Source organism: Triticum urartu, chromosome 4 (genome assembly GCF_003073215.2).
Source record: "Triticum urartu cultivar G1812 chromosome 4, Tu2.1, whole genome shotgun sequence".
Classification (NCBI taxonomy): Eukaryota; Viridiplantae; Streptophyta; class Magnoliopsida; order Poales; family Poaceae; genus Triticum; species Triticum urartu.
In genome coordinates, this window is record NC_053025.1 from 365,380,850 (window position 1) to 365,525,028 (window position 144,179).

Sequence of the window (144,179 nt, forward strand, 5' to 3'; positions counted from 1 at the left end):
TCAACAATCCCACACGGAGGTTCACGACTCGTAGTGTACTGCCGGACCCCTCCCCCCCACCCCCACACAGACAGACACACACATCCCGCACCACCACAACCACTATGAGGCATGTCAAACTTTTTCTGCAGTGAACATTTGACGAAATGCGAAGTGTCGTGTTAATTTTTGAAAAACATACATCATTCGACCGTTTTATACATTGATTGATTTCCTAGGGATTTAATGTGCAAAAAACAAATTTGAGCTACATGTGGACCAAAATGGGTTGCAAAATCATATGTGTCCTTGTGTGCATGATTCCATGTGCAAGAGATTTCAAAATATTGAGAATATATATTTTTTAAATTTAGTAAATCCAAAACTTAGTTGAAATTCATGGAACTTATCATGGTGTCATATATGGACAGCAGTAGATTGTGATATTGTATTTTTTCGACAATGAGACCCATTTTGATATAATCTTCTTACAAATGCGAGATTATTAAAAACTGGCAACCAATATATCATACAGATTATTTATTCGGACCGTGTGCGTTAGAGCGTGCCATGGTTCAGTTAAGTAGTAAAGTGGTAGAAAATGAAAAAAAATATACGTGCTACCACACGTGGAGGCATGGGTGCAGGTGTGTGTATTGATGGGGAGGCGTGCAAGTGGCTATGTGAAATGATGGTAGGTATGGTAGAAGTCCACCACGCAGGTTCATCGGGAGGCGAGACAACTTTTGACCGCAGCCTGCCTCGCTCCCACTGGTCTGTATTAATTGTGCGCCCGAACCGCCGGCCATAATAGGCGGCCGTACCCCCGGTCCATAGTGGTCACCAATGTCTGGACTCTGGAGTGTATGAGGATGATGCCGAAGCGCACCATCGGAGTGAGTGGCGACGCCGGGGCTGGTGAAGCATCCGCGCAACACGTGAAGCTGGGCACAGAGGTTATCATCGCCGCCGACACGGTCTCGTGTGGGTAGTAGCACAACCTTAACTTCATCGACGCCGTCGTGTCCCCCCCCCTAGCCTGAGCCAGAGGTCAACAGCAACTCCGGCAACGACTATGACTTCGACGGAAAACTGGTTAGTCATCTATATACCCACTTGTGCGGCAAACATATCATGTGTTTTCTCTGGTTAATCCCCCGGCCCCTCTATAGTTTTTCTGGAATACAAATCATATGGTTATGTTCTCTCAGTCCATGAAATAAAAGTAATTAAGATCCGTTTGATTGTTTGAACGTTATCCGTATAGAGTTGGTGATTAATTATTTGTTGTGTACAAATGTATTTTGCTAATAATCCGACTAGGGTTAGCTTGTATGCTAATAATTCATGGCCAGATCTTGAAAATTGATTTTGAATGTCCTACATATATGTTTTTGCCTTTTTTCTTCCTGATCCTGAGAATTGATTTCGAATGTCCTACATGTTATGCCATTTTTTCTTTCAGATTGGTATGTACACAGATGAGGCTCTAGCCAACGCCGCCGCCGGATGTAGATCTTGGACCCGGTTGTGCGGCCAGCAGCGGCCCCCTGGACCTGAGGAACCAGTAGAATCTCTGGCCGACGGCATTAGCGATCTCCCAGGCGGCATCCTTGGGGAGATCATCTCCCTTCTCCCCACCAAGGATGGCTACCGCACACAAGTCCTCGCATCTCGGTGGTGCACCGCGCCTCTTAATCTTGACTGTCGTCAGCTATCTGTCGATGATGATTCTGATCTCACCGAAGCCATCATATCCTCCCACGAGGGCTCTGTTGGGGATATTACTATTAAGTATAAACCGGCCATGAGGGGCCGGGTTATGTTCACAAGGAGTTAGTCATATTTGAAGCCCATGAAGATAAAAGGGATGGCGCTTTAAAGAGGAGATCTAACATGGAGGCCCAGGGCCCAAAGGCGATTAGGGCCCGTAGATGTAAACCGCCATATGATATGTAACTTATGTTGTAAGGCAAGGAAAGGTAGAAATCAAGCCGGGCACGTTTACGAACCAGCCTCGAGATTCTGTAAAACGTCGGGCGTCAACCTGTGTATATAAAGGGATGACCCTACAGCGGTTTAGGGGATAACACACAACAACTCGAGAGCCAGGCAAAGCGGATTCGCTCCCTGGTCATCGAAACCCTAGCAATTCCATCACAACTGGAGTAGGATTTTACCTTCATCGTAAGGGGCCAAACCAGTATAATTCCTTGCGTCCCTTGTCCGCTTTAACCCCTCTAAGCTAACCCGTCGCGATGGCTCCACGATTATGTCCTTTCACTAGGACATCTGCCGTGACAAAACCATGACAGTTGGCGCCCACCGTGGGGCCATCGCATGATGGTTTTGAGTTTTGGAAGGGCAGCTTCGAAGGACTCAAGGGATACATTGTGGGCCGGATGACTAAGAGTCGTCGCGGCAAGCTCTACATCGACGATGCAGGATGGGGCCCCGAGGTCGGCTCAATTGAGTACTTGTACCGGGTCCCCTTTGGCAGAATTCACGTCTTCATCTGCATGATCTATGAACCGGGCCCTGAGGCGGACATCTGCACCGACATCATCGAAATGGCTCAGCATGCAAGATCTGCGCAGGTTCAGCCCGCCGTAAGGCGCGCCTTCATAGGTCTCGTCCATGGAGCGGAATATGAGGATAGATCGGCATCTGGTGGCGAAACCATTGTCTACTCTGATGACGAGTCTTCAACCGGAGAGACCGAGTCACTGCATCAGCTATAGGATGGCCGTATTAGTGGTGGTTCCGATGGCGACAGTATTCCGGACCCCCTTAATCCGCCGAGTCAGGTCACAGTCTTCATGGCCGATACACAATCAGCGCAGCACTCTTCTACCGCAGTAGTAATGATCTCTGGTTCAGTAGCGGCAACACCAGCTGGGGCAAGAGGGTCAGCACCGCCGCCGACTCAAGTTTTGTTTGATTTATTTGATGCATTGGCAACATTGCTGTTGGCTGTGGTTAATCCGGCAGATCAGGATCGGCATAACGCGGAAGTTGCAAAGGCGAAGGATCAGATAACTCAGGCCAAAGCGGACCTGGCGGCACAGAACACCAGGATGGCTACAGAGCGGGGCCGAGTTAGAGGCTTATGCTTACCGGCTTATGCTGGATCCGAGTGCGTCAAATGATGTCATGAGGAGAAGATACTGGTCGCACCTTCTGCCGGTTTTTGAGGCAAGAAATCTCTTTAACGCGCCAGGAGCAGGCACCAGGAACCAGCCAGTGGTAAACCGGGCGGAGGTGCCTGGGACCAGGGCACCATTTCAGCCGCGCGCGATGGATCCACCCCCTCAGCCTCGTCAGAATGATGCCCCATCACGACACGTCCCAACGCCTCTGGGTCATTATTCTAACCCGTTGGATAACATCTTCGCCACCACTTCATGGTTGGCTGCCCTCCCGATTGATGGCGAGTCCCCAGTAGCAGTTGAAACACGATGGGCTAGGGAGCTCCTTCAGACGGCCTTGACTCAGCAGCAGGCTTATTCGTATAGCCACGAAAGGATTCATTCTACTCCCCGCCTGAGCCGGGGCTACAGCAGGCATAACAATGAACCGGCCGTATCAAGCAGTGCGCGGAATCGTAATCCGCCCCGTGGCAATAACCCGGCAGGTGGCGGTGGCAATGCTCAGGATGTGGTGGATCGCGCTAGGGCACGTCGAGAGGCCGAGTTAGCGCCGCAGCATGAGGCCCGCCAACTCACTCTGGTTCATCCAACAACATTGGTCGAACCAGGGGTTACCTCCAGTTCTTTGGGGGTACCATGTCTTGTCCCAGCACTACGCAATGTACGGCTACCCAAGGATTTCAAAGGCCTGCGCAAGGTGCCGAATTACACTGGCGATTTATCCCCTGAATTATGGGTGGAAAGCTATGAGATGGCAATGGACATGCTGGATGTGGACGAGGCGGCATGTGCCAAATACTTTACCATTATGTTGGAGGGAACAACTCGCACATGGTTGAAAAACCTGCCGGCCAACTCCTTTGGGTCGTGGGTCGAGTTAAGGGCCCGGTTCATCCAGAATTTCAAGGATACGTGAAAGCAGCCCATGTCAATCGTGGATTTAGCTGCCTGTGTCCAGGAGGAATGAGAATCAACAACCCGCTGGGTGCACCGGGTTTCGAAGATTTGGCATTCATCAGACCGCATCAACGCTGACACAACAGTTTTAACATTGGAAGGCAATTGCCGGTTTGCACTTTTGAAGCTGAAGTTGGGACGGCTCAAACGCCATTGCAATGACATGGGAACACTTATGGCGGCTCTGGTGAAGTATGCCAACTCTGATAGTACCAAGGACCCCGACTCTGATGACGACAAGACAGGGAAGGGAAAGAAGAGCGGCAGCACCAAAGGGCCGCAACATAACCCGGCAGGTCATGGTAACAACGGTAAACGCAAGGCAGATAATAGCTTGGACTTTGTGGCGAACACCAACACCCAGGATAACGGTCCATGGTGTAAGGCTAAACCGCCCCAGTGGGGTGGAGGGTCAGGCCCCAATCTTGAGCGCCTGTTAAATCAGCCTTGCCCAAAGCACGGATCGAAGTAGAGGCCAGCTACGCATCTTTGGAAGGATTGCTTCATTATGTGGGAGTTCAAAAATTCAAATCTCTTTCAATACAACAATGGACCGCCAAGCGGTTCAGGAGGCGGTTTCCATGGGCCGGGTTATGGCGGTGGCAGCTCCGGTTCAGGATTCCAAGGCAACCAAACCGGACATGGCAGTCAAGGCGGTCAGGGCAGTCAGGGAGGTTATAACCATCAGGGGAGTCAACAGCAGCAACAATCGGGTAATCAGAGCAATCTGAAGCAGTTGAATAGTGGGCAGTATCATGTCTTCACCACTAGCCTATGTAAGCGCGATCAGAAGCTTCATAAAAGGGCTATGAACTCCGTTGAACCGGCGGTACCTCGTTATTTGCACTGGTCTGAACAGCCCATTTTGTGGAGTCGAGAGGATCATCCACCAAGGGTTGATAATCTGGGTCATTTAGCCTCAGTGGTGGCACCGCAGGTTGGGGGTATAAGTTCACCAAGGTGCTTATGGACGGAGGAAGCAATATCAATATCCTTTACTATGAAACCTTCCGTCGCATGGGATTGACAGATAAGAATCTTAAACCATCGAACACCATTTTTCATGGTGTGGTGCCTGGTAAATTGGCATACCCAGTTGGCAAGATAGCTCTAGAGGTTTCTTTTGGAGATGATCATGATTCAAGATTAGAGGTGTTGACTTTTGAAGTGGTGAAAATCAAGAGTCCATATCATGCCCTGTTCGGACGGCCGGCTTATGCTAAGTTCATGGCAAGGCCTTGTTATGTTTATCTGCAAAAGATGACGGGTCATAAGGGGACCATCACAGTGCATGGGAGCCAGAAGATTGCTTTCGAATGTGAAGAGGGTGATGCTGCTTATGCTGAGTGGGTTTGTGCCACAGAGGAGCTGAAGTTTTATAAAGACAATGTTGATCCGGCAGATATGACTTCTCTGAAAGTCAACTACAGAGCATGATCTGGCACTAAAATTTAAATCGGCCGAGGAGACTAAACTGGTTGACTTTGTTCCTGGCGAGTCATCCAAGCAGTTCAGCATCAGCGCTAACCTGGATCTGAAATAGGAAAGCGCTCTCATCGAGTTCATTTGTGAGAACCGGGACATCTTTGCATGGAAGCCTTCTGACATGCCAGGTGTACCGAGGGAACTCGCTGAGCACACTCTTTATATAGATCCTAAGTTCAAACTGGTCAGGCAGTTTGTCTGCCGCTTCAACGAGGAGAGGCGTAAGGCTATTGGCGAGGAGGTAGCCCAGCTTTTGGCAGCAGGGTTTATTGTGGAGGTCTTTCACCCTGAGTGGCTAGCTAATCCGGTGTTGGTACTTAAGAAAAACGGCACTTGGCGTATGTGTGTGGATTACACAGACTTAAACAAGGCCTATCCATCTGATCCCTTTGCTCTCCCTCGTATCGATTAAATTATTGATTCTACGGCAGGTTGTGACCATTCATGTTTTCTAGATGCTTATTCTGGTTATCATCAGATCAAAATGACAGTTAAGGACCAGGAGAAAACAACTTTCATAACTCCCTTTGGAGCCATCTACTATGTATCTATGTCTTTCGTGCTCAAGAGTGCCCATGCGACTTATTGGCGTTGTGTCCAGAATTGTCTTCATAAACAGATTGGGCGCAATGTTTGTGTTTATGTGGATGATATTGTGGTGAAATCCAGAAAAGAGGAAACATTGATAGATGACTAGAAGGAAACTTTTGATAACCTCCTGGTTTATAAGATGATGCTTAATCCGGCCAAATATGTTTTTGGTGTAACGGCAGGCAAACTCTTGGGTTTTTTGGTGTCTGACAGGGGCATTGAAGCTAATCCGGAGAAGATCACAGCTATCACATCTTTGGCTAAACCGGCGTGTATCAATGATGTTCAGCGTTTGGCGGGCCGGATTGCAGCCTTAAGCCGGTTTATCAGTCTCCTTGGGGAGAAGGCTATCCCTTTGTATCAGATGCTAAAGAAGACGGATCACTTTGTCTGGAGTGACGCTACTGATAAAGCGTTTGAGGACTTGAAGAGACAGTTAGCCAAGCCACCTGTCCTTGCGGCTCCGGTCGATAAAGAGCCCTTATTGCTATATGTGGCTGCTAATGCCCGGGCTATTAGTGTGGCTATTGTTGTGGAGCGCAAGGAGGCCGGAAAAGAGTATCCGGTTCAACGGCCGGTTTATTATATCAGCGAGGTGCTTATTGAGTCCAAACAGAGATACCCACATTGGCAAAATCTAGTGTATGGGGTTTTCATGGCAAGCCGGAAGCTCAAGCATTATTTTCAGGGTCATCCTATCACAATGGTCAGTTCAGCCCCCTTGGGAGACATTCTCCGAAACAGAGAAGCAACTGGCCGGATTGCCAAATGGGCTATTGAGCTTGGACCTCACAGGTTAAAATATACGCCTCGCACAGCAATCAAATCCCAAGCACTTGTGGACTTCATCAATGATTGGACAGAGTTGCACGCACCGGAGGAAAAGCCAGACAACATGTATTGGACTATTCATTTTGGTGGGTCCAGACAATTGGTGGGCTCGGGGGCTGGATTCATATTAACTTCCCCACGAGGTGATAAGTTTTGTTATGTTCTCTATTTAATGTTCCCTTGCACTAACAATGCAGCTGAGTATGAGGCCTTGCTCCATGGTCTTCGAATGGCTAAGGAGATGAATTTAAGACGGGTTAAGTGCTTTGGTGACTCGGACCTGGTGGCTCAACAGGTGTCTGCCACTTGGGATTCCAAGGATCCACTCATGGCGGCGTATAGACGAGAGGTGGACATAGTCGCTGGTCATTTCAAGGGTTATCAGGTTGACCATATACACCGGCGAAAGAATGAACTGGCAGATGCTTGAAGTCGCTTAGGATACCTACGTAAACCAGTGCCACCCAATACCTTCCTAGATGTGCTGCATAATCTGTCAGTCAGGATACCTACGGAGGAGGATTTGGCTGTGCCTGACCCGGAGGCTCAATTGGTGGCGGCTCTTCACGTTATTTCGGATTGGACGGTCCCATACCTGGCGTACATGAACTGGGGTGAGTTACCAGACGATGAAACTTTGGCCCGGCAGATAATCCGGCGATCCAAGTCAATGACCATTGTCAATGGGGAGCTGCATCATTGCAGCGTAACAGGGGCGTTTCAGCGTTGTGTGTCTCCTCAAGAAGGTTGTGAGATTTTGCATGAGATCCACGAAGGAGATTGTGGTCACCAAGACGGTTCAAAATCCTTGGTGGCTAAGGCCTTTCGTCACGGCTTCTATTGGTTGACGGCTCATGCTGATGCTAAGGATTTGGTAAAGAGGTGTGACGGTTGTCAGAAGTTTGCACGCCGCGCTCATGTTCCGGCTCAAGAATTAAGGATGATTCCAATAACCTGGCCGTTTGCAACTTGGGGCTAGATATGGTTGGACCCTTTAAGAGGTCCAAGGACAAGAAGACCCACCTGCTGGTGGCGGTTGATAAGTTTACCATGTGGGTAGAGGCAGAGCCAGTCAGTAAGTGTGATGCGGCCACGGCGGGTCAATTCATGAAAAATGTGATCTTCCAGTTTGGTTTTCCACATAGCATTATACTACTAGGGAAAACCTTATACACAGAATCTTAGCAGTAGTGCGGCACAAAAAGAGGCACTGCTACTAATTAGTAGCAGCACGGTTAGGGAAAGTGCGCTACTGATGTAAATTTAGCAGTAGTGCGTGATGTTTAAACCGCGCTGCTACAAAAATCCACCGACAGTACACAACGACCTAACTTTACCCGCAGGACGGCGTCAAGAAGAGCGCCACTGCTAATGCCATAGTAGTAGCGCACGTTTTAGTCACGCCACTGCTGCTAATTTTGAAATTGTCCACACGGTTGGCCCGTTTAGCAGTAGCGCGTGATAGGAAAGCGCGCTGCTGCTACGATCATAGCAGTAGCGCATTTTTGCTCCCGCACTGCTGCTAAGACGCACCACCCACCACCTTTTTCCACCTCCCCCTCCCCATCTCCTCTCCTCGCTTTCCCCTACCTCCCACATCCTCCCTCTCTCACTCTTCTTCTTCCACAATACTTCTCCCCCATTACTCTTCCTCTTCTACCTACCTTTCCCTCTCTTCATTACTCCTAGCTAACTACACCACCTCCATTAATGCATGTCCTTTCTCTTTTTCCTCCCCCCTCCACTAGTTGAAGTTGTCTCCTCCCAAATTAGCTAGCTAGGTAGATAATGGATTTAGTTAAGTGACCTATTTGCCCTCTAACTAGATCTTTCTTTGTCAAGAAGAGCTTTGTGCACTTTTGATGTCCCTACATCATCATCCACACCGTGTGCTCGATCTCATAGCTAGAGGTGATTAATTTCATGCTTTTGCAAAATGGAAATATGTGTATGTGTGTGTGATATGATAATTGGGAAATATGATGGAAATTGTGTGTGTGGCATGAGTTGACGCCAAATTGTGCTTTTGAGTTGCTTATGTTTTTCCGAAATGTCGATTCATTTCTGTTTCTGTGAATTCCAGGCAAACTCTAAATCTATATATGTCCTATTTTTTTGGAAGGTCATGCCGAATTTTTGTATGACTTTGATGCATGCACGCATTTTTATAATTAATTTGTTTATTACTACCGTGCATGTGTTCATGATGGTCAGTGGAACGATGGTGGACAGGTGGTTGCGGTCGGTGGTGGAGGACATGAAAGAAAAAAACCTGAAGAGGTTTTATGTCCGTGTCGAAGATGCAAAGGAATAGTTTGGCTCGACCCCTATGACGAAGGTCGTGTCGAAGCGCACCTGCTCATGACTGGTTTCATGGATGGCTATACTCGGTGGATAATTGAAGATGAGGATGATGATGTTGAGGACGCCGACGGGGCAGTCAATGATGACACTGGGCAAGATGAAGAGATGATCGATAATGGCGGCGGGGAAGAGGCCGGACATGGCGGCAGAGAAGGGGCTGGACAAGGCGGAGGAGAAGGGGCTGGACATATCGTCAGAGAGAACGTGGACCTCACACAATAGAGTTCGTCAGTACTAAGTTCAATCGTGCGGGACCCTCATGTTCAAGCACTGCTTCGCAAGGAGACGAGTACTGAGAGAGCTGCTTCTAGAGAGGAGGCTAAGCTGGAGCAACTGGTGGTAGACTCGAACACTCCATTGTATGATGGTTGCAATCCTGAGGTGACTCGCTTGAGTTTCACTCTCCAACTCCTGAAGACGAAGCCTAAAAACAAATGGACCGACACTAGCCTCGATGAGCATCTCAAGTACCTAAAGGATGTTCTTCCCGTGGGGAATCTATGTCCTAGTAGTGTTGATGAGGCCAAGAAGATCGTGTGCCCTCTTGATCTTCCACACGTTAGATACCATGCATCCATCAACGATTGCATAATTTATTGGAAGGTGCACGCGGAAAAAACAAGCTGTCCGGTGTGCAATGCTTCTCGATACAAGAAGGCCGAGAAGAAATGTCGCCAGAAAGTTGTATGGTACTTAACGATCACTCCCCGTCTCTAGCGGTATTTCGTAGATCCCAAGGAAGCAAAGCTAATGCGTTGGCATGCGGAGAGGAAGATGCCCGACAATGGAGACGATCCGAAGCTGAGACATGTCAAGGATGCAAGCAAGTGGAGAGCGTTGAACAACTTCTATCGGTATTTTGAATGTGATGGAAGGAACATCGTGCTCGGCGCGTGTACCGATGGCATGAATCCGTTTGGCAACCAGAGCAGCAACCATAGCACATGGCCCGTGTTTGTATGGATGTACAACCTCCCCCCTGGTTGTGCATGAAGTCGAAGTACATTCACATGAGCATGCTTATTCAAGGGACGAAACAACCAGGAAATAATATTAATTTGTATCTGGGGCTACTTCAAGAGGAGTTAGACACTTTATGGAAAACACCGGCCAAGACATGGGACGCCAGCAAAGGCGAGTATTTCTACATGAGAGCCGCGCTGATCACGACGGTGCACGATTATCTCGGTTACGGATATGTCACAGGCCAGGTGTGCCATGGATATTGCGGCTGCATGCGGTGCATGGATGATACGACTTCTTAGTAGCTAACGTCAAGGAAAGATGGCGGGTCTGAGAAAATCGTGTACATGGGGCATCGAAGATGGCTCGAACAGGACGACCCGTGGAGAAACCGTGGAGATCTATTCAATGGTCACGCTGAGCATCGAGGACCTCCACGTAAGCAGAGCGGTGCCGAAATCAATGAGCTGTGGAAAAACTGGAAGGAGTGTCCCGCACCGGGAAAGACGATGAAAAAGGCGCCGGAGCCGCTGCTGCAGGTATGGAAGATGAGGTCTGTGTTCTGGGACTTGGAGTATTGGCACAAACTTGATACACCTCATTGCCTTGATCAAATGCACATATGTAAGAATGTCCTTGAGAGTTTGCTCGTGACACTGATGAACATGCCGGATAAGACCAAGGATGGCCCGAAGGCAGGAAAAGACTTGCAAGGTTTGAAAATCAGGGAAGATCTGCACATGCCGCCCCGTAAACAGTCAGACGAGACAGAGACGGAGACAGAGGCGCGGGAGAAGAAGGGCAAGAAAATAAAGAAAGAGGATTATTGCCCCCCTTCTGGCTTCACCTTAAGTCAGGCTGAGATCGTTCAATTCTTTAAGTGCCTTACCGGAGTCAAAGTTAGTTCCGATTACTGTGGCAAGATAAGCAGATATCTAGACACGGACAAGAAAAGGTTCAGCGGGATGAAGTCCCATGACTATCATGTGATGATGACGCAGATACTACCTGTTTCCCTTAGAGGGATAATGGACAAGCACGTTCGTAAGACGCTTATTGGTCTCTGCAACTTTTTCGACGTCATCTCTCGAAAGTTGATTAGTGTGAAGCAGCTCCGAAGGCTACAGGAAGAGATCGTTGTGATACTGAATGAGCTTGAGATGTACTTCTCGCCCGCGTTCTTTGACGTGATGGTGCATCTGTGTGTCCATATTGTGGACGACATAATAGACTTGGGGCCGTCATTTCTGCACAACATGATGCCGTTTGAGAGGATGAATTGGATCATCAAAGGATTCGTTCGTAACATGTCCTGTACGGATGGAAGCATCATCCAGGGCTATCTGACACAAGAGTGCATCTCTTTCTGCGAGAATTTTCTATATGGCGCAGACCAGCCGCCTGACGTTAGTGTTGTTTTGCCCGTTAACAAGCATGAGGGGAGGCTTGACGGAGAAGGTCACTCCAACGGTCGCAGGGAAGTGCACGCGGCATACTCAGATCGACGCAGTGACTTTGACATGGCAAACTTGGTAGTGCTACAACAACTAGACGAGGTAGATCCTTTCGTGGCACTGCACAAAGAAATTATCGCAAAGAAGTATCGTGACCGAGGGGTATGCAGGACGGACGCTGAAGTTACTAGAGAGCACAACTCCACTTTCCTGCATTTGTTCGAAGAGCATATTATTGCTAATCGCCCGGAGGAGGGCTGTAAAGACAGATTGCTCATATACGCCTTAGCACATGGCCCCTCGCCCAACCTCCTAACCTATCAAGCATACGATATCAACAGATACACGTTCTACACGAAGGCCAAAGATATGTTCAGTGACGATCAGAACTCAGGGGTGACGATGGAATGCATGACCATCAGCGACAATGGCTCAACTGAAAGATTTTACGAAAGGGTGGAGGAGATCTGGGAGCTTGACTACTCTGGACTGCACAACACGCGATGTTCCTTGTCAGATGGGCTAAGAAAGTCAAAAGAGAAAACCGGAATTTCACTACCATTACTATACCCGACGCCAAGAGTGCTACCGTGAATGCTATGACAAAAAATGAGCCATGGGTACACGCTAAGCACGTGACACAATGCTTCTTCATAACTGACCCATGCAATCCCAGCCATGTTTTCATGAGGAGAGGCAAAAGGAACATCATTGGAATGGATGGAGTCGCCAACGAGGAATACTACGATTAGTACGGCAACCCAATGAGGGAAGATGATGATGATGATGATGAAGTATACGTCAAACGAAGAATCAATACTACATTACCTAAGAAAAATCGTACTCCATGGAAAAGGAAAAGTCACAATGAGGGGCTCAATTATTCTTCAACGAACAAGAAGGGAAAGAAGCTGACTCAAAAATGAAAACGTCAACGCTGAGGAACCGTATGTTATCAGTCAAATGATGTAATATATATGTTCCTATTTTGTATACACACTTATCCATTATTATGCATGGGTCCAATGATGTAATATATAGGTTCCTATTTTTTATACATATTTAACCGTCAAATTATGCAATATATACCGCCTTCAATTCCCTTAGTTAACTCCTCTCGGGAAAAAAAGTGAGAGAAAATAAAGGAAAAGAAAACATAAGGAAACAAACGGAGAAACTGTTATATAGGTACTGGTTATAGCAGCAGCGCGTTTTTCAGAAAAGAGCTACAGCTAGTCAACGTAGCAGTAGTGGTTTCTACAGGAAAACGCTATAGCTACCTCGAGTAGCTATAGCGCGTTTTTCCTAAAGGTGCTACTACTATGCCCACTTAACCCCCAAAATCCCCACTCCTCTCTTCATCCCGCCTCTTTTCCCCCAAATCCCCACACTCTCCCTTCCCCCGTCGCACCGCCGGAGCCCTTGACGCGCCTCTGCACTCACCCCTGACCCCGACCCCGACCGACCCCGGCGCCGGCTCCGGCCCCCGACCCCAACCCCGGTGCTCGCCCTCGTCCCCGGCCCTGACTCCGCCGCTCGCCCACGGCCCCAGCCTCGACCCCGACCCCGGCTCCGGCCCCGGTGCTCGACACCGACCCCAACCCCTCCCAACCTCGGCCGTCGTTGGGCCTGCACCCTCTATAAGGTTTTAGTTAGGTTTTTTGGTTAATTTAGTTAGGTTTTAGTTAGGGCAAATGGTTAATTAGATTATATATGTGGACATGTGATGTTTTGGACATGTCATATTTGGAAATTTGGACATGTCATTTGGGCACGATGATTATGTGCAGGGTAAATGATCTGAGTGGCCTATGTTATGCCGGAATGTTGATTCATTTCCATTCTGGTGAATTTCAGGCACTCGATATGTCCTTTTTTTAGCAAAGGTCATGCCAAAAAAATTCGTGAATTTTGGCATGATTTGTGCTAGATAGTAGGCATATTGAGTGCTCGGAAAACGACATTCCGGCAAACATAGATTTCTTTTTTATGTCATTTTTCATTTTTTGCATAGTTTTAGAATTAAACGAGTAGACTTAATCATTGGAAACATGTCGAAGAACGAAGAAACTGGGCCTTCTGACCAAGATGCAGATGAGATAGATTATGAGGGTGAACAAGAGTACCTCGACTATTTGATTGCTAAGAAAATGCAAAGTCAAGGTTTGCAGGTCGGCCTCGATGCTGGTACTGACACCGACATCGACACCGACGGTGCCGGCACCGATGGCGGCGCCGAGACCGGCGGGGATGGTACCGGCGAGGAATATACCGGTGGCGAAGGTACCGATGCCGCTAGCGAAAAGAAGAAGCAAAAGAAGAAGAGGATACGAAAACCTAACAAACTAGGGATTGGACGACTGGTGATCACAAAGATGGCACCTGACAAGTTTGAGCCATTAGAGCCGAAAGAACCGCGCAAGTGCTATGGGAACCAAGTAGGATGCATCCTACGGGAATGCGCGAGCATCAACGACGATGACTTAAGGAGTAAAGAACATTTGACGCAGTTGCTCCTAACGAAGCTGCACAAGAGATTCACGTTCCCCGACCGGGATGATAACATAGAAGAACCATGGGATGATCCGAAGATGAAAAATATTAAGAATCACGCCATGGGCATGTTTAGCAATGATTTGGCCTCCTGGAAAGGGAGGGTGAAACGAGCTATTGAGGCTGAGGAACCCCTGTCCAAGATTCTGGAGCAAAATCCGACACTTACGATAGAGGAGTTCGAAAAGTTCAAGGACACTTGCACTACCGAGGCAGCCAAGTCTAAGGCTGCGAAATTCAAGAGCCTTCAGCAAAGGAACACGGGGAAGCATCGCCTCGGAAGCCGTGGCTACCTCGGTAAAAGGCCCATATGGAATAAGGAGGATGCAGAACATGAAGCTGCGGGTCTCCAGAACCCTTCGCGAAGTTCACCAACCCCTTGGAGCGTGACTTCATCAGGTCCCGCTACAAGTGGGACAAGGAAAATAAGGTTTTTTACACGGACCATATCACGAGGAAATTGATTAGACTACTGGTAATTATTCTTTTACCACCTTACATTTAGCTCCAGATCTAGTCGACTACACATTCCTAAATGGTTCATGCTCCTTCTGCAGGAGAAGCAACACCAGCTTGCAGCTGAAAGCCCTACTTCTCCGATGAGGCCCAAGTGGGACACCTGTCTCAACCGGGCCTTGAACGAACTTAAGGGACTCCCTTTGGGCCAGCGGCCACAATATGGTTGTGTGCACGGCGCTGGAGATGGCGCCACGTGGAAGATGTTTTACAACGAGGGCCCAGAGGCAAAGAAGCAGAAAAAGAAGTTTAGTCAGGCGGGCATCAACGAGAAGGTGAAGCTTGCAGTCGAGAAAAATGCAGCTGAGGACGCGAAAAAAATACAGCCGAGGAGAAAAATGAGTTGCTACTGCAAGCTGTCAGTGCAGCTGTAACTGCCTGCAGAAATGATTTCGCTACTAACTTGGTTCCAGCTATCATCAACTGGACGGAGGAAAATCCAGACAAGACGGTACATGATTTCCCGTTGCCCAGTTTCGTTGGGAGCAAATCCGTGAACAACAACACCACTGCACCATCACTTGCTCACGCAACTGGGCCTCCTCTCGCAGTCGCTCCCGCTCAAAGCAGCCCGTCCTCAGTCTCTGGCGTGCTAGGTGGGCCTTCATCTTTGGCTGAGCTCGACGCCATCACGGTAATTACATGATGCACCAACATAGAATATTCCATTTTCGTTGCCTTTCAGATGTTTTACGCATTGACATATGTGTTTACAGGCTGAAGAAACCCCATGCACCATACTCTACTTGATCAAAGGCCAGAAGGTGGACGTGGGAAAGGGGATGATAATGAACCCCTTGCAACCCACGTTCCACAACCAGCCGATCCCCGCTGGGCACTTCAGGGTTAGCTTGTCCAGTGTGAAATCGGGGCACAAGCAATTTCCTCCTCCAGTATATCATGTGGGAGAGGACGACGAGACCCCGCCGCGGATAGGAAACTGCAAGGGTTGGGTGCTGCTATGGCTGAAGAATCTTATTCGTCTAGAGCCGGCCGAGAGCACAACAATAACCACACATCAACAACCATGTGCAGAGACCACCACCCCGCCTACGTAATTACCAGCTCCTGTAGTGTTGGGTGAGAGCGGTGGACGACGTGATGAAGGGGGTGCAATAGTACTGGCTGATGTAATCGGTCTTGTAGAACATATAATGGATGAAGAGATGGAGGTCGACCCAAAGGGTTTCCTCAATACAAACGCGTATGACTGTGACATAGATATGATGAGTCAACCATATGACGAATCGGGCTACCAGCATGCTAATGAGGATATGGATGATCTGCCCGGGCAGGAAGGTCGTAGCAGGGATTGCGAAAAGTCTCTCTTCATGAAATCCTCACGGGACACGCTTGAAGATGCCGCCTCAACACAGGCTCAACTAGCCGAGGGCCGTACAGTGCTTAGCCCAGGAACACTGGGGCAGGGGTTAAGGAAGGGTCTGGAAGGTGTGCCCAAGAAAAAGGAGAGGAAGAGATCGGGGAAGATAGTTGCCTCCAAACAAGCTAGAGCACATAGCAGCTAGATGATGGATTTTGAAGAGCGTGTACCCGTGAAAGGTGCGTCCATGTTCCATCTCACGGGCGAGCCGATGCTACCGTCGAAACCGCTGGAGGCACTATGAGGGGATCTCAGGAGACTGCACAACCATGTGTTGTCGACTGAGAAAAGCCTACTAGCCTCGAAGGATCAGGAAATTGTCCTCCTGCCTTATCATCCAAAGTAAGTCAGTTCTGGACAACCCTTTCGTATATTTCAATCATTCCTTCTCGCTAATATGAAGAATAATTTGAGGTATCTTCTCCCCGCAGCAATGGGCGTGCCGTCCTTATCGTTCTTTACCCACGAGTCTCCCACGCCGTGTATTTTGACCCTTCCAGAGACTACGAGAAGTAGGACTACACCCACATAATGAATATTCTGGATGATACAATCCAAGGCTTCAGCATTAGAGGTGGCCACATGAAGATCAGGAAACAAAGGAACAAGAAGATGGATTTCGCACATAAAACTAACTTCTTCTACATCCATGTCCCAAAACCAAGAAAGAAGGATGGATTCTACATCCTACATCTCATGATTGAATTCAACACGAATCTCCAAAAGCTTCGCATGACAAGCAAAAATGATGAACATATCCACAAGTGGCTAGACTCTCATGGAGAAGTGGATTATAAACTTAGAGATGACTTCTTTCGTATCCCAAGGGACATTGCGACGATCATCATGAAAGAAGTCATCGATGACAAGGGGATGTTCCACCATGGACCTATATCGCGAGCTGACGTCCGAACTCGCATAGGCATGCAACGTCAAGACCTCATGCCGTGCAAGAAGCTATGGTCCATCCTCGATGATATGGAAGGATGGAACTTCTAGTGATTTACGATGCCAATGATGATGATATGTGTCGGTTGAACTTGTATACTTTCTATAGCGATGAAACTTTGTGATGTCCACGGTCCCTTCCGAACTTGCATAACGCTACTTTGTTTGTTTGGGTACGATGACACGCGTACCTCTAGTTAATTAGGTTGCGTACTGTATGTTGCATCTAGTTGCTAATCAACCCTTTCTTTTTCGTGTTGCTCTAATATATTTTGTTGCATATGATTGTACATCCTCTTGATGAACATGCATCTCTAACAGGTACCTAGTTTCTTGATGGCGAGATGGCGGTGCTATGTCGTGTACAAAGGGAAGGTTCCGGGGGTGTACAACAAGTGGAATGAGTGTCAGGCGCAAGTGAATGGGGTCTTGGGCGCCAGCCATAAAGGCTTCAAAAGCAGACAAGAAGGAGAAGCTAGTTACTTGAGGTTCACGCTAGTGCGAGAGAGGACTCGTAACCGCCGCCTCATGTACTGCATAGTACCACTCTCACTCATAGTGATAGCTCTTCTTGATGAGGACATCAATACCATTGTTACACCCACAGCCCCTACTATTACATATACTGGACCAATTACTAGAGCTCGCGCACGCCAATTAAATTACCAGGTACTTTCGTTTCTTGGTAATGATTCTAATGTTCATGAGATTATGATGCTGCCTAAATTGGATACATTTGTTTTGCTTACAAATGAAGGGCCTAGCTTGGAGAAGGATGAACATTGGAGCAAGAACACGCATGGAGTTGATGGCATGCGCAAGGGGATCAAGAACGGAGTTACAAGTGATGATTTCAGGACTTTGAAGCCGCCATAAGGAGTGCATGAAGCCTTGGACGAAATATACAAGATGCCACTTCATAATATTCGTCCATAGGCTATTCTAGGTGCTGCGTCACCTTATTAATGGGCCAGGCCCATGTAATTTCGAAATACTTAAGTATAGGCTATTTTTAGAGTCCGTATGTGTGGGGAAACAAGAGTTAGGGTTGGTTTCGGACCCCACCCTCAAGGGCCACGAAATTCCCCCCTCTTCCTCCTATATACAGCCCTTAGGGCGTCGTTTAGACTTTGGGTTTTGTTTAGATTAAAAGTTCGCCATAGCTGCAACTTCGCGTACTTCGTTTGTGTCCAACGACCAGACCAAGACGTCACAGAACCCCACCTTGATCAATAAAGCTTTCATCTTATATTCGCAATATCCAGATTGCAATCTCAGTTTCTTGCTTGTTCTTCGTTTGCTCGCAGGAAACAGGCCCTCGTGGTCAGGTTGATCGTGCTCCGGCGTGGTCAATAACCCCTCGGAAGTTGGTTTAGCGATTGCTAAGGCGCGACGTCTCGCACGTTCGTAGTCGGATCGTCAAGGTTAACTCCCACAGAAAACGATAGCCACCATCTCATCGAAACATCGGGACACCTTCCTCTATCAAGTGGTATCAGAGTTCCAGGTTGCTCGGTGAGATTTTACAGTTTTTTGTAGATTAGATCGAGTCTGTTCTTCCTACCTACAGTCCACGAAAAAGCCAGAAAAAAAATTAGGGTTAGTTCATCATATCCGAACCAATCTGAGCCTTTGCATAATCTTTTTAGGGTTTTTTCTTTGTTGAATTTGCGGTTGCATCGTCGTGTCAAGTTGCTGGTCTTAGAGTCTAGTCTTTTAGAGTTTCGAGTTCTGGTCACAAGTTGTCACGCCGCCGCCGCACCATCATCATCGCCCATCTACCACTTTTGCTTATCCGCCACCGCTCTGAATCCATATACATATACCACCACCAATCCGTATCCATATACCACCATCAATCTCTACCCATATACCACCACCGCTACCATATACCACCACCGCTGCCATATACCACAACCATATATCCACCACCAATCCGAGTTCTTCTCATATTAGGTTTGTTCTTGAGATCAATCTAAATTCCGATTCGTGTTTCCTTGCCTGCGTAGGTCTCGGAAAAAAAAAGTCTGGAGACCCCCGGGCAGTTTTTAGGCCAAAATTTTCACGGGCAATTTTTTTCCCTATCCTATTTTTAGACTTTTCTAAGTCTTTTGAGCCACGTGCCATCATAGTGATTTTTTGTCGCACTTTTTCGTCGTCGCTCCCCTGATTTCCGAAAAAAAAGGGAATTTTTTTTTTCGTGCCCATCCTATCAGTTTGACGAGGGAAGAGTTTTGAGACACTCGCCATTATAGTGATTTTTCGCAAAAAAAAAGAGGAGCGCAAAAAAAATAAAAAAATAGAGGAGCGCAAAAAAAAGAGGAGCGCAAAAAAAAAGGAGCGCAAAAAAAAGAGAGCGAAAAAAAAGAGAGAGTTCCAGAGTGTGCTTTTCCCTTATTTACGTGCAGCGCCGTGATTTTGTTAGTGTTCTAGGCTCGCGTCTCTAGCACGGTCTAGCCTAGGACCAGCACAGTACCGTCGTTGAGCGTTTATTCAACTTTGCATCTCTGAATTGATTATTGCTGACCCTTTTTGGTACCATACTATAAGCCTTCCCAGCTCCACATACATCTACGTCGTGCGTTTGACTCTCCCTGGCAATCGCTCTATCCAAGCTTTTGAGAGTTTTTGACTACAACGGTTGCCTATCACCGCCTGCTGCTGGGTAAGAACTGGTAAGAATTTTAGATTGGCTTGACGGATTTGTGACACCCGCCACCACCACCACTTGTTAGTAGTCTGTAGGATCATATTCTTGTGTGTTTCTATTGCTGCTAACCATGCCAGGATCACAAGCCGACGAGACTGACTGGGAGAACTTGACGAACAAGGAGCTTCATGATACGTTTCAGCAAATGATGAATGGACAGGTGCAAGATGTGATAAACAGATTTGAAGAGGCCATGGAGAAGATAGATGGCATGGAGAAGACGTTTGAAACAAAGCTCGATAACAAGTTTGCTGAATTGCTGTCGCGTTTTCCACCACCACCACCGGCTGCTCCTGCCGCACCTCTGCAACAACAGCAACAACACCGACTACCTCCACGTCGGGAAACAGCCCTCCGCCGAGCAAGCCGTGTCCCGCTTCAGTCGGGCCAAACTGCTGGTGCTGCTGTTGATACTTCTGTGGCTCCTACTGCTAATGTGGAGGAGGATGCTTATGTGGGAGATTATGAGGATGAGGTTGATCAAAATCAGAACTACGTGCCACCAACAGCACAGCAACCACCAGGTCGTCCACATGCAAATAATGGCAATGGTAGGGCTCACCCTCAGGTACGAGATCATGACCATCTCCCTAAACTAAAATTGAATATTCCACCATTTGAGGGTAGATATGTTCCTGATATATATCTTACTTGGGAGTTAGAAACTAAACAATGATTTACATGTTTACAATATCCCGAGGAGAGACGTGTTCCTGCTGCTGTTTGTGCTTTTACTAGTTTTGCATGTGTTTGGTGGTCTGAGCATTGTAGATTATATCCTATTCTGGCTACTTGGGCTGCTTTGAAAACTGCTATGCGTACTCGTTGGGTTCCACCATATTATCAACGTGAATTACTTCAAAAATTGCAGCGCTTAAGACAGGGAAAAAATTCTGTAGAAGAATATTATCAGGAATTACAAACTGGCATGATTAGATGTGGTATTGTTGAGGAGAATGAAGCTATGCTTGCACGTTTTATGGGTGGATTAAATAGAGAGATTCAAACGATTCTAGAGTATAAGGAGTATACTAATATCACTCGTTTATTCCATCTTGCTTGTAAAGCTGAACGTGAAGTGCAGGATCGACAGGCATTGGCGCGGACTAACTTTTCTGCAGGTCGACCTTCATCATGGACACCACGTGCATCATCTACTTCCACACGTTCTGCTACACCGGCGCCTCCGTCGGCTGCCACCTCCAACCGTGACACAATAAAGCAGGCACAATCACCACTATCTGCCAAGAGCACACCTTCTGGGCTTGCAAAGAGCTCTTCTTCATCCATGGCATCAACAGGGCAAACACATGATATTATTTGTCGACGTTGCAAGGGTGGAGGTCATTATGCGAGAGAATGCCCATCTAAGCGTGTGATGATTGTTACTGAGGATGGTGGGTATGAGTCCGCTAGTGACTATGATGAGGAGACTTTGGCTCTTATTACACGTGACGAACACGGTGGAGACGATTCTGATCATCAGACGCAATACATGGCTCCTGAAGATGCTGACAGGTATGAGTGTTTATTTGCTCAACGTGTTTTGAGTGTGCAGGTTACACAAGCTGAGCAAAATCAGAGGCATAATTTGTTCCATACAAAGGGAGTTGTGAAGGAACGTTCTGTCCGCGTGATCATAGATGGAGGGAGCTGCAATAACTTGGCTAGCATGGAGATGGTGGAGAAGCTATCTCTCACCACAAGACCACATCCACATCCTTACTACATCCAATGGTTCAACAACAGCGGCAAGATTAAGGTAACACGTACTGTTCGTGTGCATTTTAGTATCTCTACATATGCTGATTATGTTGATTGTGATGTGGTACCTATGCAAGCATGTTCCTTATTACTTGGTAGACCATGGCAATTTGATAAAAATTCTATACACCATGGTAGAAACAATCAGTATACTCTTGTTCATAACGATAAAAATATTACTTTGCTTCCTATGAGTCCTGATTCTATTTTGAAGGATGATATTAATAGAGCTAATAAAGCAAAACAGGAGACAAATAAGAGTGAAAATCAGATTGTGGCAAAAGAATTTGAGCACCAAATGAAGCCTAATAATAAACCATCTACTATTGTTTCTGAAATTAAATTGAAAAGTGCATGTTTACTTGCCACCAAATCTGATATTGATGAGCTAGATTTTAGCAAATATGTTTGCTATGCTTTTGTGTGCAAAGAGGCATTATTTTCATTCGAGGACGTGCCTTCCTCTTTGCCCCCTGCTGTCACTAACATTTTGCAGGAGTTCGCTGACGTCTTTCCACAAGACGTGCCACCGGGATTACCACCTATTCGAGGGATTGAGCATCAAATTGACTTAATTCCCGGTGCTTCGCTACCCAACCATGCACCATACCGTACCAATCCAGAGGAGACGAAGGAGATTATGCGTCAAGTACAAGAACTGCTCGACAAAGGTTATATACGCGAATCCCTTAGTCCTTGTGCTGTTCCTATCATTTTAGTGCCGAAAAAGGATGGTACGTCGCGTATGTGCGTTGATTGTAGAGGCATTAATAATATTACTATTCGTTATCGTCATCCTATTCCTAGGTTAGATGATATGCTTGATGAATTGAGTTGCTCTACAATATTCTCCAAAGTTGATTTGCGTAGTGGATACCATCAAATTCGTATGAAATTGGGAGATGAATGGAAAACAGCATTTAAAACTAAGTTTGGATTATATGAGTGGTTAGTCATGCCTTTTGGGTTAACTAATGCACCTAGTACTTTCATGAGGTTAATGAACGAAGTTTTACGTGCTTTCATTGGACGATTTGTGGTAGTTTACTTTGATGACATATTGATTTATAGCAAATCTTTGGAGGAACATTTGGAACATTTACGTGCTGTTTTTATTGCTCTACGTGATGCACGTTTGTTTGGAAACCTTGGAAAGTGCACCTTTTGCACCGACCGAGTATCTTTTCTTGGCTATGTTGTTACTCCACAGGGAATTGAAGTTGATAAAGCCAAGATTGAAGCTATTGAGAGCTAGCCGCAGCCCAAAACGGTCACACAAGTGAGGAGTTTCCTTGGCCTCGCTGGTTTCTATAGGCGTTTTGTGAGAGATTTCAGCACCATTGCTGCACCTCTCAACGAGCTTACAAAGAAGGATGTGCCTTTTGTTTGGGGTACCGCACAGGAAGAAGCCTTCACGGTATTGAAAGATAAGTTGACACATGCTCCTTTACTCCAACTTCCTAATTTCAATAAGACTTTTGAGCTTGAATGTGATGCTAGTGGAATTGGATTAGGAGGTGTTTTATTACAAGATGGAAAACCTGTTGCATACTTTTCTGAAAAATTGAGTGGGCCTAGTCTGAACTATTCTAGTTATGATAAAGAATTATATGCTCTTGTTCGGACCTTAGAAACATGGCAACATTATTTATGGCCCAAGGAATTTGTTATACATTCTGATCATGAATCTTTGAAACACATTAAAAGTCAAGAAAAACTGAACCATAGACATGCTAAATGGGTTGAATTCATTGAGACTTTCCCTTATGTCATTAAACACAAGAAGGGTAAAGAAAATGTTATTGCTGATGCTTTGTCTCGTCGTTATACTATGCTTTCACAACTTGACTTTAAAATATTTGGTTTGGAGACCATCAAAGATCAATATGTTCATGATGCTGAATTTAAAGATGTATTGCAGAATTGTAAGGAAGGGAGAACTTGGAACAAGTTCGTTCTTAACGATGGATTTGTGTTTCGTGCTAACAAGCTATGCATTCCAGCTAGCTCCGTTCATCTTTTGTTGTTGCAGGAGGCGCATGGAGGAGGATTAATGGGACACTTTGGCATCAAGAAGACGGAGGATATACTTGCTACACATTTCTTTTGGCCAAAGATGAGACGGGATGTTGAGCGTTTTGTTGCTCGCTGCACTACATGTCAAAGAGCTAAGTCACGACTCAATCCTCATGGTTTATATATGCCTTTGCCTGTACCTAGTGTTCCTTGGGAGGATATATCTATGGACTTTGTTTTAGGTTTACCTCGAACAAAGAAGGGGAGGGATAGCATATTTGTTGTCGTGGATAGGTTCTCGAAAATGGCACACTTTATACCATGTCATAAAAGCGATGATGCTGTTAATGTTGCTGATTTGTTCTTTCGTGAAATTATTCGCTTACATGGTGTGCCAAATACTATTGTTTCAGATCGTGATACTAAATTTCTTAGCCACTTTTGGAGATGTTTATGGGCTAAGTTGGGGACTAAGCTGCTTTTTAGTACTACTTGTCACCCCCAAACCGATGGACAAACTGAAGTAGTCAATAGAACATTGTCTACTATGCTTAGGGCTGTTTTGAAGAATAACAAGAAAATGTGGGAAGAATGCTTGCCTCATATTGAATTTGCTTATAATCGCTCATTGCATTCTACTACTAAGTTGTGCCCTTTTGAAATTGTGTATGGTTTCCTACCTCGTGCACCTATTGATTTGTTGCCTCTTCCATCTTCAGAGAAGGTTAATTTTGATGCTAAAGAACGTTCTGAGTTGATTTTAAAAATGCATGAGTTAACTAAGGAAAACATTGAGCGTATGAATGCTAAATATAAACTTGCTGGAGATAAGGGTAGAAAACATGTTGTGTTTGCGCCTGGAGATCTTGTTTGGTTACATTTGCGTAAAGATAGATTTCCTAATCTGCACAAATCAAAGCTAATGCCACGTGCGGATGGTCCTTTTAAGGTGTTAGAGAAAATAAATGATAATGCATATAAACTTGAGCTACCTGTAGATTTTGGGGTTAGTCCCACTTTTAACATTGCAGATTTGAAGCCTTATTTGGGTGAGGAAGATGCGCTTCCGTCGAGGACGACTTCATTTCAAGAAGGGGAGGATGATGAGGACATCAATACCATTGTTACACCCACAGCCCCTACTGTTACATATACTGGACCAATTACTAGAGCTCGCGCACGCCAATTAAATTACCAGGTACTTTCGTTTCTTGGTAATGATTCTAATGTTCATGAGATTATGATGCTGCCTAAATTGGATACATTTGTTTTGCTTACAAATGAAGGGCCTAGCTTGGAGAAGGATGAACATTGGAGCAAGAACACGCATGGAGTTGATGGCATGCTCAAGGGGATCAAGAACGGAGTTACAAGTGATGATTTTAGGACTTTGAAGCCGCCATAAGGAGTGCATGAAGCCTTGGACGAAATATACAAGATGCCACTTCATAATATTCGTCCATAGGCTATTCTAGGTGCTGCGTCACCTTATTAATGGGCCAGGCCCATGTAATTTCGAAATACTTAAGTATAGGCTATTTTTAGAGTCCGTATGTGTGGGGAAACAAGAGTTAGGGTTGGTTTCGGACCCCACCCTCAAGGGCCACGAAATTCCCCCCTCTTCCTCCATATATACAGCCCTTAGGGCGTCGTTTAGACTTTGGGTTTTGTTTAGATTAAAAGTTCGCCATAGCTGCAACTTCGCGTACTTCGTTTGTGTCCAACGACCAGACCAAGACGTCACAGGAACCCCACCTTGATCAATAAAGCTTTCATCTTATATTCGCAATATCCAGATTGCAATCTCAGTTTCTTGCTTGTTCTTCGTTTGCTCGCAGGAAACAAGACCCTCGTGGTCAGGTTGATCGTGCTCCGGCGTGGTCAATAACCCTCAGAAGTTGGTTTAGCGATTGCTAAGGCGCGACGTCTCGCACGTTCGTAGTCGGATCGTCAAGGTCAACTCCCACAGAAAACGATAGCCACCATCTCATCGAAACATCGGGACACCTTAGCCTCTATCACTTCTCGCATATACCATTGTTTAGATGGATGACGTTGTAGTTGCAAGTATTCGAGACTTGCATGTATCGCTATTTTCGAGATGATGACGAGATACCACTTTGTGTTGGATGATGATTATGATGAGACTATTTGTATGTTTATGCTATGATTACATTTGTGGTCTCGCAGCCATTGGTATGTGTATCATGATGACATTTGTATCTGCTAAAGATTCTTCTAAAAGCCTTTTCAAATACAAAACAAATATGCAGAAAAAGCAAAAAATACTAATATTAGAAGTAGCGAGTGGAGAAAAGTTAGCAGCAGCGCCATGATAGTAGTAGCGCGTCCAGGCAAAGCGCGCTAGAGCTATTAGAGTAGCGAGCTTCCATGAAGCGCGTTGCTGCTACACTTGTGTAGCAGTAGCGCTGGTGAGCACGCGCTACTGCTACGTGTTAGCTGTAGCGTCTTATTAGTAGCGCCGGTCCCCGCACTACTGATACACCTAAAACCCGCGCTGCTGCTAGCCTTTTCCCTAGTAGTGTTATAACTTATAATGCTACTAATCTGTCTAAGGGTGCTATGGAAGAATTTTGTCAACGTGAGCACATCCGGATTGACGTGTCATCAGTGGCTCACCCCCAATCTAATGGTCAAGCAGAGAGGGCCAATCAAGAGATTTTGAGAGGTATCAAACCCCGGCTTATGGTTCCTTTAAAGGGGACGCCGGGTTGTTGGGTGGTGCAGTTACCTTCTGTGTTATGGAGTATCAGCACCACACCGAACAGATCTACGGGTTACACGCCTTTCTTCATGGTTTACGGAGCAGAGGCAGTTCTCCCTAGTGACATCTGTCATGACTCGCCCGTGTGGCGGCTTATGTTGAAGATGATAATGAGAAAGCACGTCAGGACTCACTGGACCTGTTAGATGAGGAGCGTGATCTTGCAGTGGCACGTTCGGCGATTTATCAACAAGATCTGCGACGTTATCACAGCCGCCGGGTTAAAACCATAACTTTTCAAGAAGGCGATCTGGTGCTCCGGCTCATCCAGGATCAGACTGATATGCACAAGTTATCCCACCTTGGGAAGGACCTTTTGTGGTCAGCAAAAATCTGCACAATGGATCATACTACCTTATCGATGTTCGAGAGCACAAAGACTCAAGTAAATCGGAGGAGGAGACCCAGTGGCCGTGGAATATAGCTCATATTCGGCCTTACTATACTTGAGCCACAGGCTCTTCTTATGTACATAATTATGACAATGTATATAATGATCAATATAATAAACCAGAGCCTCAGCTAAAGCGAGGTCTCTGTTGTTTTACATCATGTCTGTTTACATGGAGGCATTTTGTTTATAAAGCGGAGTTCTACTGATCCGTCTTATACATTAGGGGTCTATAAAAGGAAATCACTAGGTGGCTTGGTCGTATTCGAACCATAGGTATGCCTCTTGATCGTCTTAAGGCCAAAGGGAAATCACTAGGGGGCTTGGTTGTATTAGCACCATAGCTACACCTCTTGATACGCTCAAGGCCAAAAGGAAATTATGTGCGGCCAAAGAGAGTGTTGCACCTGCACAACTCAAACATAGGCACAAACCGAGCACAACTCAAATGTTGCTTGGTGGCTCTTTGCTTCTCAAAGAACAAAGAGTTTGCACCTTTGCAATAGGCTATCAAGCCAGGCTTGGAAGCCAGGTGAATTCACCTAAAACCCCGGGTTATCCTGCCTTGTTAAGTAAGCCACTCCGTCCAGGTAAACCTGGTATGACCCATCGAATGTTTGACAAGTCAATCTCATAGACCTTGAACTTGGCAAAGTTAAAACGATGATTGGTTAAAGATTGAGGTCCATCTTAAAAGGCCTTGAAAAATGGTATAACTCAGTGGCCTGGCAGCCCATGAAAAGCCTCGATTTAGGGCCTGGCAGCCCATGAAAAGACTTGCATATTTTTCTTATGTTTTTTATTTGCAAAGTTTTTTCTCCTTTGATAAGATTCATAAATATCTTCTGATAAACAAGTGTTTATTAAAACCCGGCGTGGATGTTAACATTAAGTTGTCAGTACATGATCAGTTATAATCCGGCACTCATTGATCCGGTCTGGCTTTGACTACAAAGTCACCAGTATTATATGGATAAACCGGTGTTTATCATAACCCGGTACGGTTTTATTGTAAACCGACGAACATGGAAGGAGTCAACAATACTCCAGATTGATGTTATCACCCTTATTATAACAACAGTTGGTCAACCAACAAGGTGGTTCAATGTAACAAATATCATCTATTTTATATCTGGTTGTTTTTTAAACACAACCTTGGCTCTACACCTAGGCTATATATTTGGGCATCATGACCCGTCCAGCAGTAAACCGCCAGGACACTTTCAATCTCTTGCATGCAGGAACAAGTCACAACACAGCCACTTCGGATTATGCATATAATAGATCCCAAAAGCATGGCAAGTTATGGGTGTCAAGCAAAATAAGTACGCTCGATGGCATAACAGACAAGTGTTTGAACTAGCCTATTACAAGGTGCTTTAATGCCCACACAGAATAATTTTTTCAGCAAGAGTGGCAGGCTGTGATAGGCTAAACTGGCCTCCGGTTTAGGATTCATCACCAGGACGACTTGAAGATTGGGGATTATCTTGCGTCGGTGCATCTTCCTCCTCCCTACCTAGTGGCTGGAAATCAATGGTTGCCCAATTGATTCCAGTAAGGCTTGGAACACGGCTTCTTCACTTATAAGGTTGGAAGGATCAATGTCCGGGGCATAAGTGTGCTTACGAATTGGCAGAAAAAGATCATCTACATCATAAGTTGGCGCACGATATCTTTTCTGATCAGCATCATAAACCGGTTGATAATGAGAGAGATCTGTTTCTTCCGCCAATCTCGCTAAAGGTCGAATTTCCCTTGTCAGCCTTCGGAGATTATCATTGTTAAATTCTGAACCGTCTTCCTTCACGCCAGGATAGCCTTTGCCAATATCTAACGGTTCAAGTTCTGGAATCCATGCCTTGGCCCGGATTAGCGCAGTCAGCGCGCCTGACCTTGAAGTTGATCTTTTAAGTTCATCCTACCGGGCTGGCAACATTGACAGTTTCTCAATAGTTTCTTTTATTAATGTTGTAGGAGGCTTGTTATGAGCAGCGGTGCAAATAGCCCGTTGGGCTCCGAAATATAACTGCTCTATCAAAGTATAGGCAGCCTTCAGCTTCATCCGCATGTTAGAGCCCAGATGGGTAATGTGGGTCCCTGTGACATTGCAAGCATCAGTAAACTGGTAATTAATGAGATTAAATGAATTGAAAAACATTAGATGAGGATACTTACCAAATACAACATAGTTCATAGTGTTTATTTTCTGCTTTAAACTGGTCAGTTTTTCGACCACCGGTTAAGGGCTGCTTCTGCGTCTTCGGCTCTCTTTGCTAAAGAAAGCGGCTTTCTTTGTGTCCCAATCTGCCTGTTTCTTCTTAAAGGTCTCCTTCAGCTTCTCCATGGCTGTTAAGACATTGGTCAGTTCCTCCTTGGCCTTAGAAGCCTCCGCTTGCTGAGATTTAATGATCTCTTGAAGATCAGCGGTTTGGGTGTCCTTTTTGCTCAGCTCAGCCTATAAAGGAAAGACATATCATCAGTGGGCCCTATATATTTGAAGTACCAACCACATAACAAGTTATGCACTCTGCACGTGGGGGCTAATGCCTATTTGCGTCATTATCAGAAAAAAATTCAACTCCCAAGTGTAATACAAGCATTATTCTTGGCACTTGGGGGCTAATGTACATCTGCTCAAAGTAACAGTGGTTAAAGTCCCGATTCACCTTGGAAAGATAAACCGGCCCTTGGGGACTACACAGGCAAATGTTATAGGATTACAATGCTAAAGTACTGGTTCTTTTTTAAAAAGGATCAACCGACCCTTGGAGGATAAGTATGCAGAGTTGAGATATTAGAAAGTCCCGGTTTTTGATTGCCATCATAAATTGACCATTGGGGGGCTACTAGAGTTAGTACTTACAATTGGACTTAAGAGAGAAAAGGTTATGTAATTACCTCATAACGCTCCTTCATCAGGTTCACTAAACCGGCTTCGTAGTCACGGTTTGTGTACAGATGGTTTAAAAAACCAGAATGGAGTTCCTGGGCGTTGAGGTGAGCATAGCTTGATAAATCAGTGCTCCATTTGCCTTTTTCCATAGCAGAACGTTCCTCCTTGGAGCTATTCTTTGATAATGCAACAGGGTTACCAGGGGAGGTCTGGCCAACGCTAGTGATGATAACATCATCTTCCTTGTCACCGGTAGCCTTCACTAGAGTTGACGGGATATCAGTAGCCTTAACCGGACTAGACGGTCCATCATCAATACGGACCGGGCTCGTCGATTTATCAGCATGGTCTGCTGTTTCAACTTCTACTTGTTCATCAAAACCATGATCTTGAGGGGGCAGTTCATCAAACATGGCTTCAGCATTTGGACCTTCCTGTTCTCGAGTTTTCTTCGGTTCAACAACCACATGGTCGTCAGACGGTTTATTCGCCCAAGCCTTCTTGCTGGGTCTAGCCTTGGCTCTGAAAGGAGAAAGATGCAAGGGTTAATATAGCATGCAAGTATAAAGCGTCAAAAGATTGAGTTAAAATACTTACCCAGCACCTGTCTTAAGAGGATGGAGTTGTGTGGCCGTTGCTACCTCTTGAGCACTGCGTTGGTTTTCCCTTGAAGAGGAAAGGGTGATGCAACAAAATAGCGTAAGTATTTCCCTCAGTTTTTGAGAACCAAGGTATCAATCCAGTAGGAGGCCACGCACGAGTCCCTCGCACCTACACAAACAAATAGAATCCTCGCAACCAACGCGATAAAGGGGTTGTCAATCCCTTCATGGTCACTTACGAAAGTGAGGTCTGATAGATAGCATAAGATAATATTTTTTGGTATTTTTATGATAAAGATGCAAAGTAAATAAACTGAAATAAAAACAGCGTAAGAAATATCTTGTTGACGAAAGATTAATATGATGGAAAATAGACCCGGGGGCCATAGGTTTCACTAGTGGCTTCTCTCGAGAGCATAAGTATTACGGTGGGTAAAAAAATTACTGTTGAGCAATTGATAGAATTGAGCATAGTTATGAGAAAATCTAGGTATGATCATGTAGATAGGCATCACGTCCGAGACAAGTAGACCGACTCCTGCCTGCATCTACTACTATTATTCCACACATCGACGGCTATCCAGCACGCATCTAGAGTATTAAGTTCAAAAGAACAGACTAACGCTTTAAGTAAGATGACATGATGTAGAGGGATAAACTCATGCAATATGATATAAACCCCATCTTGTTATCCTCGATGGCAACTACAGAATACGTGCCTTGCTGCCCCTACTGTCACTGGAAAAGGACATCGCAAGATTGAAACCAAAGCTAATCACTTCTCCCATTGCAAGAAAGATAAATCTAGTAGGCCAGATCAAAATGATAATTCGAAGAGACTTGCAAAGATAAACAATCATACATAAAAGAATTCAGAGAAGAATCAAATATTGTTCATAGATAAACTTGATCATAAACCCACAATTCATCGGTCTCAACAAACACACTGCAAAAGAAGATTACATCGAATAGATCTCCCCGAGAATCATGGAGAACTTTGTATTGAGATCCAGAGAGAGAGAAGAAGCCATGTAGCTAATAACTATGGACCCGAAGGTCTGAGGTAAACTACTCACACATCATCGGAGAGGCTATGGTGTTGATGTAGAAGCCCTCCATGATCGATGCCCCCTCCGGCGGAGCTCCGGAAAAGGCCCCAAGATGGGATCTCACGGGTACAGAAGGTTGCGGCGGAGGAATTAGGTTTTTGGCTCCGTATCTGGTAGTTTGGGGGTACGTAGGTATATATAGGAGGAAGAAGTACGTAGGTGGATAAACGTGTGCCCCCACGAGGGTGGAGGGCGTGCCTGGGGGGGTAGGCGCGCCCCCTACCTTGTGCCTTCCTGGTTGCTTTCTTGACGTAGGGTCCAAGTCCTCTGGATCACGTTTGTTTCAAAAATCACGTTCCTGAAGGTTTCATTCCGTTTGGACTCCGTTTGATATTCTTTTTCTGCGAAACTCTAAAATAGGCAAAAAACAACAATTCTGGGCTGGGCCTCCGGTTAATAGGTTAGTCCCAAAAATAATTAAAAAGTGTATAATAAAGCCCAATAATGTCCAAAATAGAATATAATATAGCATGGAACAATCAAAAATTATAGATACGTTGGAGACGTATCAAGCATCCCCAAGCTTAATTCCTACTCGTCCTCGAGTAGGTAAATGATAAAAACAGAATTTTTGATGTGGAATGCTACTTGGCATAATTTCAATGTAATTCTCTTATCTGTAATATGAATATCCAGATCCGAAAGATTCAATACAAAAGTTTAATATTGACATAAAAATAATAATACTTCAAGCATACTAACTAAGCAATTATGTCTTCTCAAAATAACATGGCCAAAGAAAGTTATCCCTACAAAATCATATAGTCTGCCTATGCTCTATCTTCACCAGATAAAGTATTCAAATCATGCACAACCCCGATGACAAGCCAATAAATGGTTTCATACTTTTGGTGTTCTCAAACCTTTTCAATCTTCACGCAATACATGAGCGTGAGCCATGGACATAGCACTATATGTGGAATAGAATGGTGGTTGTGGAGAAGACAAAAAAAGGAGAAGATAGGCTCACATCAACTAGACGCATCAACGGGCTATGGAGTTGCCCATTAATAGATATCAATGTGAGTGAGTAGGGATTGCCATGCAACGGATGCACTAGAGCTATAAGTATATGAAAGCTCAACAAAAGGAACTAAGTGGGTGTGCATCCAACTCGCTTGCTCACGAAGACCTAGGGCATTTTGAGGAAGCCCATCATTGGAATATAGAAGCCAAGTTCTATAATGAAAAATTCCCACTAGTATATGAAAGTGATATCATAGGAGACTCTCTATCATGAAGATCATGGTGCTACTTTGAAGCACAAGTGTGGTAAAAGGATAGTAACATTGTCCCTTCTCTCTTTTTCTCTCTTTTTTGCGGAATCAATTCATCTTTATCATTAGGAACAAAAGTAATACCTCCCTTTTTAGGGACACAATGGACAGGACTTACCCACTGACTGTCAGCAACGGGATAAATTATACCTGCCTCAAGGAGCTTTAGTATTTCCTTTCTTAGCACTTCTTTCATCTTAGGATTCAGCCGTCGTTGGTGATCACGAACTAGTTTGGCATCTTTCTCCAAATTTATTTTGTGTTGACATAGTGTGGGACTAATGCCCTTAAGATCATCGAGAGTATATCCAATAGCAGCACGATGCTTCTTCAGAGTTTTCAATAATCTCTCTTCTTCATGCTCTGAAAGGTTAGCACTAATAATAACAGGATATATCTTTTTCTCATAAATATAAGCATATTTAAGAGTATCAGGTAACGGTTTGAGCTCAAACACGGGATCACCCTTGGGTGGAGGAGGATCCCCTAGGATTTCAACAGGAAAATTGTGTTTCAGGATGGGTTCCTGTTTAAAGAATACTTCATCTATTTCCCTTCTTTCATTCGTAAACATGTCATTTTCATGGTCTAGCAAATATTGTTCTAAAGGATCGCTAGGAGGCACGGCAATAGAAACAAGACCAATAATTTCATCTTTACGAGGCAATTCCTCTTCACGGTGTTGTCTATGAAATTTAGAGAAATTAAACTCATGAGACATATCACCTAAACCAATAGTAACAACATCCTTTTCGCAATCTATCTTAGCATTAACTGTGTTCAAGAAGGGTCTACCAAATACAATGGGACAAAATCTATCTTGTGGGGAACGAAGAACAAGAAAATCAGCAGGATATTTAGTTTTCCCACACAAGACTTCAACATCTCTAACAATTCCAATTGGTGAAATAGTATCTCTATTGGCAAGTTTAATTGTGACATCAATATCTTCTGTCTCAGCAGGTGCAATATCATGCATAATTTCTTTGTATAAGTCATGAGGTATAGCACTAGCACTAGCACCCATATCACATAAGCCATGATAACAATGATCTCCTATTTTAACAGAAATAACAGGCATACCTACCACGGGTCTATGTTTATCTTTATTACAAGGTTTAGCAATTCTAGCAGTCTCATCACAGAAATGAATAACATGCCCATCAATATTATCAGAAAAGAGATCTTTAACAATAGCAATATTAGGTTCAACTTTAATTTGATCAGGAGGTGTATAGGTTCTAATATTGCTTTTACGAACCACAGTTGAAGCTTTAGCATGATCTTTTATCCTAACAGGAAAAGGTGGTTTCTCAACACAAGCAGCAGGAACAATAGGATCATTATAAGTGACAGTCTTTTCTTCAACTTTAATAGGTGCAGCTACTTTTACTTCTATGGGAGGATGATATTTAAACCACTTCTCCCTAGGGATATCAACATGAGTAGCAAAAGATTCACAGAAAGAAGCTACTATTTCAGAGTCAAGTCCATATTTAGTGCTAAATTTATGGAAAACATCGGTATCCAGAAAAGATTTAACACAATCAAACTTAGGTGTCATACCTAACTTCTTACCATCGTCGAGGTCCCAATCTTCAGAGTTGCGTTTAATTCTTTCCAATAAATCCCATTTGAATTCAATAGTCTTCATCATAAAAGAGCCAGCACAAGAAGTATCGAGCATAGTGCGATTATTATCAGAAAGCCGGGCATAAAATTTTTGAATAATCATTTCTCTTGAGAGCTCATGATTGGGGCATGAATATAACATTGACTTAAGCCTCCCCCAAGCTTGAGTGATGCTTTCTCCTTTGCGAGGCAAAATATTATATATATAATTACGATCACGATGAACAAGATGCATAGGATAAAACTTCTTATGAAATTCCAATTTCGATCGTTTGTAGTTCCATGATCCCATATCATCACATAGCCTATACCATGTCAATGCGTCTCCCTCCAAAGATAAAGGGAATACCTTGTTCTTGATAACATCATCGGGCATACCTGCAAGCTTAAATAATCCAGAAACTTCATCCACATACATTAGGTGCTCATCGAGAAGTAATGTTCCATCTCCTGCAAAAGGTTTAGCTAGCAATTTTTCTATCATACCCGAAGGAATCTCAAAGTAGACATTTTCATTTTCAGTAGATTCAGTAGGTTGAGGAGCAACTCTTTGCTCTACTGGTCGGGGTGAAGATACCTCGAACAAGCCCCTCAGAGGATTACTTTCCATAGCAACAAGTGATAGTAAATTTCAGCACACTATATAAATTTTTCCTTACCAAATTCCACCTACCAAAGGCGCTTCACTCCTCGGCAACGGCGCTAGAAAAGAGTCTTGATGACCCACAAGTATAGGGGATCTATCGTAGTCCTTTTGATAAGTAAGAGTGTCGAACCCAACGAGGAGCAGAAGGAAATGATAAGCGGTTTTCAGCAAGGTATTCTCGGCAAACACTGAAATTATAGGTGACAGATAGTTTTGTGATAAGATAATTTGTAACGAGCAATAAGTAACAAAAGTAAATAAGGTGCAGCAAGGTGGCCCAATCCTTTTTGTAGCAAAGGACAAGCCTGGACAAATTCTTCTATAGAGAAAAGCGCTCCCGAGGACACATGGGAATTATCGTCAAGCTAGGTTTCATCACGATCATATGATTCGCGTTCGGTACTTTGATAATCTGATATGTGGGTGGGCCGGTGCTTGGGTGCTGTCCTTACTTGGAAAAGCATCCCACTTATGATTAACCTCTATTGCAAGCATCCGCAACTACAACAAAAGTAGTAAGGTAAACCTAACTATAGCATGAAACATGTGGATCCAAATCAGCCCCTTATGAAGCAACGCATAAACTAGGGTTTATGCTTCTGTCACTCTAGCAACCCATCGTCTACTTATTACTTCCGAATGCCTTCCTCTAGACCCAAATAATGGTGAAGTGTCATGTAGTAGACGTTCACATAACACCACTAGAGGAGAGACAACATACATCTCATAAAAATATCGAACGAATACCAAATTCACATGACTACTAATAGCAAGACTTCTCCCATGTCCTCAGGAACAAACGTAACTACTCTCAAAGCATATTCATGTTCATAAACATAGGGGTATTAATATGCATATATGATCTTAACAATATGATCTTCCACCAAATAAACCAACTAGCATCAACTACAAGGAGTAATCAACACTACTAGCAACCCACAGGTACCAATCCCAGACTTGGAGACAAGAATTGGATACAAGAGATGAACTAGGGTTTGAGAGGAGATGGTGCTGGTGAAGATGTTGATGGAGATCGACCCCGTCCCGATGAGAGGATCGTTGGTGGTGACGATGGCGATGATTTCCCCCTCCCGGAGGGAAGTGTCCCTGGCAGAACAGCTCCGCTAGAGCCCTAGATTGGTTCTGGCAAGGTTCTGCCTCGTGGCGGCGAAGTCTCGTCCCGAAAGCTTGATTAAGATTTTTTTCTCATCGAAAGACTCCATATAGCAGAAGATGGGCATCGGAGGGACACCAGGGGGGCCCACGAGGTAGGGGGCGCGCCCAGGGGGTAGGGCGCGCCCCCACCCTCGTGGGCAGGGTGTGGCCCCCCTCCGGAAGTTCTTGCACTCAGTATTTTTTATATATTCTGAAAATGACTTCCGTGAAGTTTCAGGACTTTTGGAGCTGTGCAGAATAGGTCTCTAATATTTGCTCCTTTTCCAGCCCAGAATCCCAGCTGCCGGCATTCTCCCTCTTTATGCAAACCTTGTAAAATAAGAGAGAATAGGCATAAGTATTGTGACATAATGTGTAATAACAACCCATAATGCAATAAATATCGATATAAAAGCATGATGCAAAATGGACATATCAACCACCGTGCTCTAAAAGATATAAGTGAAGCACTAGAGCAAAAACTATATAGCTCAAAAGATGTAAGTGAAGCGCATAGAGTATTCTAATAAATTCCGAATCATGTGTGTTTCTCTCAAAGGTGTGTACAGCAAAGATGATTGTGGCAAACTAACAAATAAAGACTCAAACACTCATTAGGCACCCCAGGCTTTACACTTTATGCTTCCGGCTCGTATGTTGTGTGGAATTGTGAGCGGATAACAATTTCACACAGGAAACAGCTATGACCATGATTACGCCAAGCTATTTAGGTGAGACTATAGAATACTCAAGCTTTGGCTTTTAGGTGTCCTTAGATTATCTTGGGGTGCCATGGGCATCCCCAAGCTTAGTCTCTTGCCACTCCGTGTTCCATAATCCATCAAATCTTTTACCCAAAACTTGAAAACTTCACAACACAAAACTTAAAGTAGAAAATCTCGTGAGCTCTGTTAGCGAAAGAAAACAAAACAGCACTTCAAGGTACTATAATGAACTCATAATTATTTATATTGGTGTTAAACCTACTGTATTCCAACTTCTCTATGGTTTATAAACTATGTTACTATCCATAGATTCATCAAAATAAGCAAACAACACATGAAAAACAGAATCTGTCAAAAACAGAATAGTCTGTAGTAATCCGTAGCTAATGCAAACTTCTTGAACTCCAAGAATTTTAAAATAAATTGCTGGAAGTTAGGAATTTATCTATTAATCATATTCAAAAAGAATTAACCAAATATCACTTTCCAAATAAAAATGGCAGCAATTCTCGTGAGCGCTAAAGTTTATGCTTTTTACAGCAAGATCACAAAGACTTTCCCCCGGACTTCCAACGGTTCTACTTGGCACAAACACTAATTGAAACATAAAAAACACAACCAAAACAGAGGCTAGATAAATTATTTATTACTAAACAGGAGCAAAGAGCAAGGAATAAAAATAAAATTGGGTTTTCTCCCAACAAGCGCTATCGTTTAACGCCCCTAGCTAGGCATAAAAGCGAAGATAGATCTGGGTATTGCCATCTTTGGTAGTCAATCCATAAGTGGCTCTCATAATAGATTCATAAGGTAATTTTATTTTCTTTCTAGGGAAGTGTCCCATGCCTTTCCTTAACGGAAATTGGAATCTAATATTCCCTTCCTTCATATCAATAATTGCACTAATCGTTGTAAGGAAAGGTCTACCAAGAATAATAGGACATGAAGGATTGAAATCTATATCAAGAACAATAAAATCTACGGGCACATAATTCCTATTTGAAACAATAAGAACATCATTAATTCTTCCCATAGGTTTCTTAATGGTGGAATCCGCAAGGTGCAAGTTTAAAGAGCAATAATCAAAATCACGGAAACCTAGCAAATCACACAAAGTCTTTGGAATCGTGGAAACACTACCACTCAAATCACACAATGAATAGCATTTGTGCTCTTTAATTTTAATTTTAATAGTAGGTTCCCACCCATCATAGAGTTTTCTAGGGATAGAAACTTCCAACTCAAGTTTTTCTTCATAAGATTGCATCAAAGCATCAACGATATGTTTAGTAAAAGCTTTATTTTGACAATAAGCATGAGGATAATTTAGCACGAATTGCAACAAGGAAATACAATCTATCAAAGAGCAATTATCATAATTAAAATCCTTGAAATCCAAGATAGTGGGTTCATTAATATCTAAGGTTTTGATCTCTTCAATCCCACTTTTACCAATTTATGCATCAAGATATAAAAACTCTGAATTTTTGGAACGCCTTCTAGGTAAAGGTGGATCATATTCAGTCCCATTATTATCAAGAATCATATTGCAAAATAAAGATTTAATAGGGGACACATCAATAACTTTTAGATCTTCATCTTTATTTTCATAAAAACTAGAAGAACACGCTTTCACAAAACAATCTTTCTTAGCACGCATCCTAGCGGTTCTTTCTTTGCACTCATCAATGGAAATTCTCATGGCCTTGAGAGACCCATTGATATCATGCTTAGGTGGAATAGATCTAAGTTTCAAAGAATCAACATCAATAGAAATTCTATCAACGTTCCTAGGCAATTCATCAACTTTAAGCAATTTTTCTTCAAGCAAATCATTGAAATTCTTTTGCGAATTCTTAAACTCCTTAACACTAGTCTCAAATTCAGAGGGAATCTTATTAAAATTTCCATAAGAATTGTTGTAGGAATTACCATAATTATTAGAGTAATTACTAGGATACGGCCTAGGATTAAAGTTTCCTCTATATGCATTGTTGCCAAAATTATTCCAACCAACAAAATTCACATCCATAGATTCATTATTATTCTCAATAAATGTAGACAAAGGCATATCATTAGGATCAGAAGAAACACTTTTATTAGCAAATAATTTCATAAGTTCATCCATCTTTCCACTCAAAACATTAATTTCTTCTATTGCATGCACTTTCTCATTAGTAGATCTTTCAGTGTGCCATTGAGAATAATTAACCATAATATTATCTAGGAGTTTAGTAGCTTCTCCTAAAGTGATTTCCATGAAAGTGCCTCCCGTGGCAGAATCTAAAAGATTCTTAGAAGCAAAATTCAATCCGGCATAAAAAATTTGTATAATCATCCACAAATTCAAACCATGTGTAGGGCAATTACATATCGTTAATTTCATCCTCTCCCAAGATTGTGCAAGATGTTCATGATCAAGTTGCTTAAAATTCATAATATCGTTTCTAAGAGAGATGATCTTAGCGGGAGGAAAATACTTAGAGATAAAAGCATCTTTCCACTTATTCCATGAATCAATAGTATTTTTAGGCAGAGACGAAAACCAAGCTTTAGCACGATCTCTAAGCGAAAATGGGAATAGCTTCAATTTAACAATATCATTATCCATATCTTTGTTCTTTTGCATATCACACAAATCAACAAAGTTGTTTAGATGGGTAGCGGCACCTTCACTAGGAAGGCCAGAAAACAGATCTTTCATGACAAGATTCAGCAAAGCAGCATTAATTTCACAAGATTCAGCATCGGTAAGAGAAGCAATCGGAGTTCTAATAAAATCATTGTTGTCGGTATTAGTAAAGTCACACAAATTGGTATTATCTCGAGTCATCATGACAGGCAAGCAATCCAACACACAAGCAAACAAGAAACGGGCAAAAAAGAGGCAAATAGGGAAAGAGAAGGAGGACGGAGAGAGGGGGAAAATAAAACGGCAAGGGTGAAGTGGGGGAGAGAAAAACAAGTGGCAAATGGAAAATAATGTAATGCGGGAGATAAGGGTTTGTGATGGGTACTTGGTATGTTGACTTTTACGCAGACTCCCCGGCAACGGCGCTAGAAATCCTTCTTGCTACCTCTTGAGCACTGCGTTGGTTTTCCCTTGAAGAGGAAAGGGTGATGCAACAAAGTAGCGTAAGTATTTCTCTCAATTTTTGAGAACCAAGGTATTAATCCAGTAGGAGGCCACACACGAGTCCCTCGCACCTACACAAACAAATAAAATCCTCGCAACCAGTGCAATAAAGGGGTTGTCAATCCCTTCACTGTCACTTACAAAAGTGAGATCTGATAGATAGGATAAGATAATATTTTTGGTATTTTTATGATAAAGATGCAAAGTAAATACAACGAAATAAAAACAGCGCAAGAAATTTCTTGTTGACGGAAGATTAATATGATGGAAAATAGACCCGGGGGGCATAGGTTTCACTAGTGGCTTCTCTCGAGAGCATAAGTATTACGGTGGGTAAACAAATTACTATTGAGCAATTGACAAAATTGAGCATAGTTATGAGAATATCTAGGTATGATCATGTATATGGCATCACATCCGAGACAAGTAGACCGACTCCTGCCTGCATCTACCACTATTACTCCACACATCGACCGCTATCCAACATGCATCTAGAGTATTAAGTTCAAAAGAATAGAGTAACGCTTTAAATAAGATGACATGATGTAGAGGGATCAACTCTTGCAATATGATATAAACCTCATCTTTTTATCCTCGATGGCGACAATACAATACGTGCCTTGCTGCCCTACTGTCACTGGGAAAGGACACCGCAGGATTGAACCCAAAGCTAAGCACTTCTCCCATTGCAAGAAAGATCAATCTAGTAGGCCAAACCAAACTGATAATTCGAAGAGACTTGCAAAGATAACTAATCATACATAAAAGAATTCAGAGAAGATTCAAATATTGTTCATAGATAAACTTGAACATAAACCCACAATTCATCGGTCTCAACAAACACACCGCAAAATAAGATTACATCGAATAGATCTCCACGAGAATCATGGAGAACTTTGTATTGAGATCCAAAGAGAGAGAAGAAGCCATCTAGCTAATAACTATGGACCCAAAGGTCTGAGGTAAACTACTCACACATCATCGCAGAGGCTATGGTGTTGATGTAGAAGCCCTCCGTGATCGATGCCCCCTCCGACAGATCTCCAGAAAAGGCCCCAAGATGGGATCTCACGGGTACAGAAGGTTGCGGTGGTGGAATTAGGTTTTTGGCTCTGTATCTGGTAGTTTGGGGGTACGTAGGTATATATAGGAGGAACAAGTACGTCGTTTGGACTCCGTTTGATATTCTTTTTCTGCGAAACTCTTAAATAGGCAAAAAACAACAATTCTGGGCTGGGCCTCCGGTTAATAGGTTAGTCCCAAAAATAATATAAAAGTGTATAATAAAGCCCAATAATGTCCAAAACATAATATAATATAGCATGGAACAATAAAAAATTATAGATACGTTGGAGAAGTATCAGTCGTCGACTCGCCAGATGATGAATGAAGCGTTCCCTGATAATTTGAATCGGACGGATTAAGAGGTTGACAGATTAAGAAAGGGATCCCCAGCTCTATTTATAAGGCGAAGAGATAAGCGACAGGGGCGAGAATCGAGGAGCCAAAAAATGGATATATAACAAGGTTGTCGCCTCGATTGTTGGATGCTTATTAATAACGGGTATCTTCGGCTTTAATGAACAGGTGATGTCATGGCAGTTTACTGCAAATCTGGAGGATGACGTCACGGCGGTTTACAAGATATCTGCGAAGGTGCAAAAGGAGGAATTTTTCTAAGTAGTGAAGATTGACATGAACAATTTCAAATCAATCTGGGGCCTAATGTTGGGGATATTACTATTAAGTATAAACTGGCCATGAGGGGTCGGGTTATGTTCACAAGGAGTTAGTCATATTTGAAGCCCATGAAGATAAAAGGGATGGTGCTTTAAAGAGGAGATCTAACATGAAGGCCCAGGGCCCAATGGTGATTAGGGCCCGTAGATGTAAACCGCCATATGATATGTGTAGCGACCTGACCCGAATGGATCAAGTCTCTGTGCTTAGGTGTCATCCCTGGATCGGTATGCTGACACACACAGTACTCGAAGGATTTATAACAGAGGTAAATCACATGTATAAAGTAACGTAAATACTATTACCTCAATCCAAATAGCGGAAGCAACAAGGTTGTGGATTCCCATCAACACCAACGGCAAAGTTGAGTGTAGAAATCGTAACCCTAACGTATCACTTACTCGTCGTAAGAAACCTGCAACATAAGACGTTGCAGCCCGAAACGGGTCAGTACATTGAATGTACTGGCAAATTCACACCATAGAGAATGATGAACAATGGCTATCACTACATGCATATTTGGCTGGTGGAAAAGCTCTATGGTTATAAGGTTTTTGCGTAAAGCCAATTTTTCCCTACTGCAAAGGAATACATTTTAATTAACTATCATGGTGGTTGTTGAACATTGAGAATGGTTGACAGCATTCTCAATCCCAATTAAGTAACGTCATTAAAACCAACAATATTCATTTAAAGTAACGTGATGAGATCAACAGGATAATCCAAGAGCTAGATACTCAAGATGTCCATAACCGGGGACACGGCTAATCATGATTAGTTTGTACACTCTGCAGAGGTTTGCGCACTTTCCCCCACAAGACTCGATCGCCTCCGTTTGGTTTCTCGCACTACAGGGTGTTTGAGAAACGGATGACTGAGACATAGCCTTTCAGAAGCGCTAGCACCTTACGATCGGGTAGACCGGTACACCTACATCCCCTACATCTGCTAGTCTACCACTGTAAGAGTTCGCACAACTTAGTCAACTATGCCAGAGCCCATAATGGCTTGTGGCTGCACACGGAAGTTTCTAGCATGAAAGATCTTATGATCCCTTTGAGCCTGGGTGGCGGTCCAAAATAAAACAGGCAAGTCCTGATAGACATCAGGTGCCTCAATCCACCCAGATGTGTGTTTAAGTTGCCACCTTAGATAAACCATTAAAATTATCAACTCACATCTGTCATGGAAAATCACTCACCCAATCCACGTCTACTAGCATAGCATGGCATAATAAGCAAACGTAGAAGTAACTCCCAAAGGTTTCATAATAAACAGGTAATAGGTACTACCTCATCTACTTCCCATCCCACAATTTAATTAGATCCTAATCATGCAATGTGAGAGGATTGATCTAATGCAATAAAACATGGGTTGTAGAAAAGGTATGATCAAAGTGTTACTTGCCTGCAAGGTTGATGAAGATGATTCGCACTCAAAACTCTTGATAGATCTACTCGTCACACTCCGGTCAATCTATCGTAAGCAAGCAACAGTAACCACACAATAAGTACTCATCTAATGCACAGGTAAAACTCGAACAAGAGAACGAACCAGATAGTTCAACTTAAGAACTCCGGTTGCAAAGAAAGAACGAACCGAACAAAGAAACGGAAAACAAACGGCGGAAAAAAACAACTCGATTCTAGCAAGTGTAACTAGGTCAAATTTTACCGGGGCAAAATCTTGTTCAAGTTGATTAGACGGAACGGCAGTTTCGAGATGAAACTCCAGGCGCTTGAATCACCTGATTCCGAATAAACGGGCGAGAAGATAAACTAGAACGAAGATCGGATCTGAGATCACGATCGCGGAATAAATCCGACGAAAAGAAAGAGACGAACGGTTAAACGAACGGGCGTCATTAACTAGGAAAAAGATCGGTGATCATGTTCGTTGAGACGAACAGTCCGAAAGAAGAACGATAATCGATCTAGGGTTTCGGAAAAGAAACCGAAACGAAGAATCGGAGAGAAAAAACAGAAAAGAAAACCGGAACGGTTTCTTTTAAAAGAACTGAACCACGGGGAAGAAAAAGAGAGGCGCGGGGCTACCTCCGACGAGGCAGGGCGAACGGTGGCGACGGCGGCGTGCTAGGGCGGCGGCGGTGGCGCTATAGGGGCGGCGACAGCGGGTGAGAGGCGCGGTGTGGGGCGCGGTTTGGGAGGAGAGGGGGTTTGGGTTTTTGGTGTGAGGAGAGGGGGAGTCTATGGGGGTATTTATATAGGAGAGGGGAGAGATTACTTGGGGTAGGGGACAAGATAAAGAGAAGGAAACAGGAAAACGAAACAAAGGAAAATGGGCTAGCCTAGAGTCCTTCTAGGACTCGGCTAAGAGGCAAGAGGCGGCGGCTGCCTCGCCTGGCGCTGGCGCTGGCGCACGCGCGGCTGGGGGCTGGGGCGCAGCGGCGGCTGGCTGGGCCTTGGCCCGGCTGGCCTGTGGGAGTTTTTTTTAACTGATTTCGTGTGCAGAAAAACAAAAGAAAACTAACTAAACGAACTCCGAAAAATCTAAAGTAAATTTTCCCCGACTCCTAAAAATGAGTCGAACAAAATGAACTTTTCTCCGGACCTAAAATGCAATTTTCAAAAACGCGCATTTTTCCCTATCCAAAGAAAAACAAACAAACACCGGAAAACGAAATTCGATCTATTTATTAAATCTTCATTTTTCCTATATTTTGGGAAAGTCATATTATTCCCTCTCTCATATTTTGATATCGAAAAAATAATTGAAGATGAAATAAATAAATCAAATGATCCTCTTTTCAAATTCGAGAAAACTCTCAAATATGAAAATAACGAAATCTCCAACTCTCTCCGAAGGTCCTTGAGTTGCGTGAAATTTCTAGGATCGACCAAAATTCAAGAAAATAAGATATGCATGATGATCTAATGTATAACATTCCAAATTGAAAATTTGGGATGTTACAATATGTAACTTATGTTGTAAGGCAAGGAAAGGTATAAACCAAGCCGGGCACGTTTATGAACTGGCCTCGGGATTCTGTAAACCGCTGGGCATCAACCTGTGTATATAAAGGGACGACCCGGCGGCGGTTTAGGGGATAACACACAACAACTCGAGAGCCAGGCAAAGCAGATTCGCTCCCTGGTCATCGAAACCCTAGCAATTCCATCACAACTGGAGTAGGCTTTTACCTTCGTCATAAGGGGCCGAACCAGTATAATTCCTTGCGTCCCTTGTCCGCTTTAACCCCTTTAAGCTAACCCGTCGCGATGGCTCAACGGTTAAGTCCTTTCACTAGCACATCTGCCGTGACAAAACCACGACAGGCTCTGTTCAACACATCCGCATCCCGGGATGCTACCTACTGGACATACCCTGCATGGTGGCCGCTTGGCTGACATCCCTTCAATTCGATAAACTCCAGCAGCTTGAGTTTTACCATGACTATGTATGTAACATACCACAAACCGATGTATTTGTGCCCTCACCACCGATGACCATCTCGTAGTTTTCCTCCTCTCTCTATACCGCCGCCTTTGCCCAGTGGCATCTAACAGACAATCTGGTACAAATGCTTCGACTCCCATTGCTAAAAAAATTGCACTTGTGTTGGTTGATCTATCGGAGGCCGTAGTGCATAGCTTCATCCACTCCAGCTGCCCTGCCTTGGAGTGCTTGCTGCTTGTTTTTGGAATGGAAATTCATATTCGTTGTCTCAAAATAAATTCGCCCCACCTTGTAAGCATGGGAATTTTTTGGGGGGCATGATCTCATCATCAATGATTCCCCTTCACTTTAAATGTTGCTTCGTGATTCTGTTATAGTACCTTTGCAAATAACTGTAGTCTCTGCGCCTAAACTGGAGACCTTGGGTGCAATTTGTGATCCTTTTAGATGGTTGAAGATGGTGTTAGTCTCCACACATATTGAGGTATTGTATATTATTCACGTAAACTTTCGTAATCTGATTTTTTTCATTTGTGTGCATAAGTTAAGTATCATCTTGGAGTACACTTTTGGTACAAATATTATGTTCAATGCTCAATGAAGAGTTTGTCCATCATATCAGTGGTGGTGGATTCTGTCAAGACCTTACATATCAGTATGTGGTGTTTTGATCTGGACATGATTATTGGCTTGCTGTAATGCTTTCCATATCTGGAGAATTTGTATATGAAGGTGATGATTTCACGCACATTGAAATCCCATATATAATGTACTATAATTAATCGTTCAGCTATCACTCTTTCAACATAATCTTTTTTAGACATTAATTGTTTTCATTCTTTATCTCTATTTAGGCACTAACACATGGACGAGAAGGTATAACCAATCGATGGTTCAAGAAGCACCAGGATTTTCTCAGATCTGATGACATTCATTTGCAGACAGTAACGCTGGAAGGATATGCATCCAACAATGCAAACACTAGCTTTGTCACATACTTCATGTTGAATGCGAGGGCACTATTGTCCGTGAGGATTAATTTTTTCGACAACAAATTTCTTACGACTGCAAGTGTTGATTAGGGCTTCTGGTCGTGCTCGGCTTCAATTTATAACAGCTTGTCATCATAGACCAATAGAATTTCTAGGCCGGGATCTTGATTTTATGGATAAGACCGATCCATTTGATTGTTACTACCGAAAACTTTGGTTGAGTTAGATGCATTGTCCTGTTCAATCTTGATTTTGTCTAAACCTAATTAGCAATTAATCCTCATGCTTTTGTACTGTTTGTTAGCTGGAGTTAGATATTCTTGCCCTTTTCAACTCGGCTCTGACCCATATTTTCTTTCACACTGGGCCAGTGACTTGCCATTTATTTAATTAAGACATCAATATTATAAGCATTGACAACATAGGGAAAGAACATCTCTCTCGTGGGATCCTTGAGATCGTTGTTCATTATAGAACCGCAAGTTCTTAGCACCCACCAGCACCCACAAACTTATTTTCAGCTTGCACACCAAATGGGCTGTAATTCTTAATAAGACAAGCTGCATGGTAGTGACAGATTTGGATTTATCATTTTTTGACCCACGAGGAAAAAGCCTATCCGGGGCGGTGCCGACTCGATAGTAAACATTGAGAAACCTGGTTTTAAAATTACTGTAAATCCAAACTCGCCTCAAAATCATGAAACTTCGCACGGTGTTATGTCATAACACCAACATGCTGTGGTAAATACTTAGTCCAATTTGGGACAAGTTTTGGTTCAAACTTCTTACAAACTGGAGGTTCTCTCAAAAAGGCTCATGGTTCCGAGAGGGACCTTGTCACCTATGTGTGCGAAATGACATACGATGCCTCTTCCCGCCTTGATTTATTTTACAGAGGCAACATGCAACAATAGTAGCATCGTCCTAAAAATTTGAAATTATTCATGGTTCGTTTTGCGTTTTTATACATTATTGGAGTTTCCTAGGCATTTTGGAACGTACATTGGTGTGTGCAAAGGTCATGTGTGTACTAGACACATATGTAATTGGATGTTCAATTTGTTTCTGGAATCAAGTCCTTGTAAGTTATAAGTACATATGATGTTGTTCTGTGTGCAATGACATCGCACACGGACCATACTAGCGAACCCGTCGGTGATGATTTCAACAATCACTGACAATTGTATACCACCAAGTGTTTGCCCACAACACACATGGCTTATTAGCAACAATCGTTTGTGTTATTATCAGTCTTCGGACACATTTTTGATTACAGACTTGTTTGCCGTGTATCACACATATCTTGTTATATTGAACCGTTTCTGTTCTCTTGGCTAAAAGAAAACAGTTCATCCAAGTGAACCGCATGCCGTATATCGCACACACCTTGATCTGGCTGACCATTTCTTTTGTGTTGCCTAATCACAAATAGTTCATCCAAGTGAACCGTATGTTGTATATCACACACACCTTCATCCGGATATCCATTTCTCTTGTTCCTCCTCATCACAAATAGTTAATTGAACTGAACCGTATGCCCTGCATCGCACACGTAACTAAAATCTGAACCGTGTTTCATGCATCGGCCATCGCAAATTTTTTGCACCTTTTTCACGGGTTTTTTACACCACCGTTTGCGATTATTGCATCACACACAGTTTCTTCATAGGGTCTCTGATCGTAGTGTCGCGTTAGCAGCATCTTGAAGTAGTGATCCTCTTAAGTCCTATCTAACAAAGATACGACTCTACGTACACCAAACATTTGCTTCCATCTAGAAACGAGAAATAAAACTACGTTGTGGGTATGAAGAGGATAGGTTAGCATGATATCGGAGAGCTAAAATATAAAAATAGGTGTTGTTAATATAAAGTTAGAATATACTACTATATATTATAAATAGCGAGTGTGGAATAATTATGGACCGACATGTGAAATTATCCTAGGCAATTTTTAACAAGATCGGTAATCATTATTTCAATTTTGTATGAGGGGGAGGCATAAGCTAACATACCTTATCTACCTAGATCATATGCACTTATGATTGGAACTCTAGCTTGCATCTGCAACTACTAAAGATCATTAAGGTAAAACCCAACCATAGCATTCAAGTATCAAGTCTCGTGTATCCCATATGCAACAACCCCCTTACTCGGGTTTAAGCTTCTGTCACTCTAGCAACCCACTATAAGTGAATCGTGAATGTATTGCGACACCCTAGAACAGGAATCCTTCACGTGTGCACGACACGGAAGGGACCATAGGACAGCACTCGAATAATACATACAACTCAAACCAATCTAGATAATCAATCAACCAAAAGACAAAAGAAATCTACTCAAAACATCATAGGATGGCAACACATTATTGGAACATAATATGTGGCATAAAGCACCATGTTCAGTAGGGGATTACAGTAGGGTGTGGGTGAGTGGACCTCTTAAAAGAGATAAGGAAGGCAATGAAGATGGTGATGTTGATGAAGCCGATCACCGTAGTGATGTTTCCCATGGCGGCACTCCCGCGCCACCGAGAGAGAGGGGGAGAGAGTCTCCCCCTTGTGCTTACTCCTCCATGGCCTCCCCCCAGATGCGGAGAGGTTCTCCCTCTGGTCCTTGTCCTCCATGGTGATGATGGGCCCTTCCGGCTTCCTCCTCCATGGCCTCCGGTGATGATGGCCCCCAAGGGCAGGGTGCCGGAGAGGGCCTAGATTGATTTTTCGTGGCTACAGAGGCTGTCGTCGGCAGAACTTCCGATCTAGGTTTCTTTGGGGGATACATGATTTATAGGAGTTTTTGGTGTCGGTCTCACGTTAGGGGGTTCCCGAGGGGGGCGCGCCCCCAGGGCTTGTGGCCTCTGGGTGGCCCCCCTCTGCTATATTTTCGCTCTAGTATTTTTATTTTTTCCAAAAATATTCTCCGTAAATTTTCAGGTCAATCTGAGAACTTTGATTTTTGCACAAAAATAACACCATGGCAATTCTGCTGAAAACAGCGTCAGTACGGTTAGTTCTAATAAAATCATACCAAACCATTTAAAATTGTTGTAAACAGGGCATGAATACTTCATAAATTATAGAGATGTTGGAGACACATCAGGATCCGCAAGCTTGTCCTTGGGTAGGTAAATGATAAAAGGAAAAAATTTATGAAGTGTGAATGCTAGCAAGTGCATAAGTTTGATCAATGATAATTCCAATCACTCTTTCTAGCATCATTATATATCATAAATAGTAGCTCATCTCATAAAACTAATCATGATCAAGTAACAAGCTATTCACATCTAGGTCATAAACTTTCTTGAAAACTAACAAACTATGTTCTTGGTCATCAAACAATTGCAAATCATTTTATTTTCAGTAAGGGTCTATGTAAGTGCTTTGATTTAGCAAATTCCACATACTCTAATATCATATAGTCTTCCATGATTGCTACCACTCAAAGCATATTTTTAGAACAAATAGCATCCATCAAACACAGAGAAAGATAGGGGCTTAATGTTTCGCCTCCCAACTTATTTATCACATGGATAATTGTCAACAATAATAATTCATGGTCAAATATATTTGAATGGCCAAATATGTTGGGGAACGTAGTAATTTCAAAAATTTCCAACGCACACACAAGATCATGGTGATGCATAGCAACGAGAGGGGAGAGTGTGATCTACGTACTCTTGTAGACCGACAGCGGAAGCGTTAGCACAACGCGGTTGATGTAGTCGTACGTCTTCACGGCCCGACCGATCAAGCACTGAAACTACATCACCTCCGAGTTCTAGCACACGTTCAGCTCGATGACGATCCCCGGACTCCGATCCAGCAAAGTGTCGGCGAAGAGTTCCGTCAGCACGACGGCGTGGTGACGATCTTGATGTACTACTGTCGCAGGGCTTCGCCTAAGCACCGCTACAATATTATCGAGGATTATGGTGGAAGTGGGCACCGCACACGGCTAAGAATATGATCGCGTGGATCAACTTGTGTGTCTATGGGGTGCCCCCTGCCCCCGTATATAAAGGAGTGGAGGAGGGGAGGGCCGGCCCTCTCTATGGCGCGCCCTAGGGGAGTCCTACTCCCACCGGGAGTAGGATTCCCCCTTTCCTAGTCCAACTAGGAGTCCTTCCATGTAGTAGGATTAGGAGACAAGGAAGGGGAAGAGGGAAGAGAAGGAAGGAGGGGGCGCAGCCCCTTCCCCTAGTCCAATTCGGACTAGGCCTTGGGGGGGCGCGCGGCCTGCCTCTCCCTCTCCTCTAAAGCCCAATAAGGCCCATATACTTCTTCTCCCGTATTCCCGTAACTCCCCGGTACTACGAAAAATACCCGAACCACTCGGAACCTTTCCGATGTCCGAATATAGTCGTCCAATATATCGATCTTTATGTCTCGACCATTTCGAGACTCCTCGTCATGTCCCCGATCTCATCCGGGACTCCGAACTCCTTCGGTACATCAAAACTCATAAACTCATAATATAACTGTCATCGAAACCTTAAGAGTGCGGACCCTACGGGTTCGAGAACAATGTAGACATGACCGAGACACGTCTCCGGTCAATATCCAATAGCGGAACCTCGATGCTCATATTGGCTCCTACATATTCTACAAAGATCTTTATCGGTCAGACCGCATAACAACATCCGTTGTTCCCTTTGTCATCGGTATGTTACTTGCCCGAGATTCGATCGTCGGTATCTTAATACCTAGTTCAATCTTGTTACTGGCAAGTCTCTTTACTCGTTTCGTAATACATCATCTCACAACTAACTCATTAGTTGTAATGCTTGCAAGGCTTATGTGATGTGCATTACAGAGAGGGCCCAGAGATACCTCTCCGACAATCGGAGTGACAAATCCTAATCTCGAAATACGCCAACCCAACATGTACCTTTGGAGACACCTGTAGAGCTCCTTTATAATCACCCAGTTACGTTCTGACGTTTGGTAGCACACAAAGTGTTCCTCCGGTAAACGGGAGTTGCATAATCTATAGTCATAGGAACATGTATAAGTCATGAAGAAAGCAATAGCAACATACTAAACGATTGAGTGCTAAGCTAACAGAATGGGTCAAGTCAATCACATCATTCTCCTAATGATGTGATCCCGTTAATCAAATAACAACTCTTTGTCTATGGTTAGGAAACATAACCATCTTTGGTTAATGAGCTAGTCAAGTAGAGGCATACTAGTGACACTCCGTTTGTCTATGTATTCACACATGTATTATGTTTCCGATTAATACAATTCTAGCATGAATAATAAACATTTATCATGAAATAAGGAAATAAATAATAACTTTATTATTGCCTCTAGGGCATATTTTCTTCAGTCTCCCACTTGCACTAGAGTCAATAATCTAGTTCACATTGCCATGTGATTTAGCACCAATAGTTCACATCATTATGTGACCAACACTCAAAGGGTTTACTAGAGTCAATAATCTATTTCACATCGCTATGTGATTAACACCCAAAGAGTACTAAGGTGTGATCATGTTTTGCCTGTGAGAGAAGTTTAGTCAACGGGTCTGCTATATTCAGATCCGTATGTATTTTGCAAATTTCTATGTCAATAATGCTATGCACGAAGCTACTATAGCTAATTGCTCCCACTTTCAATATGTATCCAGATTGAGAGTTAGAGTCATCTAGATCAGTGTGAAAATTTGCATCGACGTAACCCTTTACGATGAACCTTTTTGTCATGTCCATAATCGAGAAATATATCCTTATTCCACTAAGGATAATTTTGACCGTTGTCCAGTGATCTACTCCTAGATCACTATTGTACTCCCTTGCCAAAATCAGTGTAGGGTATACAATAGATCTGGTACACAGCATGGCATACTTTATAGAACCTAGGGCTGAGGCATAGGGAATGATTTTCATTCTCTTTCTATCTTCTGCCACGGTCGGGCTTTGAGTCTTACTCAATTTCACACCTTGTAACACAGCCAAGAACTCTTTTCTTTGACTGTTCCATTTTGAACTACTTCAAAATCTTGTCAAGGTATGTACTCATTGAAAAAACTTATCAAGCGTCTTGATCTATCTCTATAGATCTTGATGCTCAATATGTAAGCAGCTTCACCGAGGCCTTTCTTTGAAAAAATCCTTTCAAACACTCCTTTATGCTTTGCAGAATAATTCTACATTATTTCCGATCAACAATATGTCATACACATATACTTATCAGAAATGTTGTAGTGCTCCCACTCACTTTCTTGTAAATACAGGCTTCACCGCAAGTCTGTATAAAACTATATGCTTTGATCAACTTATCAAAGCGTATATTCCAACTCCGAGATGCTTGCACCAGTCCATAGATGGATTGCTAGAGCTTGCATATTTTGTTTAGCACCTTTAGGATTGACAAAACCTTCTGGTTACATCATATACAACTCTTCTTGAAATCCATTAAGGAATGTAGTTTTCTTTATCCATTTGCCAGATTTCATAAAAATGCGGCAATTGCTAACATGATTTGGACAGACTTAAGCATCGCTACGAGTGAGAAAATTTCATCATAGTCAACACCTTGAACTTTGTCAAAAACCTTTTTCGACAAGTCTAGCTTTGTAGATAGTAACACTACTATCAGCATCCGTCTTCCACTTGAAGATCCATTTATTTTCTATGGCTTGCCGATCATCGGGCAAATCCATCAAAGTCCATACTTTGTTCTCATACATGGATCATATCTCAGATTTCATGGCCTCAAACCATTTCGCGGAATCTGGGCTCATCATCGCTTCCTCATAGTTCGCAAGTTCGTCATGGTCTAGTAACATGACTTCCAAAACAGGATTACCGTACCACTCTGGTGCAGATCTCACTCTGGTTTACCTACGAGATTCGGTAGTGACTTGATCTGAAGTTATATGATCATCATCATTAGCTTCCTTACTAATTGGTGTAGTAGTCACAAGAACAGATTTCTGTGATGAACTACTTTCCAATAAGGGAGCAGGTATAGTTACCTCATCAAGTTCTAGTTTCCTCCCACTCACTTCTTTCGAGAGAAATTCCTTCTCTAGAAAGGATCCATTCAAAGCAACGAATATCTTGCCTTCGGATCTGTGATAGAAGGTGTACCCAACATTTTCTTTTTGGGTATCCTATGAAGACGCACTTCTCCGATTTTGGTTTGAGCTTATCAGGTTGAAACTTTTTCACATAAGCATTGCAACCTCAAACTTTAAGAAATGACAGTTAGGTTTCTTGCCAAACCATAGTTCATACGGTGTCGTTTCAACGGATTTAGATGGTGCCCTATTTAACGTGAATGCAGCTGTCTCTAATGCATAATCCCAAAACGATAGTGGTAGATTGGTAAGAGACATCATAGTTCGCACCATATCTAATAAAGTACGGTTATGACGTTCGGATAGACCATTATGCTGTGGTGTTCCAGGTGGCGTGAGTAGTGAAACTATTTCACATTGTTTTTAACTGAAGGCCAAACTCGTAACTCAAATATTTTACTTCTGCGATCATATCGTAGAAACTTTTTATTTTTGTTATGATGATTGTCCACTTCACTCTGAAATTCTTTGAACTTTTCAAATGTTTCAGACTTGTGTTTCATCAACTAGATATTCCCATATCTGCTCAAATCATCTGTGAAGGTCAGAAAATAACGATACCTGCCGTGAGCCTCAACACTCATCGGATCACATACATCAGTATGTATTATTTCCAATAAGTCAGTTGCTCGCTCCATTGTTCCGGAGAACGGAGTCTTAGTCATCTTGCCCATAAGGCATGGTTCGCAAGCATCAAGTGATTCATAATCAAGTGATTCCAAAATCCCATCAGCATGGAGTTTCTTCATGCGCTTTACACCAATATGACCTAAACGGTAGTGCCACAAATAAGTTGCATTATCATTATTAACTTTGCATCTTTTGTCTTCAATATTATGAATATGTGTATCACTAGGATCGAGATCCAATGAACCATTTTCATTGGGTGTGTAACCATATAAGGTTTTATTCATGTAAATAGAACAACAATTATTCTCTAACTTAAATGAATAACCGTATTGCAATAAACATGATCAAATCATATTCATGCTAAACGCAAACACCAAATAACACTTATTTAGGTTCAACACTAATCCCGAAAGTATAGGGAGTGTGCGATGATGATCATATTAATCTTGGAACTACTTCCAACACACATCGTCACTTCACCCTTAACTAGTTTCTGTTTATTCTGCAACTCCCGTTTCGAGTTACTACTCTCAGCAACTGAACCAGTATCAAATACCGAGGGGTTGCTACGAACACTAGTAAAATACACATTAATAATCTGTATATCAAATATACCTTTGTTCACTTTGCCATCCTTCTTATCCGCCAAATACTTGGGGCAGTTCCGCTTCCAGTGACCGGTCCCTTTGAAGTAGAAGCACTTAGTCTCAGGCTTAGGACCAGACTTGGGCTTCTTCACTTGAGCAGCAACTTGCTTGCTATTCTTCTTGAAGTTCCCCTTCTTCCCTTTGCCCTTTTATTGAAACTAGTGGTCTTGTCTACCATCAACACTTGATGCTCTTTCGTGATTTCTACCTTCATTGATTTCATCATCATGAAAAGCTCGGGAGTCGTTTTCGTCATCCCTTGCATACTATAGTTCATCACGAAGTTCTACTAACTTGGTGATGGTGACTAGAGAATTCTGTCAATCACTATCTTATCTGGAAGATTAACTCCCACTTGATTCAAGCGATTGTAGTACCCAGACAATCTGAGCACATGCTCACTAGTTGAGTGATTCTCCTCCATCTTTTGGCTATAGAACTTGTTGGAGACTTCATATCTCTCAACTCGGATATTTGCTTGAAATATTAACTTCAACTCCTGGAACATCTCATATGGTCCATGACGTTCAAAACGTATTTTGAAGTCCCGATTCTAAGCCGTTAAGCATGGTGCACTAAACTATTAAGTAGTCATCATATTGAGCTAGCCAAACGTTCATAACGTCTGCATCTGCTCCTGCAATAGGTCTGTCACCTAGCGGTGCATCAAGGACATAATTCTTCTGTGCAGCAATGAGGATAAACCTCAGATCACGGATCCAATCCGCATCATTGCTACTAACATCTTTAAACACAATTTTCTCTAGGAACATATCAAAATAAACACAGGGAAGCAACAACGGGAGCTATTGATCTACAACATGATTTGCAAAATACTACCAGGTCTAAGTTCATGATAAATTTAAGTTCAATTAATCATATTACTTAAGAACTCCCACTTAGATAGACATCCCTCTAATCCTTTAAGTGATCACGTGATCCAAATCAAGTAAACCATGTCCGATCATCACTTGAGATGGAGTAGTTTCATTGGTGAACATCACTATGTTGATCATATCTACTATATGATTCACGCTCGACCTTTTGGTCTCCATGTTCCGAGGCCATATCTGTATATGCTTGGCTCGTCAAGTATAACCTGAGTATTCCGCGTGTGCAACTGTTTTGCACCCGTTGTATTTGAACGTAGAGCCTATCACACCCGATCATCACGTGGTGTCTCAGCACGAAGAACTTTCGCAACGGTGCATACTCAGGGAGAACACTTCTTGATAATTAGTGAGAGATCATCTTAAAATGCTACCGTCAATCAAAGCAAGATAAGATGCATAAAAGATAAACATCACATGCAATCAATATAAGTGATATGATATGGCCATCATCATCTTGTGCTTGTGATCTCCATCTTCGAAGCACCGTCGTGATCACCATCGTCACCGGCGCGACACCTTGATCACCTATCGTAGCATCGTTGTCGTCTCGCTAATTTTATGCTTCCACGACTATCGCTACCGTTTAGTGATAAAGTAAAGCATTACAGCGCAATTGCATTGCATACAATAAAGCGACAACCATATGGCTCCTGCCAGTTGCCGATAACTTGGTTACAAAACATGATCATCTCATACAATAAAATTCAGCATCATGTCTTGATCATATCACATCACAACATGCCCTGCAAAAACAAGTTAGACGTCCTCTACTTTGTCGTTGTAAGTTTTACGTGGCTGCTACGGGCTTAAGCAAGAACCAATCTTACCTACACATCAAAACCACAACGATAGTTTGTCAAGTTGGTGCTGTTTTAACCTTCGCAAGGACCGGGCGTAGCCACACTTGGTTCAACTAAAATTGGAGAAACTGACACCCGCTAGCCACCTTTGTGCAAAGCACGTCGGGAGAACCGGTCTCGCGTAAGCGTACGCGTAATGTCGGTCCGGGCCGCTTCGTCCAATAATACCGCCGAACCAAAGTATGACATGCTGGTAAGCAGTATGACTTATATCGCCCCCAACTCACTTGTGTTCTACTCGTGCATATAACATCAACACATAAAACCAAGGCTCGGATGCCACTGTTGGGGAACGTAGTAATTTCAAAAATTTCCTACGCACACGCAAGATCATGGTGATGCATAGCAACGAGAGGGGGGAGTGTGATCTACGTACCCTTGTAGACCGACAGCGGAAGCGTTAGCACAACGCGGTTGATGTAGTCGTACGTCTTCACGGCCCGACCGATCAAGCACCGAAACTACGGCACCTCCGAGTTCTAGCACACGTTCAGCTCGATGACGATCCCCGGACTCCGATCCGGCAAAGTGTCGGGGAAGAGTTCCGTCAGCACGACGGCGTGGTGACGATCTTGATGTACTACTGTCGCAGGGCTTCGCCTAAGCACCACTACAATATTATCGAGGATTATGGTGGAAGAGGGCACCGCACACGGCTAAGAATATGATCACGTGGATCAACTTGTGTGTCTATTGGGTGCCCCCTGCCCCCGTATATAAAGGAGTGGAGGAGGGGAGGGCCGGCCCTCTCTATGGCGCGCCCTAGGGGAGTCCTACTCCCACCGGGAGTAGGATTCCCCCTTTCCTAGTCCAACTAGGAGTCCTTCCATGTAGTAGGATTAGGAGACAAGGAAGGAGAAGAGGGAAGAGAAGGAAGGAGGGGGCGCAGCCCCTTCCCCTAGTCCAATTCGGACTACGCCTTGGCGGGGCGCGCGGCCTGCCTCTCCCTCTCCTCTAAAGCCCAATAAGGCCCATATACTTCTTCTCCCGTTTTCCCGTAACTCCCCGCTACTCCGAAATATACCCGAACCACTCGGAACCTTTCCAATGTCCGAATATAGTCGTCCAATATATCAATCTTTACGTCTCGACCATTTCGAGACTCCTCGTCATGTCCCCGATCTCATCTGGGACTCCGAACTCCTTCAGTACATCAAAAATCATAAACTCATAATATAGCTGTCATCGAAACCTTAAGCGTGCGGACCCTACGTGTTCGAGAACAATGTAGACATGACCGAGATACGTCTCCGGTCAATAACCAATAGCGGAACCTGGATTCTCATATTGGCTCCTACATATTCTACGAAGATCTTTATCGGTCAGACCGCATAACAACATACGGTGTTCCCTTTGTCATCGGTATGTTACTTGCCCGAGATTCGATCGTCGGTATCTTAATACCTAGTTCAATCTCGTTACCGGCAAGTCTCTTTACTCGTTCCGTAATACATCATCTCACAACTAACTCATTAGTTGTAATGCTTGCAAGGCTTATGTGATGTGCATTACCGAGAGGGCCCAGAGATACCTCTCCGACAATCGGAGTGACAAATCCTAATCTCGAAATACGCCAACCCAACATGTACCTTTGGAGACACCTGTAGAGCTCCTTTATAATCACCCAGTTACGTTGTGACGTTTGGTAGCACACAAAGTGTTCCTTCGGTAAACGGGAGTTGCATAATCTCATAGTCATAGGAACATGTATAAGTCATGAAGAAAGCAATAGCAACATACTAAACGATCGAGTGCTAAGCTAACGGAATGGATCAAGTCAATCACATCATTCTCCTAATGATGTGATCCCGTTAATCAAATAACAACTCTTTGTCTATGGTTAGGAAACATAACCATCTTTGATTAATAAGCTAGTCAAGTAGAGGCATACTAGTGACACTCTGTTTGTCTATGTATTCACACATATATTATGTTTCCGGTTAATACAATTCTAGCATGAATAATAAACATTTATCATGAAATAAGGAATAAATAATAACTTTATCATTGCCTCTAGGGCATATTTCCTTCAAAATATGCTTGGATCTTTCCATACCATATGATGCTTGCAAATTAAAGAATAATTGACGTTGAAATAAGAAGGAATACTATTGACTCCTGCATAAAAGTAAATACATGAAAGTAAAAGATAGGCCCTTCGCGGAGGGAAGCAGAGGTTGTCATGCGCTTTTTATTTTTGGATGTGCAAACCCTTAATGCAAAGGAACGTCATATTGTATTACCCCTTGTGATAGCAACATTTATTATGCAGTTTGTCGCTTTTATTTCTTTACCATCACAAGTTCGTACAATGCTTATTTTCCCTTACAATAAAAGATCATTCATATTTATATTATTTCTTTTTGCACCGATGACAACTTACTTGAAGGACCTTACTAAATCCATAGGTAGATATGGTGGACACTCATTGCAAGAAACGGGGTTTAAGGGTTTTTGGATACACAAGAAGTATGTCTACTTAGTACAAAATTTTGGCTAGCAAAAGATCCTAAGCAAGGACCATAGTGTGACGCCCCAAGACCGATGCTCCAGTTGCCTTCCATTTATTTTTCGTTGTTGCCATGTGTTTATTTTGTTTGTTGCATATTGGGTGTGACAAGTTGGTATTAGAGCCTCGACCGACCATAGGACCCCCCTTGATTGATCACTGGCATTGTTGAGTCTAGTACAAAACTTTTTGAGTCTTAAGAATATATCTATCAGAGAGTAGGATTTCTTTTACTCCTCAATCCCTTTGTCGCTTTGGTGAGGACTCCTGACGTAGATGTTTTGACTTTCCTCTCCTCATTTTCACTAAAAAAATTAGGATCACGCAGGTATCTTGGGGGCCGTTCCAATATTCTTGTGACAAGAACATTGTTCTGGGTCTCTCCTGGCATTAAGGGTTGTGGCAGTGTCCCGGGGAGTTGAGCTCCGAGGTGTTGTCATTACAATTTTATCGTTGCAGTTCCGGTATACCTGAATTTTCGCCGACATCGAAAATCTCTTATATGCAGTTAGTGGTGAGATAACCTCGACGCCACCCAGTAATGGGGAGGGAATTCGGGAGTATTTCCACAGCTCGTATATCGGATGCTTTTCAAAGGTTGAGGTACACGATCTCTAGAGCTTTCTTGGTTATGTGTTGACGGATGGATACAGTGGAGCGTAGGGCTTGCTAGTTGTGTGATATATATTGTGCCTCCTTGTATCCCCAACACCAGATTGCATAACCAGAAAGTTTTGGGAGTTAATAGGTGGGAATTCAAGTATCTCGCAGGATATCTTTCCAACAGACACATGATACGATATGGGGTCTATCATATGTTTGTTTTCGGCTTATTCTACAAGCCAAATCCTTTTTTGTTTTGAGTTGTGCTATTCGACTTGCTTCAAAGTCAAATGTGGATCCCATACCTTTTCTAAATGGTGTTCTCATATTTTTCTGTGGATGCTAATCCTTCTTGTTTATCGAGATTGTCATGCCAGCTCTTTTCATCTGGTGCTTCATCATCAAGTGTTTCGACCCTTTTTGTCTTCTGCAAGATCAATCCTCAGTTCTTTATCAACAATGTTGTTCCCCCATGTGAAGTTGTCTTTATTTTTCCCACCTGCCCACCCTTTTTCTTCTCAGAACTGGAGTCCGTGATCGAGTATCCACTCTACTAGTGCGAAGCCTTTGCATTCCTTCCTCAAATCTTTCTACCGGTGTTTTCTCTTCAAGTTATTCGTCGGTTCCCCATTCCAAGTTTTCTTTGTTTTTCCCGCCCTCCCACCCCTTTTATACCCGGAGTTGGAGGCTCTATTCGAGCATCAATTTCATTCTTAAGGAGCCTCTTCAGTCTTTCCTCAATTGTCTCAACCTGTGAATTCTTGTCAAGTTCATCATTGTACGTCTCATTTTCCTTTCCGGTGGATCCAATTCCAATTTTCGGTGTTGATCGTATTATTTTCCTTGATTGAAATGTTTTGCATTGCTCGTTCACCTCTCTCCATTTAATCATTCTAGAGTGATGAAGACATCTCACAAGATTCGTGGTTGCCTTCAATTAATTTGAGGTTGTCACCACATTCGAGTCTTTCAATCGTTCCGGTGCATCATCTCTCTCCACAACAATCCTTTCCAACGGTGTTTATTTTCAGTGGGACCTAACCCACAGGTCTTTTGCCAGGATCTTACCTGACTCTTCTAATTTCCCGGGGTTATTCTCAAATTCTTTTCGAAGTTTGACGTAAGAATGAATTTCATCAGTCAGATGCTTTCCCAAGATCGATTTCAAATTATTTTCATTATTGGCTCAACCTCTTCTCTTTTCAATCTCCCGGAGTATCTCAACAATTTTGGTGATGTTTCCCGTCGTCATTTTCAACGTTTGAAGACGAAAGAAGAGTTTTCCTCTAAATCTTGTCCGTTCTCTCGAAGATTCGTGGTGCTAGCTTCATGTTATCCTCTCAAATTATTCCGTTTGTCATAAATTATTTTTTTACCCATCCGGAGTATTTCAGGAGTTGTCTTCCGGCTTGATCATCTGGAAGCCATTTTAGAAGAGTTCTTTGTTCTACCAATTCGTTCATCTCCACATTCATACCGATGCATCGTTCAAGAATTCTTTAGTAAGCTTGTGTTCTCTTCGTTCTTTTTCATCTAAATTCACTCGAGTATCTTCCTTCATTCTCTAATTCTTTCTGGCGATTCGTTCTCTTCTTTTTGTTCGTTTTCATTGTCACGGTGGTTCGTCTAAGAATTTCACTTCTGTTCTTATCATATCAATTCATTCGTTCTTTCCAGTCCTACCGGGGGTTCATGAAGAACTTCTCAACTCTTGCGCTATATCTCCCCTTAATCTTTCCCAATGTGAATAAGTGCCATGCCAAATCCATTGCTTATCATCAATTAAACTGGTGAAGTATAAGCATAACATAATTCTTATTCTTCTTTAATCCAAGTGATTAATCCCTTCCTTCGGAGTTGCCCATGATGAGGAAATTCTCAGTTTCTACTTGTTCATCTCTCTCTTCCGGAGTTCCAAGTTTTTTTCGGTTATCTAGTCACGAAGCTCCATCTAAATCATTGCAAGGATTCACCTTGTGTTTTCAACTTCTCCTTTTATTACCGGAGTTCTTTTCAGCTTCCCTTTCGTTTGATCATTCTTTATTACCGGAGTTCTCACGAAGGCTCAACATGGTCCGTCCAGGATTCCTTTCATTCTTCAATTGTTCTTCAAGATTTCTCTCGGAGTTAAGATCCGCCAAACTATACTCTAAAATAAACATGGTGCTCAACACATGCTTTGTTTTGAGGAGTTCAAGCCTTCTTTATCTTGCATTCTGAAGTGTAGTTCTTCCTATCTTATCTTTTGAGTTGGTGTTATGTCATTCTTGATAATTTCCCTTCGTGTTTCATGATTCACAAGTATCAAGAATAACATATTCTAAATCCATCATTTTCTCTTCATTTAGGAGATCTTTCCAATCCATCAATCTCTTCATTGGAGCTATCTTCGTATAGATTTCACTTAAAGCCTTCCCTAAGGAATGTTGCTATTATGGTGTTTATCAATGATCCAAGTTTCCTCCTATTCTCGCGGTGAAATAAGTTTTTCTATATCTTCGTTCCTCTTATTTAATCAATCTTTTGGTAGTGGCTGGTTGTCATCTCATAATTTGGAGATGTCTCCATAAGCCCACGAGGATCATATCCTTTCGTATTGATCTTCCAACAACTCTGTTCAATCCTTCTTTTTAAGGATCTCTCAAATTCATTTCAGGTAGAAGATGTTGCCTTTCTTGTTCTTTTGATTCCATTCTTACATTTGTTCCGGAGGCATTGTGATGTTGCTCTCTTTGACCCATCGTCTCATTTTGTAAATATCATGTTCTTTTCCTAGCTTATCCCTTTAGCCGGAGTGTTGTGTTTTCATTCGACTTCTTTCATCTTATCAAGTCTTGCATCTCTTTTCAACCGGAGTGTTGTCCGAATCCTTTCACTCTTACTCTTTGTCTATTTTGTCGTAACCGGAGTGGTTTCAAAATCTGTCTTGACCTTTGAGCTCATGGTGTTCCACCTTGTTCCTCTTGTCTAACAGAGTGTTCTAAATTTCATTTGTATCTGTCGTGTCATTTCTTCAAGCTTCACAACCTCTCAAGGTTCTTTGGTTTCACTCGTTTGTCAAAGAAGCAGCTTTGTTTTACCTCTTGCTCTTCCGCTTCTCTCCGGTGCCATTCCTAGATCTCGGGGAGAGATCTTCTGTTAGTGGGGGAGATTTGTAATGCCCCGAGACCGATGCTCTAGTTGCCTTCCATTTATTTTTAGTTGCTTCCGTGTGTTTATTTTGTTTGTTGCATATTGGGCGTGACACACAGGTTGGAGAATCCATAACAATATAACTTCTATACAAATATACCCAACCATAACTCATTACGTTGTCTTCCTTGTCCAACTTCAACTAATTTGCCCAAGTTTGAAAATAATTAATGGGGCTCACAATCATAGAAGATCTCCAAGATAGTATATTTATATGTGAAATCTCTCTTCCTTCAATATTCTTTCATGAATTGCTCAAGTGACCAATGTTGAGTTTGCTAACTTTCAATAAATTTTAACACTTATACTTCTTATATGTGAAGTCATTACTCCCCATGGGATAAGTATATGAAACATATATAATTTCAGATTTATTATATTCAATTCATTCAACCTTTTACTCATAGGATATAAGTGAAGCACGAGAGCAAATGACAAAACTACTCCAGAAAGATATAAGTGAAGATCAGTGTGTAGTCAAATAGTCAAATAGCCATGGGAGGACTCTCTCTCATTCATGATTTCAGATCCAATGATTTTACTCAAACATCAAGTAAAAATAAATTACGCTCCAAGCAAAACATATATCATGTGACGAATAAAAATATAGCTCCGACTAAGGTATACCGATAGTTTTGAAGATGAAAGAGGGGATGCCCCGGAAGGCATCCCCAAGCTTAGGTGCTTGGGTATTCCTTGAATATTACCTTGGGGTGCCTTGGGTATCCCCAAGCTTATTGTCTTTCCACTACTTATTCTCATCATATCGATATCTCACCCAAAACTTGAAAACTTCAATCACCCAAAACTTAACAAAACTTCGTGAGATGGGTTAGTATGATAAAGACAAATCGTTCACTTTGGTACTGTCAAGATAATATTCATAATTGTTCTCACATAATGCCTACTGTACCATATCATTTCTACAATTTCTATTGAGCAATATAAGCCACGGAAACTAGAAAACAAGCAAACTATGTATTGAAAACAGAATCTGTTAGAAACATAACAGTCTGCAATGATCTGAACAACAACCATACTTCTGTTAAAGTTGAAGAAAAGACTATCACTTATAATGTTGATCCTATTGTTCCTACCACTTTGTAACACCCACGATGCGGCTATATCTCCCACGTGTCGGAGCACGACTTAGAGGCATAGCCGCATAGTAGGCATGTCGCAAGAGGGGTAATCTTTACACATCCCATGTACTGAATAAGAAAGGGATAAAGAGTTGGCTTACAATCGCCACTTCATACAATACATAAATATAGCATTACATCATCCAGAATACAATGAAGGTCCGATAGAGCCCGATCGCCCCAACTGGGCTCCTCTACTGATCATCCGAAAGGAAACATAGTAACGTCCTGAATCCTTGTCGAACTCCCACTTGAGTTTGGTCGCGTCCCCTCCACTGCCATCGTCGGCACCTGCACCTGGTTTTGGAAGTAATTTGTGAGTCACGGGGACTCAGCAATCTCACACCCTCGCGATCAAGACTATTTGAGCTTATGGGTAGGAAAAGGTAGTGAGGTGGAGCTGCAGCAAGCACTAGCATATATGGTGGCTAACTTCCGCAAATGAGAGCGGGAAGAGAAGCAAAGCACGGTCGTGAACTAGAAGTGATCAAGAAGTGATCCTGAAACTACTTACGAACAAACATAACCCAAGAACCGTGTTCACTTCCCGGACTCCGCCGGAAAGAGACCATCACGGCTACACACACGGTTGATGCATTTTAATTAAATTAAGTGTTAAGTTCTCTACAACCGGACATTAACAAATTCCCATCTACCTATAACCACGGGCATGGCTTTCGAAAGTTCAAAACCCTGCAGGGGTGTCCCTACTTAGCCCATCACAAGCTCTCACGGTCAACGAAGGATATTCCTTCTCCAAGGAAGACTCGATCAGACTCGGAATCCCGGTTATAAGACATTTCGACAATGGTAAAACAAGACCAACAAGACCACCCGATGCGCCAACATCCTGATAGGATCTGCACATATCTTGTTCTCAAGGCAACACCGGATGAACACTACGTACAGCTAGAACCAGCCCTCAAGTTTCCCCAAGGTGGCGCCGCAATTGGCTCTGGTTCGGACCAACACTTAGACAAGCACTGGCCCGGGGGGGTTAAAATAAAGATGACCCTTGAGTCTACAGAACCCAAGGGGAGGTGATAGGTTGTTAGGAAAATGTAAAACCAAGGTTGGGCCTTGCTGGAGGAGTTTTATTCAAAGCGAACTGTCAAGGGGTTCCCATAACACCCAACCGTGTAAGGAACACAAAATCAAGGAACATAACACCGGTATGACGGAAACTAGGGCGGCAAGAGTGGAACAAAACACCAGGCATAAGGCCGAGCCTTCCACCCTTTACCAATTATATAGATGAATTAAAGTAAACAAGATATGATAGTAATGATATCCCAACAATAATCATGTTTCAACAAGGAACAAACTCCATCTTCACCTGCAACTAGCAACGCTATAAGAGGGGCTGAGGAAAGCGGTAACATAGCCAAACAACGGTTTGCTAGGCAAGGTGGGTTAGAGTTTTGACATGGCAATATGGGAGGCATGATATAGCAAGTGGTAGGTATCGCATCATAGCAAAAGAGCAAGCAACTAGAAAGCAAAGATAGAAGTGATTTCGAGGGTATGGTCATCTTGCCTGCAAAGTTCTCCGAGTTGATGAAAGCTTGATCCTCGTAAGCATACTCAACGGGTTCCTCGATCACGTAATCGTCTCCCGGCTCTACCCAAAGAAAGAATACAAGCAAAGGAAAACAACAATCAACCATGGTGGAATGCACAAGCAACATGATGCAAAACATGTCATGATATGCGGGATGTGATAAGCAATGCCTATGCGTGCTCCGGAAGGAAAAGATTGAACCAGGCCTCAACTTGGCAAACCAAGAGTGCCGCTGGACAGATGAGTTGATTTCGGTCGAAATCGATATAAAGATCACCAAAAAAGGATGCACGGTTTCCAAATGGCAAGCAAAACAATAATGGCACAATTCTGTGATTAACAGCATGATGCCATCTAGAATGCAACAAGAAACTAAGCTACTGCACTCCAGCATAGCAACAAACCACAGGGCAGTGATCTACTCAAGATGCTTGACAAAAGTTGAACACTGAGCTACGGCTGAAACACCCAAGAACATGTTCAAACAAGCATGGCAAAAGTGCAAAAGATATCAGCATCACAAACTTAGTGAAAATAACATGCCATGAATTAACATCAGGAAGCAATGTTTAGAGCAAGATAACAACATGCTACAGGATCAGATCATAGAAATACAAGGCATGGCATGAATATACAAAAAGCATATAAAAAAGTTCCTTACTGACCATAAGCCAAAAAGGATTAGAAGATATGATGGCACCCATGTAAACATAGCAAGTTTCATTAACAGATTCAGACCTGGCAGAAAACTGGACATGGCAAAAACAGAGTTATGAAGGCGTCTTTGCAAGCTCGATTCACCTATCACAAGGATTTGCATGATAAACTAAGTATACTACCAGCAAGAAGACATGTACATGATGCTAACCAAAGCAAGAACAAACTCATAGCATGCATGGATCAACTACAACAACCTTGGCAAAATTGATTAACACGTAAACAATCTGCCAGGAACATTTTATAGCAAAAGTAGAGCAAGATTGAGTCATGCTAGGGTACTCCATAAATGCAAACATGGACATGGATGGATAGAGCATAACCATATGTCAAAATCATCCTTATTGAACATAATCAAAAGAAGCATGGATCTCTCTGTAGCAAGACGAATACATGGCATAAAAATAACAGCAGAGCAAGACTTGGTGAAATTCTAAGTCTCCGAAATCAGCAATATCATGGGAGCTACTTTGCATGCTTGTGCTAGTCACCACATTAATCACAAAAATACATGGCATACACCCCTGTAAAGATGGCATGGCACATACCAAAACACATGTAGAGCTCATGCCTATACGTAGCACACAATAATTGCAGCAAAAATGACAAAACATCATAAACTGCTATGAATCAGCACCTAACAATTTATAGCACTCTTGCATCAACTATTAGGGCATCAAGACAGACTCAAACAAGTAGGTCATGATGGAACAAAATGTAGAGCACATCATGATGAACATTTCGATATATCATGCATGCAAAACGAAGCTACGGTGACAGAGTTATGGCATGTTGAACAGGGCTTGAAAATGTTTCACGGAAAAGACTTAGGCAAAATATCAACCTCCAGATCTAGGGTTTCACTGTAGCATGCAGATCGAGGATCGCCGGAGTTGGAGGTCGCCGGAGTGGTTCTCACTGGAGCAGAGGAGGGACTTGCTGGATCCGGGTCGGGGACGGCGGGGATGGCGAGCTGCGGGCGCGGGCGAGTTCGTCGGAGTGCGAGCGACGTTGCACCGCGATGCTGGGAAGGCGGCGGCGGCCGGTCGGAGGAAGATTGGCAGCGAGGTGGCGCTGGCGCACCGGCGGGAGGTGGCGGACGGCAGCGGGGAGGCGCGGCTCCGCTCGGGCGGCGCGAGCGCAGGGAGGCGGAATGGCGACGCGGGGGGTGGCGCGGGCTCAGCGGGCCCCACGCGGGCCTGGCGGGCTAGCGGCGGAGGTGAGCGATGCGAGACACGTGGCGCATGGGGATTGGTGCGGAGCGGCGGCGGGATTCGTCCGGCGGCAGCCGGACGTATCCGGTGACGGCGGGGGCGAAAATTAGGGTTTGGACTACGAGATTTCGGGGGGAGGTGCAAATATATAGGTAGAGGGAGCTAGGAGAGTCAAAATGAGGTGTGGTTTTCGGCCACGTGATCCTGATCGAACGGCCGAGAGGATTGAGGGGGTTTGGATGGGTTATTGGGCCACTTTGGAGGGTGTTGGGCTGCAACACACACGAGGCCTTTACGGTTCCCTGGTTAACCATTGGAGTATCAAACAGACTCCAAATGGCACAAAACTTGACAGGCGGTCTACCGGTGGCGTACCAGGGCCGCCTAGCGAATCTGGGTCCATTCCGAGAAAGTTTAACACCCACACACACGCAAAGAGACAAAAGGGGGCGCTGGAGGACGTAGGAGTGTCGGATTGCAGAACGGACAACAGGGAAAATGCTCGGATACATGAGACAAACACGTATGCAAATGAGATGCACATGATGACATGATATGAAATGCAAGACATGGACAAAAGCAAAACAAAGACAAAACCCAACCACAAAGGGAAACTCATATCACGTCTCCGGAAAAGGCAAGAGTCAGAGTACAAATATAGAAAGTTGTATCCGGGGCGTTACAACACTCCACCACTACGAGAGGATCTCGTCCCGAGATCTAGGAGATGCGATGGACTCGAACACTCCAACACTCCAACTATTTGGGCATCAAGATGGACTCAAACAAGCAGGTCACAATGGAGCAAAATGTAGAGCACATCATTATGAACATTTTGATATATCATGCATGCAAAACAGAGCTACGGTGACAGAGTTATGGCATGTTGAACAGGGCTTGAAAATGTTTCACGGAAAAGACTTAGGCAAAATTTCAACCTCCAGATCTAGGGTTTCACTATAGCACACAGATCGAGGATCACCGGAGTTGGAGGTCGCCGGAGTGGTTCTCGCCGGAGCAGAGGAGGGACTTGCCGGATCTGGGTCGGGGACGACGGGGATGGCGAGCTGCGGGCGTGGGCGAGGTCGCCGGAGTGCGAGCGACGGTGCACCACGGCGCTGGGAGGGTGGCAGCGGCCGGCCGGAGGAAGAATGGCCGCGAGGTGGCACTGGCGCGCCGGCGAGAAGTGGTGGACGCCAGCGGGGAGGCGCGGCTCCGCTCGGGCGGCGCGAGCGCACGGAGGCGGAAGGGCGACGCGGGGGCGGCGCGGGCTCGGCGGGCCCCACGCGGTCCTGGCGGGCTGGCGGCGGAGGTGGCCGATGCGGGACACGTGGCGCATGGGGATTGGTGTGGAGCGGCGGCGGGATTTGTCCGGTGACGGCGGGGGCGAAAATTAGGGTTTGGACTGCGAGATTTCGGGGGGAGGTGCAAATATATAGGTAGAGGGAGCTAGGAGAGTCAAAATGAGGTGTGGTTTTCGGCCACGCGATCGTGATCGAACGGCCGAAAGGATTGAGGGGGTTTGGACGGGTTATTTGGCCACTTTGGAGGGGTGTTGGGCTGCAACACACACGAGGTCTTTACGGTTCCCCGGTTAACCGTTGGAGTATCAAACACACTCCAAATGGCACGAAACTTGACAGGCGGTCTACCGGTGGCGTTCCAAGGCCGCTTAGCGAATCTGGGTCCATTCCGAGAAAGTTTAACACCCGCACACGCAAAGAGACAAAAGGGGGCGCTGGAGGACTTAGAAGTGTCGAATTGTAGAACGGACAACAGGGAAAATGCTCGGATGCATGAGACGAACACATATGCAAATGAGATGCACATGATGACATGATATGAAATGCAAGACATGTACAAAAGAAAAACAGGATCAAATAATGACTCAGGAGTCTAATCAGAATATGTCTATGTGCATATGCAGGCTTCACTGCTGGCCGCTGCCGCACGTACTGCGGAGGTCGCTCTATTGAAGCAGGACCTTGAGCGGTCCGAAGACGAGCTCGGCCTTACCAAGAGGCAGCTTGAGGAGAGCAAAGGTAAGCAATACCTTGTCTATATATTAAAAATAAATTTGGTTGTAAGTAATAGGATCATTATGAATTTGTCAAGGGCAATAACCGAGGTGGCGACCCTGAGGAAGGCGCTGTCCGAGGCCGAAGACAAAGCGGCCATGGAGTGCATTGAGCGGGAAAAGCAAGAAGCCTGGGTAGGCGAGGTACAGCAAGAGCTCGAGGTTCTCGCCAAAAAACACGAGTCCTTGGAGCTTGACTCTAAGACGCGAGAATCAGAGCTTGCGAAGGCGCTCAAAAGTGCACGGAGCGCCAAGGCTGAAGCCCACAAGGCCCTCCAGGAGATGGATGCGGTGAAGAAGATAGCAGCGGGTAAGGCATTCATTATGCAAAGAAAGCATGTGAAGGAAACTTTCCTTTTACTTACCCGAGTTCGAAGCTCTCTAGGAGCATTCACAGATCTTCCCCGCAGTGTACTGGATGCCGCGGAGTTTTACCGAGCTAAGGAGGGGAGCTCGGCGGAAAAGTTGTTCTGGTCTCAGTATACTGGGACCGAACACCCAATGCCCTTGAGCGACCAGCTGAAGCAACTGGTCGAGCTTCACAAGGCGGCCGAACAGGCCATTAAGAGCATATAGTCCGGATGTGGCCTGGCAATCCCCTGCCTAGCAGCTACTTCGGTCTGGTGAGGTGGCTCGTGGATGCCTGCCCACGGCTTGAAGTTATGAAACAGTCCGTCTGCATCGAGGGTGCATGCAGGGCTTTTGCTCGGGTGAAGGTGCACTGGGCGAAGCTGGACGCCGTAAAGCTGGTGAAGGAGGGTCCGCCGAAGGGCGAGGAGCATCGCTGCCTTGAAATGTATTATGACAGTGTCCTGAAGGGTTCCCACCTTGTGGCGGAGGAATGTGCCAGAGATGTAATTTTCGAATGAACATGCTCATGTGATCCTGTAATATGAAACGAGTTCATTTGCGCTATGCAACACTTTTTGAATTTAAAAAATTACCTTATGTGCAGCCGTTTATAAAATTTGAGAGTTGGCTAGTTGTCGGCTTCTTCCCCCATGTAACTAGTACTGGGGTGTTCGGGATAAACCTGAGCACTCTTTATCCCAATTTTGGGTCTTTGAGGGAGGTGTTCAGCACAACGAACGAGGCAATCGGACTATAAGGCTTTATCACTCTCACTTAGCCATAGAAGTCTACAATTTTAAATTTTGGCAAAGCCCCTAGTATTCGGAGGGTCGGATTGGGGGCGCTATATACGCCTAAGTCGGACAAGGCCGACTCCTTGCCCAAAGCAGAAAAAGTCTTTAAGGACTTGAGACCTCTCGAACAGCGACCGGCTCTCGCCTTATCATGACAGTCAGTTTTCGGCTTTCTCTACTGAGGTGCTCGTTCGGAAGAACCGGGACACAATCGCAGTAGTTCTCCCAGTGCTACCTTAGCCGATATAGCCGAACGTAAGGTACCAAAACATGGGAGCCGGGTAAACCAAACTATTGACCCAAGACATGATTCGGAGCTAATGCATATAATGCTATAAGTTCGGGGTGCCACACTGTCAAAAGTGTTCGGACTTCTCACGCCGTATTATGGGGTAAACGAAAGCCCCTGGCGTACTGACCGTACCAACACGTACGGGTGCAAGTTGTCGTAAATGAACATATAAGAAAAAAGGGATGAATAATGCAATAATAGACTAATGCTATGCATTGTTATTTAAATAACACGTCGAAGTGTACTGATACAAGTAGTGTAATAAGCGGAAAATAGGACTATTTGACATGTCCTATCCAAGGGCAAGCTGTGTATGGATAGTAGAAAGCGGGTATATCGATTATTATTAGAGACCACCTGGGGGTTCCCTTGTACATCTTAGCTTCTTGCCTCCTTGGTTGTTCCTTCCCGTAATGTGTCCGGCAATCATACTGCCGGAAAGGGATTCCAGAGAGTTAAGTCCTGAAAAGAGAAAAAATGATAAAGGTATGCAGCCCCTAGGGCGGTTAAGCCGCATTGCGGGACATGCCCTGATCGTGCCCCCGCCTATGCCCATGGTATTTTCAGTTTGCAATTATGTACGCGCGGCACGGATTTCATCGCTTGACTGGGACTGGGACGGCGGCCGAATTCCTAGGCGAGCTCTGAACGTGCCAGGTGATCCTGTTGCAGTTTACTCCGGACTCGCTTGACGGTGTCCGAGGGCTGAATCGCCGAATTGGTGGTTTGCCTTAAAAGGCTGCTTTGTGCTTCTGCTGCGAGGGCCGCAGTGTTCTCTTCTGTGCGGAGCCAGCGTTCTGTGTTTCCATTGACTGTTATGACCCCCCTAGGTCCTGGCATCTTGAGCTTGAGGTATGCGTAATGTGGTACCGCATTGAATTTTGCAAATGCGGTTCGCCCGAGCAGTGCGTGATAGCCACTGCAGAACGGGACGATATCGAAGATTAACTCCTCACTTCAGAAGTTGTCCAGAGATCCGAAGACAACTTCCAGTGTGATTGAGCCCGTGCAATGGGCCTCTAAACCTAGGATGACGCCCTTAAAGGTGGTTTCGGTGGGTTTGATCCTCGAGGGATCTATACCCATTTTGCACACTATATCCTGATAGAGCAGGTTCAGGCAGCAGCCACCATCCATAAGGTCTCGAGTGAGGTGAAATCCGTCGATGATGGGGTCTAGGACCAGTGCGGCAGATCTGCCATGACGGATACTAGTGGGGTGGTTCCTGTGATCGAAGGTGATCGGACAAGCGGACCATGGGTTGAACTTTGGGGCGACGGGCTCCATCGCATAGACGTCCCTTAGTGCACGCTTCCGTTCCCTCTTGGGAATGTGGGTTGCGTATATCATGTTCACCGTCTTCACTTGTGGGGGAAACCTCTTCTGTCCTCCCGTGTTCGGTGGCCGGGGCTCCTCCTCGTCATCACTATGCAGCCCCTTTTCCTTGTTTTCGGCATTTAACTTACCGGCCTGCTTGAACACCCAGCATTCTCTATTGGTGTGATTGGCTCGCTTATCGGGGGTGCCGTGGATTTGACACGAGTGATCAAGTATGCGATCCAAACTGGATGGGCCCGGAGTACATCTTTTGAATGGCTTTTTCCGCTGACCGGATCTAGAGCCTCTGAATCTGGCATTGACTATCGTATCATTGGTGTTATCACTGTTGTTGTGGCGCTTTTGTCTGTTACGATGTGGTCTGCCGTTGGCATCTTTGGTATCCGAAGTGCCCGGATTCCTTGATGTGTTGTTGCTGCGAGTCAGCCAGCTATCCTGGCCCGCTCAAAAGCGGGTCATGAGTGTCGTGAGGGCTGCCATAGACTTCGGCTTCTCCTGGCCGAGGTGCCGGGCAAGCCACTCGTCACGGATGTTATGCTTGAATGCCGCTAAGGCCTCTGCATCTGGACAGTCGACAATTTGGTTTTTCTTAGTTAGGAACCATGTCCAGAATTGCTTGGCCGATTCCCCTGGCTACCGAGTTATATGACTTAAATCGTCAGCGTCCGACGGTCGCACATAAGTGCCCTGGAAATTGTCCAGGAATGCATCCTCCAAATCCTCCCAACTGCCGATGGAGTCTGCTGGCAAGCTATTCAGCCAATGCCGAGCTGGTGCTTTGAGTTTTAGTGGGAGGTACTTGATGGCATGCAGATCATCACCGCGAGCCATGTGGATGTGAAGGAGGAAATCCTCAATCCATACAGAGGGATCTGTTGTACCATCATACGATTCGATATTTACGGGTTTAAAACCCTCCGGGAATTCATGATCCATAACTTCATCAGTGAAGCATAGGGGGTGTGATGCACCTCTGTGCCGGGCTATATCACGACGCAGTTCATATGAGTCTTGTCTGCTGTATTCGGCCTGGCCGGATTTACTTTTAGTGTATCCAGCGTGACGGTCATCGTCCCGCGTTGGCACGCGCCCCCGTGACCCTTATATTTACCTTGCATGTTTTACCCTGCTGTCCAATACGTCTCGCAGGCCCATGTGTTGCCCCGGGCCTTGGTATTTTTGATTGAGTGGCGGCGGGGTGCAGGCTGAACTTCAGGCTGAAACGCCTCTCTGTCTCGGCCTCGCGGTGGCCGGTCAGCCGCATCGTACGCTGGTGATGCGGGTTTCAATGCTTCCTCCTCGAGGTGAGGTAGCAACCTGCGCTTTGGATAACTCTTGGTTGGGCGCTCGAGTTCGTATTCCTCGTCTGCAAGGACTTCGGTCCATCTATCTGCTAGCAAATCTTGATCAGCTCGAAGCTGTTGTTGCTTTTTCTTCAAGCTATTTGCTGTGGCTATAAGCCGGTGCTTGAAGCGCTCCTGTTCGATGGGATCCTCAGGCACGATAAATTCTTCGTCGCCGAGGCTCACCTCGTCTTCAGAGAGAGGCATGTAATTGTCCTCCTCCGATTCTCTATCTGTTGCCTGCTCTGGAGGGCTAGCTGGTTCACTCTCCCACTCTAAATCATGCTGGGGGGGATTGCTGTCGTCTTTGGCACTATCCGGAGTGTTATTGTCTCTTGTGCCGGTATCACTACTTAGAGCGGCGCTGCTGACGTCGGCTCTTGGGTTGCTTCTTGGAGGGTTCATCCTCCGCTGTCTCAACGCCATTGCCTTCTTTGGGGGTGTCCACCATGTATATATCATATGAGGAGGTGGCGGTCCAGCGCCCTATGGGCGGTGGTTCCTGTTCGTCTCCTGCATCGTCGTCCATACCGTCGATGTCTTCGGAGTCGAAGTCGAGCATGTCGGTTAAATCTTCGACAGTGGCTACTAAGTGGGTGGTGGGTGGGCAGCGAATTTCCTTGTCGTCCGCATCCCATTCTAGCCGGACATAGTTCGGCCAAGGTTCTCCTGACAAGGAGAGAGACCTTAATGAATTTAGCACATCACCGAAAGGCGAGTGCTGAAAGATATCCGTGGAGGTGAACTCCATGATAGGCGCCCAATTGGATTCGATAGGCACGGATGCAGGCGGCTCGGAGTCCGTGGTCGGAGACGAATCCAGTGGTTCGGCAACATGGCTCTCGTAAGGGTTAAAGTCAGTATCCGGCTCCATCGCCACTAAGAGTGCGGCCTCCATGCCGAGTACTATCCCTCCGTCCTCGGATGGCACAATTTTCTCCGGATTGAAGGCCGGAGTAGTTGCAGATGCGATCTCTCGAACACTGTCCGACGGCAGAGTTGCGTCATGCTTGTCATGATTGTGCGGCGCACCTGACATGGCCTCGAATCCGTCAAAGATCAAGTCTCCATGGATGTCGGCAGTGTAGTTTAAGTTTCCAAACCTGACCTGATCGCCAGGGGCGTAGCTCTCAATCTGCTCCAGATGGCCAAGCGAATTGGCCCGCAGTGCGAAGCCTCCGAATACGAAGATCTGTCCGGGGAGGAAAACCTCACCCTGGACCGCATCGTTACCGATGATCGAAGGGGCCATCGAGCTTTCCGGTGACGGCACAGTGGAACTCTCAATGAAAGCACCAATGTCGGTGTCAAACCGGTGGATCTCGAGTAGGGGGTCCCGAGCTGTGCGTCTAAGGCGGATGGTAACAGGAGGCAGGGGACACGATGTTTACCCAGGTTCGGGCCCTCTTGATGGAGGTAAAACCCTACGTCCTGCTTGATTGATATTGATGATATGAGTATTACAAGAGTTGATCTACCACGAGATCGTAGAGGCTAAACCCTAGAAGCTATCCTACGGTATGATTCTATGTTGTTCTACTGACTAAACCCTCCGGTTTATATAGACACCGGAGGGGGCTAGGGTTACACAGAGTCGGTAACAAGGGAGGAGATCCACATATCCGTATTGCCAAGCTTGCCTTCCACTCCAAGGAAAGTCCCATCCTGACACAGGACGAAGTCTTCAATCTTGTATCTTCATAGTCCAACAGTCCGACCAAAGGATATAGTCCAGCTGTCCGTAGACCCCCTAATCCAGGACTCCCTCACCCCACCACCACCATTTTCTAGTAGTCTGTAGGATCATATTCTTGTGTGTTTCTATTGCTGCTAACCATGGCAGGATCACAAGTCGATCAGACTGACTAGGAGAACATGACAAATAAGGAGTTGCATGATAAATTTCAGCAAATGATGACTGAACAGGTGCAAGATAATTGGCTTTGAGAAGACGTTCGAAACAAAGCTCGATAACAAATTTAATGAACTACTTGCGCGTCTTCCACAACAACAACAACACCAATGACGACAACAACGACGACGACAATTGATTAAATGCGGTATTGTTGAGGATAACAACAACAACAACAACAAAAAATATGTAGAAGAATATTATCAGGAATTACAAACTGGCATGATTAGATGTGGTATTGTTGAGGATAATGAAGCTATGCTTGCAAGTTTTATGGGTGAATTAAGTAGAGAAATTAGACCATTCTAGAGTACAAGGAGTATAATAATATCACTCATTCATTCCATCTTGCTTGTAAAAGCTAAACGTGAAGTGCAGGATGGACAAGCATTGGCACGAACTAACAATTCTGCAGGTCGACCTTCCTCATGGACACCGCGTGCATCCTCTACTTCCACACATTCTACTGCATCGGCACCTCCATCAGCTGCCACCTCCAGTCGTGATACAAGAAAGCAGGCACAACCACAACTATCTACCAAGGGAACACCTGTTGGGCCTGTACAGAGCTCTTCTTCTTCCATGGCATCAACAGGGCACACAAGTGATATTATTTGTCGTCGCTGTAAGGGAAGAGGTCATTATGCAAGAGGATGCAAATCTCATTGTGTGATGATTGCTACTGAGGATGGTGGTTTTGAGTCCGCTAGTGACTATGATGAGGAGACTTTGGCTCTTATTACACGTGAAGAACACGGTGGAGATGATTCTGAAAATGAGATGCAATACACGGCTCCTGGAGACGCAGACAGGTATGAATGTTTAGTTGCTCAACGTGTTTTGAGTGTGCAGGTCACACAAGCAGAGCAAAATCAGAGGCATAATTTTTTCCATACAAAGGGAGTTGTGAAGGACAGTTCTGTTCGTGTCATCATAGATGGAGGGAGCTGAAACAACTTGGCTAGCATGGAGATGGTCGAGAAGCTATCTCTCACCACAAGACCACATCCACATCCTTACTATATCCAATGGTTCAATAACAGTGGCAAGATTAAGGTAACACGTAATGTTCCTGCGCATTTTAGTATCTCTAAATATGCTGATTATGTTGATTCTGATGTGGTACCCATGCAAGCATGTTCCTTACACTACAGAAAAATACACTTCCGTGATGATACGTGTTTGTCAGAGTAGGTCACGTTTTCTGTCATGCATGTACATCCATGACAAATTTATGACAGAATCAAGATAGTCATACCTATGCTGTCGTAGAAATGTTCCATGACATTACCAAAATTATCATCACGGAAGTGTCCACTTCCATGACAATAAATCACGTGTCACAGAAGTGCTTTCATCAAGGGTGACCGACACGTGGCATTCACCGTAACGGAATGCCATTAAGCTATCGGATACAGTTTTGGATCCGATAACCCGTTAACAGCCCCGACCAATGGGGATTTTCCACGTGTAAATTCTTCATTGGCTAGAGGAAACACGTGTCGGCTCACCATTGGGACAGATGTCATCCACTCATTGGACCCAAAGCGCCTATTATATATCGACACGTGGCATGACCCAACAGAGGCCCATTCCTGTGAAAAAGCCAGCCCGTTTGACTTGGTCAAAAGGTGGCGGGCCGGCCCATGGCAAGCCTATTAACGGCCTGTTCGCGTATAGCCCATTTACAGCCCGCTAACCCAGGGCCCGTTTACGGCCTATCTGAATTAGGCCCAGTAGCGTCATCTGGGCTGTCCAATATAATTCCAGCCCGTTTTAACTTCTGGCCCATGTATGGCCCATGGTGTCTTTCGACCCGTATGAGGCCCTTATTACTCTTGGCCCATTAACGTCCCATGGTAAAACTGGCCCGTAATGAACAGTGTATCACTTTATACCCATTAACGGCAGGTCATGAAACTGGCTCGTAATGAATAGTGTATCACTTTATACCCATTAACGGCCCATTATTCCGTTGGGCCGTTTCCAGCCCATGTTATCTTTTGGCCTTCTTGGGGCCCATTTTTTATTGGGCTCATTTCCACATTTGTTTACTTATGGGTCGTTGCTGTCATTTTCTACTTGTGGGCCAAATTCAGCCCGTGGTTACAGTCGGCCCGTTTGTGGCTCATTAATACGTTGGGCCATTTTCATAGCGTCATCAAAATACGGCCGATTAACGATGGCCCATTATGGTCAGCCCATGAACGGACAATTTCAACTCTAGCCCATTTACGGCCATAATGTGGTCTGTTATTGGCCCATGTTTGGCCAACCAATCAAAACCCCGTAGAAGGCCCATTGTGTCTACGGCCCGTATAAGGCCCATTGTTTCTACGCCACGTAGAAGGCCCATTGTTTCAACGACCCTTAGAAGGCCCCTTGTTTCTACGGCCCATACGAGGCCCATGTTAACTATAGCCGGTGGGCATCAAGTTTGCCACTAGTGAAAATATAGGGAACACCCTACACTATACAAAAATGGCTTGCTGTTTTCTTCAACCGGTGGTTGCACATTAAGAACAAATTTTGTATCACACCAAAACAAATTACAACTATAAAACAAAAGGAAGGTTGACATAAAAGTTAACAGTCTAGCAGATAAAGGCACCACCAGAAGTTCAGAAGCTCAGTTCATTTGACCTGACTGTTACGTTTTCATGCTATATTGTCCGATGGAGCACCATAACCTTCGCCTTCAGTTCTCCTAGGCACCTGAACAACATAGCAAATGTCTGATAGTCTGGTTTCAAAACCATGCATATCTTGACAACATCGAACAATGTCTCTCCTTGTTTCATAAAGGGTCTCTGTTAGGGAATGGACTTGTGTCTGGAGGGCAGATACAACATTGTTTTGAGCTTGCATATCTTGATCATGAGGCAGTTTGGACGAGATTGCCTTAACAACCAAGCCAGTATTATGCAAGAATGTGCTTTTGGCACTGTTAGTGGCCAGGTACGGACCCACTCCAGCAAGAGCTGACATTGCGGTTATAGTTGCCTCGCCACCTTCAGAAGGCGGCGGTTCCACCATTTTTTCCATAGCTCGCTGAAAAGTTGTGGTTTTACATTAGTAGTACCAGAACAGAAGATATTAAGGAGGCAGCAAAACCAAACAAAATAGCTTTGGTCTATATACATAACTTACTCTGGTGAACCCATGTAAAATAATAGTTGTATTTTATTGCAAAGTACATAATAGAACCAGGTTCCAAACATATGACCATGTACCATCGCTAATGTATTGTCTATTTCTTCACATTGTATTGAGGGCTAAGGATAAAGAGACGAAGTTTATAATACGGTAAGCATAGTATGGCATTATTCATATCAGGAAACAACTGAGAACAGACAAATAGGCAATTGTAACGTTGTGTGGGCAAGTCCAGCACAGAACTTGATTACAGGTCAAGATCAAAGGAACATCACTCCTCTCTTTTAAACCTTGTAAGGTGCAATGATACGCTAACACAATTGTGTATAAAATTGAAAAGAGTAATAGACATTGGCTGCAAACCATGCAGTTCAAGGCACAAGTCAGAGTAAGTAGTAGTTAAAAGGCATGAGGATTAAGGACTTACAACAACGGCTTTGACTGGTGTAGTCATGTCCTTCTTCTTGCTGGTGTGACAGTCCTTGATGATTTCGACGGCATTTGGTTCAGGTACTTTTTGGTCCTTGTGGGCTTTCCTCTACATTTGGAACAAGTCAATATAGATCTGATAATATGGTATAGCGAAAAGAGTGCAACAGCTACTAATTACAAGAGCCTCGCAGTGTGCAATATAGCTATGAGATCCTGTCGTCTGTTGGAATTTCACTTTAGTATGGTTGGCCTTATTCTTTGAACAGTTCACCTACAAGAAGATAGATTTGTGTGGCACATGCGTAAATAGGACTTCAACATGTGATCTGATCACATATATATAATGTACCTGATACTTCCGATCGGACCAGTATTTAATGAGGCCTCTCCAGTCTTCATCAGATATATTTTCCACTAGAGATGTTTGGGCAAGTTCACTGTTAGCCTTGCCTTCAAAGTGAGTTTTCCTCAAGTTATACTGATACTGTCGTAAGCAGACTTGAAAACATGGGTGCAAGCTTGTCTGGTTGCATCATCTTGGCTATCCAACTTGATCCTCATCTATTGAAAATTATGGGAGTCTCATTATCGACAACCTAGAAAGTATTGGACAGAGCAAGACGATATTACTAGTTTCCATACGTAACCATACTTACAGATAAATGGTCGAGGAAGGCGTTGAACTGGGTTTTGTCTTTGTCATTCCTGTACTGAATCCATGTTGGGACACTACAAAAAAAGACACATCTGTGACATTTTGGGTAGAACGAAAAAAATTTATGTCATACCTATGACACTTCTATGACGATAATTGTGACAAAACCCAGTATCATCATAGATGTGGTGGGGTCCTACTTCTATGACCAAAAATCCTGATAGAAAATGGGCTTTTCGTCCTACGCGGGCCCGAGACGCAACTGCATGACATTCTTTGGGCCGTCCATGAGGGAAAAAACCATGGTAGAAGCGAGGGCGAGGAAACTATCGGGGTGTTCCCGGTTACGGTGGGTGGTTGGGGCCTAGCGATGCGCGTTTCTCTCGTACACGCACGCGCGTGGGTGCCAAGTGTTGGGCTCTAACTGAACCCGAGCGATTGCACTGTAGGCTACGCGTTACTGAACCCGAGCGATCGATCGATGGCTGTTAACTAAACCCGATCAAGCGATTCCTTCGCTACTGCTGCTAACTGAAGCCGATCGATGCTGCCTCTGGATGAACAGTGAGCGTGCTAGGGGGTTTGGATGAATAGTTCTTGGTGGGGTGGATGAACAGGACCCCGTGGTGTTGCCTCTGGATGAATAGGACCCTGATCGATTGAGCTGGTTGGGGCTGGATGAACAGGACCACACCGTGGAGGGTAGGATGAACAGTAGACGGTGGAGGGCTGGATGAATAGTAGCCCGTGGAGTGGTGGTTGAATAGGAGCCCATGGAGAGGGCTGGTTGAACAGTAGCCGGTGGAGTAGCGTGCGGTGGAGGCTGGATGAACAGTCGCAGGTGGAGGCTGGAGGAGGTCGACGGTGGATGAACAGTAGCCCGTGGAGGGTGGAGGGGGTCGACGGTGGAGGTGAACAGTATCCCGTGGAGTCCCGTTTTGCGGTACACCACACCCCTCCCGATACTTGCTGCCCCAGTGATAATAAATGATACCTGCCAGCTCCCCGGCTTCGTTGTGAATTTATCTCCTATAGTAACTACATTGAAGCACCTGAAAAAAGTAACTATGTTGACAAACCCATGGGCCCCAATGTCAGTATAGCATTAGGAGGAAGTATTTTTTCGATGAGGCACTGGCTTGCGTACGGCCATAGCCTGGTGGGTCCCGACTGTCCGCCTCTCCACGTACAGTCCTCTCTAGATTCCTCTCGTTTTTCAGCATGTTGACAACGGCAGACAGCAGCGTCGCGACGAGCGCACAAAGGCGCAGGAGGAGATCCAACCTGAGGAAGTGCCTTATTAGTAACGAAACAACTGAACTAGCCCAGTGGCTGAGTGACACTACCCGACAGCTGTTCCGCTCGGGTTCGATTCCACCTGTGCAGAGAAAATATCTCAAAAAAATTTGCCTCTGCCTTTATTGATATGTGGGTCCCAATTGTCATCTACGCACACCACGTCCTACACTTTCCAAAACTTCGTCCCTCGTTTTCTCTGTTTTTTTCACACTTGACGTTGTGTGGGCATTTTGAAAATAGCATATCTTTTTGACTGTGCGTCATATGAAGATGTGCTATGCATGAATGTTGATCAGCATGATGTTAACTGGATGGTAGTTCCAGTTTCGACCATGAATAAAACTTCCAGCATGATGTTAACACTGTTTGAAAAGGTCGTGTTAATATAAATGCTCTACCTCTGAAAGTTGCAGTTTCTTATCTGAAGCTGAACCTGAAGTTTCTTATCTAAAACTGGAACTTGCAGTTTCTTCTCTGAGAATCACATTGTATGCACTTTTACACTCCTTTGAAACTACATTTTTTTAAGTGCTAAAAATAGATATCTAGAATTGGTGCTTCTTCCAGAAAAGAGTACACCCCTAGAAAACTGCCAATATAAGCTACTAGTATTTTTTAAGTCTAAGCTACTAGTATTTGGTTAGAGGATTTGCTGCCAAGAAAGATCCATCCATAGTGAGCGCCACACATCCCACTGTTGGTGGGGGATGCCAATGCTTAGATAGAGCAGGCTTGGTGTCGGTAATTTTTACTTGGCACCTCGCACTCTGCATATATGCCGGTTCCATCTGTACATTTGTGCAGTTCCACCAAAATGCAGCTGAATAAGCCTGTTTGCACAGATAATGAAAAGGCGTGATTAGACTGTAGTGGCACTAGTTGATGAAACATACACTAATAAATAGAAGAAAATATTACATCATACTGGAAATCGACCCAAGTCTCCCCGATACACCTTCTGCCAGTGATGAACATCAGTGTACAGTGGTAGTACAAGGAGGGGCCTTGAGACATTCAAATCTCTATTTTTTGTGCAGATCAACTAAAATTAAGCACCCCAGTTTGTAGAAACGCTTAAACATTAACAATGGGACTAGTTGATGAAACATACATTAACAAAGAGAAGCACTTTCTTTATCTACATTGGAAATGAAATGATAGAGAGGACACTCGCTCTATTTTAACTGTATTATTACTTCATTTTATCAGTGACACTAGGGTCGAGCAGGTGGCAAACGAGGTGTACCATGCGTCGCAAGGATGAAGGCCGGGGTTGCTTAGACTAGGATGCTGAAGCTGGCTCTTTCAGTCCCTATCTTCCCCCTGATGTTTCTGTGGTAGCATTTGGGTTGTAATCCAAACTTGGTCGAGATGGTGTTGTGTCCCCTACCTGGCTAGCTTATGTGGCGAACTTGTCTCCTGCCAGTACTCAGTCCGTTCTAGTAGTAGTTGCATAACTGCCCGATTACACTGAGATGTTGTCGGATAATGGTTCTCTATGGTTGGGTTTCTTTAATGAAAACAGAGGGAACCCCCTCTTTCGATATATAAAAAACAGTGGCCCTAGCGGTGCCAAAACATGGCCTCAAATTAATAGTGCCACTAGATTAAGGTGCAAAATAATAACATTACTGCTTTATCATGGCAGTGCCAAAACAGTAGCACAAGAGAAGAATCAACATGAAGGATCTTTGGCAAACAGTCAGACCAAAAAGGAACATACCTCGTGTTGGGAACCATATCTGCAGTCAACGCCATCGTAGAAGGGACGACACCAGTCACCAACATGGATGATTCAATTCATGGGAACTTTTGGTGCAGTTCACCTAAAATGAAGCAATGTCGCATGAGCTAGCAGCTTCTTCTTCTTCTTCTTCTTTTAAGAAGGGGGCTCCAGCCCCGGTTCCATTTCCATCAGAAAACGAAACCCACAAAGCTTCTTCATTAGTTGCAATAAAATTGAGCAACATCAAGGTTGGTCGTGAAGCTCCTGGAGAGTAGGCGTACCAGGACAGTTGCATCTCTAACGAAAAGAAGCAACTTATCTTAATGGGAAATTTAGCAGGACATGAAAAAAAGTGCCATTGATTCATATTACTCGAGGCATTACATTGAAAACAACATTGGTTTAACGTGTCCTTACTTTTAACAGTGCGACCGCTACATTTTACCAGTGGCATTACATAAGAGTGGCTCGGGGCAACAAACATTAGAAGAGGATATCTGGGTTGGTCCCATTTTTGTTCCATATATAGCCACCTTATACTGTATGAGGCTAGCAAATCTAGTGCTGGACTTACTCTGTTGATTTTTCCCCTAGTCCCCACTTTCTTTCCTTTTTCAACCAATAGATCGGGTTTATATTGAGTTTGTACAATGTTCCCTTTATTTCCCTATTAGACCTAGAGACCAGTTGGATAGCCAGTCTCTACTACTTTTCGCCCCCATTATTTCCTCTTTCGACCAAGTCCTAGATTCAGGTAACAAATCTTCCCCCACCCCACCCCCTTTCTTCCTTGTTTGAACCAAGTACTACTAGATTTGAGTGCATGAACAAGTTTTACCTGTTAACAATAAAAAATTAGGTGGTTTCCGAACAGCTGATCGATCCTATCTACACGAGGGGGGCTGAGAAATAGTAAAAGATACAAATGCAGCGACGTTAGGAGCTCGGGAAGTAGAGCAAGGCCGGTTTTGAAGGAAGTTATACCCGAGGGTTGCCGAGATGTCGCTAGGTGGGCGGCGGGAGGCCGGATCTACCCACACTACGGTAGCGAGGAAGAAGGGGTGGGAGGCCCTCCCTCGCCAGCGATGCTTGGGAGAGAACGGCAAGGCACGCTGATCGGGACGCGCCGGTAGTGTGTAAGAGCCATCGCCGAGGACGACCACGTAAATGTTGCAACTTCTCAACTTCCCCGGCGGAGAGGATCCGGTTGGATCTGTGACCAGCGGTGAGTAGAGAGAGAGAGTGTGTGTCCACCGCTGCCGTGTTTAGATCTGGAGAGGACGAGACAGTGTGAAGAGAGCAACACTAGCAAGCAAGCGCGGAGGCTCCTGCCTATATAGTGGAGTACTAGTTTTCTTTTGTCTATCGGCTGGAGCCGGCTTAACCTCGGCAATGACTGTTGAGAAGTCTTCATGCACCCGACTTATGTACTACTTTTATTAACTCACCCGACTTGCGGGGCTGGGGAGTGTGCCTATGGTCGGTTCTCAATTGCGGTCCCACATGTGTGTGCAAACGCAATATGACGCGCGTTCCATTCGGAGAGCGGCGTGCCAGACCGACTGACCATCTGGGGTGCGACGCGAATGCGAGGGGCGTGCTGTATACTCAGTACATGTGTACCACCGTTTTCTCGAGGCTTTGCTCCATGGCGCAATCCATGGATACAAAATTAGTATACTATACTATTTAAAAGTCGTGGGCGGGGCTTTTCCCACGCGGTAGGCGGGGCAGTTCGGCCTAGTCGGTTTGACAAAGACGTGAGAAGATGAGGGAGTAGGCTACGGCAAATGTAGGGTTGTGTGATTTGACAGTGAGTTACTGCTGGACAGGTGGGGCCTGGTGATTTGACTTGCCATTACCATTTTAACTATGGCGCTACGACCGGCTTGAGTCTCCCAATTCCTAACTACCTCCATACAGGTGCCTCTCCCGATGCTCCACCATGTAGAGGCTGGGTCTTGCTTGAGAGCCCACTCCTCCATTTTTTCCTTGCCTCTTTCCCCCAGATATGCAAAAATGCCATGTAAAGCGGGCTTATAGCCCACTAGTGTACTTGATCCTACAGGTGCTAAGCCTGCCACATAGGCATAAAATCTGACGTGGCAAGTTAATTAAGAAGAGACAAACTAGTTTGGTGACCCCAGGAAGAAACGGTGATAAGCACGTGTACCTAGATGAAGCAAACTTAGCAACAAAAAACTAAGCACCTATGCATTGGGGGCTTGAGTTGCTAAGCCATTTAATGCCCATAGCACCTCATCTAAGCACCATTTCATTGGAAGAGCTCACTCCTTGGCAAATGCAATAAATACTATGAAGAAAGAGATAGATAGAAGTAAACAAAAAATGCTCTTATAGCCAACCTTATAGCTAACCTTGTTGTATGAGTGACTAAGTGATGACTATGTATGACATGCCAACATCAGATAGCCTAACACAACGTTTTAAATCTCCAAGGGCGCGGCCGCGCGAGTGAGGCGACGGTCGTGGTAGGTGCGACCATGATATGGGCTGCTGGCAGCCCTTGGATCTGAGATCCAACGGTAGCATGCTAAGTTGCTGAAAAATTGCAGAATAACCCTCCAGGATAGGATATTCACCCGTAGGTCTAGAATCACGCCACGCAACCGTTCGATCTCAGATCCATGGGCTCTCGGAAGCCCGTATCATGGGAGAATGGAAAGCTTTGTATCACCTGTAATTTTCCCAACGCTTGACATGACATCGAAAGCCATTTAATTGGGCGTCGAGTAGACATGACATCTAATTGGGCCCCCATAATACTATGCATGAATCCATTTATCCACCAGGCAAGACACTACCCTACCATTCGCACGCGCCCCCCACTCGACATTTTTACAATCGATAAACCGCTCCTAGTCGTCCCGTCCTTTCACATTACGGCAGTTCCACTAATCCTAACCCTTCTCCCAAATCCATGGTGTCCGAAATCTCCATGATCGGCGGTGAGTACAAGGTTATAACCATCACCGGTGATGAGTTCGACGTCATCTACACCTGTTCTTCCGCAACGGTGAAAGAATGCCTTGCTCGCTCCAAACGCATGTTCGAAAACTCAAATGATGAGTGGGTCGCTAGGCTAGATGTTGAGTACACCACAACCCTGGTAAGCGAGAAAAAATCTAAAGGAGGCAGAGAAGAAGAAGCCCGCCGTGATCCAGGTTTGCGTGCATGACTTATGCTTGGTCTACCACATATGTCATGCCGACGTTGAGTGCCAGGATTTTAAGAATTTCCTCAAGGACGGCAGAGTCAAATTCGTTACTGTAGACTTTAGGAACGACAAGGAAATTCTGGGTCGGATAGGCCTCGTTGTAGGCGACCCCTTCAACCTCCAGAAGAAACGGCTGGTGCCCTCCCGTGATCAGCCTTCAATGGTGACCCTGGCAGGAGCCATGGGTCATCCTTCATACGGTACACTGAAGAAACCTCTGTTCAGGTTTCATCATGCATGGGAGTGGAATGTACTAGATATAGACCACATCCACTACGCTGTAATGGATGGCTACCTTTGTTTCAATATGTACAAGGGTTGGATGAAGAGAAAGATCCAAGTGTGCGGTTCAAGCAAAGAAGTATCGGCCAAGAGGAAAAGGGACAAGCACGAAGTCGAGGACGTGGATGAGGAGTCCGAGTAAGGTGGCAGTGTCGTTGCTCATGGTGGTTCTAATGCAGTGTCTACTGGATTAGTTGCTTAGTTTAATTTCTGGTGTGCTTAGTTTTATTTGAGGGGTGTGTTGTGTTGAGCCCCCAACAGAACTATGTTATGTTTCTTCTTGTTATATTTCGTACATTTCATCTTTTAGTTGGTATAGAACTACCACTCGTTTCTTCACATTATATACGTACAATATATATGGCCAACATCATATAGCAAGCAGTTTAGTTGTCAAAGAATTTTAGGGTGCTTAGTTTTCTCAAAGAATTCCAGGGTGCTTAGTTTTATTTGAGGGGTGTGTTATGCTGGAGACTATTAACTTATCATTGTGAGAATCGGCTTATTTTTGTCATGTAACATGGTCAACGGGTTTGACGTGAAAATAACAATGTGTAATGGCATTCCTAATATACGCTGCCTCCCCCAGATTTTCTTTACTGAGGCAACATAGAACTATATGAGTGCCCTATTAAATTTTGGAATTATTCCTGGTTTTTTGGCCTTTTTATAAATTAATTGAGTTTCTGGTCATTTAATGTGCATAATCCAAATTTGATCTACAAGCACATGCTCCCGTGCACCAAGGTTGATTGAAAAATCACATGTGTGTCCTCGAGTGAATTTCAAGGTCACATGCAAGAAATGGGAATGAAATTCAAACATCTGGGCATCGTGGTTTGGCCGAGAACATTGAGAAGCTTGGTTTCAAAATTCTTGTAAATCGAAAACATGCCTGAAAATCATGGAACTTGGCATGGTGTCATGTCATGGTACTACCATGTTGTGGTAAAAAAATTGCAGAATAGGAACAAGTTTTGGTATAAGTTTCTTGCAAACCAGAGCTTCTCTCATGAAGGCTCGTGCTTCTGAGAGGGAACGTGTCACCTTTGTGTACATAATTAAAATTTTAAATACAAGCACATGCTCCAGTGTGCCAAAGCTGGTTGAAAAATCACATGTGTGTCCTCGGGTAAATTTCTAGGTCCCGTGCCAGAAATGGGAATGAAATTCAAACATCTGGGCATCATGGCTCGGCTGGAAACATTGAGAAACTTGGTTTTTTAATTCCTATAAATCCGAAACACGCATGAAAATCATGAAACTTGGCTTGGTGTCATGACATGGCACCAACATGCTATGGTAATTTTGTTGTCCGATTTGCGAAGGCGCACACATTAACAATCAACAAAGTCATTCTGGAACAAGTGTCGTCACGTTACAATCGGAAACGCAAGTATTATTGAAACAGTGGGCATTCTATTTACCATTCACGTGCTGCCACGCGTCCCCTTTTTTATTAGCTAGGAGGCGCCGTGCGGGGTAGCTATTTGAGTACGGGAGGCGTGCGAGCCCTTTGACCTCCATCTTCCGTCCACCTCTCTCCCAAGGTCTCCATTAATGGTGCCCGAGCCTCTGTTTAATGGCGTGGCAATGTCTCACTCGACTGAGATTTAAGAGAGAAAAAGAAAATCTGAAAAGAAAATTTTGCACGGATCTTGATGTAAGTTTCGATGGACCTATATAGCATCTACCGCGACTTATAGCAAGACTGATGAATGTGCGGGCCGCACACGTCACCAACACGACACGAGCTACGTCTGCCTGGTGCACATGCAGTCGGGTGAGTTGTCCAAGTATAGACACAACCAGGCCCTCGTTGGTATCCGCGCCTCGACTTTGGCTGGTTATAGTGGAGAGTAGCATAGACTAGTTACTAGTCTATGTTACTAGTACCTTCATAGTGGGTAGTGTCATATATTATATGCATAATTTGGTGATGAGCGGTCTCTATATGTACCACCTTTTTTCTTTAATTACATCTTGTTAGTTTTGCTCCATGGCACAATCCATCGATACTACTACTGTACAAATGTATACATTTTTTAAAAGGCTAGAGGGCGGGCAGTCTAGCTTGGTCCTTTTCACGAGAGGCGAGGGCCTTTGTGATTTGACGGCTCATTACTGCTGGAAGGCGGGGTCTTGTGATTTGACTGCTCGTATAAATGTGTCGACGACCTGAGGAAGAGCAAAGAACTGTGCGATATACTCAAGTTTTCCACTAGAGTACGACGGAGGAGCACGAAACACGGCAGCCCAGTGCCATATCCTCTACTCTCTACTCTTATTATATATTACTAGCAAGAGGCATTGTTCTATTGGCGATAAAGAATGATCTAACTTGCTAGTCACCTCATTTTTAGCATTGTTCTATTCATGCCTCGCAGAGAAGGTGACACGTGCGGCGAAACACCCGAAGCAAAATAAGAAACACAGGAGCAAAAGAAGAAGGAGGATTATCACCCCAAAAAAGAAGGAAGACGCACACACAAGTCTGGGGCGCTGCTCTCACTACATGAAGGGTTGCTGGCGGCGGAGTCGTAACTGCTTCTTCATCGCCTCCACGACCTCCATCTTCATCATTATGTCCATGACGCGGGATTTCTCGATGCGAGCCTTCATCATCTGTTCCACGGCCGCATTACGTACCTTGACAGCAGTTGGGTGCTCAATGCGGAGCTTTCCCAAATCCGCCTTCTGTTCCATGACGAGGGCCTGCAACATCTTCATCGAGGAACTACTATTCTCATGCAACTTCTTGCAGCTGGCGTTCTCCTCCTTCAGCAGGTCAAGCCCGTGGCAGAGCTTCGCGTTGTCCTCCTGAAGTTGTAGGATTTCGTCGGTCGCCTTCTTCTCCGAGGCAATTCTCTTCTTCATCAGCATCACCAAGCCGGCGGTCAACTCCCGCTGCTCATTGAGCTCAGCGGGCATATCGTCGAGGCTCTCCTTCAGCAGCTCCACCAAGTCGTGGATGAACTCCTTCTACTTATTGAGGTGCTTATTGAGCTTATCGGGCATGCCGTCGAGGGATAACGACTCCAGTGCCGCCAGCTCGGCATGTTCGCCTCTGCGTCTAGGGTGCTCTTGGGAGCCATCGCCTGCTCGTGAGAGATCTTTCAAGGTCTCTGCGTGGCGGCGAGCCCCCTCTTTTTTTCCGCAGCCTTGGTTGCCGCTCCCTTGTTACGAGTAGTTCTCGACCTAGAGCTCTGCACACCGGAAATGGCAAGGACGGACAAAGAAGCAGGACTTATGAGGAGGAAGGTAGAGTAATTTTCGGTTAGGTAGCTCCCCTTTTTATAACCTAAGTACTAGCACTAGTACTAAAGCCTGCATAGTGGGAACACGTTCAGGTTTGGTACATACTGGTAGGTGTGAGCAGGCTTGCACTTAGTTGTAGCACTAGTACTTTCGAATGTGATGGGAACAAGGTAAAGATTAATTGATGGCTTTTGGTTTCGAGGTCCGAAACGGCTCCCTATGAGTTTAGTGGGACATAAATTTCAAGTAGACTGCACTACTCAGATGCGTAAATATTATGTTATTGTCAAAAATTGGCACAAAATATGGAGGAGACCAATGGAAGTACTACTAGCAACCCATGATTTAACTACTCGCATGCGCGCAGTGGTGTAGTAATGTCTTTCACTATGCTTAATTCTGTCAATTGCTCAATAGTAATTTGTTCACCCACCGTAGAATACGTATGCTCTCGAGAGAAGCCACTAGTGAAACCTATGGCCCTCGGGTCCATCTTCATCATATTATTCTCCTACTACTAGTTATTTCCTTTTCTTTTTTACTTTGCCTTTATTTTACTTTGCATCTTTATCACAAAAATACCAAAGATATTATCTTATCATATCTATCAGATCTCACTCTAGTAAGTGGCCGCGTAGGGATTTACAACCCCTATTCACATTGGTTGCGAGGATTTATTTGTTTTGTGCAGGTACGAGGGACTCGCGCGTAGCCTCCTACTGGATTGATACCTTGGTTCTCAAAAACTGAGGGAAATACTTACGCTACTTTGCTGCATCATCCCTTCCTCTTCAGGGAAAACCAACGTAGTGCTCAAGAGGTAGTAAGAAGGATTTCTGGCGCCGTTGCCAGGGAGGTCTATGCAAAAGTGAACATACCCAGTACCCATCACATACCCTTATTTCCCGCATTACATTATTTGCCATTTGCCTCTCGTTTTCCTCTCCGCCACTTCACTCTTGCCGTTTTATTCGCCCTCTCTCTCTCTCTATCCTCCCTCTCTTTCTCTATTTGCATCTTTTTGTCGGCTTGCTTTTCGTTTGCTTGCTTGTCACAATGGCTCTACCTAAGTTTGATGATCTTCACCTTAAAAGATTAGAAGAGATCAAAAGCAATGTCAGGAGCTTTATGGTTTTGCAATTTGAACATAATAGTTTCTTTAGAAACTAGCTTACGGAACAAAAAAGTTTTATGAGTTTTATGAATAGAGAGCTCGATGATATGTCTAAAGAATTCGATGGTTTGAGATCCCAAATTGCTCGTCTTGAAAAGTTGACTGCTGAAATTTTGGATAAGCAAGCCACCTTAGTTAATAGGATGGCCGCTAAACCAGATTGCTATGAAAATAAAGATGAAGATCTAAAAGTTATTGATGTGTCCCCTATTAAATCTTTGTTTTGCAATATGAATCTTGATAATGATGGGACTGAATATGATCCACCTTTACCTAGAAGGCCTTCCAAGAATTCGAATTTTTTTGATCTTGATGCTAAAATTGATAAAAGTGGGATTGAAGAAATTAAATCCCTAGATGTTGCTAAACCCACTATTATGGATTTCAAGGAATTTAACTATGAAAAATGCTCTTTGATTGATTGTATTTCCTTGTTGCAATCCGTTCTAAATTCTCCTCACGCTTATAGTCAAAATAAAGCGTTTACTAGACATATCGTTGATGCCGTGATGCAATCTTATGAGGAAAACTTGAATTGGAAGTTTCTATCCCTAGAAAACTTTATGATGAGTGGGAACCAACTACTAAAATTAAAATTAAATATCATGAATGCTATGCTTTATGTAATTTGGGTGCTAGTGTTTCCACGATTCCAAAGACTTTGTGTGATTTGTTAGGTTTCCGTGATTTTGATGATTGCTCTTTAAACTTGCACCTTGCGGATTCCACTATTAAGAAACCTATGGGAAGAATTAATGATGTTCTTATTGTTGCAAATAGGAATTATGTGCCTGTGGATTTTATCGTTCTTGACATAGATTGCAATCCTTCATGTCCTATTTTTCTTGGTAGACCTTTCCTTAGAACGATTGGTGCAATTATTGATATGAAGGAAGGAAATATTAGATTCCAATTTCCATTAAGGAAAGGCATGGAACACTTTCCTAGAAAGAAAATTAAATTACCTTATGAATCTATTATGAGATCCACTTATGGATTGCCTACCAAAGATGGCAATACCTAGATCTATCCTTGCTTGTTATGCCTAGCTAGGGGCGTTAAACGATAGCACTTGTTGGGAGGCAACCCAATTTTATTTTTATTCCTTGCTTTTTGTTCCTGTTTAGTAATAAATAATTTATCTAGCCTCTATTTTGGTTGTGTTTTGTGTGTTTAATTAGTGTTTGTGCCAACTAGAGCCGTTGGGAAGACTTTGGGAAAGTCTTGTTAAACTTGCTGTAAAAAAACAGAAACTTTAGCGTTCATGAGAACTGCTGCCATTTTTGGTGTTCCAAATCTTGCGCTAGCTACAGATTACTACAGATTCTTCTGTTTTTGACAGATTCTGTTTTTCGTGTGTTGTTTGCTTATTTTGATGAATCTATGGCTAGTAAAATAGTTAATAAACCATAGAGAAGTTGGAATACAGTAGGTATAACACCAATATAAATAAAGAATGAGTTCATTACAGGACCTTGAAGTGGTCTTTTGTTTTCTTTCGCTAACGGAGCTCACAAGATTTTCTACTTTGAGTTTTGTGTTGTGAAGTTTTCAAGTTTTGGGTAAAGATTTGATGGATTATGGAACAAGGAGTGACAAGAGCCTAAGCGTGGGGATGCCCATGTCACCCCCAAGATAATCTAAGGACACCTAAAAGCCAAAGCTTGGGGATGCCCCGGAAGGCATCCCCTCTTTCGTCTACTTCTATCGGTAACTTTACCTGGAGCTATATTTTTATTCGCCACGTGATATGTGTTTTGCTTGGAAAGTCTTGTATGATTTGAGTCATTACTCTTTAGTTTCCCACAATCATCCTTGTTGTACACACCTTTTGAGAGAGCCATACATGATTTGGAATTTGTTAGAATACTCTATGTGCTTCGCTTATATCTTTTGAGTTATATGGTTTTGCTCTAGTACTTCACTTTTATCTCTTAGAGCACGGTGGTGGATTTATTTTATAGAAACTATTGATCTCTCATGCTTCACTTAGATTATTTTGAGAGTCTTAAATAGCATGGTAATTTGCTTAAAATCCTAATATGCTCGGTATTCAAGATTAGTAAAATTTTCTTATGAGTGTTTTGAATACTAAGAGAAGTTTGATGCTTGATGATTGTTTTGAGATATGGAGGTAATAATATCAAAGTCGTGCTAGTTGAGTAGTTGTGAAATTGAGAAATACTTGTGTTGAAGTTTGCAAGTCCCGTAGCATGCACGTATGGTAAACGTTATGTAACAAATTTGAAACATGAGGTGTTATTTGATTGTCCTCCTTATGAGTGGCGGTCGGGGACAAGCGGTGGTCATTTCCTACCAATCTATCCCCCTAGGAGCATGCGCGTAGTGCCGAGGTTTTTGATGACTTGTAGATTTTTGCAATAAGTATGTGAGTTCTTTATGACTAATGTTGAGTCGATGGATTATACGCACTCTCACCCTTCCATCCTTGCTAGCCTCTTCGGTACCGTGCATTGCCCTTTCTCACATTGAGAGTTGGCGCAAACTTCACCGGTGCATCCAAACCCCGTGATATGATATGCTCTTTCACACATAAACCTCCTTATATCTTCCTCAAAACAGCCACCATACCTACCTATTATGGCATTTCCATAGCCATTCCGAGATATATTGCCATGCAACTTTCCACCATTCGTTTATCATGACACATTCATTATTGTCATATTGCTTAGCATGATCATGTAGTTGACATAGTATTTGTGGAAAAGCCACCATTCATAATTCTTTCATACATGTCACTCTTGGTCCATTGCATATCCCGGTACACTGCCAGAGGCATTCATATAGAGTCATCTTTTGTTCTAGTATCGAGTTGTAATCATTGAGTTGTAAATAAATAGAAGTGTGATGATCATCATTTTTTAGAACATTGTCCCAAGTGAGGAATTATAAAAAAAAGAGAAAGGCCATAAAAAAAGAGAAGGCCCAAAAAAAATGAGAGAAAAAGAGAGAAGGGACAATGTTACTATCCTTTGCCACACTTGTGAGTCAGAGTAGCACCGTAATCTTCATGATAGAGAGTCTCTTGTTTTGTCATTTTCATATACTAGTGGGAATTTTCATTATAGAACTTGGCTTGTATATTCCAACAATGGGCCTCCTCAAGTGCCCTACTTCTTCATGAGCAAGCAAGTTGGATGCACACCCACTTAGTTCCTTTTGTTGAGCTTTCATATATTTATAGCTCTAGTGCATCCGTTGCATGGCAATCCCTACTCCTTGCATTAACATCAATCGGTGGGCATCTCCATAGCCCATTGATTAGCCTCGTTGATGTGAGACTTTCTCCTTTTTGTCTTCTCCACATAACCCCCCTCATTATATTCTATTCCACCCATAGTGCTATGTCCATCGCTCGTGCTCATATATTGCGTGAAAGTTTATAGGTTTGAGATTACTAAAGTATGAAACAATTGCTTGGCTTGTCATCGGGGTTGTGCATGATGAGAGCATTCTTGTGTGACGAAAATGAAACATGACTAAACTATATGATTTTGTAGGGATGAACTTTCTTTGGCCATGTTATTTTGAGAAGACATAATTGCTTTGTTAGTATGCTTGAAGTATTATTATCTTTATGTCAATATGAACTTTTGTCTTGAATCTTTCGGATCTGAATATTCATACCACAATTAAGAAGAATTACATTAAAATTATGCCAAGTAGCACTCCGCATCAAAAATTCTGTTTTTATCCTTTACCTACTCGAGGACGAGCAGGAATTCAGCATGGGGATGCTTGATACGTCTCAAACGAATCTATAATTTTTGAGTGCTCCATGCTATATTATCTACTGTTCTGGAAATTATTGGGCTTTATTATCCAATTTAATATTATTTTTGGGACTAACCTATTAACCGGAGGCCCAGCCCAGAATTGTTGTTTTTTGCCTGTTTTAGGGTTTCGAAGAAAAGGAATATCAAACGGAGTCCAAATGGAATGAAACCTTCGGGACGTGATTTTCTCAACGAACAAGACCCAGGAGACTTGGACCCTACGTCAAGACACAAAAGAGGAGGCCACGAGATAGGGGGCGCGCCTACCCCCCCCCCCCCCCCCCCCCCCCCCCCCCCCCCCCAGGCACGCCCTCCACCCTCGTGGGCCCCCTGTTGCTCCACCGACATACTCATTCCTCTTATATATACCTACGTACCCCCAAATGATCAGATACGGAGCCAAAAACCTAATTCCACCGCCGCAACATTCTGTATCCATGAGATCCCATCTTGGGGCCTATTCCGGAGCTTCGCCGGAGGGGGCATCGATCACGGAGGGCTTCTACATCAACACCATAGCCCCTCCGATGAAGTGTGAGTAGTTTACCTCAGACATACGGGTCCATAGTTATTAGCTAGATGGATTCTTCTCTCTTTTTGGATCTCAATACAATGTTCTCCCCCTCTCTTGTGGAGAACTATTCGATGTAATCTTCTTTTTGCGGTGTGTTTGTTGAGACCGGTGAATTGTGTGTTTATGATCAAGTCTATCTATGACCAATATTTGAATCTTCTCTGAATTCCTTTATGTATGATTGGTTATCTTTGCAAGTCTCTTCGAATTATTAGTTTGGTTTAGCCTACTAGATTGATCTTTCTTGCAATGGGAGAAGTGCTTAGCTTTGGGTTCAATCTTGCGGTGTCCTTTCCCAGTGACAGTAGGGGCAGCAAGGCACGTATTGTATTGTTGCCATCGAGGATAACAAGATGGGATTTTCATCATATTGCATGAGTTTATCCCCCTACATCATGTCATCTTGCTTAAGGTGTTACTTTGTTTTTAACTCAATACTCTAGATGCATGCTGGATAGCGGTCGATGAGTCGACTAATAGTAGTAGATGCAGGCAGGAGTCGGTCTACTTGTCTCGGACGTGATGCCTATATACATGATCATACCTAGATATTCTCATAACTATGCTCAATTCTATCAATTGCTCAATAGTAATTTGTTCACCCACCGTAGAATACTTATGTTCTCGAGAGAAGCCACTAGTGAAACCTATGGCCCCCGGGTCCATATTCATCATAATAATCTCCTACTACTTAGTTATTTCCTTTTCTTTTTACTTTGCCTTTATTTTACTTTGCATCTTTATCACAAAAATACCAAAGATATTATCTTATCATATCTATCAGATCTCACTCTAGTAAGTGGCCGTGTAGGGATTGACAACCCCTATTCGCGTTGGTTGCGAGTATTTATTTGTTTTGTGCAGGTACGAGGGACTCGTGCATAGTCTCCTACTAGATTGATACCTTGGTTCTCAAAAAACTGAGGGAAATACTTACGCTACTTTGCTGCATCATCCCTTCCTCTTCGGGGAAAACCAACGCAGTGCTCAAGAGGTAGCATGTATCTTGGTACAAAATTGTGTCCGCCCGTGTACCCGCGTGTGTGTGCAAGGGAATGAGTGCGTGCACATCTTCGCTTCGTGCATGTACCGCTAGTGAGGCTCAGGGAGGACGGGTACATTCTTCTGGAACCAGCAGCACATCACTGTGATCAATCCACACAAGGATGTCACGACAACGCCTCCACATGTGCCACGTGCCCACGTGGCTTCATGAACTGTAAGAGAGACACTGTGTAGCATGCCATTGTGTTTTGCACATAATCGAAGTACTAGTAAGGTACCTGTGCATTGCACGCGTCAGATTTTTGCAACCAAATTACGAATAAATACCACACTTTAGCATGTAAGCTCTGAGTCATATATGCCTGTTGTAGACCTTCATTTAATTCTTATAGTTCATCTCATTCAAAATCAATTAGTTTTTATAAAAAACATACGGCCTCTTTGATTTGTAGGATTTCCAAAACGCAGGAATAGGAAGAACATGGGATTAGAGTGGAATGTCGTCTTGAATCCTACAGGATGGTACGAGTGTTTGATTGTGTATAGAAAAAACGCAGAATTATTTCAAAGAGGTTTGAGTGGTTGGGATGTTTCCTATGAAATCTAGTGCAAATGAATCATATGGAAAAATTCCTATGGTTTACAATCCTACGAATCAGACAACCAAGATAGGAAAAATTCCTAAGGATTAGAATCCTCCAAAATTCCTTCGAGAATCCTTTGAATCAAAGAAGCCCTTAATATATTTTATGATTCATGGAATTGTGCGTTGTAAAGCATAAAGTACAAACAAAGAATGGTAATTCAACTAGAAAAAAAGTTTGGGCAGTTACGATACGGAAGATTCTAGAACAAAGGAGAACCACTGTTGTTTTGAGATTTGTGCATTATGCTTAAGTTCAACCATGGAGTCTGCTAGATTGTAAATGTGGCAAAATCCGGTGGGGGGCTAGAAGATGGTGCAAGGGGCCGAGTGGAGGGAGACTATGAAGGAGTGCACAACTGCGAGATCGATATTTAGAGAGAGGGTGTGAGAACGTTCGCTGTTGCGCAGTGGCGGAGCCATGAAAAATGTCCGATAAGCTAGGGGGCCAAGCTTTGCTAATCCTTTACGAGGAAGGCCAATTCATCAACTTAAACCATTTTTACCAGCAATTGTCTAATGATCACATTCGTATTAGCCTCGATATATAGTGATGTTAGGGGGGGTAGGGCCCTTGCTGCCCCTGTCTTGGCCATTGTGCGCGCGTCTGAGAGATGAAGCTGAAGGCATGAATGATGAGAGGGGGGCGTTGGATATATAATTAATGTGGGTGTATTAGCTATATATGTAATCCTATATAGAGAGGTATAGATTGATCGATGGGGACGTGGGAAAGAGGGTGAGACCTCACTAGATATATAGATTGATCGGTTTATGTGGAATACTATGAAAGACCTAGCTACACACACACACACATAGAGGAACATCGATCGTTGCGCATGCACGTCAGAGATAAAGAATGTCCGATACGATGGAGAGGGGGATGTGTGTATGTGTGCCTTCATGGGAGACTGACCTGAAAAAAAAGATTGCATGTGTGCGATGGATACTGCCAACTGGTAGTGTGTGTGCATGCATGCACGAGATAAAGTTAGTGGTACAATTATAAAGAGAAGACCAATGTGTGGGTGTAAAAGACCAGGTGAGGTCATAATCAATGTAAAGTTGAATTCAAATATTTGAATAAGAGATCATGATGTTTGAAACCCATGCAAGCATGAATATAACGGAGATCTGCACGGTGTGGTTTGGAAACGAGCATGTTGCAATGCATACACATTGAACAAGGTCAGATTGGTTTGAATTTGAGATACCGATGGTAGACATCGTTTGGCCACATTGCAGTCGTGCATGGACAAACTATACTAATTGGAGATGATGGGTGGCTTTCGCATCACATATCTATATGTATACCCCTATATATATATATTATATTTTATATTTTTTATATAGTGTGTGGATAACTTTAACTTTGAAAGATGGTCGTTGGATGAGGCCAATCCGATGGTGCAGAGCTGGCAAATATGAGCACAACTGGCCGTTGGATATCATCTAGATTCCACCAGATTTTGCCACATGTACAATCTAGAAGACTCTATGGTTGAACTTAAGCATAATGCACAAACCTCAAAACACAAGCACTTCGTCTTTGTTCTAGAATCTTCCATATCATAATTGCCCAAATGTTTTTCTACATGATTTGTTTTTACTTTGCCTTACAACACACAATTCCATGAATCTTAAAATAGATTAGCTTTCTTATAAAAACTAGATGATTTTGAATGAAATGAACTATAAGAATTAAACGAACATCTACATCATGCATATATGACTCAAAGCTTACATGCTATAATGTGCTATCTATTCATAATTTGGTTGCCAAATCTCATGCGTGCAATGCACGCGTACCTTACTAGTCTAAATGGTGTCTCTGTGTGTGTTATGCGTGTTAAACACATTGTACGTAGTATATCATACTAGTCTAAATTGTCTTTTTTGGGTACACGTTAAGCTTGTTCTCCCAAAATTTCAAGCCGCACCTTGTTATGCCGAAATTTCAAGCTAGCGTCTCTGTTTATCGTGCTGCGAAACTCCCGCCTCTTCAACCCATGCCTTGTTAGCCCGAAATATTTAAGATATATCTTTGTCTCGATGTGCTCTGACAACTCCCTCCATCTCAACCCGCGCCTTGCTATTCCAAAATTACAACACGCGCAAAAACTCCCACCTCCTGTGAAATCCTGACACGCAAAATGCTCGTGATACCCCTGAACCGAAAGAACCGCCTCAAATCGGTGGGGGTACTTTCGTAACTTACCCCACATTTCAGACAAGCGCGTCCCTAAGCCATGGTTCCCCACTCCCATCCCATCCTCCCACCCATTCGTACACCGAGGCCGGCAAAAACCGCGAAGCACCACACCCTCCTCCATCCGCCACCCAGCCGGAGCCTATTCCACGACGACGTCGTCCACAACAACACCCCGACGTCCCTCATCCACTTTACCGGATGAGGATCCGTCGTCGATCTGGTCGTCCCGCCGGTTCAGCCACCCCGTCCTCCACCTCCAAGGAGTTGCCCTGATGTTCCTCTCGTCTTTCGCGCCACCTCCATTCCCACACTGCCGTCTTCACCTGCACCACCGGTAGAGCATCATCATCACCGTTTCCTCGGATAAAGCTGCGGCCTAATCGGCGCCACCAAAGAGGTTGTACACTAATCGCCGCATTTTCTTCTTGATTCGATCTCACGGTGCTGCCAGTGCTCGGTCCCGAGCCAACACGACGCGGCTCCATCCACGTCGGCTTCGTCGGCCACTTCCTCCATAGCGTCGCTCCCTCGACGGCGACGTCCACATCCGTAGGAGCTGCTGCTGCTTTAGCTCTCGCTCGCGCTGCTGATGTGCTCTTGCTCTTGGTCCCCTGCCTGGTCTGCTCTTGCTCTTGCTCGCGCTGCTGCTCTCGCTCTTGCTCTTGCTTGCGATGCTGCTCCGATTTAGCTACACTTATGTTGACTGAATTGAATTTTGGGTCAGTCAATTTTCAGGGGGGGGGGGGCTCGTCGGAGTTAAGGAAGAACCATCCGCAGCGGGGAGGAGGGTTCGCCGGAGAGGCACCCCACTACCTATCTTCTGGTTCAGGGTGGGGGCGGTGGTCGCCGATGGTGGTGGGGCGGTGGCATGGGGATCACCGGAGAAAAAGCTCGGCATGGGGGGACAACAAGGATGGATGGGGCGGCGGCGGACCGGTGGTGGGGAGTGTTTTCGGGGCGGGCGGGGCAGGGCACCGCCGGCCGCGGGCGGCGGGGGGCGGCTGTTTGGCCGGTGGTGGCTGGCGGCTCAGGGGGGTGGAGGTTGAAGATGAACTACACACCCTTGATTTCATATCCAACGGCTGCAAAATCGACTGACCAGAGATGAAAAAGTCAGTCGACTGACTTGTAGCCTCACCTCTAGTGCGTTCAGTTTCGACAGTTAAATTCAGTTTCGACAGCAAAATTCAGTTTGACAGTTAAGTTTAGTTTCAACAGTTAAATTCAGTTTCGACAGTTAAGTTCAGAGATGAGCGGCTGATGTATACATCTAGCACTTTGTGGTTATGTATTTTACGTCATCTATTGGAGATGCTATTAGAATTCCACTCAGGTTAACATTGTCTCTCTTGTCCTGCTTCAGCCTCGGCGTCGTACAACTCACCGGAGCTGCTCCAACAACGAAACCCTCCATCACAGCGGAGCAGTACCTCGGGCTCCATCTCTAGACGTCTAAGATCTTCTTCCCCTCCTCCGAGAGCCAAGTCAGCCGGAGCATCCTCACCGGCCAACCCAATCACGCTGAGATCGGCATGGCTTCGCCAAAGAGGTTGTACACTTCTTGTGGTTTGACTTAATCTCAACATGCTTCTTTGGATCTTGTGATCTTCCAATTCTTGTGAACCAAACACCCAGATTGGCAGAAATCCTGTGTTTTTAAATTCCCTGTTTTGCACGTGCATTCCTATCCTATTCCTGTCTATTTTCTATCCCTGCATTGTTAGAATCCTCAAATTCAAACAAGCCCTTACACGATTACTTCTGTTCCATATATGTGTCAAAGAAAAACTTGTGTCGTTTGTCCTGCTCCTGCGGTGCTGTGTTCCACCCTAGCTCAGCTGCTCCAACGACGGAAGGGTTCACCACAGCAGGGATCCACTCTCCAGACTGTGTTTCGCCGCCTCAGATCTTCTTCCCCATCGCCGGCAGCCACGAAAACTGCATTACCGTCATCAACTGAGTAGATGACCTTGAGGACTACATGGGTCCGCGAGAGAGGTCGCACTCTTCCGTGTCTTCTTACGTTATGCATCCCTTAATATTATGACATGATACTTTATCATCGTGTTCACCTATTAGACTCCGACTCAGGTCCAAACTTATGCTGAAACTTGAGTTTTTAAATGGTTGTGGGGTACATATTGGGGCAACAATCAGTACTATCTGTCTACTATCTGGTTAATCTCGGGTGTCTACTATGAGTTTCATGTTGGGTGCAAACAAACATTAAAGGATCCATTATTTGTATTTTTTAACTAAAGATATTATCTGCCAGCTATCATTTGTTTTGGGTCTATCCATAGTTTGCTACCATCACTCTGGATTTGTGCATGCACTCCTTACATAATCTCACTATGTTTTATTCCTATGCATGTCAGTTATTGTACACAATGGAACTGAACATGCAGAGCAAAAGAGACGAGCCTTGCGTGGCAATAAAATTTCATGCAGACGTCGCTCCATGGTGGGCGCAAAGGCAGCCCCCCCCCTCAACCATTTCGGATCGTAATCAAGAGGAAGATAACTGTTCTGAGGGGGATTCTGAAGCAGAAGACCACTCCTATTTACCCCATGAGGTCTTCGCTCTAACTTGGCATGCTGATGTTGGTAATATCATGCATATGGTGCCTTGCATTGCTTACTGTATACATCAAAGATGTCATCTGTTTAGTTTCTTTCTCGTATATGTGAATCATGAAATGCCATCTTGTTTAGCCAGGCATCATATATGTAAATTTTGCAATGCCACCCTGGTTAGCCAGTCATCTTATATGTGAATTATATCATGACATCGTTTTTTTATTACGTGTTAAATTTGTCAAAAAATTTAGTACATTCAATTACTCTTCCTGTGCATCAGCCATTCGACATGGTCATGGAAAAATCTGGAGTGGAAACAAGGTCTTCAGAGCAGACAATGCTATCTGACGAAGCGCATGTCTTGCTGGTTACAGATAGCTCCTCAGAGGAGGATTCAGAGACAGATGACCAGTCCTATTCCCCCCCCCAAGGTGCATGCTCTAACTTGGCAGGGTTATGATGCTCATATCGTGCGTATGGTATCTTGCATTACTATGTCATTTGCTTAGTTTAGACATGCTTTGTGTGAATGCCACCTTTTAGTGTCTAATTACCATATATGTGAATTATGCAATGCCATCTTGTTGCAAGACATTACATATGTGAATTATGCAATGCTATCTTGTTGCAAGGCATTATATGTGAATTATGTAATGACATGCTGTTTAGCCAAGCGTCATATATGTGAATTATATCATGTCGTCCTTTTTTTGTATTTCTCATTGCTTTTGTTGACAATGTTTGTATATTCAACTGCTCTTCCTGTGCATCAGCCATTTGAATTCGTGATGGAGAAATCTGGAGTGAAAACAAGGTCTTCAGAGCAGACAATGCTACCTGGTGAAGCAGATATCTTGCTGGTTACAAATAGCTCTTTAGAGGAGGATTCAGAGGTACATGACCAATCCTATTATCCCCCTTAGGTGTATGCTCAAACTTGGCAGGGTTATATTACCCATATCATGCATATGTTGTATTGCAATGCTTAGTTTTTACATCATATACACGATATTGAATGCCATCTCCTTAGTTGACACATCATATATGCGATTGCCCTCTGCTCACTTCCTTAGTATATAAATCATATATTTGAATTATATCATGCCATGATGTTTACATAGACAGCATGTATCTGAATTATGGCATGCCAACCCATTTTCTAAAGACATAATATAGTTATATCATCTCATCCTGTTCACATAGTCATCATATTTTGAATTATGTCATTCTATCCGTGAATTATATCATGTCATCATGTTTCCATTGACAGCATGTTTGTGATTTATGGCATGCCAACCACTTTAATATACACATCGTATAGTTATATCATGTCATCCCATTTACATAGTCATCATATTTTGAAGTATGTCATTCTATCCTGTTTAGTTAGCCATCATACATGTAAAATTGTGTCATGCTATCCTGTTTAATTAGCCATCATATATGTGAAATTATGTCCTGCTATTCTATTTGGTTAGACAACATAAATGTGAATTATTTCATGCCCTGTTTTCTTCCCTACTATCCATTGCACCTGTCTATCTTACAATGTATGTACATTCGATTAGTTTTCTTGTTTATCAGCCATTTCAATGGGAGGGGGTGATGGCAGTATCTGTGGGAGTAAAAACACGGTCTTCAGAAAAGATCGTGCTACCTGTCAATGGAGATAGAACCATGGTTGTACTTACCCCAAGAACCAGCCCCACCACACATAAGCCAGACTCATGCAGATTGTACCCCTTCCCAGTTGGACAGAGAACCAGCTACACCCCTTCTAACCCCAACCCCAGCGGATAGTAGCCCAGTTCCCGTTGACACAGCACCGTCTCCACCATAGAGCACCCAAACGCGAGTAGTTAGTAAGGCAACTACAGTGCCCAAAGCACAATGACCACCACTCCGAACCCCAAGTCAACGCTTAAAGCAGAAGAAGAATTGTTCTCAAGCCAAGTTCTGTAGCTATGGTTCATACTACTTTGCTCTTGCATCACTGGATTTACTCATACCAACTAATTTCAAGTTTGAAGGATGCAATTGAAACTCCAATGGCGCAATAGGTATGTTTTAAAACTGTTTCTTTAACGTGTTTGCTGTTGTAACTTTCTCTATGTTAATTTCAATTTCAATTGAATAAACAGTTATATTGTCATGCCATGCACCTTACAAGTGTTGTTATTGCTGTGTAGTTTCCCACACTTATATTCTGTCTAAGCTGCTTTGTCTTAAATAGATATGATTCGAACTGTATCTATCTTGATTTGGCAACATAAACTGGAATGATATAGTCCATACAGTGACCATACTACATAGATATATGTTTGTTTCATGTTGTTATCCTGTCCACCTTACTACTGAACTGGTTTACCAAAATGAGTTTCATATACTTCATTGTAAACCTGTGATTTGTTTGTTTGTTTCTCTTTTAGAATGCGGATAAAATATTGGAGAAGAGTACCCCGTTATGCAATGGTACAAGAAATAATGCAGATAAGGTTCAAGATAGTGAGACATCCCTGTTGGTCTCCAAGAAAGCTGATAAAAACTAAATTGAAGACACTGAGACAACCCCAAAGTCTTGTCTTGATGTAGTGTTTGAATTACTGGCTACTACTGCTGGCACCAGCTCTTCGAACTCACTGCCTGAATTAGTTCGGCTTCTTGAGTCTCAACTTCAAGTTGAAAGACATTGATCAGATGTTATGCGACAGGAAGCCGAAGGACTGAGGAAGTCCCTGCAGAATTCAGATGCATACTTTTTGGTGCAACAACACGTGCTGGAGGATTTAAGCGCCAAACAAGAGAAAGTTAATAAGCTTGCTAAGCATCTTGCTAGCATTATGGGTACCCAGGATATTGTTTCTTGAGCTCTTCTGAAGTGGTTTCAGTTCTGGACTTGTTTTGCTGCGGCGTTTATATGCTGCTTTATTCCCTATAATTGCACTGGTGGCGAACTTTGATGCCCAGTGGATGTAATATGTGTAATAGCCGTGATAGCCTAGCGTAAGTTGCTTGCCTATTTATTTCCTTATTGTCTTGTTTATTTTTTTTTGTAGTCAGTGCAGTTCTTTTTCCACGGTTTGGTAGTGGCCGCAATAGCCTATTTTTTAAAACTAGGCCACATTAACCATGGGCTACATATTTACTGTAGTTAACATGGGCCTCCTACGGGCCGTAGAAACAATGGGCCTTCTAAGGGCTGTAGAAACAATGGGCCTTCTACGTGGCGTAGAAACAATGGGCCTTATACGGGCCATAGACACAGTGGGCCTTCTACGGGCCGTATCATCAATGGGCCTTCTATGGACCGTATCATCGGTTGGCCAAACATGGGCCAATAACAGACCACATTATGGCCGTAAATGGGCTAGAGTTGAAATCGTTTGTTCATGGGCCGACCATAATGGGCCGTCGTTAATCAACTGTATCTGATGACGCTATGAAAACGGCCAACGTATTAACGGGCCACAAACGGGCCGACTGTAACCACGGGCTGAATTTGGCCCACAAGCAGAAAATGACAGTAACGGGCCGAAAGTAAACGAATGCTGGAAATGAGCCCAAGAATAAATGGGCCCAGAGAAGGCCAAAAGATAACATGGGCTGGAAATGGCCCAACGGTATAATGGGCCGTTAATGGGTATAAAGTGATACAATGTTCATTACGGGCCAGTTTTACCACGGGCCATTAATGGGCCGAGGGTTACTAAGGGCCTCATGGGCCGAAAATTAAAATGGGCTGGAATTATATTGGACAGCCCAGATGACGCTACTGGGCCTAATTCGGATAGGCCGTAAACGGGCCCTGGGTTAGCGGGCTGTAAATGGGCTATATGCGAACAGGCCGTTAAAAAGCTTGCCGTGGGCTGGCCCGCCACCTTTTGACCAAGTCAAATGGGTCGGCCTTTTCATAGGAATGGGCCTCTATTGGGCCGTGCCACGTGTCGACGTATCATAGGCGCTTTGGGTCCAATGAGTGGATGACATCTGTCCCAGCGGCGAGCCGACACGTGTTCCCTCCAGCCAATGATGATTTTACACGTGGAAAATCCCCATTGGTCGGGGCTGTTAACGGGTCATAGAACTCATTCATGCATGATACTGACAATCACTAATTTGATGTAAGGCAAACACGTGATTCCAGGATGGAATAATATGAAAAACAGGACGGCATGGCATATTCACAACTATTTGTGTAAACTAAGCAGAAACCATTTCACCAAATAAGAAGCAATGCAAGCTAGACACCACGTGAAAGATGCAACCAATATGACTCTGCCAAGTTAAAAGTGTCCCGTCATAAATGGCATTTCAACAAATTAGAAGCCGTGCATGCTATAAATCATATCAAAGATGCAACTAATATCACACTGCATATACTAAAGGTGTCTCGTCATATTGATTTATGCAGGATACAAAAAAACAATAGTTTTATGTGAGGACATGCTTAATAGACAGATGTACTATGTACTAAATACAGTATGTACTAAATACAGAAAGGCATGTCACATTAACAGGTATAATGTATAAACTAAGAAGAATAGCACATGCAGTTTAACTAGATTGGAAGAATTACAATCTAGACACCATATGCAACATGCAACCACATCACGCTGCCAAGTTAGAGCAAGCACCTGCGATGCTAGTGTAGGGGAAATGCGGTAATCAACTATAGAGCTACGTTCACTATCTTCATCTACCCTTGTTGTTTCTTGAGAATCATGTCAGGAGGCTGACGCTGCATTCTTTAAATGAGTAATCCACTTGCCTGACTGCCTCATCATAAGTGATTGATGAGGGATACACAAGAACATTAGTTTGATGTAATAACATGGTTAATACACAGATGTACTAGTATGTACCAAAAACAGAAAGGCATGTCATATTCAAAGGTATAATGTGTAAGCTAAGCAAATGCAATTTAACCAAATTAGAAGCAATACAAGCTAGACATCCGGCTGGAGTGGTGAGCATGATCATCTTGGACCTGAGAGCCTGGTGGGAGGCGGGCTGCTTCGCCACCATCGCGGCTTTTTAGTAGGCTTCCAGGTGATGCCTCTCTTTGCTGGGCTTGTCACTGGCTCGGCCAGTGCCCTGACTAGCTATTTGTCTTCTAGTGCTCACGAGATGGTGGTTCATGTAAAAAATGTCTTTCCTTATCTGAATAAAGACCAACTTCGGCCTTTCGAATACAAGCTAGACACCATATGGAACATGCAACCACATATGACACCGCGAAGTTAAAGCAAGCACCTGGGATGGTGATTCATTGCGAGCGAGGTCATCAACTCTAGAGCTACGTTTACTGTCTCCATCTGCTGACACTACACCCTTTATAGCGTTGTAACATGCCATGCTTACCCGCATAGAAAGCTGGAGCAACTTCTCTCTTTTCTTTTCTGCTTCTCTCAAGGCAGACTCTGAAATACCCTTGCATAAAAACACAATAGTGAGAGTATGGGTGAAGAGTGTGCAGAACTAGTGCACTGTAAAAGTAGCAGATACCAGGTGGCTGAAAAATAAATGACAGGAAACATATGATAGCTCTACAACATTGCATGGCAAACAAAATTAGATTCTACTCCATATGATTTTTTTAATATATGAGCACAGGAAATGCAGGTACTCCTCCAGCACAGCACCAGATGTGGTCATATCAAGATAACAGTCGACTGAAAATAAATAGGTCAGTCGATTTTTTTAATGAACTGTCCGATATATAAGGAACGGGCAGATGGCCTTCGTCTACCTCCCGCCAATCACTGTTGACGATCTTTCTCGAACCGCCATCCACCATCGACCCAGACCCCTGCCTCCGCCGCCCCGCACTCCCCTCGACCTCAAACCACCGCCGTGCTTGGCAGCGCCCCCAGGCCATCCCTTTAATCCCAGCCGACCTCCAGATCGGGCACCAGTAGCTCTAGGCGCCACACGCCCCTAAGATAAATACCGAGGCGCTGCTTCCCCGGCGTAAGAGGCGGACTAGCACCTATTACACGGGGGAATGCTTCCGTTAATTGGGAATCAACTGACCAGGAATTGAAATTCAAGGGGGCGATGGACCTCTAGCTAAGGTCAAGTAGTATATGAGGAGAAACCTTGTGCATGGCGAGTTACCAGGAACATCTAGTATCAAGAAGAAGCGGTCAACTAGTGTCTTCTGTGGTATGAATACCGTGCAAGCAGACACGTAAGATTTGCACGAATAAGGGAAGAGGAGTACCATTTTCGGTTGCCGGTGTGGTCGCCTCCACATGTCACGCCGATCTTCTTCTTTTTGCCGAGGAAACCGATGTTCTGGAGGGTGCAGGCTTGGACGAACCCATGGCCAAATTGTTGACTGTGTTGTCGTGGCCATATGTCGGCAGAGGGGAAGAAGATCCGAGGCGGCGAAGGACGGCGTAGCAGGAACAGCTCCAGTGCGGTGGAGGGTGGCGAAGTTGGAGCGGCATCGGTGACGCGCAGGATGGCATGGTTGAACTGGCTCGGGTACGAACGGCTCGGCCTCGGCTTCAACTACTAGCCGTGGAGGGCATTGCGGTTGAGGTTGCGGTGGACGATAACGTCGGGGTATCGGCTCCGGCATGATGGAGGAGGGTGGCAGTTGATGGGTGGAATGGGGTGGCAGACGGAGGATGCTGGGGTTTCGCGGCTGGTGGAGAGGTAGTTTTTGCACCCACGGAGTACGAATGGGGAATCAGACGGGTGGGCGGGGGGGAGGGGGGAGAACCATGTTTCGGTCTAGGACGCGCTTGTTTTTGGCTTTTTAAAACAGAAGATGGGACGCGCTTGTTTGAAATTTGGGGAAAGTACAAACTTTTGCCCCTCTTAAATTTCAGACCTACTACGGGTCGGGGGTAGGATGGTAATCCCAGGTGTTTGAAATAGTGGGCAGGAGCGATTTCGGCCGCGCGCATGTGTGCTTAGACAGCCATTGTGTATGAATGTTTTTCGGAGGAGGTTGGCGTCTAGATGAAGGTACAAACCTACCCCGGTTTATACCTTTGGATGTCGGGCCAGTAGGCTTCACGGGTCAGAGTTATTAGAAAAGTAATTTCCTTGTAGTACCAAATATTGGTCTCACGCGGTTTCGAGTGAGTAGAGGCTCTTTTGGTGCTTCGTTCGAAATTTTGAAACACAAGCATTCACGTTTAGAGTACTCTTGAACTTTGAGGATTGACCTAAATAGACAGCATTAAATTTGACCTTGTATGTTTGAAAACCTCATTAAATTATCCGCTTCTTTTTGAAATATTGACACTTGAAAATCCTATAACTACGATTATTTTGGAATGGAGGAGCTAAATTAGAATCTATTTTGTACACGACTACATATGCTATTATGTACAAAATCAGAGCAAATATTGGTGCCCCCATAATTTAGGTATGATTTACAAATGCCATGATATCAAATTCAAATAATTGAATGGACTTCATGTTGAATTCGATTTTTTAAAACCACCTTAAGTTGAATTCAAATGTATGCTAGTTCATAGATAGCTATTTATAATGTTCATTGTGTAACTTTCTTATGTATAATGTGCTTTACACACAAAACATGAACTATACTCACGTTTATATTCGATTGCTAAAGTGATGCATTGTCTGGAGTTCAAAAAACTAACTATGTGGATCAATTGTGTTGAGTAATAAGATGGAAATGCTCAAATTCGATAGAATCTAGATGTCTGATGGATCAATGACCGTTCCTTACGCGAATTGCAAATATCATGATCCCATCCTAATATTTGGATACAATTTATATCTTTAATAATGTGTACAACAGTCTTGTATGTGTAGTTTCACTCTCCATCGGTGGTCTCTCACACATGCTCACACACTCTCTCCTAACGTGTCTTTCTCAAACACATGCTCTTGATATAACCCTCCCTCCCTCTCGTAACCATTTACGACTGTTTTCACTAACCTTTATCACAAGCACTCTTCCCCTCGCAAGCATACACACGCACAATCCCCATCGACCCTTTCTATATACGTAGACCTGCCTACGTGTCTCCTGTACGCACATTATCTTTAGGCCTATCTCTCACGCATTGTCTCACCCCTCTCTTCCTAATCGACGAGTATGATTCTAGCAGAGCATTCTGTAGGATGCCCCTTAAAGTTAGGTTGGATGAATAGTAATATCAGAGATAAAGGGGTTACCTTAGTCCGAGAACCTAGAGTTACAAATCCTAGTCGGCTTTGTCAGTGGACATAGAGTCCTTCACAATTATGCTATCTTTGTCTTGTACGACTAGTCATCCATGGGTCTCCCTAAATGCGTCATGGGTCGACCAATGTGGCGCAGGACGGAACCGAACGAAGGGCCTCACCTCGACCCACCGGACCTCACGCGGTGACACACCCTCTGCCCCCACGTCTCGTTATCATCTCACACCCACACATACCAGCACATACACCACACACAAAAAATATATTCTCCTGGTGCCTCTATCCACTCCCTCCTTGCATATACACACTCAAGGGAATCTCTCGCCGTGATGTCATATTCGTCTCTCTCTCTAGACCACTCTCATTTCTCGTGCCATCTCTCCCACGCCCCCCCTGTCGGCCCCTCTATCCATGCCTCTCTCGAATACGTAATACACACACATACCTCTCTAGGCCCTGCCAAATGCATCAACTACACATTTGCCCATGTTACATCACGTACCCCATTGATCTAAAAAGCCATCTCTTCACGTTTATTTCGCATACAACATTCCTTTTGAATAAAGTGTGGCCAAAAAAATGTTTTAGAATTTCTACATATATACAACATTACAAAGTTATATGGAGGAGTATGAACGCTTGCATTGCATGGTGCCCACAATGATATTTATTCCGCACTGTGAATTTGTATATTTTGATACTATATATAAAGTTAGTTATAATGAGAAACGAAGAGCATCTCTCTCTCCATCGCATACCCCCCCCCTCTACGCCCCTTTCACGTACGCACACAAACTATCTCCAGGTCCTCTAAAAGTAAGCCCCCAGCACATTCACGCATGTTTCATCTTTCTCTCGTGATATATATAGTGACCATCATTGTATTTGAAGCGAAAGCATGATACGTACATTGGACTTCAGAATCCACTCATTACGGTCACCATATACGTTTTGTGGTTATTATACAGTCACGGGCTCAACGTACAACTCTTTATTTGCTAAAGACACGACTAGTTGACCAGTTAAACGCTCCACATGGCACCTCTAGTGTTGCATCACATTATCTCACTACCATTGGGCCCACCTGTCGGCTTGTATCTACTCTACATCTACACTCTCATAAAATACTAGCAACATGCCCATCGTTGCACGGAACATCAAGATGCATTTGTATGAGTAGTTTATCTTGTGGGAGAAAAGGATGAACAAGGGAATTCCTTATTTGCAAGTGTGGAGAGGGGTGTGGGTATCTTTTTGCAAAATTGCCATAGTTTCCTTCCTATCCGTCAGATATAGATCGGATGGCCTATATTGCAGGATGGCAGGCACACGACCATCACTGACTATGCTTTTTATAAGAGTAGGGATAAAATACACTCTTATAAAAAACAGAGTTGGTGATGATGGTGTGCCTGCCATCCTGCAATATAGGCCGTTCGATTTATATCTGACGCGTAGGAAAGAAACTATGACAATTTTGCAAAAAAGGTACCCACATACCTCTGCACATTTGCAAATAAGGCATCCCTCGTTCATCCTTTTTCTCTCACAAGATAAACTAGTCATACAGATGCATCTTGATGTTACGTGCAAAGCACGGGCATCTTGCTAGTAAGAATGAAAACAAATGAAAAAAAATATTGGACGGTGGTTCGAAGTCATGACCGCGGGCACAGCGGACAAGGTGGCCTTGTATTGGTATGATGAGTCGTCTGTTTTAACACACAGGAGCTGGTGTGGTGATTATACAGACACGCACGCATGCACACGAACTGCATGCATGTAACACTGATAGAACACATGCACCCACGCACGCACGCAACACTCACACGTACACACGTATCCACGCACACACGCATGCATGCATGCACACACCAGTACACTACACGACTAACACACACTCTCACGCTCAGGTGCTCAACCTACACGTGCATGCGCACACATCAGGCCCTGACAGACACATACACAACCATATGATTCCCGCGCATGGGGTGGTGTCATGCCTGTGTAAATTTTTGTTTATCTGACCTTTTCCCTATGCAAACTGACAGGTGGGACCCACAAGGAACATGGTCAATTTAACTAGTCAACATGGTGCCACGCAGACTATTTGGCCGTTCAACAGAGTGCAATCCGATGTTGAACCGTGAGGAAGTGACCGTATAATCACCGCAAAATGTATATAGTGACCGTAATCAGCTTATTCTGAAGTTCAGTGAACGTATTATGCTTTTCTCTCTATAGGCCCTCCAAAACTACATCTGTACATGTTCTCGCCTGTTACATCTAAAAACTATGCAATACAACACTACTACTACACTCTAACACAATAAATCATATGTGTTTTTAGTTTTACTAGATATTATATTGTTACTTAATTATTCATTTTGCATACATTAAAATTGCCTTTTAAATGTATGGCCAGTATCATATACCGCGCGGGAAAAATCCCGCCCTTTCCTGTTTAATCGGGTTTGTATCAATGGATCGTGCGAAACAGCAAAACTATAGTACTATATACAGTACAAGTGACAGTTCACTAGGCTGTCGTGTCGTGTACTCCTCCGTCGTAAGAGTGGAGTGCTCGCTTGCATAAATCTTCTAGTCCCTTTCGCTGACATGTGGGGCATTAAGATACCGGATCCACGTGCCATACCGGAATACAGTGCAGAGTAGCTGGTGTGAAGCACCCAGTCATGGCGCCGGCGTAGTAATGAGCAATGAGGCGTCAAATCACAAAGTTGCACCTTTCCCGCAGTTAAGTTGGAGCGATGAAGTAATAATGCTAAAAAAAGAAGTTGGAGGGACGAAGCAACCATCATTTGACTCATTGCTGAATCCGCTTCTCCCTCATCTTCTTCAAGTTAACCACGTGTTGCCTCTACCGTTGTTCTGCCTCATGTGGGAAGCGGATCGGCTTGGTAAAGCACGGACACATGGGACCGCATGTTAGCAAACCGCTAGGACAACGTCCTCTAAAAATAAGAAACCTCCCACGCCATCTGCGCGGCAAAATCACCTCCTTTTTACTAATCTTGATTCTATAATTTTTTAGATCAATATAATTGAGATTTGTATAGATAGCACACAGGAGCAAAACCAAGTGGTACTGTTAAGGGCATCCACAATGTGTAGAAAAATGTGAAAATAGCTTTTGGCATTATGGGAGTCATTGTGGACGGTGTTGCCAAAGCCAAAATGATGGAACTAAAGCTCCCTGATTGATTTATTGATTGATTGAAGGAATAGAAAAATGCAACGTGTCTCCTCTTTCTCCCGTGCTTGGGCGCATGTACAGTATAGAGGATAGAGTCTACTCCTCTGTCCCTTCTATCACAAATCACAAAGCAGTGAGGCGTCAAATCACAAAGCACGGACGAAGCAACCATCATTTCACTCTTCGCTCACTCCGCTTCTCCATCGTCTTCTTCGAGAAACCATCTCACCACACTAAGCTGGACGGACGGTGCTATTGTGTACGAGTAGTACTAGTACATTTACGCGTCCTTTGGTTCAACAAACTTCCTGGATGCAACTAAGGCGGTTGTCTTGGCTTGCAGGTGGCACTTGCGAACGACTTACCGTGGTTTCCCTCAATGGTGTTCTCCGTCGAACACACTTCTCCAAACCACAACGTTCGAGATATCATCGACGTCACCGCAATGGGGAAGGAAGTCAAATATAGTTACTACCTCCATTTGTTCTACATAACGCCAGTATATCAAAATTACAATTTGCAAAAGGCCACTAACACTAATCGAGGAAAAATTGATGGGGTTTGCCTCATACTAGCAACCAAGGACATTAATATCCCCTGCATGCATGCGGAAGTGAGAAGGTTGGTTTGCATGGCGCTGCATTAATCAAGCCATGAGGAGTGAGATGGTTAGCTCTTTGGGCTTTCGAGAAAAAATACACATTAATTGACATGTGAAATGAGGATTTGTATCGATTAATCCCGTGAAGGAAAACCCCGCTTTTCTTTTTTAACACTAGTACTCCTAGTACGTAGTACTATGTACTTATCCTGTTTGGGTCTAGGCCTTGCATTGCCATACTTCGCCACACATTTTTTCCAAGCTTGCCTAAAGTTTTCAAAATGAAAAGGAGCTACACTTGCACACCGCTATGGCGGTCGCACCGCACCCTCACACGGGCGCTCCTGCACGTCGCGGTCGCACTGCACCCTCACATGCACAGTCGCTCCTGCACGCTGCAAACCCAACCAAGGGAACGCACCCTCACTGACACGTGTTGTTGCATGTGAACAAACCAAACTCAGCCATCCTAGCGCTAACACATAATTGTCGTTCATAGAGTATGTTTATCCAACCGCATGTTGGGGAGTATCCATACGGCCCGTGCGGTGGTCTGTTGGGGAAGAAGAAGAGGTGAGGAAGAAGGGTTAGGAGACGTAGGATATTCATCCAACCGCCTGAAATGGTAGACTGACCCAAGTCAGGCAACTTGCATAACAGTATATGTTTTTACTACACAGCAAAAGATCCATAAAAACAACAACATAAAGAAAAACTATCACTGCTCGCGGAACGAGACGGCCTCGTCATCTTTGGCTGCCGGCACGAACCAGCCGTAGTTGCTGACGTGTGTCTCCGCACCGAGGTTGTCCTCGGCCTCCAGCTACTCGTTCACGTGGAGCGTGTGGGCGCTCTGCACGGACGAGAGCACCGCCCGGTTCAAGTCGAGGACGTCCGGTTCCGCCTGCAGGACGGCCTCGACAGCAGCAGCATCCGCGTGCTCCGCGTCGACTCGAGCCTCCGCCGCCCGATTCAAGTCCAGGACGTCCAGTTTCGCCTGCACGAGGGCCTCGATGAGAGCGGCATGCGCGCGCTCCGCGTCAAGTTGAGCCTCTGCCGCCCGGTTCCACCTGCAGGAGGGCCTCGATGGCAGCGGCATCCATGCGCTCCGCCTCAAGTTGAGCCTCCGCCGCCCGGTTCACATCCACGACATCCGGTTCCTCCTGCAGGAGAGCCTCGATGGCAGCGGCATGCGCACGCTCCGCGTCGAGTTGAGCCTCTGCCTCCCGATCCTCCTTTAGTATCGCCAGGTTGAACTGCTAGTCCGCCTGCACCATGGGGGACTCGGACGGTGGCACGAAGTTGACGTCCATCATCTCATACCCATCGGCGGCCTTCTGCGCCGTGACCTCCACCATGAACATTGGATCGGCTTCCTCCTCCTCGTAGCTTGGTTCCAGAGAACTCGGGGATTGGTCCGCCGCAAAGCGATCCTGGGAACGGAGGTCTCTCGCACCGACCGCCGCCGCGATTTCTGCGCGGCGCTCCGGCGTCAGCATCTTGTAGTACGTGATCTTGCGGCGCACCATGGCTTGCCGATGAACTAGAGGATGCTTGATGCGAGCTAGGGGATCGAAAGTTGGGGGAAGGGGCTGGAGATTAGGTGTGGTTTTAGGGCAGTGGCTGGCGTAGGCTTAGCAGCGAAGGTTCTGGTGTGAATAGTGGTTCTGGTGACGACCGGTCAATCGGTTCTGACTGTACATCGCTCTTGTCGCGTTCGTGTTGCAGCCCGGCACACTGGACCCTCCATGTCGCTCACCGAATGGAACGCGCTCCGTCTTGCATTTTCGCTCGCTTGTGGGACCGCAGTTGAGAGCAAACTGACGTCCCTCCCCCTACCCCGCCCGCGTCATTTTATGCAGAGTAAATAAAAACAGAGGGAGTATAATACAGATGAGGATCCCCTGACGTGGCCGAACCCATTGAGTAACTGACATGCGGGGCCTAGCAAGCATGGGGTCTGCCAGTTAGTGACCGAAAGGGAGGGTAAGGCAGGGATACATATGTGAAAGGAGCTTCCAATGATATAATTTTCACATTATACATCTCATGTACTATTAATCTTGTCAATAGTCAAATGCGGGTTTGAAAAACGCATTAGAGCATGGTTAATAATATAGCCAGTCGATGGCTATAAGGAACTGCCATGTCATCTATAGCCATCATCTATTATATGCACTCATAGAGTAGTGTGGGCTATAAGGTTGGCTATTTCCTGCAAAAAAAATATAAGGTTGGCTATTGTATTAGTTCTTTTTTCCATCTCCTCTCCATCTCTTTCTTCATATTTATTGTACGTATTTAACTAGGAATGTGTATATAGCTAGGCTCTTGCATGAGAGCTCACTCGCCTTACTTTTTCACATCTCTCTCGTCCACATAGGCCATATATAAATGGAAGGAGGGAGTACAACTATGAGCACTACATACTCTAGTACAGATGTTGTCGGTACTCCACTAGCACTATTTGACAGGGAGCTTAAAAAAATTTACTATTGGACTGGCTATACGTGGAGAAATCCTAGTAGGAAGAGCATGCGCGAGAACAAGCACATTCACGTGGTTGAAAACAAATTGGAAACCATCTCGAGTACAAATCTGGGAGTACGTACGAATCTAACAATATTGATTGGGCGTTGTTGAATGTTGATACTTTTTTTATCAAAGTAGAGATACTTTGACTACACATAAAACTTATATGTAAACTAGAAAGGATAGGAGGGAGTATATTGTACGTTCAAAAACGAAACGAACATTGAATACCCTTTATATATGATTTGCGGATGCTATGATCACCGGTTCAAAATTTTGAATCCGCCTTAGGTATCACACATGCCCCCACTCGTTCTCTCTCGATTTCATCTCGGGGTTCGGAGATCGATTGAAAGAGGACTAGGGTGGGTACAATACGTTTGTTTCGCTTATGAACGTACAATATACTCCCTCTGACCCCCCCCTCCACCCCGCGTAGGTCATTTCTATCAAAGAAATAGACCAAACCTTTATCTCCTTGCATGACACGCAATTAATCTCTGAACATCAATTGATCTCGTCAACATGTGTCCGGGCATGAACCGAATGGGATGTCAAAACTAAGACGCGAAGCGACACATAGTGGAGGCAAAGTTAAACTTCAAACGAACCGTTTGTTTGTATGCATGTCAACAAATTACAAATAAACATTGGAAATTCAGGCATGGTCTAGGCCCACATGCGAATGATACTTGGTGGAATGTTCAAATGAGGCATGCGGGAAGATGGACTCGGCCGGAGGGCGACATGATCGATGGAGAAGAGGGTTGGAGAGGAATGAGAAATAAGCAAACGCCGCATGATTATACTTGAATGGCTCAAATAAACAATGAGTTGTCTCGCTTGGCCTACATAGTGAAAGGCCTAATGCGCAACGCGAAGCACTGATGCATGAATATGGCCGGGAAAACAGGGAAAACGACATGTGGGGCACACCTGTCGGGATGACGCAGCGTAAACTAGTTCAATGGAGGAGCTGGCCCATGACCTCCTCGCCACCGGCAACCGTTCATGTGGGCCGTGGGGGCCAACAACGTGGTGCAGCTCCAGCACTGCCTCTGGACACGGCGACCGCGGTGAGCGACATGCTCATCGTCGCTAGACACGGTCGGTTTCAGTGTGCCAAGGGTGGCGTTAGTGTTGTGGCATGACCAATAGTATGTTTGGTTTGTGCCCAAGGTTGCCCCATCAAATCATTGGGTAACCAAAATTTTGGTTGAGGTTTTGGTTACCCATGATTTGGCCAACATCAGCAAGAAAAATGAACTAGAGTTGGCTCGAGTTCATTGGCATGCCAAAAAAATGGCAACCATCCATTTTTGGGTCATGACCAAAACCTCAAAAAATGGCAACCATCCAAACAAAGACCAATCTTTGGGTGATGACCAAAATTTTGTTAAGGTGCAGTTTGGCCACAATCCAAGCACACCCCAACACCCAGCTCGTCGAGGATGCACGGGGTGCCGGGACGCGTCCGCGGAGTGGTGTAGCGCGGCCAACTGCATCCTCAGGACCTGAGACAATGCCGGGTCGTCTTGCTTTTTCAATGACATGCGTCGACCGCATGTGAGCAAAGGGCATCTCCAACGTTGCCACAACCGCAGCTGACTACCCTGGCACACAAAAAACCCTCATCCCTCACGCCATCGCGCGGTGCGTTCCCAGCCGGCGCCAGCTGCCCGCATTCATGCCGTCCATCCGTATGCCGTCGTTAAGAGGCTCGATGCCCGAGGAACCAACTCCGGCGACTTAATGATGCACCAGGAAACTTGGCCTCACCGGAATGCGCTATTTAAAGCGGCAACGCCCAGCTAACCTCCACACTATAGCGCATCGTCCTCCTACCTGACACCACATCCGCCATGACCACAAGCGCGAATGCTCTACGGGAGAGCTTGTCTTCGGGGATGCAGCTTGAGGTCGCCGCCCTCGCTAAAGCCGCCGCCCTCACTGAAGTCGACACACAAGCGGTGGCCACGCTGGAGGCCGACGACAGGAGCACCGTCAGCCACGCATCCTACTTGCCACCGTCCAACGTTCGGCCCCGCATGGTGTGGCATGGGAGGCGGCAGGGCATGGTGTGCCAACTGGCCGGTCCGTCTCCCGTCTTCTACTTTTCCTTGCCGGAGACCGCACCTTCACTTCACGGGTCTTGAATCCCGCCCCCGTACATGGAGATCGCAGATGGAGGACGTCGGTCGCCGCCGTAGAATAATTTTAGGGTCGGGTTTTTTTTCCTGTCCTATAAAAGTTCAAAATGTAATGAAAATCTGTCGTGTTTGCATTAATCTCGGCCGGTGTATATGAACTTTCACAATAATATAGTATATTGTAGGAGTACTAGCAAGATGCCCGTGCGTTGCATGGAAGATCAAGATCTTGTGGGAGAAAAAGATGAACGAAGGAAGTCCTTATCTGCAAATGCACATTCACGCATTTCACATTTTTCTATATCTACGGGAACCTACGAAAGGGTTAACGTAAATTGCCTCTCTCTCTCTCTCTCCTCCCCTGATTTTCATGGTGGTGGGCCCATCCCTCCCCACAATCTACAATCAACAGCTCACACGTTTCACATTTTGTTAATTACGTAACTAGGACTACACAGGTGTAGCATTACTCGTCCTAAAAACCCCAACTAAGCCAACCTCCCAGCATATTGCGCGGGAAAAGACCCGGTCGCGCCGTTTTAGTCAGGATTAAGAGATTACTAGTAGTAGTATCGATGGATCGCGCGAAGCAACAAGTTTTTTTTTGAGGGGGCGAAGCACCTAGTTTAAAAGGAAAAAAGGCGGTACACTCACAGCACCCCTGTCGCGGTCGCATTGCACCCCACACACGTTCAGTCCTGCACATGGCTCACGCAAACGGAACGCGCTTTGGCTTGCCTCTTCACTGACACGTGGGACTGCACTTGGAGAAACTGACCATGCGCCAAACTCCCCCTGCCCACCACGTGAAAATCCTCCCCCCCACCCAAAAATTCCCCCAAATCCTAGAATCAACCGCCCTTCGGCCCACTAGCCAATAATATTCCCCAAACCCCCTCCCCCCGTCCCCCTCCACTCCATTCGCTCCACCAAAGCCGCCCTCCCCGCCACGCCGATACGTCGGCGCCGCAGTTCGTCGAGGGGACGCATGGCGATCCTCCCGCTCCCACAGTATGCTCTCGTAGACTGCCGTCCTCTAGCCGCGCCACCACCGCTGGTGACATTCTTGTGGAGGTGCACGGCGGTCAGCGCCGCCACCGCTGGCGACATTCATGTGGAGACGCACGGCGGTCAGCTTCTCCCATGGTACGTGCATTCTAGACTAAGGCCCCGTGCATGTCGGTGTAGCGCTGAATGTTAGCTGATAGATGCTGTTAATCTCACTGTTTGCCGAAGTAGTTTACATTCAATATGCTCTGCTTAAGAAGCTTCCTTTCCCTGTTCTACACTCAATCTGCTTAGCTGAGATGGCATGCCAAGGCCGATTAGTTGCTAAAATATCCTGCCATATATTTATTGTGACGTAGATTGCCATGGTCTAGTAGCCAATCTGTTAGGTGAAATAGCTCTACACCATTTTACACCCGATCTTTGTTGCTGCGATGGCCTTCGATAGTTTGATGGTTGTGCGCTTGGCCTCATTGACTGCTGAAACAGCCTGCCATAATTTAGCACTCAAATCTGTTTGCTGAATTAGCTTTACATATATTTCGTTACTTAGATTTTCTCGTCCAAATATCTTGCCATAGCTTTAGACATCGACCTAGGTATTTTCTTCTGGACATCATAAAAAAGCATATATGTCTTTCCTGTATAATCTAGTATAAGAACTAATTTGTATGTCTAACAGATGGACATGACTTGGATAACTTCTTCTCAAAGATTCTCTGCTGCATATGTCGAGGGGGTTGAAAACTTCATGAACTTTATCAGAGCTAAGTACGGTGGTCCATAATCAGATGTGCTCTGCCCGTGTAGCAGTTGTATGAATTTAGTTACAAGACCCCAGTCAACTGTGCAAAATCATCTACACTTGTATGGGATGTTGGTCACATATACTAGGTGGGTTCATCATGGTGAAGCTGTGAACGTCAATGTTATTGACTATGTGGAAGCAACGGATCACCATCTTGATCTTCCTGATGCTCAGGTGGAAGAGGAGGAGGAGGAGGAGGTGGTGGCAGAGCCAGTGAGTTTGACCAACATTGAAACAATGCTACGAAATGCTCGTGCGTTCCGTGAACTTTCACCTGCAAAAGAAAAACGGTGGGCCCGCATGTTGGAACAATGCAACGTGGCTGTCACCCCAGGAAATAAGCTGTCAGTATTCTCAGCTATGCACTACAGGAATCAGCTACTTTGCCATCTGCCATGGCGGACGGCAAAGGCATGAACAGCGGACGGCAAAGGCCTTTGCCATCTGCCGCGGACGGCAAAAGGCTCCGTCAAAGTAAGGTCCGACAAACAGCTACTTTGTCGTCTTCTTTACGAGGCTGACGGCAAAGGGGCCTTTGCCATCAGCAGCAGACGGCAAAGAAAGCTGACGGCAAAAATTGCGCTGTTAGTCCGTTAGGTGCCTAACGGCAGGCCTTTGCCGTCCGCCGCTGACGGTAAAATTTGTCCTTCCTTTGCCGTCCGCCGTATGATGTCAGCTGGACATCACTACACGGCAGGCCTTTGCCGTCCACCGTTGACAGCAAAACTGTTTCCTCCTTGCCGTCTGCCACTGTAGGCAAACTGACCAAATGGGCCAGCTCCCAGGAAGCACAGTTGCGTGCCATGTGGCCTCTTTGCCATCAGCTGCTGATGGCAAAGAGCCCTTTACCATCGGTGGCAGACGGCAAAGAGCCTGCTTATTGGCTCTTTTTTTGTTTTTTTAATCCAACAATTTTCACAGCAAATATATAGATATATTTCACAGGGCTATTTAACAACAATCATATCATATATCCAGCACATAAGTTCCATCCATTCATACAAAAGCAAGTTCCATCAAGTTCCATCCATACACATTGTTCCATCCATATACATATTACAATGCAAAGTTTCATCAAGATAGCAAGTTCCATCATAGCAAGCTAGATACAATGCAAAGTTTCATCAAAGAAAAAGCAAGCACTCCATCATAGCAAGCTAGCTTCCATGAAGTGAATGAAATCTGCAAAATGGCAAATAAGAAAGTTAGAAATAGGTGACTAGAACAAGAAGACTAGAACAAGAAGTATATGTCATTTATGAGCTAACTTAGGTGAAATGGATCATAGATGAGCTAACTAAGTTGAAATGGGTCGTTTATGAGCTAACTTAGTTGAAATGGGTCATTTATGAGCTAACTTAGTTGAAATGTGTCGTTTATGAGATAACTAAGGTGAAGGGCATCGTTTTTTACCTAACTAAGGTGAAATGGATCGTTTTTGAGCTAATTTACATGAAATGGATCATTTATGAGCTAACTTAGTTGAAATGGGTCGTTTATGAGCTAACTAAGGTGAAATGGATCGTTTTTGAGCTAACTTAGGTCAAATGGATCATTTATGAGCTAACTTAGTTAAAATGGGTCGTTTATGAGCTAACTAAGGTGAAATGGTTCGTTTTTTACCTAACTAAGGTGAAATGGATCGTTTTTTAGCTAACTTAGGTGAAATGGATCATTTAAGAGCTAATTTCGTTGAAATGGATCGTTTTTAGCTAACTTAGGTGAAATGGATCGTTTATGAGCTAACTTAGTTGAAATTGATCGTTTATGAGCTAACTTAGTAAAACGCATCATTTTATAGCTAACCTAGGTGTGATGGGTCATTTTGGAGCTAACCTAGGTAAGATGGGTCATTTTGGAGCTAACCTAGGTGAAATGGGTCATTTTGAAGCTAACGTAGGTAAAATGGATCATTTAGGAGCTAATCTAGGTAAAATGGGTCATTTTAGAGCTAACTTGGATAAACTGGATCATTTATAAGCTAACTAAGGTAAAATGGGTCATTTTAGAGTTAACTTAGGTAAAATAGATTGTTTATGAGATAACTAAGCTAATTATGCAATTTTTGACATAAGTAAGCTAAGTACAAATCGTTTTAGAGCTAACTTAGGTAAAGTGGATGGTTTTGGAGGTCAGTAAGCTTATTAAGTCATTTTGGAGGAAAAGAAACTAACTCTAGGTCATTATGGTAAGCATATTGAAGGAAATAAAGCTAAGTCTAGGTCTTTATGCATTTGTTAAGCAAAACACTAGAGAAACTTACCATGATCATGGAGGTGTAGGAGTGGGCTGGCTCGTGCCGGTAGCTGGAGAAGGATCGTACGATGCTTGTCTAGAGTTACGCTGCACCAATGATCATTACCAATGTCTCGTTACCATGATGACACTCAAAAGTTAAGACTAGCAAGTAATGTCCATCCAAATTAAACTCACCGTGGTCCCAGGAGCAACCACTTGCATCGGCGGAGCGGTTTGACCGGACTTCTCACACATAGACTGCACATTTGGTTTTGACAAACACAGACATACTAGTTAGTAATGAGACAAACACTACATGAATGTTTTGGATAATTTGGAAAAGAAACTTACCAAAAGGAGCTCGTACATGGCCCTTGCCTGCATGTCATTCCGTGCCCTCTCCTCCTCCAACATCTTTGTCGTCCTCTCCTCCAACTCCCGCTGCCTCTCCGTCGCCTCCGCCAGAAGTTTCTCTGTTCTATCTCTCTCACTCTGTATAGCAGCCTGCAACACCACTCACATGACCATTTGTAAACATTGATGGAAGCGCACACAATGTAATGGAGAAAGATAGCTGAGTACGTATAACTAACCTTGAAGGCGAGTTCGACTGGCCGTTCACGAGGCCTTATCTCAGGAGCGGAGCTCGACTGGCGCGCCTTGATCTCCGGGAGAGTGCTAGGACAACGGATAAGTCCATCTCCCATGGCTATGGAGCCATGGGACCTCCCGCCACAAGATATCATCAGCAGCTCCATATCAATGGGACCCTGGCTCGGGTTAAAGTCCTTCCCTTTTCTCGCCTTCCCCTGATCTCTATATTGCACGAGCTTGTCGTGGGAGGAGATGTTGGTGAAGTTCTTTGGATCATCGAGGTCAGACGCAGAGAATGCCTTGACTTTCTTGTCAGGGCTAGTGTGGGCCATGGCATACAGGTCATACACCTCTGGCACCTTATCCGCCTTATTGTAGCATTCCTAAAAGAGAGAAACAAAGTTAATTAGTAATTAAAGGGCTAAAGCTAACATGATGAATGAATTGCATGAATCATGAAGCAAACCACATACCCAGTTCCGCCCGTACTGAAATAAGTTGGAGCTGCCTTGATGGTGTGGCACACCTTCCATTTGGGCACGTTTGTCCTTGGCCTCGTTGTGCTGGGCTAGCCATTCATTTGAGCACCACTCATTGACCAACACCTCCCAACAATCCATCCGATCAGCACACCATCTCGGAGGGGCCTAAGTTAGCAAATAGAAACTTGAGCGCTACCGCTATGAATTACTAAATGAAGGAAGTAAGTACAAGGCCTTAAGAATTACCTTCATGTACTGTTCCTTACTCAAGAACTTCTCGCGGCACGCCGGCTTGGTCTTCTTGATACCATGCGAGGCATAGTAGTCTCGAACAGCCTGCACCCGAGCCTCGTGCTGTAAGTTCTGTAGTAGGCGCTTGCAGACGTTATCGATAACATTTGCCGCTTCCTCCTCGTATCCCTCCTCACACTTTTAGAATATCTGCAATCAAATGAGACAATATTGATTAGCACAATTAATAACTAGCTAGCTGAAGATTTTTAATTGTGTAAAGGTGAAATTACCCAGAACTTTCTGATCACCACGTCTGCCCTCGTCTTGCACAAGACACCGTCGATAATCTCACCCAGCGGGGCCGAGGCAGCCAAGTAGTGCTCCCAACTCAATCCAAGCTCTAGAAGCCGATCCTCACCAGGCAACGTGACAAACCCCGGGAAGTTTTGCCGACAAAGAACTCCAAGGACGGAGTTGGGCCGGCAGACACTATGATGGTGGTCCCAACCCCTAAAGCTTGACAAGGCCAACACATTAGTTATTTGAAGAAACATGAATGCAGAAGGTACAAAAATATTAAATGCGCGCACTTACCTCTCCCCATCAGGGGAAATCAACCACCTCTGCTCGCAGGACACCGGCACGGACGGGAGCCGTGTACAACCACGCTGGTAGACGTTGCCCCCTCCTCGATATCAGTCGGCTCCCCGCCATCATCAGCATGGCCAGTCGGCTCCTCAGGCTGATCCGGCCACGTACCCCATCCAGACGTGTGCTCCTCCGGGGTCTCGTGGGCCGAACTCTCGTGGGTCGAAGGCCCGTCGACCCGAGGCTCGTGGGCTGAAGACCCATGGACCGGAGGCTCGTGGATCGGAGTCCGTGTAGCCTCCTCCTCGGACGAGTCCACCCTAGAAGTCACATGCTCGGGTGAAACAGCTGGGGGTGGCGGCGAGGAAGGCGCCGTAGCAGTCACCCTACCTCCTCTCCCGCGACCACGTGCTCCACCTCCTCTCTTCTTCTTACCTCGTCCCCTGCTGGGCACCGCGGTCGACGAAGAAGGGCCCGGCAGTGTCGCCATACTGTCCAGCAACGCTCGGCGGAGAGGTGCGTGTGGAATGGAAGACCTCACACCACGCGCCGACGAAGAAGGGGCCTCGGCGCACTCCCGACCAGCGCCCACCATCTTTCAACACCTGCCATGACAAAGAATGAACGAAATTAGTAAAACATAAAAAAATACCGACATGAATAATAATATGTATATCAAGTACAACATAAAAAAATTGAATACCTGACACTACTAATAATCTCGATCAGTATCATCAATAAATGCATAATCATCATCATCACTATAATCAATGACGGGCTCATAGGGTTCAGTGGCATCAACATGTGCAAGGCCACCTTGATGTAATCGGTCCAGCATTGACAGGTCATCCACAACAATAACCTCTTCTTGTTCCGGCTCTTCTTGTTCCTCCTCTGGGGTGATGTCGGATTCACTGTCGTTGTCTACTTCAATGTTTTGGGCTGAAGTATAGCGGTTCTTGAAATGCTTTTTGGAAAGACGTGTCTCTTGGAAGAATTCTCCTTCATATGTGTCTAGGTTAATGTATGGTTCATAATCCTCTTGCTTTGGGGGAGAAAGTCTAGCACGTGGCGGCACTTCATAAATGACATCCGAACCTTTCTGATTTGGATTAGTTTGGCAGGCCCACGGTAGATAGAATACTTGGGTCGCCTGTTGAGCCGTAATATAGACATCAGGGACATCTAAATGGGTTCTTTGGTTGATTTCAACTAGCCCTATATGTTCATGAGTCCTTCTAGTCTCCTTCGGTTGAAACCAATAACATTTGAAGACTACAACATTCGGTGGGTTTTCACCATAGAATAGAAGTTCATAAATTGCTTCAACTCTCCCATAATACTCGGTACCTCCTTCGCCGATAGCAGATACACAACAATTTGTAGACTTTCAGTCGGCCATAGATAGCTCTTTGCCATAGGTACGAAAGCGATACCCGTTCATGTCATATTTGTCAAATGAACGAACCTTATAGTCAAAACCATTAGTGACTTGTCTCAATTCGGCATCCATAGACTCTGAATTAGCCTACAAGTTTAACATGAAAGAATTGTTGCATTACGCACAAATTAGCAAATGAAATGAAATTGTATAATAGAAATTACCGTTTGTTTGAACCAAGAGATGAAACCGGGATAGCCGCCTCCTTGCTTTGCGAGAAGCTCATACTCTTCGACGGAATCCTTTTGGATCACCGCTCCATACAAGAATATGGCGACGTATCGACTATATGAATTGTCGAGGAATAAGAGTAGTTCAAAGGAAATAGAAGTTGTGAAACATTGTACCGAGAACTTACTCGATGTATGGCCGCACTTCTATCAGGTTATTGAAGATATACAACGAAATGGTCCGCCATTCTTCGTTATCCAAAGTTACTGGATTTGAAACACTGGCTAGTGCGAGATTCCCTTTGAATAGGCTGAGGTTGCATCCACCCTTTTTAGGGTCGTCAGCATTGTACCGAGGCTTTGGATTATGCAAATGACGATTTTTGGCTTCGTAGTGTGCTGTCACGAAGTTTGCCGCCTCCTCAGTGATGAATGCCTCAGCCGTCGATTCTTCAATTCTACGTTTATTTTTACATTTTTCTTGAAGTGTCTTCTGCATCCTCTCAGTTGGGTAGCACCAATGATTTTGCACACCCCCCCCAATCTTGCCTCGGTCGGGAGATGCAAAATCAAATGCTGCATTGGATTAAAGAAGCCCGATGGAAAGATCTTCTCTAACTTGCAGATCAACTCCGGCGCCAACTCTTCCATTTCTTCTAGCATGCCAGACGATAGTTCTTTCGCACAAAGAACACGGAAGAAATAGCTAAGTTCTGCCAGTACTAGCCATTATCCTCAGGGATGAAGCCACGCAACATCACCGACATTACCCGCTCAATCCATATGTGCCAATCATGACTCTTGAGACCAAATATCTTCAATTTATCAAGACTTGCTCCCCTCTTTAGATTCGTTGCATAACCATCGGGGAACATCAACTGCATTTTCACCCACAAGATAATTAACCTCATAGCTGGCCTTCCAAGATTGAACCATGCCTTTTGGCTTCGTCTAGTTCTGCTTTCCTTTCGGTTCTTTCATGTTTTGTAACGGCCTATCACATAGCGCCTCCAGATCGACTCTAGCCTTAGTATTATCCTTTGACTTCCCATCTATGTCGAACAATGTACCAAAAAGTGCCTCGACGATATTCTTCTCAGTGTGCATCACGTCGACGTTGTCTGGGCAAAGGAGGTCTTTGAAGTAAGGCAGATCCCATAAGCATGTTTGGTGAGTCCAGGCGTGCTTAGAATTATACCCCTTGAAGTACCATGGATGCTCTGGATCTGGCTCGAGAGCGTTTAACTGATCCAGGGTCTGTTGGCCTGTCAGCCCAGGTGGTGCATAGTTTTTGACTACTGTACCTCTCATGAAGTTCTTCTTGTCTTTCCTGAACTTATGGCGAGGATCCAGGAACTGTCTATGCATGTCGAAGCAAGAGAACTTGCGACCGGCCTGAAGCCAACGAAACTCAAGAGCTCCCTTGCATGTGGGGCACGGGAACCTTCCATGCACACACCAGCCAACGAATAGCGCATACGCCGGCAAGTTGTAACATCCCGAATGTAATTTACCTTATATGTACTCCAACTCTTGTCATTTCCGGCGCTAAGTTATTTTATTTCCCTGGGTTCAGGTTTTTGTCTCCGTGTGTTGTTTCCGTTGTCATGCATCTCATATCATGTGCATTGCATTTGCATACGTGTTCGTCTCATGGATCCGAGCATTTTCCCCGTTGTCCGTTTTGCATTCCGGCGCTCCTATCTCCTCCGGTGGTCCTTTCTACCTTCTTTTCGTCTGTGGGGGTTAAACATTTCCGGATTGGACCGAGACTTGTCAAGCGGCCTTGGTTTACTACCGGTAGACCGCCTGTCAAATTTTGTGCCATTTGGACTTCGTTCGATACTCCAACGGTTAACCGAGGAACCGAGAAGGCCTCGTATGTGTTGCATCCCAACACCCCTCCAATTTGTCCCAAAACCCACCAAAACCCTCTCCATCATCTAGAGCGTTCGATCACGATCGCGTGGCCGAAAACCGCACCTCATTTGGACTCTCCTAGCTCCCTCTATGCCTATATATAGATCCTCTCCCGAATTTTCGGATCTCTCCACCCCTAACCCTAGAAAGTCCGCTCCTCCGTGCAACGGACGTGTCCGGCCCGCGCCGAACAACGTCCGCCGCCGCCCGCAGCCAACCGGGACATGCCACGTGTCTCGGCCGGCCTCCTCCCGCCACCGGCCCGCCGAAGCCCGGGGCAGGCCCTCTCGCGCCGCCTCCCGGGCCGCGCCCTGCGCCTCCTTCCCGCCTTCCAGCGCCGCCCGGCGCCGCCCTTCGCCGCCTTGCTGCCGACCTTGGCACCGGCGAGCTCCGCAGCCCCGGCCACCGGTGCGCGCCGTCCAGCCACCGGCGCGCGCGGCCACCCCACCGACGTATGGCGCCGCATCAGCTCCTCTCCGGCGTCCTCCTCCGACTACGGCGAGTTCCGGCCACCACCACCATCTCCGGCGACCTCCGGTGAACAGTAACTCTGGCGAACCTCAGGATCCGCGCCGGCTGGATCTAGATCTGGATCTGAGACGGTTGGCTTTCTCCCGGAACCATAATTTATTTGCGTTTTTCATCATGCCGTAACTCCGCATCCCTTACTCCGTTTTGGGCGTGTAGCATATCAAAATGTTCGTCTCAGAGAGTACATCATTCCATCTCATTGCATCATTTTCATTTGAGGTCATCTTGATGCCCGAAATGCTGTTGGAAGAGAGCTATTTGAGATAATTGTCAGATCTGCTGCACCAAATAGCTATTTGTCATTTTTGCCATGATTAATGTATGCATGATATGCTCCTGAGATCTACTTGTGTTTTGTTATATGCCATGCCATCTTTACAGAGGTGCTATCCATGTATTTTTGTGACATGTGTGGTGACTAGCACAAGCTTGCAAAGTAGTGCATTCGTTAATGCTGATTTCAGGGACTTAGAATTTCACTAAGTCCGTGATCTATTTTTATCAATACGCCATATGTTCATGTTGTTTCCTAGTGATCCGTGCCTCTTTTAAGGATGATCAGTAAGGATGATTTGTTAACCTTGTGGTGCTCTATCCATCCGTGTACTTGTTTGCATTTATGGAGAACCCTAGTTTGAGTCAATCGAGCTCTACTTTTGCTATTTCGTGTATCTTGGCAGATTGTTTACTTGTTAGCGATTTTGCCGAGGATGTTGTTGTTGATCCGTGCATGCTATGTTGTTGTTCTTGCCACGGTTAGCTTATATGATATGTATTCTTGATGGGTGTATGCTAGTTTGTCATGCCTTGCTCCGTAGTGAGTGCATCGATCTCATAAACATGCCTACTCGTTAACAGATTTGCATGCTCCAGTTTTTCAAAGTCTATAATCTGATTATGTTTTTGCCATGTTCACATGCTTGCAATTGTATTTTTGATCCCTTTTGGCTGAAGGTCACGAAGGGACTTTTGTTAAGTGCTTTGAGTAGCTTCATGTCATGCCTTTCTTTGCCATGTTAAGTTCCTGTAGAATCTAGTTTTCATGCTCCAAAGTGTGCTACCTAATCTGAAATTCCAGATTTGTGTTAAGTTCACTGTCTGAAACCGGTTATCGTTTGCATTTTTGCCATGCTTGTTTGAACCTGTTAATGGATGAATTGGCCATAGATCAGTGTTCATCTTTTTTCAAGAATCATGAGTGGATCCCTGCCATTTATTTTGTTGCCTTGTTTGGGTGCTGTAGCATAATTATGTTGATGCATTTAGATGGCTACTTGCTGTTTATCGCAGACCGGTGCCATATTTGTTTTGCTTGCCATTTCCAAACCGTGCATCCGATTCCGGTGTTCTTTATATCGATTTCAACCGAAATCACCTCATCTTTCATGTGGCACTCTTTGATTTCCAAGTTGAGGCCAGGTTAAACCATTCCTTGTCAAATCTTGCATATGCATCACATATCGCATCCCACATAGCATACCATGTTTGCATCATGTTGTTCGAGCTTTGCACGTGGTTGATTGCGTTCCGTTTGTTTGTTTGTCTTGTTTGGGTAGAGCCGGGAGACGAGTTCGCTAACGAGGAGCCCGTTGAGTTTGCTTACGAGGATCAAGTCAACTCTGACAACTTTGTAGGCAAGATGATCATACCCTCGAAATCACTTCTATCTTTGCTTGCTAGATGCTCGCTCTTTTGCTATGCCTATGCTACGATACCTACCATTTGCTTATCATGCCTGCCAAATTGCCATGTAAAACCTCTAACCCACCATGTCCTAGCAAACCGTTGATTGGCTATGTTACCGCTTTGCTCAGCCCCTCTTATAGCGTTGCTAGTTGAAGGTGAAGTTTGGAGATTGTTCCTTGTTGGAACATTGTTTATTTGTTGGGATATCACTATATTATCTTGTTACCTTAATGCATATATACTTGGTAAAGGGTGGAAGGCTCGGCCTTTTGCCTAGTGTTTTTTTCCACTCTTGCCGCCCTAGTTTCCGTCATATCGGTGTTATGTTCCCGGATTTTGTGTTCCTTACGCGGTTGGGTGATAATGGGAACCCCTTGATAGTTCGCCTTGAATAAAACTCCTCCAGCAATGCCCAACCTTGGTTTTACCATTTGCCATCTAGCCTCTTTTTCCCTTGGGTTTCCGGAGCCCGAGGGTCATCTTATTTTAAACCCCCTGGGCCAGTGCTCCTCTGAGTGTTGGTCCGAACTGGGCAGCCTGCGGGGCCACCTCGGGGAAACTCGAGGGTTGGTTTTACTCATAGCTTGACCTATCCGAGTGTGCCCTGAGAACGAGATATGTGCAGCTCCTATCGGGATTTGTCGGCACATTTGGGCGGTGTTGCTGGACTTGTTTTATCTTTGTCGAAGTTGTCTTGTAGAACCGGGATGCCGAGTCTGATCGGAATGTCTTGGGAGAAGGTTTATCCTTCGTTGACCGTGAGAGCTTGTGATGGGCCAAGTTGGGACTCCCCTGCAGGGATTTGAACTTTCGAAAGCCGTGCCCGCGGTTATGGGCAGATGGGAATTTGTTAATGTCCGATTGTAGATAACATGAACTAAACTTAATTAAAATGAATCAACTACGTGTGTTACCGTGATGGTCTCTTCTCGGCGGAGTCCGAGAAGTGAACACGGTGTTGGAGTAATGTTTGCCGTAGGTTGTTCTTTAGTTCTTCGTTCATGCTTTGCCTTCTCTTCTCGCTCTCTTTTGCGAACAGGTTAGCCACCACATATGCTAGTCACTTGCTGCAGCTCCACATATTACCTTGCCTTACCTATAAGCTTAAATAGTCTTGATCGCGAGGGTGCAAAATTGCTGAGTCCTCGTGACTCACAGATTACTTCCAAACCAGATGCAGGGCCCGATGACTCCGTTCTAGATGATGCGCTGGACCTCAAGTGGGAGTTCGACGAAGACTCACGCCGTTACTATATGTCTTTCCCTGATGATCAGTAGTGGTGCCCAGTTGGGGCGATCGGGACCGTGTCGCATGTTGGGGTTGATCTTTTATTTTGGTACCGTAGTCGGACCATGAGTGTATTGGATGATTGTAATGTTATTCATGTACTTTGTGTGACATGGCGAGTGTAAGCCAACTATGTACCTTTCCCCTTATTATCTATTTACATGGGTTGTTGTGAAGATTACCTTACTTGCGACATTGCTTTCAATGCGGTTATGCCTCTAAGTCGTGCTTCGACACGTAGGAGATATAGCCGCATCGAGGGCGTTACATCATGCGTCGAGTACATGTACCAGACACGCATTATGACGTTCCGTTTGCTATAGGCGTCGTATGTCTTGAACCCATTATCCCAGGCTTCTTGCAATTCGTCCTTAAGCGGCTGCATGTACACATTCATATTTTTCCCCGGATAGTTGGGCCCTGGAATTATCAACGTCAGGAAAATGGTCTTTCTTTGCATTATCTGTCCAGGGGGGAGATTGAGTGGAAAGACAAATACGGGCCAACAACTGTATTGGGCTGCCGTCATACCAAACACACTGAACACACCCGTGCTGATGCCGACTCGAGGATGCCTCGGATCTGCCGCTTTGTCAGCATGTAATTCATCAAACTTTTTCCACGCAACACCATCCGATGTGTGTACCATCATCAGATTCCCATCTGCATCTAGTTCGGTTCTTTTGCCAGTTTTGTGCCATGTCATCAGTCTGACCGTCTCTTCGACCATGAAAAGACACCGAAGTCTTGGTACGATTGGCATATACCAAAGAACACTAACGGGGATTTTGGTCTGTGTCTTCTCACCCATACCGTTGTCTACCACAATATACCTGGAAGACTTGCAAATGGGACAATAGTTCAAGTCCGCATAGTCAAGCCTAAATAAGGCACATCCTTTCTCACAGGCATGTATCTTCTCATAGGGCATCTTCAGTGCACGGAGGATTTTGTCCGACTAGTACAGGTTTGCAGGCATTACATGGCCTTTGGGTAGAAAGCGTCCAAATACTGTCATAATTGCGTCGTAGCATTCTCTACCCAAGTTGAACTGAGCCTTCAGAGCCATTACTTGTGAGATGGCATCCAACTGACAAAGCTCAGTGTGCTCATGGAGCGGACGTTTTGAAGACTCCAACATTTCATTGGAGGCCTTTGTAGATTCCTCCATCTCCTCGCCCGAATCCCGAGCATCATCATAGTCTTGCACCATGTTTTCTATCCCGGTACCATGCTCGTCGGTGCGACGACGATCCACCTCAGCTCGGTCACGTTGGGAAGACTCACCATGAAATCTCCACACCGTATAATCGGGCGTAAAACCACTCTTCTACAGGTGTTTGCCCATTTCAGCCTATGTCCTCTTTTCCCAATTGCCGCACCGAAAACAGGGGCACCAGGTTTTCCTCTGGCCATTTGCAAATGTGGCTTGCATAAACCCCTTGGTTTTTGTGAACCATGCAGCGCTCCATTTGTTCTGACTAGTGTGACCGGTATACATCCATGCACGATCACTCTTCTTGACTTTCAGAGCTACTGGACACACAACAATTATATATGTAATTCACCATGTATATATTCATCAGTTGATCTACTTTGTCAATTTTATTACGTCCATGCAACCTACACTCTAATAGGTAATGATAGGTCCTAATCTCACCTTAGTATGTCTAGATGGGGTTCATTTTCCCATGCAATGCTCCGGATCCGACGCAAAATTTCGGCAGCACCTCCCCGCTGTTCTCCTGATACACATCTCTGCAATAAACAGAGAGGATGTGTACCCGGAGAACAACAGGGGAGGCACTGACGAAATTTATGCGTCGGATCCGGAGCAAATGATATGGGAAAACAAACCCAATCTAGACATACTCGGGCTGTCCATGGATAGCGTTGGACAATTCGAAAGAATCAAGGTTATAAATATGCAAATTCATGCATATTTATAACTATGACGCTTTCGAATGGGAGAGACATATTGGTTACGCATACTGATGATTCAAGACACATATATAGCTAGCTATCAAGTTTCATCGGCACGAACACCGGAACAGAGCAAATAATTAATGGGGGAGGAGGACATGTCATTTGTGCTCACCCACGAATGAAGGGGCAGAGCTCGCCAAACGCACGGCGAGGTCGTCGAACAGCAAACCTCGCAGCGATGAAACAACTGCACATTTAAATCTACCCGATCAACAAAATTATATATGATGTTTTTCAGAACAAAATTGAAAAATATATGACCTAACTAATAATTCACAAATATATGACCCCGTCGGCCTCTGGAAGGACAAAGAACACCTTTTCGGGAGGTGTCGGGGGTCGGGGTGTCATGTCGGTGTCGGGGTGCCGTGTCGGGGTCGGGGTGCTATTTGCAGGGGGTCGGGGTGTCGGGTTCAGGGGGGTCCTTCTTCTTCTTTCTTTCTCTTCTTCTTCTTCTTCTTTCCTTTCTTCTTCTTCTTCTTTCATCTTTTTTCTACTTTTTTACTTCTTTTCGTGTCTTCTTTTCTTCTTCTTCTACTTCTTCTACTTCTTTTCTTCTTCTTCTTTTTTCATCTTTTTTCTACTTCTTTTCTTCCTTTCTTCTTCTTCTTCTACTTCTTTTCTTCTTTTTCTTTTTTCATCATTTTTCTACTTCTTTTCTTTTCTTCTTCTTCTACTTCTTCTACTACTTCTACTTCTTCTAATTATTTTCTAACACTAACACTAACACAATCTAGCACTAACAATTAAAAAGCAAAAAAATGAAAAAACAGAAGAAGAAGAAGAAGAAAAGAAGTAGTCCCTCACCTTGCACAATGGGACGGTCGGTGGGGGCGGTGGCGGGGGGGCGCCGGGCGACTAGAGCAGTGGCGGGGGCGGCGCCGGGCGGCGCCGGGTGGCGGGTGGCGGCGCGTCGGTGGGTGGGGTGGGGGAGGAGGGTTGGTGGGGTGACGCCGGGCGGCGGGGGCGGCGGTGGGTGTAGATCTGGTGGCGCGGGGCGTCGGGGTGGAGAGAGGGAGAGAACAAAGAGTAACGGGCGGGGTGATGGGGGCCGTTAGTTAGGCCCTTCTTTGCCGTCCGCCTCTCTTTGCTGTCCGCCTTTAGCTCCCTTTATCGTCTGCTAGCGGACGGCAAAGAGGTGGGGCGTTAAGTTTTTTCTAAATGGGCAGGGGGTGGGGGCCACCTCTCTCTTTGCCGTCAGCAAGCAGACGGCAAAGATTCTTTGACGTCAGCTGGCTGACGGCAAAGAGCCGGCTGATGGCAAAGGCCTGTTTTACCATCTGCCATTTCTTTGCCGTCTGCTTTTCGGTAGCTGATGGCAAAGAGCTTCTTTGCCATCTGCTAGCAGACGGCAAAGAGCCGGCAGATGGCAAAGTAGCTAATTCCAGTAGTGATGGTCACCTTTCTTCAGGTGAAGACATCTGAGCGGTTTACCAACAAATCATTCGATGTGATGTTGGCTGCTTTCCGCAAAGCTTTCCCAAATGCGTCTGAGCTGCCACACACCTACAGTAAAATGAAGAATTTCCTTCATGCAGTTGGAATTGGATATGATATGATCCATGTTTGTAAGAATAATTGTGTTCTATTCCAGCAGGATTATGCCAACCTAAGTGAATGCCCGAAATGCAGATCATCAAGATGGAAAGATGGCGATGCTATGAAGAGGATTCCTCATAATGTTTTGAGACATTTTCCAATTACACCAAGATTGCAGAGGTTGTTTCATGATGCTGAAACAAGAGAGGATGTACTGTGTCATTCTAGGAACCAGGAGTACAGAGATCAGAATGTAATGAGCAATCCATCACATGGTAGTGAGTGGAAAAGCTTCAATCAGAAGCACAAAAAGTTTGCTGCTGACCCAAGAAACATTAGAGTTGGCTTAGCTTCAGATGGATTTAACCCATTTGGCCACCAGAGCGCCACATATAGCATGTGGCCAGTGCTTCTTATCCCTTACAACATGCCTCCAAATGTCTGGACCAAAGAATCAAACTACATGATGGCCTTGCTCATCCCAGGTCCAAAAAGTCCTGGAAAGGATTTTGATTTGTTCATGGAGCCTCTTGTGGAGGAACTTCAATAGCTATGGAGGGGTGTTCTCACTCGACACCTATATAGCAGCCCACCAGGTGATTTCTTTCTGTGTGCTGTTATAATTTGGTCCATCCATGATTATCCGGCTTTGGGCACTATGTGAGGGCGAATGACACATGGTTACAATGCATGTGTTCGCTGTGACAGGAATCTGCTGTCATACACAATACTTAGCAAGATCTGTTACATTGGACATCATCGTTTCCTTGCCAAGGACAAGCCGCATCCTAAAAAATATCAAATACATGTGTTCAATGCAAAGTATGAAAACCGTGATGCGCCAAAGAGGCTCACCGCCGATGAGTTGTAAGTCGAATTAGAGAAGGTCAGGCATATTACACCAGGAAACCATCCTGATAATGGTAGTGGGAAAAGGAAGCGTGGCAGGGTAGAAGAGATATTATTGTTTACCCGCAGGTCCACTTTGTGGGACTTGGAGTATTGGAAAGATTTGGATCTGTGGTATAATCTTGATGTGATGCACATCAAGAAAAATATATGTGACGGCATTATCGGCACACTTCTTAATATTGAAGGCAAGACGAAAGATACCTTATAATCTAGGATTGATTTGACACACCTAGGTATAAGACAGGATTTGCAGGTGCAAGATGAAGGTATACCATGGGATATGGCACCAGCTGTGTACGTCTTGGACAAGGTAAAAAGAAAATAATTCTGCAAGGTCCTGTCACGTGTGAGATTCCCACATGGATTTGCTTCCAACCCTGAAAGGAGAGTCAGTGTAGATGGAGACAAGGTACAAGGGTTGAAAACTCATGAATGCCACGTCCTACTTCAAAGGGTTTTACCTGTTATCCTTAGAGGATTGGGCCGCCCTGACTTATACAGAGTGGTTGCAGAGTTGGGACAATTCTTTAGGGAACTCTGCAGTAGAAATATCAGGATGGATGCTTTGGAGCGTCTTAGAGACAAGATACCAACTATCCTATGCGACCTTGAGAAGATATATCCTCCAGCCTTATTTGATGTGATGGTGCATTTGGCTGTTCATCTACCGCATGAGGCACTACTTAGAGGTCCAGTACAGTATGGATGGATGTACCCTATTGAAAGGCGGCTAGGCACTTTCAAGGGCTATGTTAGGAACAGAGCTAGACCCGAGGGTTCCATTGCAGAGGCCTACATTGCTACAGAAGCATTGACATTCTGCTCAAAATACATTGAAACAGCTGATCAGCTAGGCAAATACGTGGATGAAGACAATCCCGGGCTCAATGTTTTCGATTATTCTGTTTGACTTATAGGGAAGAGTCGACAAGAGGACAAACCTAAAGATTTGGACAAAATGGTTTGGTATGTGTTGAATAACTGTCCTGAGATACTACCTTATATCAAGTAAGTGCTAAGTATTGTAGCTTATACATCATAATCTACTAAACTTGCAACACATTCTTATATATTTAGATGTTTGACGCGATCACTATGTTGTGCAACATCTACAAAAAGGAGTTACTGTCGCAAAATCCAAGAAACATTGACAAACTGGTTATGGCAGGATTTGCAAAATGGTTCAAGAGCCATGTAAGCTTTTGAATTGCACTGTCAGTTTTTTAATATATTGAGTACATAAGATGATCTGCTTGTCTATTTTCTAACCATAGGTTAAGAAAATGCAGGAGGATGGGCAGGCAGTTGATGATGCCCTTTACTCACTAGCAATGGGTCCTGATACTCGAGTAAGACATTATGAATCTTGCGTTGTTGGAGATGTGCGCTACAACACCCTTGCACGAGATGAAGGCAGGAAGACACAAAACAGTGCCATCATGAGCACGGATACATATGACAAAGAGACAACTGAAATGTATGCTAACATAACAGACATTGTTTAGTTGCAGTATATCTCCAGTTTCGAGGATCATCGTTGTGTGGTTCTGTTGTGCTGTCGTTGGTATAACCTGTTTTCCAGGATCGCAAAACCCAGAGCTGATGATTATTTCAAATCCATCAATGTCAAGGAGGCGTACCAGACCAACGAGCCTTTTATTTTGGCAAATCAAGCAACACAGATATTTTTCTTGGAAGACACATTTGCACATAGCGATGACTGGATAGTAGTGCAAAGGTTTGAGAAGAGGAATTCGTTTAATGAAGTTGCACAACAAGATGATGCTTACACTGCTCCTGATGTACCAGATAACACAGATGTTCCTAATATCTTTGAGAACCATCAAGTCAATGACGCCGGCGAAAATATTGCATGTCGTGCTATGGACATACAAGAGTTGATCAAGAAGAAGCCAATATTCGAGGACGTTGAGGACGAAGAAGAAGATGACACCGTGGGGAATTACGATTCAGACTGATACACATGGCGAAGATGTTGACGCTGCTGCTGCGGATGATGATTACATTGCTTTTGTCGTATTTGCCTGTCAGAAGACATTTTTTATCTACTATGTGAAATTGTGTTTGCCATGAGAACTGAAACCTAATGAACATGTTGTTTAGTATTTTCCTGTGAGAACATCACTTGTTATGTATGCTGATTTGTGTTTGGTGATTGTATGACGACTAAAACATGATGACATTGTTGTTTAGTTGTACTCATATTTGGCTGTGAAACTTTAATTTGATGACATAGTTTGTTGTTGGACTGTAATTTTCTCGACGTCTTCAAATGAGAAAAAAGCTGACCCGACAAGTCCTTTGCTAATTTATTTATTTATTTATTACCAAAAGGGGCGCTGCTATTTATTTATTTATGAGCAAAAGGGGATACCCCCTAATTTCCGTTAATAGAAATCATTAGATGTTCACAACACTACGCCTAGCCTGCTACACAGATTTCATTCAGTACTAATTTCAGCAAAGTGCTCATGTCATAGCCACTGAATACATCACGAGTGCTACATACACTGCAAATAAAGAGACAATCATCCTATAGAGCACATCGATTTTTCCCATTATCTTCACAAGCTCTTTCATCTCCTCATTGTTGTCAAGGCCGTTTAGCAGCTGTTGCTTGGCCATGATCAGAGGAACTGCATCTTTAACCTTCTGCTCTGCATCTTCCTCTTCTGTCGTTCCTTCACTTACTTGTCCAACACCCCAACCTGCTGGTATTGGGATTCCTCGGCTAACCAAATAATCAGCGTAGTTGCACTCCCCCACATCAGCAACTTCCCAGAAAAACAAATCACACGAATCTTCCCTTTTTGTACGAATCAAATTGGAAGATCATCAACCAAACTATTAAAAAATCAGCAAATCAAAGCAGCAGAACAACACTTAAACATATTATTACCCCATGATTTGGGCATTTGTAGAAGACTCAACCAGGGTTGAGGATTGTGGTTGAGACGCGACGGATGACTCTGCGTGATTTGCAGCAGTGGCACCACACCAACGGCAGCGGGTTGCGATGAGCAACCAGCTATGGTGCGCGTGTCGGCGGGGGTGTGATGAGACCCACAGGCGATGGTACGGGTGGCAACTTGGCGCATATTTGGTTGTTGCCTACTGAAGAGCAGGTGGACGAGCAGCCAGTGGACATGGTTGCTGCGGCCAGAGCTTCTGATGCTAGGCAGAGTAAGTAGAGAAGAGGAGAAGTGAACATTGGATATGTCAGTTTCATTACTTGCAAAGTAGCATAGAACCACATATAGTCATAGTCTAGGTTTGTATTCCAACCAGCTACAGGAGCACGTCTCTCCTTTTTCTAAAACTCAGCAACTCTCTTTACTGGTACACTAGCTTGTTCTGTATGCCTTCTCAAGTCTTTGATTCCTCCACCTGATATCTAGGACCCACCGAAAGGGCCTCTGTATTTCGCGAAAAAAACATGCCCCCCGCTGACAGGTCAGACCCACCAGCTATCTTCGCACGCAAGGAAGTGCCTCCTTATTGCGCACAAAAAATGAATACTCCTCCTGCCAGCTGGAATCCAACATTGTGGGAGGCTGACTTGTGGGCCTACCAAGTTGACGGGGACGGAGGGCTTTGTCAACTTAGTCAATATGAACGATTCTAGATCCAGTTACCATACGATGTTCATCCAAATGCAGTAGTGCTTCTTCAACCTCTGGTCTTCTTGCCCCAGCCGCCCAAACCAGCGCCGGTCGTGTCGCATGCTCCTGCCTCCCGTGGCCGGCTGTGATCCCGCGGAGGCCTCACAGCCCCCTACTACTCCCACCACTGTCCAGGCCATCCCTCTACTCACCCACGCTCCCTGTTATTCTGTGGCGACGGCAGCCTCACACCGCAGCCGAACCAGTGAACCCTCATACTCCTCTTATCATGGGCATCCACTGCCGCGTCTTCCCCGGCTCCGCACTGTCCCCTTCCTAGGCCTCGCCGTGGTCCACCACCTTGGTGCTATCGGCGTAGCGTGGTCAATGCGGTCAACGACCGACTTCCATCGGAACAGTACTATATGTGGATAGGCTGACAGCTGGGTCCACGGCCGTAGTTGGGTCCACAGCCACAGCCCAGTTTTTTGTGATTTGCCAAGTAAGTCGCTTTTATTAGGCCTGTTGGGCTGCAAATCTTTCAAGACAAGGAGAGCTTCATTCGGCTGGCCGAGAAAATGGCCTATCAGTAATGAGAAATGGGCTGTACATTTTTAAAACATATCAAACTGGCAATTAGTTTCAAATTCCTTTTTTCATTTCGAGATTTGAAATTGCATTGATTTTTATGCATGGACAATTTGTTAGATTTTACATTGATATACATTTATTTTTAAAATCAGTTTGAATGTGACTTGAAATTTCGGGATTAAAAACAGTTCGGACTGCACCGAAATATGCAAAATTTCATATAATTTTTTAACCGTCGCCACAATATGGGCTGTAATGCTAACAAAAAGAATATGGTCTCCAAAAAAACCTTAAGAATTAGCAAATGGGCTGAAAGTTATTAGAAATAATTGCAGATGGGCTATATGATGTTTCCACAGATTTGAGGCTTTCCTAAAAAAAGGTTGACGCGCAAGTAGTGACTGTGGGATGTCCATCCAACGGCCGTCGTGCTTCTTCAATCTCTGCTCTTCTTGCTCCAACCGCTCAAACAAGCGCTGGCGCGACTGCCTGCTCTCTCCTTCCCGCGGTTGGCTGTGCTGCCGCGCAGGCCTCACCGCCCCACCATACTTCCATCGCTGGCCTAGCCATCCCTCTACTCACCCACACCTGCTGTTATTCTCCGGCGACGGCAGACGAACCAGTAAACCCTTGTACAGTCGTACTCCCCTCCGTGTGGGAAACAACTACCGAGTCTTCCCTGCCTCCGTGTCATTCCCTTCCTAGGTCTCGCCGTCGTCCGCCGCCCTGGTGCTCTCGGAGCGGCTTGGTCAACGTGGTCAACGACCGACATGCATCTGAAGTGGACTGTACATGGAGAGGCTGACAGCTGGGTCCATGGCCGCGTGCAAGGAAATGCCTCCTTATTACGCGCAAAATAATGATTCCTCCACCTGACATCTGGGACCAATCGAAAGGGCCTTTGTATTTTGCGAAAACAACATTACCGCTGCTGACAGCTTGGACCCACCAGCTATATCTTCCCACGCAAGGAAGTGCCTCCTTATTACGCACAAAAAAATGAATACTCCCCCTGCTAGCTGGGACCCAGTATAGTGGCAGGCTGACTTGTGGGCCTACTAAGTTGACGGGGACGGAGGGCTTTGTCAACTTAGTCAATATGCACGATTCTAGCTCCAGTGACCGTACGATGTCCATCTAATGGTTGTAGTGCTTCTTCAACCTCTGGTCTTCTTGATCCAGCCACCCAAACTAGCGCCGGTCGTGCCTCGTGCTCCTGCCTCCCGTGGCCAATTGCGATGCAGCGGAGGCCTCACCACCTCTACTACTCCCACTGCTGGCCAGGCCATCCCTCTACTCACCCACACCCCCTGTTATTCTGCGGCAATGGCAGCTTCACACCACAGCGAACTAGTGAACCCTCGTACCCCTCTCCGTGTGGGAATCCACTTCCACGTCTTCCTCGGCTCCGCGTCGTCCCCTTCCTAGGCCTCGCCATCGTCCACCGCCTTGGTGCTCTCGGCGCGGCGTGGTCAACGTGGTCAAGGAACAACTTCCATCAGAAGAGTACTGTACCTGGAAAGGCTAACAGCTGGGTCCACGACAGCCGCAAGGAAGTACCTCCTTATTTCACGGAAAATAATTATTCCTCCACCTGACAGACGGGACCCATCGGACGGGCAATTGTATTTCGCGAAAAAACGTTTCCCCCTGACTGTTGTGACCTACCAGCTACATCTTCGCACGCAAGGAAGTGCCTCCTTATTACGCACAAAAAAGAATACTCCCCATACTAGTTGGGACCCACCTTGGTGGGAGGCTGACTTATGGGCCTACTAAGTTGACAGGGACGGAGTGCTTTGTCAACTTAGTCAATATGAACGATTCTAGCCCTAGTGACCGTATGTCCATCCAACGGTCGTAGTGCTTCTACAACCTCTGGTCTTCTTGCTCCAGCCACCCAAAGCAGCACCGGTCGTGCCGCATGCTCCTGCCTTCCATGGCTGGTTGTGCTTCCGCAGAGGCCTCACCGCCCCCTACTGTACCCACCACTGGTGAGGCCTTGCAGCGACAGCAGCCTCACACCGAAGCCGAACCAGTGAACCCTCGTACTCCTCTCCACATGGGCTTCCACTGCCGCGTCTTCCCCGGCTCCACATCATCCCCTTCCTAGGCCTCGTCGTTGTCCACCGCCCTGGTGCTCTCAGCACGGCGTGGTCAACATGGTCAAGGAACGACTTCCATCGAAATAGTACTGTACGTGGAGAGGCTGACAGCTGGGTCCATCGCGGCTGCAAGGAAGTTCCTCCTTATTACGTGCAAAATAATTATTCCTCCACCTGACAGACGGGACCCATCGGACGGGCAATTGTATTTCGCGAAAAAACGTTTCCCCCTGACTGTTGTGACCTACCAGCTACATCTTCGCACGCAAGGAAGTGCCTCAGGGGAAAAAAATGATTCACCCCCCTGGCTACTGGGACCCACCAGCTACATCTTTGCAGGCAACGAAGTGCCTGACAGTCGGGACCCACCTGGTCAAAGCGCACGTAGCGTTGTCATTCTGGTCGCGAACATGTACGTACATACTGGTCGATGTAGAGGCGTGCACGTGTCATAGTAGAGGTGCGCACGTAGCATGTACACGTACATACGGCGGCCAGTGTGCGAGAAAGAAAATATGGCCACGTACATACATACGGGTAGGGTCTCGAACACCTGCTCGCGTATATGTACGGGCAGGGCTCGTGTAAATGGCTGGGTCAGAATGGAGAAATAGCGTCGTCGTCGTGTTCATGGGGCTGGGTCGGAACGGAATGCGTCATCGTGTTCATCGGGAGGGCTTGGACGGAACAGCCGATGGAAACGAGGCCTGGCGTACCGTAGAACGGAGGAAACGACCTTGTGTTCGACCGGCCACGTTCGAAACGGGATCCTGTTCATCGGGAGGGGTCTGGCGTACCGCAAAATGGAGGAAACTGACCTCCTATGGTAGAAACGAGGGTCCTGTTGATCGGGAGGGGTGTGGCATACTGCAAAACGGAGGAAAAGCACTTGTGTTGGAGCGCTACAGTCGAAACGGGGGTCCTGTTCATCAGGAGGGGTGTGGCGTACCACAAAACGGGACTCCAGCCTCCATGGGCTACTATTCATCCACCGTCGACCTCCTCCAGCCTCCACCTGCGACCGTTCATCCATGGTCTCCTGTTCATCCAGCCTCCACCGCGCGCTACTCCACCGGCTACTGTTCAACCAGCCCTCTCCATGGGCTCCTGTTCAACCACCCCTCCATCTGCTACTGTTCATCCTGCCCTCCATCGTCTACTGTTCATCCTTCCCTCCATGGGGTATTGTTCATCCAACCCCAACCGTCTCGATCGATCGGGGTACTGTTCATCCAGAGGCAACACCACGGGGTCCTGTTCATCCACCCCACCAAGAACTATTCATCCAAACCCCCTAGCACGCTCACTGTTCATCCAGAGGCAGCATCGATCGGCTTCAGTTAGCAGCAGTAGCGAAGGAATCGCTTGATCGGGTTTAGTTAACAGCCATCGATCGATCGCTCGGGTTCAGTAACGCGTAGCCTGCAGTGCAATCGCTCGGGTTCAGTTAGAGCCCAACGCCTCGCACACACGCGCGTATGTACGAGAGAAACGCGCATCGCTCGGGCCCCGACCACCCACCGTAACTGGGGACTCCCCGATATTTTCCGCGCCCTCGCTTCTACCATGGTTTTTTCCGTCATGGATGGCCCAAAGAATGTCATGCAACTGCGTCTCCGGCACGCCCAGAACGAAAAGCCCATTTTCTGTCATGATTTTTTGTCATAGAAGTAGGACCCCACCAAATCTACGATGATTCCGGGTTTTGTCACAATTATCATCATAGAAGTGTCATAAGTATGCAGAAAAAATTTCGTTCGGCCCAAAATGTCACGGATGTGTCTTTTTTTGTAGTGTTATTACTTGGTAGACCATGGCAATTTGGTAAAAATTCTGTACACCATGGTAGAAACAATTAGTATACTCTTGTTCATAAGGATAAACATATTACTTTGCTTCCTACGACTCCTGATTCCATTTTGAAAGATGATATTAATAGAGCTAATAAAGCAAAATAGGATCACAACAAGAGTGAAAATCAGATTGTGGCAAAAGAATTTGAGCAACAAATGAAGCCTAATAATAAACCATCTAGTGTAGCTTCCGAAATTAAATTGAAAAGTGCATGTTTACTTGCCACCAAATATGGTATTCATGATCTACATTACAGCAAATATGTTTGCTATGCTTTTGTGTGCAAAGAGGCATTATTGTCATTCGAGGACATGCCTTCCTCTTTGCCTCCTGTTGTTACTAACATTTTGCAGGAGTTCGTTGACGTCTTTCCACAAGACGTGCCACCGGGATTACCACCTATTCGAGGGATTGAGCATCAGATTGACTTAATTCCTGGTGCTTCACTACACAACCGTGCACCATACCCTACCAATCTAGAGGAGACGAATGAGATTATGCGTCAAGTCCAGGAGCTGCTCGACAAAGGTTATATTCACGAATCCCTTA